The sequence below is a fragment of the Sphaeramia orbicularis genome, chromosome 14, assembly GCF_902148855.1.
Source record: "Sphaeramia orbicularis chromosome 14, fSphaOr1.1, whole genome shotgun sequence".
NCBI classification, from domain to species: Eukaryota; Metazoa; Chordata; class Actinopteri; order Kurtiformes; family Apogonidae; genus Sphaeramia; species Sphaeramia orbicularis.
The window spans coordinates 26816119-26960297 of record NC_043970.1 but is presented as its reverse complement, the minus strand read 5'-3'; the positions used below and the strand labels follow the sequence as shown (position 1 = coordinate 26960297).

The 144179-nt window shown below is 36.8% G+C and overlaps 9 protein-coding genes across 9 annotated transcripts in view; 3 read left to right on the top strand and 6 right to left on the bottom strand.

Annotated features, from left to right (window-relative positions):
- The window catches only part of ubash3ba (ubiquitin associated and SH3 domain containing Ba), a 24241-nt gene extending 12808 nt beyond the window's left edge, over window positions 1–11433 (bottom strand). The window contains exon 1 of the mRNA XM_030154374.1: window positions 10574–11433. Coding sequence (XP_030010234.1) covers window positions 10574–10701 — 128 coding nt within the window. The 5' untranslated portion in view covers window positions 10702–11433. The remainder of the gene's footprint in view (window positions 1–10573) is intronic.
- Window positions 11434–12657: 1224 nt separating this feature from the next.
- Window positions 12658–25176, bottom strand: f11r.1 (F11 receptor, tandem duplicate 1). Its single transcript, XM_030154376.1, has 10 exons — window positions 24918–25176; window positions 19153–19212; window positions 18344–18460; window positions 17843–17983; window positions 17484–17686; window positions 17292–17394; window positions 16834–16941; window positions 14378–14390; window positions 14145–14211; window positions 12658–14009 (listed from the first exon to the last, which is right to left on the bottom strand). The coding sequence occupies exons 1-10, from the start codon at window positions 24967–24969 to the stop codon at window positions 13974–13976; spliced, it is 900 nt and encodes a 299-aa protein (XP_030010236.1). The 5' UTR covers window positions 24970–25176; the 3' UTR covers window positions 12658–13973.
- A 27250-nt stretch (window positions 25177–52426) lies between these two features.
- On the bottom strand, window positions 52427–76245 carry LOC115433620 (forkhead box protein O1-A-like). The gene is made up of 4 exons (XM_030155114.1): window positions 76209–76245; window positions 75451–76098; window positions 58654–58845; window positions 52427–56418 (listed from the first exon to the last, which is right to left on the bottom strand). The coding sequence occupies exons 2-4, from the start codon at window positions 76078–76080 to the stop codon at window positions 55222–55224; spliced, it is 2019 nt and encodes a 672-aa protein (XP_030010974.1). The 5' UTR covers window positions 76081–76098; window positions 76209–76245; the 3' UTR covers window positions 52427–55221.
- A 2080-nt stretch (window positions 76246–78325) lies between these two features.
- mrps31 (mitochondrial ribosomal protein S31) lies at window positions 78326–81464 on the bottom strand. Its single transcript, XM_030154893.1, has 7 exons — window positions 81282–81464; window positions 80124–80621; window positions 79842–79991; window positions 79533–79676; window positions 79374–79450; window positions 78937–79077; window positions 78326–78836 (listed from the first exon to the last, which is right to left on the bottom strand). Exons 1-7 carry the CDS (start codon window positions 81392–81394, stop codon window positions 78601–78603), a joined length of 1359 nt encoding a protein of 452 aa, XP_030010753.1. The 5' UTR covers window positions 81395–81464; the 3' UTR covers window positions 78326–78600.
- Window positions 81465–81716: 252 nt separating this feature from the next.
- On the top strand, window positions 81717–91872 carry taf6 (TAF6 RNA polymerase II, TATA box binding protein (TBP)-associated factor). The gene is made up of 15 exons (XM_030154805.1): window positions 81717–81923; window positions 82829–82986; window positions 83104–83190; window positions 83311–83464; window positions 83554–83610; window positions 83701–83820; window positions 83932–84053; window positions 84238–84315; window positions 84416–84517; window positions 84607–84789; window positions 85241–85315; window positions 85401–85526; window positions 85686–85859; window positions 86202–86393; window positions 91311–91872. The coding sequence occupies exons 2-15, from the start codon at window positions 82831–82833 to the stop codon at window positions 91599–91601; spliced, it is 1917 nt and encodes a 638-aa protein (XP_030010665.1). The 5' UTR covers window positions 81717–81923; window positions 82829–82830; the 3' UTR covers window positions 91602–91872.
- A 5678-nt stretch (window positions 91873–97550) lies between these two features.
- Window positions 97551–108774, top strand: LOC115433565 (diamine acetyltransferase 2-like). Its single transcript, XM_030155042.1, has 6 exons — window positions 97551–97688; window positions 97818–97869; window positions 106708–106791; window positions 107068–107169; window positions 107393–107433; window positions 108470–108774. Exons 1-6 carry the CDS (start codon window positions 97626–97628, stop codon window positions 108659–108661), a joined length of 534 nt encoding a protein of 177 aa, XP_030010902.1. The 5' UTR covers window positions 97551–97625; the 3' UTR covers window positions 108662–108774.
- A 3171-nt stretch (window positions 108775–111945) lies between these two features.
- Window positions 111946–117536, top strand: LOC115433566 (diamine acetyltransferase 2-like). Its single transcript, XM_030155044.1, has 6 exons — window positions 111946–112728; window positions 112864–112915; window positions 115628–115711; window positions 116605–116706; window positions 116925–116965; window positions 117264–117536. Exons 1-6 carry the CDS (start codon window positions 112666–112668, stop codon window positions 117441–117443), a joined length of 522 nt encoding a protein of 173 aa, XP_030010904.1. The 5' UTR covers window positions 111946–112665; the 3' UTR covers window positions 117444–117536.
- Window positions 117537–121290: 3754 nt separating this feature from the next.
- On the bottom strand, window positions 121291–123957 carry cldn15b (claudin 15b). The gene is made up of 5 exons (XM_030155041.1): window positions 123668–123957; window positions 122343–122507; window positions 121778–121859; window positions 121531–121641; window positions 121291–121445 (listed from the first exon to the last, which is right to left on the bottom strand). The coding sequence occupies exons 1-5, from the start codon at window positions 123882–123884 to the stop codon at window positions 121346–121348; spliced, it is 675 nt and encodes a 224-aa protein (XP_030010901.1). The 5' UTR covers window positions 123885–123957; the 3' UTR covers window positions 121291–121345.
- Window positions 123958–130346: 6389 nt separating this feature from the next.
- Window positions 130347–140108, bottom strand: grk1b (G protein-coupled receptor kinase 1 b). Its single transcript, XM_030154950.1, has 8 exons — window positions 139829–140108; window positions 136981–137693; window positions 135203–135330; window positions 134733–134890; window positions 132703–132786; window positions 132495–132619; window positions 132197–132398; window positions 130347–131029 (listed from the first exon to the last, which is right to left on the bottom strand). Exons 2-8 carry the CDS (start codon window positions 137677–137679, stop codon window positions 130746–130748), a joined length of 1680 nt encoding a protein of 559 aa, XP_030010810.1. The 5' UTR covers window positions 137680–137693; window positions 139829–140108; the 3' UTR covers window positions 130347–130745.
- Window positions 140109–144179: the final 4071 nt, after the last annotated feature.

Genomic DNA, 144179 nt, shown 5'->3' with positions numbered 1-144179 from the left:
TTTGAACCAAGAAACAGCATAAAGCATCAAAAGTGAAGTGAACGGAGCCATGTCACCCTGTTTCTTCACACATTATAACACTTGAAGCTACAAGCTCCCATGGGCCACTCCCTGACTCAGCTCTCAGGGCGAATCAACATTTCCTGTTTACAAGTGGACTGCGAACACACATCACTAACCACTTATCGCAGTAACAGCGTCGAGAGCGTTGCTGCTGCACGACACCAGGCTGCACCCTAAGGAGAGCCCTGTCAGCAGAGGAAGTCTCTGCCTCGGTACAGCCAGTCTGGCCGGGTCTGTTCCAATCTCATGTGTCCACCCGAAGCCAAGCACCAAACCGCATTTTGACCTCCTCATCAGTCTTTTCTAAAGCCGACTAGAAAACAGTAATGCAGTTCAAAGCAGCTCCTCCTGTTATAACAGATCTACTTCAGACACAAAAACTGAAAAAGGTATGAAAATAGTAAAGTCAAGGCCAGAACTTTCATCTAAGTAAACCAAAACAATCACAAATGAAAAGGAGGCTGTAGCATTTGGTAGTAGATGCAGAAAAATGTGCAGTTTATAGCCACCACTCATGAAAAAATAGCCTGTGGCTCAGGTGGTAGAGCGGGTCATCCAATAACCGAAGGGTTGGCGGTTCGAATTCCGCTCTGTCCTAGTGAGTCCATTGTGCCCTTGGGCAAGATACTTCACCCTCCCTGCCTCTAGTGCCACCCACACTGGTGGATGAATGTTTGGTGGTGGTCGGAGGGGCCATAGGCGCAAATTGGCAGCCACGTTCCTGTCAGTCTCCCCCTGGGCAGCTGTGGCTACAAATGTAGTTTACCACCACCAGAGGGAGAATGTGAGAGTGAATGAATAATGGGTCAATAATGTAAAACGCTTTGGGTGTCTAGAAAAGCGCTATATAAATCCAATCCATTATTATTATTATATAACCTTTCGTGACCCATGACTTACTTATTTATCTATTGTTTGTTTTCTGTTTATTATTTTAATGTAATCGTATCCATCAGTTTGCTTTTTTATTATTATATCTTTCTCTTTTTCATATTTTTTATGTCTAACAACTGAATGTGAATATGTCCAATATATTTCTTTGCTTTTTTTTGGTATGCACTAGGGCTGTACCGAATTGTAATTTTTAGTTTTTACTTGTGCATTGAGTATACAAGTAAAAGTGTTTATTTAGATAACTTTGTACATGTTAGTAAGTGCAGCACTGTGCAAAAAGTCTGAGGCCACCTTTAGCCTGGTTGGTTTTTGCAGGGTTGTAAATAGCACACATATTTATAGACAAGTTTCATTGGCAAGTAACGAGAATATACAGCAAATTTGTGCACAACACACAAAAAAATCTGAACTAAATTGGTTCTGTGGACAAATGCTAGTATGTAGTGTGTCCTCCACATGACAAGAAATGATCAAAACAGTAGGAAATGTCTGATGTATATTTAATGAAAAGTGGTGTGAGACACTATGAGATTAGTGCAGTAAATTTCATACTGTCTGCACAAAACCAGACAGATTAAGTGCAAAAAAAGGCCATGCTAAATATACATTTTCCAAAACAATGACACAATTTCATATATATATATATATATATATATATATATATATATATATATATATATATATATATATATATATATATATATATATATATATATATATATATATATATATATGTGTGTGTGTGTGTGTGTGTGTGTGTGTATATATATATATATATATATATATATATATATATATATATATATATATATATATATATATATATATATATGTATATATGTGTGTGTGTGTGTGTGTGTGTGTGTGTGTGTCTGTATGGTCAATGAACCATGGTTAAACAAATCTAATGTCTAAAATTTCTACACAAAGCCAGGGATGCATATCCCTTTGTCTCAACTCATTATACTCATCTTAACTAAGTCCCTGTCTCACAAAAGACTCACAATGTTACTGTGTTTTAAGTAAGCCAAAAAGATTTTATGCCAAAATGAAAAACTGTCTTTAAATGTTATTGTTAACACAAGAGTTATGTGTTTTTCTTTTAAATAAATAATTGTGATTATGGTTTGCTGGTCTGTAGCCAATGCCTAAATGAGAAAAACTGTGACGGATCAAACAGTGTCACAACTATTTCGTCCTGAAGGTGACATGTGAATCCCCTGCCTCAGCAGCCATTAAACCACCGTTTCAACAAAGCGCTCAGTAAATGTCACACGCCACTTCCGGAAATGGGTGACTTCCTCTTGGCCGTCTCAAGTATAAGGGTTAGAGTTTGTTCTCGCAAGCTGCACACCCAGACACAACAGAGTCACATGTATGCATAAGATATCTGGTGTAACAGTTATGTGCTGTCCACTTACAGAATAAAGTGGTTATAAGTGGATATTTTTCTTTGCATACTTATCTGTGAAGTTAGAATAAAGTAGACATGATTAAACTTAAGATAAGAGAACAACACAAAGACTTCCACTTAAGTACAAAAATGCTTCACAGGATGAGGAATGACACATATTTACCAAAGATAAGCATATCTCCTCTGTGTGTTATAAGCTCAGTAACCACAGCTCTTTAGCTAAGACACAAAATGACAAAACACAAAGACTGAATCAACATGAGAAAATACAAAACCGTACGCTTCACTTGGGCATGACCAACTGATTTAAACATATTTTTATTAGAGCTTGAAATGATAAGAATCAGAGAAATAACACCACTGCAGGGTATTTTCCTCCAATTAATTTAGTGATATGACATTTATTATTATCCTCAGTAGACAAAACCATAACTAAGTTTTCCTTCAACACATGGATATGTTAACAGGTTATTAAACATGCATGTGCCACGTGTTGATCATTTACTAATTTAAGTGAGTGACATCATTAAGTGTAAATAAATTACCACTCTTTCCCATTTGCAAGTGATTTCTCAGTAGTATACAAGTCAGCATTGCAAAAACTAAACTATTCATGATTTTACAAATAAAACAAGATTTGCTGCAGCAAAATTATGAAGCACAGTAATTGGTCGGAAATATCGCACTGACTTACAGGAAGCCAGATCTGGTTCAATGTGGGTGAACTTTGTTAACACCAGAAATATTAAAAAAGCTTCTATGGCTTTTCATTTCCCTCTTCAGTCTGTTGCTGCTGTTACAGTTCCCTACATTTTCATCATTAACTTCCTGTTTCCTTTGCTTATAACTGTAACATAATAATCAAGAGTATGTAGAAAAAGTTGGTTAGACTCAAATGTGGGTCCTGCGTAGATTTCTATTTCAATTAATTTTGTACACAGCTGCTTTGTGGTCGCTTCAGGCTTCATGCACGGCAGACATGCAGGAGCCGCAGACAAACTGAATGTACACTTTAAGCTTTGAAGTTTCTCATGCTTCTCATAACCACGTAGCACCTTGTTTCCTTTACAATCAATGGGTGAAATTCAGGCCTCCATTTCTCACAGATTCAGCTCAATAACCACAAGATTTTCTGCAAGCGATACATGGTCCTATGTTCACCAGCCAGCGCACACACTCATTAAGGTGATTTGTGATGTTTACAGCATTCAGGTGCTGTGTAGCCATTAGTGCGATCCGGTATGCCCAGTTATTTTGGCCACAAACAAAACATTTAGACTAAGAGTGTTTCTGCAAGATCTGGTCTAAACTAGCTCAAATACAAAACAGGCTTCATGTACACATTTCTCTTCCTCTAGGAAAAGAAAAATGGTTAACATGCAGTGTATAAACCTAGTTTGGAGATTCACTAGTTGCAATCTTTAAAGTTGCAGGAGCCAAAAGAAGGAGAAAAAAACCTCAAAGTCTGAAAATACACACCTTCCTACAGCAGCTCTCTCCTCTCAGTCCAAATCAAAAGACTAACTATAAATATACCGTTGCTGAAAAAAATTATTAGACCACCCTTGTTTTCTTCAATTTCTTGTTCATTTTAATGCCTGGTACAACTAAAAGTACATTTGTTTGGACAAATATAATAACAACAAAAATAGCTAATCAGAGTTTAATTTCACAGCTGATATCTATCCATTTTCCATGTTTTCTTGATAATAACCAAATCACTCCAGTTCTTGCATCAATAGCTATGGCATTGTACTGACAAAAACACCGCTTTTAGGCATTCCATGTTTTCTTTTCTGTCTGTTTTAGTCACATGATACACACAGGAGTTAGTACTTGATTGCATAACCATTGTTTTTGATGACTTTTGATGGTCTAATAATTTTTTCCACGACTGTAGATCGCCTTCACTAATGGAAAAGTGAACTCAGTTTTCCAAGCTTCTATTGAGGCACTGAGTTTAGCCATATTGTGGATAACTCCTATGACATTGGACAATAAAAACAACCAAACCTTTTTGTGGACCACTGGATGAAAAACATCTGAACTTAACCAAGTCAGGTAATTCAGTATGGCAGGATTTTGGCTCATGTGAAAACATAAAAAAACAAACTATAAAAACACTAACTTTCCAATCTGGTGCTGATGCTTTTTATTGCGTATTTACAACCAGTGAAGAATAAACCAAACTACCAGAGCCCATCACCTTGGATCAAAAAGGTTAAAAACATTTTCACACATTTGCTCTTGTGCTTGTGGGCTGTGACAGTTTCCTGTTGTTGGAACCAACAGAAATCACCATCATGTTTGAGCTGAAGCCCCATGGTACCTGGGTTACATTGCAGAAGTATCTTAATGAAATCTTTCACCATGCTCATCACGTTCATCACCCAGACAGATGTGGAGGTGGAAAAAAATCATGGTGCAAGTGGAGGAAATTAATTTTGAGAGACATTCTACAACCCATCCATTCTTCTGCTTTTGCCATGTCCTCAAATAACTGATCATGACTTGTGGCTTGATGGTTGACCAGAAAATGTTACAACACTTACACAAATGAATCACAAGCTGTTGATTCTAGAGAGATGAGCTTTAAGGGAAATACGGGATCACCAGTGAGTTCTCCAATCTAGGATTCAATGAAAATTCAAGCTCTCAGCTTTGTGTCAGTAGACTGAACCAAATTTAGCTTTCACCTATTGAAACCATCTAAATGTTGATCATGTCACATTTAGAAAACCTTAACACTGCTATGATAAGCTGGTAGTGGCTTTAACTTGTGTATAATTCAAAATCCTGACTCACTTGAGAAATTCTGATATCAGATTTAGAATCAGAGTCCATAGAACAGGGTAGAATGCTGCTTGCAAGCACTGAAGCTTTACATGTCCCCATGTTTAAAACCCAAACAAGTTCTTAGGGGCTAAAAACTTAATTACTACAAATTATTTAACAAAGATTACGTTTTTCAATCGATATGGGAAAAAAAGAATTACAAATCTTGTTTCTGGAGACCATTCTCCTCAAAAGAAACTCCAAATGTAATTACCTACCAGTAGAATTTTTTTTGAATATATATTTTAGTTTTTTACAGAATAATGGTTACTGACGTTGTTGGTGTATAATTACAATTTAAAAATTCTATTCATAATCAGCTTCTGTCATTTACATGAGACAAATGTACAAATCTTATGTATTGAATGGATCTCATTGAGAGTAGAAATGAATGAGGAAGGTAAAGAACAGGAAACAAAATTAAAATTAATATTTAACCATAAAGACATACACGGAAGTTCCACTTTAACAAGTGCATTTTAACAACATCAAAGAGCACTTCACATGATTTCTCTAACATAAAATTCTGTTACAGTGGGTGTGTTGTTTATCTCAGTGGACGTTAACAGAGGGTAATGGATACAGTGGCAGTGGGTAGTTCTGTTAGCAGGAGAACAAACGGAGAGTTGTGTGAATGGCAAATTGGATTCAGCGCTCAGTGTTTATGTAATTGCACTTTATAGGTTTGCACTTCATGAATCAATTTCTAAGAAGCATCCTGGAAAAGACTATGGAATTTGATGCTTATTATAGGACAAACAGAGGCAAGGGTCTAAGACTCTCGCCTCATTCCAAATAAGGTAATATTAGTTACCTTTAGATGAATGTTCTTTTAACAACTAGTCAGAATAACACATTAGATACAATATAAGTAACCAATGACTCAATAAACAATAACAGATTCAATATGTAAAACATCAAAATAATATAAAATGAGTAAATGGAGCTACACTTTTTTTCATTGTTTAATTATTTTATCAACTTGATTTTTTTAAATCTAAATTTAACTCCTCTTCTTTCCACTTCTAGCACAGTGAAGCAACTACTGGAGAGAAGACATGATGAAACTTTGTCACACCCTGAGTGAGATCAACTTCCAAACCTGCTTCCGACCATCACACTGGGTCAGCAAAGGGAGGGAGACCACTGTCCGTACAGATCCTCTCTGATTACACCAGTCGATTCCTGAGTGACTCAGCACAAAATTCCCCCCAATTTAAACAGAAGGCTTGTTTCTGTGTGTGTTCTAGTATCTGTACATGATTCATGCTCCCATTTGGGAATAAGAAAACCCTCAAACACAATGAAGCCCTTGTTCCCTCAAGCTATGACTGATAACTGTTTTTTTCTATCATTTCTTCTTCCTCTCCCAGCAACATATAGGGAAGGGCGTGATGGAAAAAAGTGCAAATCAGCTTTTTAACCTGACACATTACTGCCTTATGCCTGCTTTGGTTCTGTGTTTGAAGGAGGAGGATCTGACGTACTATAGTATGGAGGAAGGTGTTACTCAGGTTGGAAAAGTAGGTTAAAATGTCAACATGTTCCATACATGTGGTACGAGATATTTAAGGCACCAAACATGAACCACGATGCCCCCCAGGTCACTTATTAAACTTAATTGCCTGCCATTCCCTCCATTTTGCCAATTAATATTTCAAAGTTATATATATATATATATATATATATATATATGTATATATATATATATATATATATATATATATATATATATATATATATATATATATATATATATATATATATATATATATATATATATATATTAAAAATAGTTGGACAAAGTTGGTGATTAGTGAATAACATGCACTCAGAATGCCTAAATAAAACACAATACGAGTCACTGTATTTAATTACAGTTACAGTTAAAGAAAGCTGTAATCATCAGAAAATTACATTCTTAAAATGAGTAGATTATTTTAACTGATTGGTTTTATACGCCTGTATTATTAGCCACGATTTAAGCACCGAAGTGTATGCGTATGTAGTAGGATTAACACACAATAGCTGTGTTTCCGTACAAATTTCAAGTAAATTTGAAGCAAACCTTTGTGAAAACACACCAACTAATTATGTACATATATAGAGAATTATGTATGGTCAACGTGACCCGTTTCTTGATTTTACTGGAAGAAGCAGTAAACACCCGATCAGTCACATGAGTTACATGTTGGCTATGTCAGAATTTTGCATGTTCGATAAAGTGTGAATTTATGTCAATGTTATTTATGGTCCTTTTTTTCATCCATTTCATGCTGTGGGAAAATAGATTTAATTTGCCTTTTTTTTTTTTTTTTTGTGGATCAAATATGAGGCAACAAAAGGCATTCCAGAAACTTCTCTCCCACTATGAAACTATAAATGATCCTAGTTTTGATTTTATATTTGTTTAATGGTTTTCAGTCCAGCCTGATGAAGCAGAAAATTAAAGGTGTAGGATGCTTTTTGTCCTTTTTTTTTTAAGACAAAACATCAGACTACTTTTAGGTCTACATGTACTTCAAGTTTGCATCTGAAGTGCCGTAACTGGTGGGATCGGAAAACTTTAAGTGGTGTTACATTCACGCTGCAACAGGAATAACTGACACAATGTTGAAATAATACACCCTTTAAGTAACAACACAGAATCATTCTAAATTACATTTAAGATCTTATATTCTGTAATCTACAGTGAAATATGTTTTAAAACTAACTCATGACTCTGGCTGATCTACATATTATTTTGATATCAAATGACATGTGTCAGTTACTGCAAGAAAGCAACAACTACTGACTTGTAAAAAGAAAAAGTGACAAAAAACTATTCTTTTCATGTTTTGGACCTCCCAGTCTTTTATACACTTCCATTTGATTGTTGCTTTAAGTCCCTATAAACCTACAACGCAAATTCTACTTCCAAAGTAAGAAATTCAGACACTCGATGTGAATAAAACATCATGCAGCTTCACCTTAAAATGTCCTGATTGTGTTTCATAGTTATTGACGTTCGTTCCTGACACCGTTATTGCATCTCCTCTGCCATCAGACCAGACGGGCTTGGAGGTAATGACATTAAATTATTCCGCTTCATTATGCTTTTATAGCCTCAATCAAATCCAAGTGTATGAGTGTGCCATTAATAATAGATGTGAGTCTGCAAATATAACCAAACCTCATGTTGTCTGCAGGAGTTCATTAGGCTGAGAGTCGAGCCGAGATGACCTTCGCAAGAACAAACACTTTGGGTCTATGAAGGTAAATTCAGGTAACTGTCAACAGCCATTCCTTAATTTCACTATCATGGTTAACACTGGGAGACAGATGTAAATCCTACTGAAACCAGCAACAGATTTGGGAGTTAATCCGACTGACCTAAGATTACTGCCGCCGCTGCCAAAAACACCTCAAAGGTAGTGATTTTAGATTTCTTTTGTTATGTGCAATACAGTTTTTAAAGCTGTGTTAGGACATTAATCTTCTGATATTATCGGGCTTATTATATCTAAAGTAGGAGTCACTTACAATGTGAACAATACAAAGAGACATTATGATTATATATGATTACGAAATAGCTCAAGAAGGAAGCTGAGGTGTTAACCTGAACTAAGAAGCACTTAAATTTTCTTCTTAATATAACAAGCTGCCTAAAGAACTGACTTTCATTGTACTGGATGCACTGAGAGCACTGCTTAACTCAAGTCAGCACTGATAAAAATGTAAATTTCATTGCAGGCAAAAATAATGGTACCTTGTATTCAGGTGTAAAAACATTCAACAACAATCTGCACTGTTCTGTAGTGAACTTAAACTTAGAAGTCCATGTGATAAACCTTGTGAAATACATCTATTTTCCCATTTATTCGTTCCTTCAACAAATTCCACTCATGTTTGTCTTGAACGTTGAAAAAAGTCCCTTGTTAGCTCCATTGTCAATCCTGCTAAAATTATTACACGGATACAAAAGCAGGCTTGTTTTTGTTGCATAAAGCCAAACAGTCACTCCCATGAGGGTTTCCACTGTTCATGTGATAGTAAAAGTGTTCCCCAATGAGGTTCAGATCTACAATTGTCTTAAACAGACTATTTTTAAATATTTTTAGAGTAATAACTACCTGATCTGAGATGCTACTTTTAGCTTTGGAACATAAAATACAGGCAGACTCCACATTTTAAAATCACATAATCTGCATGTTCATGGGCAACTTCTTTTCTTAAGAATAGAATAGAATAGTCTTTATTGTCATCGTCCAATACAGACAACGAAATTGAAAGTGCAAACCTTTAAAGTGCATTTAAAAACATAAATAAAAAATATAAAAACAACACACACCAACTTAACCAACAAGCATAAGAACGTTATAAAAAAAAAAAAAAAACTGTCAGATTAAAATAAGACTAAAATTATTTGTATACTGAATTCAGTACACAAATAGCATTAGCATAAAACTGTTCCTGAGTCTGTTTAAGGATAAATTAAAGCACATTTTTGAATCACAGGATCAGGTGAAATACTGAAGAATCTGAAAATGTTGCATCACTCCTAACAATATAAAACCACTTTTCTTGTTTGACAATAACCACTAATACACGACTGTGAGGCTTGTATTCACAAAAGCCAGGTGACTAATATAAATATAGGGTGAGATTTGTTTTGCAAAGAATATCTGTAACATACTTTAATGATTTAATGACTCGCCATACTTTAATCACCCGTTGTTATGTAACTTATTATGTAAAACATTACTGTTTGTATAGGAAACTATAATAAAAGTGCACTTTTATGTGCTGTAAGGTGTTTATTTAGATGCTTTTTGAGGGGGAAGTGATATGAAGCAGGGAGATGGATGTTCAGTTTTTTTATAACTGACTGATAAATGACTCAAAATCTTTAAAGTCCCCAGTTTAAGGGCCTCTGTCTTGCTTTAAGGTAGTAACATGCTTAAGCAAACATATATATATCACCATAGAATTATATTAAGAGTATAAGCACTATGTTATAATGTCTCTAACCCCCCCCCCCCCAAAAAAAAAAAAAACAAAAACAACTAAAGTTTGACAATCCAAATAGGCTGAGTGATATTAGGTCCTATTGCATAAGCCTGCAATCTGGATATGGATTCAGTGGAAGGCTGTCCTAGAGCAGGGAGTGCAGCCGGGGGTCATCTGGCATCAGCCCATAATCTATGTGATAACAACACAGACATATAGCTTTTCCTCAAACAGCTCCTGATGTTTATATATGGAGACAGGAAACTCCAGCAAAGTGTGTGAGCATTAGGGATGCTGATTATAATGCAATCAGAAGTAGGATTGAACAGAGAAGTGTGTGTGTTGGGACAGTGCGACAGTGCAGCTGTGTGTACTCACGCCCTGGTCTTGGGGAAGCCCATGGACAGCAGCACATCCAGAGTGGACCCATGTTTGATGGTGCCTGGCCGGGTCTGGCGCTGTCTCCGCGGGGTCACTTTGGCATAGAGGTCCTCTTTAGCTGCCATAACTCACTGCTCCATCGGTATGTCAGGTCTTCTACTGCTCAGCTGATGTGCGATCATTTAGTGGAAGATCTGAAGAAGGGTGATGATGATGATGATGATGATGATGAGGATGATGATGCAGGCGGAAGGTTGTTTATTAAAGCAGAATGAGTCTTGTTAAGCGGAAGAACGTGGAAAACACCGAAGCCAGCGAAGAAACGAACATTTTATGGTCTGCTCCGACGCTTTGAGATGGAAAAAGCTGCCTCCTGATGGTTCGCATGTAAAGTCAAAACCATTAGCAGGGGGGTCAGCCATGGGAAGTCACTTCTGCTCTCTCAGCCGTGCCCCCGATCCACAGCCCCCGACCGAGGTGAACATGTCCGGCTCCTGCTCGGCCCTGGCATCCGGTCCACAGAGTGAACAATCTGATTCAAGTAGATGAGCGTCCTTTCCACACGATGTCTTATTTATGAATGGAGTCTGTCTGTCAGAGGCTGTAAAAAGCTTTCAGTGGCTCTAACTGCGCGGCCCCTTCCTTTAAAGGGACAGTGCACCGTGTTTACGACAGAGCAGGAAACCAGCCTGGTTTTCATGAGGGGCGCGCGCGGGTTAAAACTAGACGTGAGGCACACTTTGTTTTGTCGGACGTGGTATTTACACACTTGTACACCGCGGTTAACGAAATGGAACACTGTGATGTGAAAAATTCCGTGTTAAGGCAGGATGGTGGAAAAAGTTGATCATACTTCCTGTCTGCAAAAAAGGGTGTCGACATACCGCGCATGCGTGGTGAAGACAAGGAACTTAGAACGCCCCCAGTTACCATAACAACATACAGCGACAAATTAATGAAATACAGTAAAAAAAAAAAAAAAAAAAGTAAGTTACTAGGCGTGTTGAACAGAAAAAAGTTGAATGTTTCCAATGTATTATTATTATTATTATTATTATTATTATTATTATTATTATTATTATCATCCAGTGTATTATTATTATTACAGAAACCTAATTATTTACTGGTAAGTATCAGTCATATTATGGCATTGTGTATAGATATGATTAGACGAGGAAGGTTATTATTGTTATTAATTATATAAGGAGAAGGGGTGGGAGTTTATAAGTTGTACTTCTTCTCACTCCTTTTCGAATATGTATTATATGTCTTATGTTTAAGTGTTTTGTTTATTTATTTTCTTCTGTTTGACATTCATGTTCAAAATAAATACATCAATCAATCAATTAATTATTAATGTTAATAACAACAATAGCAAAAACAGTCCCCAAGTAAACAGTCAACTCATGTAGACTACAACACTGATTTCATGTTTTTTCTACACTTAGTTCTTGTGTGTTATTTTGAAACAGGGGACTAGACAGTAGAAAAATGAGAGCCTGTTTATTTTGTCACTCTTATGTCTTTGTTGATGAGAAAACATTAACAATGAGAAGGCCTGATACCTCTGCCCAAATGCCTCTATTTTAACTTATAAAGCACTTAAAATGTACACTACAAACAAAAACTTAAGGATATTTCTTTTTTTTGTGTGTCATTTTTGCCATTTGTAATTAAACTATGTCTGGTCATTAAAAAAATATGTTTCAATTCAATTCACACACAAAAAAAGTAAAAAAGTGCTGTGCAACAATCCCAACTGAAAAAAATTGCCCAAAATTTAAAAATATCCTTAACTTTTTGTTTGTAGTGTATGTTTTCAATAATGCATGTATAAATCTAATTTGTGAGGAGCACCTGTTTTACTCAAGTTTGTATTCGAATGTGATACATAAATAGCAGTTAAAAAAAAAAAAAAAAAAAATGGTCCAAAATATCCATTTATGGACAACTTAATTATTCTCATGATTTATAGATAAGGCCCAATATGAAAAAACATATATAAAAAGTGACATTCCAAAATAATAGGTTGGAAAACATCACCTTAGCCTCTCTACTGGATACAAGACAGTGCAACATAATATAACAACACAATTTTATTACATTCTCAAAGTCACTACAAAGACAAATCTGTGTATTAAGCAATGTAGAAAAACTCATCTTTAATCTATTGATATCACCTAGATGATATACAGTTATGATATGTATAGATGTATCATTTTTAAACCACCTAAACACATTACCTGAGTATTTGCAAGAGTCCTAGATAACAATTTAAACCGAAGGACAGTCATGACTTTTTCTCTAGGGGTAGACAACAAAACTAATATGGGACCAACAGCATAATGTAACATAATAGCAGTTGTAATTTGTTTTGGTAATTCATTATCTTTAAGGCTACTCATTAACATATATCTGGTATCACTTTAAAACTTCTTTGACCCGAGATTCACATCCTCTTCCTGCTAAATCATCAAAGAGCATCGTGTCAAGAGTCAACACCTGCCACAGGAGGAAATGATTAAAATAAAGTCTACTGTATTGTCAGCCTACACCCTCTTAATCAGTGTTACGTAGCTCATAGTTTCTCTCACACAGATCTCAGACAACACTGTATGACAAACATTATATTAGGTAAACTGGAAATAGTGATTTATAAGATGTGCACCTACACTCAGTTTAGGTGCAGAAACGAAAGTGTAAAATAGAAAATAAAACTTAGGAGGCTAAAAGACTTATAAATTCCAAAAAGTTCTTATTTACAGGCAAACAATGTTGTACTTTATTAAAAACACTTGTTAGGGACACTCAACTGTGGACCAGCATATATTTGTTTAGATTTATGGTTGGACTTGTGATATCTGAAAATTAATGAATTTAATGATATAGTGCAAGTCTGTCAGCCAAATATATTGACAAAGAAGATGAAAGAATAAGAATTACAGAGGAAGACAAAGCATCTCTCACTTTAAAAATTCAGTTTTTCTGTGAAGTTTTAATCCATCTCACAAGCCATCAGCTGAGTGTCTCCTTCAGCCTTTAAGAATGCAGGCACATCATTTTTTTGGATATAACTAATCATTTTCAGGACACATGACTAAAAATCATTAATGTACAGAGTAAAACACAACAAACAGAGGGTGAAAATATCAGAAGTGTAAGTTGTTCAAATGCCATAGTCCATTACCTTATGTCTCCATACCTACAAGCAGCTCATTTCTTCTATAGCTTTGCGTCACAAAGGTTTATGCATCTGAAATATCAACATCAGCTTGAACCAATCACACACGTCTATGAGAACATTAGGAGCAAACAGGTTTAAAATAAAGGAAACCTCAGCATAACAGTAAAAAAAAAAAAAAAAGTACAAGTTCTTATCAAAACAGCCGTTTGAAGGCTAGACCACGAACGATGACTTCTGTTTGAAATCCCCCTGAGGACAAAAAAAGAGAATAGAAGCTTTTTTTCTGAAACATTATCGCAAAAAAAACCACATCAACATTGACAATATATTATCCGAGGCTGAATGATTACCCTGCCTAAGACTGAAAAGTAGGTTCATACTTACATCTTCATCATCACCACCACCACCATAGAGTGATGGGGGCTGGTAGACCACATTGGGTTTTGGAGCTCTGCAGGACGAATTAAAAACAACATGTTATATTAGTCACACAAACATTCAACCAAATTATCTATATTTGAAAGAGTCTTGCACAGAAATAAATTAGACATAGAGAACAGGTCAAATTATCTGCTTAAATTCATTACAGTGTGTGAATAAAAATAGAATCCTCTTACCTATCACTCTTCTCTGTAAAGGCAAGGAAAGGAAACAACATTGGTTATTAAATATTCTTAAATACCTGCATTCGCAGCTGATATTTATTTTCTTCACATTTTCTGATAAGGTACAGAAACATGTTATTAACAGAACAATTTCTTCTATTTAATACTAAAATCTGGTGTTTGGTTTCTGATTTTGACTTTTAATCTTCCTAATGTAACAAAAGCTGGTGATACAGACTTCTTTCAGTGATTAAAAAAAAAAAAAGAACCAACCTACACCTCTGAATGTAACAGTTATTATTATAGCCGAGAAGTAGTATTATGCCACATATGATTATGATGGAAAAAAGACAAATCATGTTCCAAACTTCCCACACTGAATATTTAGTCATACAGATACAGTAATATGAACTTATTAGGAGGAAACTGAAACCTTTTAAAATCCCCTTGTGTGTGTCTCTAATGGTTATCTATGAGCTGTATTAAACATTAAAATTCAGAAATTTTTGAGTCTTAGTTACCAGCAACCAGTTGGTTTGTTGTTACAGTAAGTTTATAAAGGTTAAAATATTAAAGGTTAACTTGCTTTTTTAACACTGTAGGGAAATAGGGTCAGTGCATTATATCTCTGCATAATACACACAGACAGTACCTAGCTTTAGCATCAGCACACAACACACACATTAAGAGCAGTAAGCTACCACCGCTGCCACAACATATTATAAATTCATAATATGTTGTATAGTAAATATAATATGCCTTCATAAGCCATTTTCTTCTTCCCACTCCTTTTCGAGTGTAAATGAATGAATTTGAATTTTGAACTTGCATGTGTTTTTTGAATGCTTGAAATAAATGTGTAAATGAATGAAATGAATGAATAAGCCTCATGATCAAACTCGTGTGTGCAGAAAAAATCCTGTGATTTCAGCATCAAACTCCATTCTTTTCTATTACAGTTGAGTCCAGTGGTGAACACAACAACAGTATGTCTAGCTTTTATCACTTTGTCACTTTCTTTGACTCTCACAATAGTGGTTTCTCGTCCCATCTCGTCATTTTCTGACACTTTGGTCAAAGGCCCTGTAACATTACTCTTCATCACCACGGGAGACCAACAGAGTGACTCAATACTCCCTCTAGTGGTCTCATAAATCTGTCAGACTGTCAGTGTGAACAGACTCCCTTGGTATTGGCTACAATCCAATACACTGACATTTCATTTTTTATATTTGAAAGTAGAAATACTACATACAACCCCTTTAACATATATTGAACTGTTCTGGGCAAACAATATGATTTACTCCACCAGCCTTAAGCTTGTTCACACCAGGTTCCGTTCAACACATGTCAAACGTTTATTATTTTTAGGGCTACTTCTTGTCATGAGAACACTGGTCATACTAAATAATGACTGTTGCCTGTGGAAGCCACTTTGTTCAGATTTTTGTATGACTTTTTAACATGCACAATATTTCCCTGTATTTTTGTGTTGTATCTTAATAAAGATACAGAGAAATAAATATTATACTCATTACATCCTTATAAAAACAACATATTTAATGGTGGCATAAGTATTTCCTGTGTTAGAATATGCCATTAAGAAATTTTACATATTTTGTGTTCCCTTTCAGCATTGGTAGTGTTAAGTGTGAAATTATGTAAAGATCTTTGTATAAACTGACTGGCCATTTTTTATGCATATACTGACCTTGATGAATGTGATTTGACTGATTACAGGCTCTCCTTTACCTGTCAGTACATTTGCCATCTAATGTTCTAATGATTAACATAACTGCTCTGATTTAAATAAAGTGTTAAATCAGGGGTGTCAAACTCACTTTAGTTCAGGGGCCACATACAGCCCAATTTGATCTCAAGGGAACCAGATCTTTAAACTAACAGCATAATAACCTACAAATAATAACCTAAATTTTTTCTTGTTGTTTTAGTGCAAAAATATAGAAGTACAATTTTCACAATATTATGCCTCAGCTTCTCATTTACATTGTGCTTGTGCTGTGTGAACTTACAGATTGCAGTGGATCTACAAAGACACAAAACATTTAATAACAGGCATAATATTGTTAAAATTCTACTCATTTCACTTAAGAAATTTCAGGTTGTTCGTGGCCGTTTAAGTTATTCACATTTTTGGTGAAAGGACTGTTTGTAAATGTTTTCACGTAATTTTCCTTTTTTACACTAAAACAAAGAGAAAACATTTTGAGTTGTCATTACTTATAAGTTATTATACTATTATTTTACTGATCTGACCCATTTGAGATCAAATTGGTCTATATGTGGCACTTGGACAAAAATGAGTTTGACACCCTTGACTGTTAATATCTTCAGTGTAATTTTTGCATCTCCAAAATTCATTCCATGAGCCAGAGTGGACCCTTTCGCAAGAAGATTTTGGCCCACATTCTGCATGTTTGACACGCCTGTGGTAAGTGTTCACTTACTGGGCAGGTATCCTTTCTTGTAGGCATACCAGATGCCAAATGCCAATAAGCCCAGGAGCAGCAGAAACACTATCACACCAGCAACAATCCCTCCAGTGTTTAAGTCACCTTTAAAAGGAGAAAGTAGAAAAACATCAGTTTTTAAGGTTAATTTGTTGAGTTACAGTTGCACATAGTTGCACTTTTGACAGCTGTCCATTTCCACGAAAGCAAATATATTCTAATAATCTCAAAACAGAGAATGAGGATTGCATTTATATGAGTGTTGCACAAATACAATCAACTGCCATATGTAGCCAAACCAGTTTATTGTTTTTAAAAGCTGTTGGCATGCAGCTACACAACCTAAAACCGGTTTAGGGGTTATGACTAAGTTGCACAATCTTTTTAATTCAATTCCAAGGAAGACCATGCTTAACAAAAGCCTACTTTTGAAATTAACAGTGAATGGTACTTACGGACTTCCATTTTTCCACCTTTGCAGCGCTGAGGAGGACCAGCACTATTCACAGCCTCGCAGTAGTAAGAACCTGTATCCAATTTGCCTGCGCGAAGAAACTCCTGAAGATAAAGGTATTATATTACTCGGAAAGAGCCAAAAAGAATCCTGTTGAAGTAAAGACAGTGTAAGTTGATGAAATGTAGCTAACCAGCTTGCCAGTCACTGAGTTTAGTGTGTAGCTTGTGTTTTTGAAGGCAGCGATTGTGCTGGGATCCGTTGGGAGAGGGACGGCATTTCTGTACCACTTGTAGGTAGGAGGAGGTGAGCCAACACTATCATGGCAGGTGAGGACGGCCTTGTTCCCCGTCGTCACTGAGGAGGGGATCCTACACAGCGGTATACCCGGGGGCACTGCACAACAAAGCATTTTAGTTTTCCTCTGATCTACTGATGCAGTGCACCACAAAGCCTTGTTTGGTCCACAAAAAGACAAGTTCACATGTCTGCATCGGAAAATGTATAAAATAAAGTGCTGTGTATTTTCAGACATAAGTAAAGAATCTTTACCCAAAACAGTCAGTGTCACTTTGGCTTCCCCATACTGTTGGTTTCCAGACACCTCACAGTCATAAAATCCATTGTCTTTACTGGTGACTTTATTTATTCTTAGATTACTGCGAAACAGTGTCACTCGGTCCCTGTAAGGGTCTGTGGGAGACATAAAGCATTACACAAACAGAAAGCATCGAGAGTGCATTTGTCTCATAGTAGAGCAATCCCACTTTTCATGATTGCTGTCAACCATGTCATCTAGGGTGAATTATGACACACAATACTACACTACAGACAAAAAGTTAAGGATATTTTTAATTTTTGGGTTATTTTTTTTAGTTGGGATTCTTGTACAGCGCTTTTTTTCTTTTTTTTGAGTGAATTGAAACACATTTTTTTAATGACCAGACATAGTTTTATTTACAAATGGCAAAAATGACCAAAAAAATGACCAAAAAAAAAGAAATATCCTTAACTTCTTGTTTGTAGCGTGTTACAAAGACTGTATCTCCTCACCTGTAGGTTTCCCATCAAAAATCACATACGTCTGCGAGCCTTTCCGGTCCTTAAATTTCCACTCAACTCTGGCATTTGCACCAAAGTCAGCTGAGTAGTCACATGACAGGTCAACTCCTGAAAAAACAAAACACAATAACCCACACATCCGAACAAACACACAATTGGACATTTCTTATTTAATACTAGCAATATGGGATGAAATATTAAATCTTAAATTTTTTTTTGTTATGGATGGTTTTCGGTTTTAACCACCTTCATAAAGTAAAGGCCAACCTTGAGTCTAAAATACTCTTTCTTTACTAAAGCTACATACCATATATGACTAAAGAAGCACATTAATAATCTGTTACAAGGAACAAAGAGTGTTCATTTAGAATTTTTGTTGAGCAAAAAAAATGTCTCCCTGGGAATAATCTTGATTTTGTCACTTTGCATTTTTCATGATTTCCAGACGGGGAAACCTTGATTAATCAATTTAACCTGATACATTGCTCAGCCTAATATGTAAAAATGAGGTAGTTTTAGTTTGTACACACATACTGCATTATTATAAACATCCCTTTAAACATGTTCACAATCACATGTTTACTTTCAGTCAGTGATAAAACAACTGTAAAAGTTCAGTCTTATGCTAAGGCTCATCTATATGTCTGGTCCAACTATTAGCACAAGTTGAATTTGTATACATTTTTGAAAAATCTAATGTTATGCATTTGAACCAATATTTCATTTGTAATTAATAAGCACCACATTTTGGCTTATCTTCTACATTTGATAATTTATGAATTTCCTATTGCAAGACTCACCTTCATTCTCTTTTACTTGTACAGCTGCATTTTTGGTAGTGACCGTAAAGCCTGTTACACCTGCACACAAGAGCATTGAAATGCAACAGTTTTTATACTTGGTTATTAACATCCTGTAAATAAAACACACGCCCATAATTTATAGCAAGACTGATGCTTGTCTTACCCTTGCAGCAGCAATAGCCATCAAAATCAAACCAGTGCAGTCATGTTACAGCTGGATTTGTACCATACAAAAAATGTTTGGTAGAAGTTCTACATTTTTCATGAAAAAATAATATCTGAAGACACGTAGCTGCAAGTCTATGAAATATGATCATCCTCCAGCAACTCTTGGGCCTGCAGAGATTTCTGTGGAAGATGCCATGTCTTCTTGGTTTGTTTGTTTTGTTTTACCAAAAGCATACAGCAGTCTAAACAAAGTAATAGTCAGCTGTGCTTTGGGGGAATCGTAGACAATTCATAGCTGATCATGCTAATGTTTTTTTTTTGTTTTGTTTTTTTGTCTGTGCAAGAGAGCAGCAGCCTTTATCTCAAACATCCAAGGTTTTAGTGTCAGTATAATTGGGGGTGCACCAGTATATCAGCTGGAAACCAATATCTGTCAGTACTGTTGATATCAGCCAATATCACTGATGGCAGTAGCAGATATTTATCTGTTATGTAATATTAATGCTTTCTGCACACATTTGGATGTTTGACTGTATTCATTCAAAGAGAATGTGATGAAGAGCTGAAATACTTTAAAATAGCGACTATTATTATATTTATAATGGTTTCTTTGTTATTGGGGAAATAAAAAAAGCAACAAAAACCAAATAAAGAAATACAAGGTAACATTGTCTGCATCAGTGATCGGCCACCATGTCATTTTAAATATCAGAGTTTTGCAGCAGTCACATCTCTAAGTATAATGTTTACATCCCTATACCTTGGACACGCATCGCACAGACTAAGAAAAAGCTGAAACCAATCTCCTAAAGACCTTGAAACCAGCAAAAACTCCATTCCTCAGGAAGAGATTGCAGCTTGCAGCTCCAAAAGAAAGTGGGAAAATAGTGGGAATTTGTTTAGTCAGTGAGACAGATTTTATTATAATTATGTTTATTGCATGTACCAGGTGTGACATTTTCATTTAACTCAGGAAAATTAGGCTTATGTTGCTGATCAGTCCAGAACTTGATATTTGTTTGCAGTCTTATTTTTGTTCATCGCATGAGAAATTTTCATGAATAGCACTGAAAATAGCATCTCATTTGAGCTTTAGTACACCACTTGATTATGTTAGAAAGAGGAAGGGCTGTGTGATAAAACAATAATGATATATATCACAAAATAACTTTTCCTCGATAGAAATATGAGACATGCTTGATACAATTTCGATAGAATTCATTTGTCTATGTTTTGACAGACATAAGAACAGCCAATCATAATTAAGTAGCGCCTCACCAAACATCAAGTTAGGTTGACGCACACAGTACAAGCGTAAGAGCAGCTGCAGCACACACACTAATGTTTGAGCTGCAGCAGGAGATAATGAGTGTTCCCTTGGTAGAAAATTGGACCGAGAACTCGGGCAACCAGGTTACTGAAAAGTAGGGAGCAGCATAGAAGCCAGGAGTCGGACGTTGAAATCACGTTAAGTGTCATTTTCGGTTTATGCCAGTTACAGCAATTATGGGAGTTACAGAACGCACCCCCATCTATATACCCCCAGTATTGTTTGGTGAAGATGGTCTGTTTTGTTTGTGTTCTCTTTTAGAACTTTTAGAAGCTTTTGCCTGCTGGTCAAAGTTTTAGTTTAGTTTTAAATATATGGACCTGTTTTACTGATCTGAAACAGTTGTAGAATGTTCTTCAGCACATCTGTCATGTTCAGCCTCTGACAGAAAATAAATCATATTTAAATCAAAAACAACCTTCTGTCTTCATATCTAACTTATGAGTAACGAAAAATTGAAGCTGGACAAAAATAGTGATTTGATTTACATCGTGACAAGATTCTAACAGTTTTGGATTTTTCATTATAGTTTAATTTTATTTAGTTTTGACTTTTTTTTTCTCTAATTCAGTTAGTTTTAATTAGTTTTTAATGCAGGTTTGATAGTTTTTATTAGTTTTCATTATTTTCTAAATGCTTAGTTTTAGTTTTGTCGTATCTTTTATCTTCTTTTCCGTCATATTCAAATAAATCCCAGACAGGACTCTGCTGCTTTCTCCCAACTTTAGTCTCCATGTTTCCAGGTAGAGTGGGGACCAGAGGACAACTGTAAACCACAAGTGACCACAAGTGATGGACCGTCAAGTGTCGTATGGTGCCAGCAGCTAAAATTGCTAGAGCAAAATAAATTAATAATTGTATCAATCCAACATTGACAAAGACAAAAACGAAGGGAATCTTATCCATAATTTTTACCTGTTTTAGTTAGTTTTGTAAGCACACAATACAGTTTCAGTTAGTTATCATTTTTTCTTTTAATTATAGTTTTTATTTATTTCAGTTAACGAAAATGTTTTTTCAATTCTAGTTTTTGTCATTTCGTTAAAGATAATAACCTTGCATCGTGATACATATCGATATCGTCTGAAATGTAAAAAATTATCGTGATACGATTTTTTTCCATATCACTCTAGCCCTAAAAGAAGGTTGTTTAAACAGCTTCATGGAATGGAGGACAGGTTTAGGTCAAAACATGATTTACATATCAACAAGTTTGGAAGGAAAATAACAGCAACATACTGGCATTTCTGGCAAAGTGTCTATCATACAACAGGAATGTAAGATACCAAATCAAAGGTTATAAAACATAGTAATGATGTGTACAAGTTCACAAGAAATGCAAATCAAACAATGCATCCTTGAGAAGCCAACCTACTCTAATTTGGTAGGTAACACAACTTCAGGGTGTGGACAATAAAAGGATTAGACATTCATCGTCATGTGAAACTGTCAACAGTCTCGCTGAAACTGGGGCAGCAGCGAGAGACACGGGTGACTACGTTATTACTGCATGCAGTCATGCAAATGTCTCCAACACAGTGGTGGTCATCAGTCATGGCTTTCAGTGTTGTGAGTTACACTGTTTAACTACCACCTTGTTGAGATTCAGAGAAGGCTTCAACTACTGGGAACAGCAGCAGGAGCCGGTTAATCATTAACTATGTGGACAGTCCATGTGCACGACTGAAATCACCACAAAATGAGGACATACCTATAGATATACTTTAAATATACTAACAGGGATTTTTAACTGCAGCATAGAAACTTCCCACAGAAAGTGTCGGCTGAGATAAGGCTGAGTTAAAGCATTTGGATTGGAGGAGATAAAGCTCTAGTGTAAAATGAAACCACAGTGCTCCATGACTTCCTTGTTTGCATACTGTGCGAGTTTCAGGGATGAGGTGATAAAGTCTTTCAGGTGAAATGCAGCCCAATGAGTCAGCCACTGATACCAGATTAAAGTCCTGACAGTTTTCTCTTCATTGTAGTATGATCTGTCATGCATACAAAATAAATACAAGAAAAGTTCTAATTCTGGAAAGATGTTTATACAAGTGGCATGATGCTTATTATTCCAGGTATATATCAAACGAGAGAATAAATGAGATTTATCCCACACTAGCAAATACGTGATGTATTTCAGGGTGTAATTTGTTGTACGGACTCACTAATACGATCCATTCTCTTCAAATGAACCACTCACATAACACGAAGCCATTGGTGACTCATCTCTCTAACCAAATATGTGGTCATTCAGAAGCAAATCTGCTTCAATGACAGGACAGTTTTCAGCAAGTGGGTTTGATTCTCACATCTTTGATTGATTTTTCCTTTACAAACATTGGGAAACTACAACTTTCAACAGAGTGAGCTTTAAATTCACACAAATGCAAACCTCTGAACTCAGGATTGAAGTTGTAGATGTATAAACATGTACATCTGTGATCTGGTTGACATTATATGTTTAAATAGAGGAAATTGAGCTGAACTTTTTGCTTTAACTCTAACCTCTCAGTTAAAAGTATTAACAATTACACTGGTTTTTTTTGTTTTTTTTTTTTTCATTTAATTTTTATTACAATGTGCTGAGTTATTTTAATATATGTAAGATCGCAGGAATAATAGCTGCAACCTTTCTATAGGTAATGGGATCCCAGACTTTTATGTTTAACCTGAAGATTCACAAGGATTATATTAAAGTTTTAGACTTAGAATGGACTTCTTTACATTCTGTATATTCCTCTATATGGGTAAAATAAGCTTAATGCAGGAACAATAACTGGGGCAAGTGTGATACCTCATGGAGCATCCATTCTACAAAACAAAACAAAAAAAAAAAACAGAAGAAGAACCACTAAAGCTGATGTTCCTTATCCTATCTACCAAAAGGACACCACCCAACAGCTATTTATCTATGTTCAGTTACTTTAATGTTTTCATGCATGAATATTTATAAAACTGAGTGGGATCATTCCTCCCAAATGACATGTCCAACTGGATGATTTTGAGTGAGATACAGATATTTCTTAAACACAATCTTAATGATAAATATATATTTTTAGCATAGCATCCTAATGCCTCTCTACAGGGTGGGGAAGCAAAATTTACAATATTTTGAGGCAGGGATAGAAAGACAGTGTATGACCAATCAGTTTATTGAAAGTCACGAGAATTTATTTGCCACAAGAAAATTTACATAATAGAAAATGTTTTTATTCTATGTGTCCTCCTTCTTTCTCAATAACTGCCTTCACACGCTTCCTGAAACTTGTGCAAGTGTTCCTCAAATATTCGGGTGACAACTTCTCCCATTCTTCTTTAATAGTATCTTCCAGACTTTCTCGTAATAGTTTTGCTCATAGACATTCTCTTCTTTACATTATAAACAGTCTTTATGGACACTCCAACTATTTTTGAAATCTCCTTTGGTGTGACGAGTGCATTCAGCAAATCACACACTCTTTGACGTTTGCTTTCCTGATTACTCATATGGGCAAAAGTTTCTGAAAAGGTATGGATAATAGTGTTAGGTATGATTATGACATCAATATATGTTTGGTTTCAAAACAATTGACACAGTGCCTGCTGAGAAAAAAACAACTAAATGTTCATTGTAAATTTTGCTTCCCCACCCTGTACATAAAGATAACATACGATTTTTTTAGGAAAACTACATCTATAATGTCACTGTAGTGGATGATACACATATGTGGTCATAACAATTATCAGATAATATAGGGAAAAAATGTAGGAAAAAATGTAGTCATTTATATCTTATTCTAAGAGTTTCTGTTTCACTGTAACACTGAGATCCCTCTGAATGAAAAGTGCTTTATCAATGTATTTCAATATTATTATTATTATTATTATTATTATTATTATTTAATTTTGTACTGTAGCTACTTTGCAGTAATTATTGCAAAAAAAATTCATCTGAAGTTACAATAATATTCTTCATGAAAGGGTTAACAGTACACATTTATCGTCTCACTATTAGTAAAGTATGATCTTAAAGGGTTTAGAGGTATTATTATCAACTTAAACCGCCCTAAACACACAGGTGCAGTTCCACAGGTACAAGCACAGGCCTGTATGCAAACTGTCGACATTCATCTGTGGATAATTCATCCACACACTAGTCACACCCCAAAAGGCTTCATTTCCCATGCACATGCTGTTTAAAAAAGTCGACAAAACAATATTATAGCTACTTTTTGTTATTTAAGGGCCTCCAACCCTCCACTTTGTTCCCATTTGTACTCACCTGACGCTGCGTAACAGAACAAAGCCACCGAAACCAACCCGCAGACACGCATCTCGACTGGGTCAGATCTCCTGGAAAAAGGTCCACTTCTGTGAAATAATCCTTTAAAACACGACCAAACTCCCAAATGCGTCAAAAACCGAAGCAGGGCCGTGTATTTAGAGCAGTATTTCCTCTTTTCTGTCTGGTCTGCAGCTGCTACAGTCACCTGTCCTCACCTGTGGAGTCCACCCCAGCAGTGACAACACACACACTGACTTCCGGTAACCGGAGCCTCTCAGGTGCACACATGACGGACGAGCTGGACAACAGGTTGGGCCGGATCAGTCATGTTACAAAACACGGCTGAAAGGAAGCACAATCCAGAGGAAAAGGCTCCTGTTTACTTTGCAGATTTGTTTCCTCATACGTGTACGACTTATGGACTTAGAGCTTCTGTCTTCTCTGGAACATCTAATGAGTTCGACAACAATGATTTGGAAATTCAGTGGAAAATAGGGAAGCATTTTGCATTCACACAAAAAATAAAATTCGGCTCTGTTTTTTCCGAATTAACGAGATAATTATCTCGTAATTACGAAAAAAACAATAAGTTAAAAAAAAAATTGGCTCTGTTTTTCTGAATTAAAGAGATACTGTTTTCTGAAAAAAATTAAATTCGGCTCTGTTTTTACGAGATAATTATCTCGTTAATTTAGAAAAACAAAGCCGAATTTTTTTTAAACTTTTTTTTTTTTTTCGTAATTACGGATAATTATCTCGTTAATTCGGAAAAAACAGAGCCAAATTTAATTTTTTGTGTGAATGCAATACGCTTCCGTAGAAAAAATTGTCATTACGCACTTCTGTTTTTTGGACACATGGTAAATATTGGTAAAGTTTTGCGCAGATGTCCAATTGAAAAGTGACTTTTGTTTCCACGTTCACTGTGGAGCCTCTTAACATCCAAATAAGGCTATGTTCAGAAAACAGGTCTTAATGCACAATTCAGATTTTTTTGTGAAACCTGATTTTTTGTGTGTGTGTGCTTGTTAATATTACACATTATGTGACTTCTATCAGTTTTAAGTATGAACAGAATGCGACCCTGAAGTGACCTGCATGTGCAGAAGAGGTCCTGATGTAATACGTGACCACACAAGCAGGCAGTGTGTTTATGGAAGTGACACTCCTGGGATACAGAATTGTGACATTTGTCACATTTCAATGACGTAAAGGTCAGATTAATGTGACCAGGCCCTTCAGGCTGAAGTCACTTTGCAAAATCTCAGACATGTCTCAGAGTTAGGACCACATATGAAAGTGGCCTGGGTCAGATTTGAAAAAATCGGATTTGTGCCATTCAAACCGTCTTTAACAGATCAGATACAGGTCACATATGGGCAAAAAAAAATTGGATTTGGGCCACATTTGTCTGCAGTCTGAACGTAGCCTTAGACACATCTGATTCTGAAGGTTTAGATCAGTAGGGGCTTTTGATCGCCAGTGGCTGTTTAACATTTAGTGGTAAAGGCATTAGTGATGCACCAGTTGCTTCACAAGTAAATATGAACCCATTAATGCCAATGTGCACCAAATGAATGTGCATAATCAGGCACCAGTGAATCAGGACAAAAAAATGTGGCAATGAAAAATATGACTCATTGACAGTTTGACAATGTACAACAACACAGTCACCTCTTAGTAAACTGAATGTTTAGTCACATTCTGGATGAATTTTATTTAAACTGTTTTAATCCCGTTATGCTGCATAATAATCAAAATGTTAAAGGTCCCGTATTATGCAAATCTCACTTTGTGAAAGTTTTCTTATAGTAGTGTGTGTTGCAGTAGCCTCATTATGAGGTTCGAATTTGAAAACTGTCTGTTTCCTCCCTGCCTTGCTACACCACATTTTGTTAAAATGCCTGCTCAAACGGCCGAGTTTGAGTTGGGTCCGCTTATGACGACATAAACGGATTTAACTCCTCCCCCTGACTGTGCCCCCACCCTGGCAAAGCGAGTCCCGCCCTGGCAAAGTACCTCTTGGACAACAAACATGGCGAAGGCGAGACATGCAAGTTGTGGTGTTGTTGGCTGCACACACCAACACCATAGTTTATTTTTGCCCCCCACTTCCGAGCCTCTCCGTAAAAAGTGGCTGGATTATATCTTTGGTGGTCATGGACCAAACAACATTCCCAAACGCTTGTATGTGTGTGCCCGGCATTTCACGGACGAGTGTTTTTTTTTAACATGGGCCCATACAGCTCCGGCTTAGCACAAATACTCCGAATCAAGAAGGACGCAGTACCAACGCTTCATGACCCGAGTACAAGTGTGGGAGATGTAAGTTCTTATCATTTTTTTGTATCTTTACTGCATAACCCTACATTACGGATAAGCTGGTGGTTGTTGATGTATACGTCTAACGTTAGCATGGCAGCTAACATAGCTCGGTTACTGCTGCTAACGTTTGCGTCCCCGTTAACATGCAAGAGCTGATAATATGAAGAGACATTCAACAGAACTACTCTGAACACGGGCCTTTTGTGGTTGGCATCAGTATAGTTAGCATCAAGCTTGTTAGTAGCTGCCTGCATTAGTGGCGGCAGGCGTCTTTCCGTGTCAGGTCCACGAACCCGACACAACACCACCGTTTTCCGTCGGGGCTCAGTCACGCCTCAAGGCAAAGAAAGCCAGTGTTTGGAAAGACGTTCTGTCTGAGACATGTATGATGGCTTCACCGTCAACATTAGCGCGTAGTATCGCTAGCGTAAGCCGCGTCCTCTCCCAGAGAGGGGAGGGGGAGTGGGCGTGGACAGATGCGTTCATTTGCGTACCCGGAAGCAGGCCCAGAAACAGACTGTTCTGAGGAGGGCCGGTGAGAGGGACTTTTTCGACCGCTGAAACTCCGAAAAAAGGATGATTTTGGGGCGAACAAACTTAAATACTATGTTTTTGGGCTTCTGAGACCTATATGACGTGACTGAAAAATAGCATAATACGGGACCTTTAAAAGTCATTCAAGACAGGACTCTAGCTTTATTCTCACTATTCAGAAAGACACTGTTTGTGACTTAAAAAAAAACAACAGAAAACTCCCTTTATCAGAATATAGGTTTGCTGACCATAGGGAAGGTACTGCAATTCACATTTTATAAACAACTGCAGTGGCTTAAGCATTCCTCTATATCAGTGGTTCTTAACCTGGGTTCGATCGAACCCTAGGGGTTCGGTGAGTCAGTCTCAGGGGTTCGGCGGAGGTCAAGACACACACTCGACAACAGCAGAAGTCACACTGATTTGCAGTAAATTTTCATTATTATTGTAGCCTGATGGAAATTAGGTGATGGGTGTGTGTTAAAATGTGTGAATGCGCATATGAAACTGGTGGGGTTCAGTACCTCCAACAAGGTTAAGAACCACTGCTCTATATGTTCAGATCTATTAATACTAATAATTAGTGATGAACCAAAGGATGAATAGTTTGTTGGTTGAGAAAAGAGCCTGCAAAACAAACAGCAAACAGATAATGATCTTATAGATATGATATAGACTATAAATTGTAGATAAAATAGATAAAATTAACTCAACTATGAACATTTACAGCAGTAAAATGCAACATATACATAAAAATCCAAAAACATCATCTGCATAATAGTTACTTTTTAATACTTTAACTCCATTTTGTGATAGTAGAGTCCTTTCTCTTTGTGATGTTAATAATTTTATTAAAATGTCTAATAATTCTTCTACTATTGTAATAAAAAAATAATTTTCAGGATGTTTCCCAAATACAGACAGGTGTAAAAACACGTAGACTCAAGGATCTCAGGAAGAGACTGTTGTTCCAATATTTTCTATATTTGTTCCACCAGAAGTGTACCTTTGCTACTTTAGAAAATGTCTACGTGATGCAAAGGACAAACCAGTGTCTCTTTATCTGCCCAGGAGCCCCATAGAATCTAAGGAGCCAGGGTAAAAACCCCAACTGCTGGGAATGGGGGGTACCCCACGATTTAAAAGGACTTACCACTTGAAGTCAGTGTCGGGGGAACACAACAGGAGAATGAAGAAAAATTCACCAAGAGAAGGGTTGAGTTTTAAAAAAGTCTAGTACAAAATCTGGTTTATTAAAACAGCAAAAGTTTACAAAAAATCAAAACTTGTGAATTATCAGAGAAGGCAGTTTACCACTAGTTTCTCTATAAAACACACACTTGTCAAAACAAACCCCCCCCCCCAGGGCGTCTCCTTCATTACGTTTTATAGTCTTTAGTGACTGTTGGAGACTCCCATTTCCTTCTGATCTCATTAATACAAGACTCACAATTGGTTAAGAATAACACATGGGCAAAGCATATCCGTTATACATCATTTGTTCAGCATTATTTCTAAGAAAAGCTTATAACAAAAGTTCATCTAACTTCAGCGTGTGCTGTGTACGCCTGTCAATCAACCTTGGTTAGGCATCTAAGCCCAAAAAACCCATAAAATAACTATCTTTCTACATAGTCTAACTGCAAAGCGATCTAAGTCTCAACACCTGCACTGTTAGGCTAGCATGTCTTGACCACAAAAATCCCCTAGTTCGTATTCTGTTTTTTTCTGCTCTACGCTCTCTTTACCACAACTACTTAATATTTTATACCTCCCTAATCCAAAAAAAAAAAAAAACTACTTACAGTGCTTTGTTGTTGTTCCTTCTTCTTTTTAATCAAATTAGACCAAATACTGAGGACATGAACTGTACGTTTAATCCATGAGTGAATGTCCGACACATGTAATTGGTTGAGTTATTTCATTTATTGTCATTGTACAGTACATAGTACAGCAGTGCTTTTCAGTGCAATTAAATGATTGTGCTTTGGCTACACACCGCCTACTCAACTATATAGTAAAAATCTTCACATTATCAAAGAAAACACCGTAATTAGCATATTTAGATTGAACGTATAAATAGAACTTGTCACTGTGGATGTGACTGGACCTAGCTTGCAGATACATGTATTTATAACAACAAGCCTTGGCTGAACATGGACTATATGTCTCAGGCACAAGTAGGATAAAAGTAATGCATTTTGGGTTTTTTGTTGTAATAGCTGAGGGACTTTGTACAACGTCACCTCAGAAGAGAATAAGAACCTTATTGCTCATGCATGCATCGCAGGTCAATTAAATGCTTTTAACACGTTCGATTCCCTGCCCCTTCTTTTCCTTCACCGTTTTCCGGTTTTTATTCATGACCATACATAATCGTCCTGTTGCAGACACAAGGCTGCCTCTTTCTGTCCTCATCATCTGGCAGCAGTGAGGACACACAGGGGACACCCTCAGTTATGATGAAACCCAGTGAATCACATTGGATACTTGAGCTATCCTGTGTCTTTTTTGCACTGACAAAAGTCATTTGCCAAACAGTACTGCTCCCTTTTTGGTTTTTTTTTTTTACTTTTTTAAGTGTCACCCTCTTAAATCATTGTTATGTGTATAAAATATTTGTAAGTGCATTTTATCGGAACACAAATATTACATGATTATTATTTCAGGTCTGTATTGCATGCTTTTACCTCAGTTTGCACATCTGCAAGAAATCAGCTTAGCTCTAACAGACTTGAACTGTAAGTATCTACATATATTGTCAAGTGTAAAGTATATGTAGTAGTACATGTGCTATTGGGTATTGAGTGCATAATGCTGAGTATGCAGGCCTGTGACATACCAGATATACAGTTCTGTATACGACCACTCAGTTCAACTCAACTCTATGCAATTTGTGCATACACACAACATTAGAAGAGTCCAGGAGCCGTCACCAGATGATTATGGGTGCAGTGTTAACTTATGCAGCAGTTTGGCGCCTTGTTTACAGCCAGTGAATTTCCAGCAGCATGGGAAGTGTCATCAAGGTCAGCAGTAGGCCACTGCAGCTTTGTAATAGGACACTCCAAGCAGAGCAGGGGAGGAGGAGTTCTGCAATAAGAAAAAGTAAGACAGGATCAGAGAGAGCAGTATTTTGTTTGGCAGCCCGTCAAATATTTGCTTTTTGCATATATAGTGACAGGATGTGCATGGATGTAAATAAACAACGTGCAGAGAACAGCTTACTTTTTTCCACCACTGTGCTTTTGGTAACTGTGGCCGAATCTCCCTGTTTAATGTTGCAGGTAAAGTTGGATTTGCCGTTGGGGAGGTTTTTAAACAGCAGACGACAAATGTTGCCTGGAAAGAGTCTGACTTTGGCGCGTTTCTTGAAGGGGGCGTGCTGCTCCTCATCTGGGAAAGTGGTGTCAAGGAGTCTTGTCTCACCCTGTGTATACTTGCAATATACTTCTGACTCAGACTCTGCAGGAACCGCATATTTGCAGTCCATCCTTAGGTGGTTGTTGTCATCTAGGGAGCAGTAGGTCAACTGTACCACCTTCTGAGCTGAGGCAAATCCTATGGATAGAGTGACACAAAGAAATGGTCAGATAATATTAAATTTACTTAACATTTCTGATTCTGAACCATAGCAGAAAGTAACTCAGAATATTTGAAAAAAAAAAAAAAATGTTATAAGTGAAAAATTCTTATTTGTTGTTAAATATATTTGAAGTGACGTTACCGAAAAGGAAAATTGTAGTAAGGACAATCATTCTCCAAACTTTCCTGAAAAAAAATATATTAAAAAGAGCAATTAATCTAGTATCAACCTTTTACTATACAAGCAAAACTTTTTGTTGATTTATTTTGCTGTGATTTCTTTAATTGAGGCTCACAACAAAACAGCTGACTATGCTGTTAAGAGTGGATTCAGATTTCAGAAACATGAGAACCGCTGTTCTGCAGCTCTTATGCAAGCCCACAGAGGTTACTGAAGAAAAAGTCTTTAATACTGAACAACTGAGTACAATCCATCCTGACTTTTTACTCTGCAAAGACATGGACTGGAAACTTCACTGGTGGAGTGCCAACATTGACGCATTTCTGTGCTTAAACACTCTGGAGAACACATAGGGTGACCATGTGCAATTTTGCATGAAATGTTAAGAAATGACAAACAGCAGAGCAGCTACAATTTGTTTGCTTGATGCAAACCTTCTGTCACCGTCATTCAAAAAATTTGCTTTAGTGCTGACTCCAGTATTAAACCAATTACCTCATCCAGAATAAAGTGAAAAAGAAAGACACAAACACTGACTGTAGAACACAAAGCAATATTTAACCATAGCTCAGAATCAGCAAATAATAGTGAATGAATCATTCTCACCTTCTGTGATGCAGTTTGAGCTTTCCTCAGTGCTCTGCAGTGTGATGCCAGGGGTAGATACAGTAGAGGTCGGCTTATAGAAGAAACAGAGGAGAGAGAGAGAGGGAGGGGGACAGGGAAGGAGGGGGAGAAAATGCTGCTCCACTGGACTTTGGGGACATTTTTCAGTATTGTGTAAGGATCTATATTGATTTTCAGCCCCTGTTTTACCAGAGGAGTGAGTATCACATGTCAATACACAAACCTTTGGTTCCATATCAGTCGATTGAAAACACCCTGCTGAATGACCAAGAAAAAGGAAGTGTTGTGACAGTGGTTGGATAAGCTGAAACACCTCAGCAGCTCTTCTACATTTTCACATTCTGGGTGCAACTAATACACATCAGCGGTTTCCCGACTATATAACACACATATTACAGATTTTGTAACCTAATGTTGCCTAATTATATCTCTGAAAACATAGCATCAACAGCGCTTTAAACAAAGGATGTGTGTTTTGGCATTATCCGTCACATTCTTTTTACACTGCGATGTGTGATGCAGTGACTGCCCGGTATGTCCATACAAAGCTAAAGTACATTTTAGTTTCCTTTCCACAGAAGCAGCATGTTTTTCTCAACCAAAAATAGGGCTTTAGAGAACACTCTGCAGAGATAAAGAATCTAATAAAGCCAGCTGCATGTTATGTTTTATGGGGAGAATTGAGGTTCTTGATAGGACTGATTCATCTGTTCAATGGCTGTGTGGAAGTCAAAGTTAAAAGGACAGTTTTGCCGACAGCTCTCAACTGTTTTATTTGGTTTAAATGCCAGTATGGCCAATTACACAGCACGTGTTTGGGTTTTTTCATTTCCATCTTTTGATAGTTTCATCATTTCCTGATCAAAAGTGTGAAAAAGAGACTCATTAGAGGTTCCATAACTGGATATCTGAAAAAGCTACAGAAGATGCAGATAGTTCTCACACATTAAAGCTTAAAAAATGAACAGGCTTAGTATGGATGATGTCATTAGTTGGCCTGCAAGTTTTTTTTTTCTGGTGCTGCTGTTATTTGTGGTATTATAACTTAAAATGGCAATGTAAAAAGATGTAAAATTATGCACAGAAAGCACATACTTCAAAACGATCAGAATGGTATAATGTCCCACTCAGTAGCTTTGGATCTGCTGTATCCACTTTATCCTCTGGAGACACTCCATCCTCTTCACAAAGCTCATCCATTTTGTCAAGGTCCTTCATGGACAGCTGCTCAACAACTGCCACGGTGAAGCAATCTCCCCTGACACTGACAGAAGTGTTGTGGAGTCTCTGTCTTTGTACGAACCACAGCGGAAACAATGAAAGCAGTGTGTGTGCCTTTTGAATCTATATTTCTACAGTTGGAAGGTTCTTTCAGCTGACTATCAGAGGTTGAGAGGCAGGTGTTGCGATCTCTGCCAAAACTATTCATTAGAGATTCTGTGGCTGTGATCCCTGCTGCTTCTCTGCTGGATGCTACTGCTGATACACTGCAGATGAAACTCAGATCCATCAACTATTCTTCTTCAACAATGACCACTATCCTGCCACTTGTATTGTCACTACCTTATAAAGGCCCTTCACTGTGCAATTTTGCATTTTACTTGGAAGAAAACTATGCGTCTCAGGTGCAAAAAGCAGTCTTAGCCTTAACATATGAGAGTATTAGTGCCTCTCTTCCCCTTTAACAAACCTCTGCTGCTGCACCAGGTGTGGACAGATGTGTTTTTGGGTGATTTGTTCTTCCTTTGCTGCGCTATTATCGGCCACGACCAGGTTTTTGACCCAGAAACAGTCAAAGTTCAGCTGCTCACCAACACTGTGCAGCCGAGGGTGTATGTTCAGAACATTTGAGGATGAGTAAGTGGTTTGAAACAATCTAAATGCATGTTTCATTGTTAATATGTGAAAGATTTTTTTTATAAGAAAGCACATTTCTGCTGAGATAACTTTAAGGGAAATGAGGATGAATGATGAATACTGTGTGTGTGTGTGTGTGTGTGTGTGTGTGTGTGTGTGTGTGTGTGTGTGTGTGTGTGTGTGTGTGTGTGTGTGTGTGTGGTGGTGGTGGTGGGGGGGGGTGTTATGTCTTTTGTAAATACGTGTGATGGGTTTGCAACAGCTGTTTTCACAGGCAGAAACCAAGCCAGTTTTTAGTTTGAGTTGGCTCTGCAAAACCAGATTTATCACATCATGTCATATCCACACACAAATCCCCATACAGATTACAGATTTGATTTCTTTTTAATATATTTCTGGGATAAGTCAAACAGTGCATCTATAGTAAGTTTAAATATGTCTCTGCATAAACTCTACCAAAAAAAAAAAAAAAGAAGAAGAAGGAAAATGCAGTGGAAACGCCTCTGCAGAGGTTTTACGCTAGATGTCACCAAAACATTGATTTCTATATATGAATTTTCTGTCTGAGATGGCACTTCCGGTTGTTGTCCTGCAGAGGGAACTGTTGTTTTGCACCAAGAAATGACATCTACTGAAAGGAAACGCAAATATGTGGATGAGTGAATGAGATATGCATTGATTTTTCTATCATGTTGCATTGAATAATCAGTATATTTGCGCACATACCAACACAGGTCACAACTTTTTTTTTTTTTTTTTTTAATTTTTCTTTACTTTTTTTTTTTTTTTTTTTTTTTTTTTTTGAGGGGGGTGGGGTCCATTATCTAGTTGGAGGAGTCACACATGAGAGGGTCTGTTGATGTGAAATCTGTGATCTTGCTTTGGTGACTCATGAAAGTAAAGTGAAATTTAAGCCAGCCTTCTCCTCATATTTCTGTAGAGCTGCTTGGGGAGACAGGAGGATATGAGTTTATGTGTGGGCATGTAGGAGTGAGGGCGTACAGCTCTGAATAACCCCCGTCCTCTTACGCTGCTGCTGCTGATCCAGCTCCAGCTCTGCGTACGCGGCGCAGCTCCATTTCGGAACCGGGTCCCAAACCAGGTAAGACCGTCTGTATCATCTCATCAGCAGACATTACTATAAACAATACTCCGGTAGAGTTTATTCATGACATCTGTCCCTGCATCTGTCAGTAGCGGCGGTGATAACAGCTACAGTCTGCCTCATTGACCTGCAATGAAGACAAATGTGCGCAGACAGTTTGCTGCAGTGCAAAGTCACTGCATGGGCGTAGTCATCTGCAGGCTGCATTGGGCTGCAGGCAGGACAAGCATCATCTAGGCCCGGTGTCAATGCGCTACTGACAGATGAGAATATGTGCTGCAGTTTGTGTCAGTGTGCATGTTTGCGGGATTCATAGCATCTTCTGTTTTGACGCTCCGAAACACTGTTGGTATTTTGATGCAACTTGGTCCTGATGGTGTGTCCCGTGTTAAACTCATAGGGGTGAATGTTATTGATCTGATCGGATAGATTCTTCTCGTCATGGAGCTGCACCTCTTTGCCGCGGCCTGCTTCCTTTTTGGCAGGATAATGATAACACATCAAACTGAGTCTCACAGTACGTACATTTCCTTTTTGTTTCACTTAGACATGATGTTTATAAGTCAGTCATTCATGTTTTTTTTTTTTTTTTTTTCTGAGGAGTTCATACAGATTTGTGTTGCACAGAGGGGTTGTTTAAGATGCACAGTGTTGTGATGCAAAAGCTCCAGACTGTGGACAATAATGCAAAATAAGTCACACACACACACACACACACACACACACACACACAATTAAAGCAGCTGCAGCAAAGATGTCATTACATTATAAAAACAAACCTTTAGAATCTATTCAACAAAAGTGAGGTAACAATTTGCATTCATTTTGGTTGAGTAGATTTTACCCCATATTTTGAGTAAAATGTGACTAAATTTAACAGCTATTACACACTAAAAGAAATAAGGTAAAATCCACACTGTAAAAAATGACTGTAGAATTAACACCAAAAAGTTGTAAAATTGCAACATAAAAAAACTGTAAGTGACAATACAATGCAAAGTTGTTTATTTGAAAAGATTTTTGAGCTAACGATTGAATCAAATATAGCTGTAGTTCTTACAGGAAGAGTATGTGAACAAAACCAGATTTGTATGTAGAAATGATGTATTTCTATTGTTTTTAGAAAATAAAACTGTAAATTGAAAAACAATGTGGGGCCGTTTAAACTGCAAGACCATAATGTTGAAATAACGGCATGTTTGCTTTTTTTTTTTCTGTTTGTTTGTTTTTATAAAAAAAAAAATATTGAAAAGTAAACATTTAACAATGTAACATTTTAAATTTGTAAATGAATGGGTTGGTAGAGTTGGTAGAGCAATAACCAAATAACCAAAGGGTTGGTGGTTCCAGCCCTAGCTCTGACTGTCCATATGTCCAAGTGTCCATGGAAGACACTGAACCCTAAATTGCTCCCAGTTGGACCTGGTGGATTTGGAAAATGCTTTAGACACCATGAAGGTGGAGAAACTGTGCTAAATAAGTGCAGTCCATTTACCAGTTAAATTCAATGTTAAATCTACATGTATAAATGTTAAATCTACATGTTACTCCATAAATGTTTACAGTTGGATGTGTTTTTTACAGTATTGTTCTGGAAGCCACAGCTGCTAGTTTTTTCTGTAAGAACAGGGTTATTATTATTTTATTTTATTTATTTATTTTTACACTGCACCTAACATCCCAATAGATTATACAACAATTTTTTTTCACTTTCTCTTGCATGCTTCCACACTTTCTCTCCCCAGCACATTTCTATGTTATTTTTGTCCATCCTTCTATGACTCACCATTACAGAGAATAATGAAACAAAGAAGCAACTTATCTCATGGTGCAAGAATATTCAACTCAACAGAAATATTCATTCAACAGAAAAACTAATAAAAACAGTCAAACACACCATAACTGTGCTATATAGAAAAAGAACAACACTTCTTATCAACTCAGAACACTGTACAGTAGAACACATAAAACTGTCCCAACTAGTTTGTCCCAATGCATGCTGGGAACCCCCCCCCCCCAGCTGCTCCTCACGTCACAATATTATGGGGTAGATTTTATTATATTATTTTAAGTAGCAATTGTTACTGTTAACAAATAGACTTTAACCAGTCAGAACAGATTTCACTGGCTAACTATTACTGTTGATTAAAATGTAACTGATTTCCATAGTTTGTATTTACCAACCCCCAAAATCCTTTTTCACAGTGTACACACTTCCACCACAGAGATCAGTAGTTAGCAGCAACTTTACACACTTTATCTATTCAGTATGTTATTATTTTAACACATCTGTGCAGCATTTTCCCTCCTAAAACAGCTGCAGCATGTTAAATCTGTTTACTGACTTCCCTTCTGTGTTATTTTCATTATCTTTTTGTTTTTTTAGTGAGCTCAGTGTATTCGTTTCTCTTCCCTCCTCGTGGACCTCAGATGTTTCCATGTCTAACATACCTGGAGCGAAATGTCAGGGTGGACTGTGAGTTTCCACCCACCTACCAGATTCCAGGCCCCTACTGTGAGTACCGTCAGGACAGCCGGCTGGTGGGCAGCACCTACCCCAACGCTGTCATCTACGTATCCACTGAGGACCGCAGGAGAAGTAACGTCAGCCTGGTCAGTCCCACTCTGTGCCGCCTCACCTGGGCCCCACTGGCCGATGAGACACCTAAGACCTACACCTGCAGGGTTTACCAGGGCAACAGCTGGAAGGAGAACAGCATGGCCGTGCATCACAGTGAGTACACATAACCTCAGTGGGTTTTTTCCCCCATTGCAGTGGAAAATAAACCTGTTAAGCTCACTTTATGTTCTGTTGCAGGGATCCTTCCAATCTGCTCTGCGATTAGTGTAATGTTCAAATCAGCGCCGTGGTTTCTGTCGGTGCTGATGTCACTTCCTGTCGCTGTAGGTCTTCTGAGTCCTTGAAGTTTGTCACTCAATGGACCGTCCTTTTTTTTTTTTTTTTCTTTTTCTTTTACATAGTTTTTGACTCACTTTGGTGGTAGTGGGTGTGATTTTACTTTATAATGAAGAAGAAATTTAAGCCCTTCTAAATAAACTGGAACAGGACAACTCATGGATCTATAGATCTGACAGACTTTAGTCGATCAGTCTCATCCTTACCCATGTACCCTCCAGAATGACATTGTTTCTAAGTGCTAGCAAAGAAAGAGAAAGAAATTGTGATGCCATTGAATAAAAGTGCAAACAAATGTAATTATAAGAAGTGCTGATTTTCTATTCTGCAAGAATAAGTAGAAGTCAGGATATTTGGTTGGGCCAATTTGGAAACATTATATTTTTGTTGATTTTTGTAACCTTCCTTTCCTAAACAAACTGGTGCTTCTTCTATATTTATACTGCATCTTGTTGATGCTGTTTGCAAAATGATGTTTGTCTCTTCCCAAGAGACAAAGATCTTCTGTCATTTAACCCTTGAATGAATTTGTTGCCCACCAACTTAATTAAAAGTGGAATCATTGTTGCTGTTCTGTCACAGTTGTGTTGAATTTGATTTATGTTACAGTCTCATTAGCTTAAATAACAACATATATGTAGCTTATAAAGACAGGTATTCAGATGGATGCTGTTGCTTCTGAATAATAGTGATGATAACTGCTCAAACACTGCCTTTTGTGCTCTCTCATTTCAGATATTATTCAGTTATGTGTAAACATAACACTAGTGTGGGTTCGTAGGGCTGTAATACATGAGCCCAAATAACAAATCTCTTACACAGAATGCAGTATTTTAATCTTTGGTTACCTCGGACAGCAATAAGACAGAATTCAAAGACACATTTCACATGGCTGGGATGACTATTTCTGGAACCACACACCAGTGTCATGTCTTAACAAAACATGATTTTGTTTTGTTGTTTTGATGTTGTTTTGCGCTGCTGCCTAAAAAATGGAGAAGTGCAACTGTTGTTATTTTCCAGGTTTGTTGAGTGACGTTGAGGAGGCAGAAGAATGAGCCCTGCCACCTTGTTATGACCATGATACTGCAGCTAAAAGAACAAATCCTATGCTATGCAGTTCAGCACCGACAGAAAGACAGAGACTGTACATGATGAAAAACCTGAGGTGGCATTAGAATAATAAGTTTGCACAGAAAAGACTGAAACTCACTAGCGATTAGTTAGATTTCCTCTTGCACTAGTTTGCACGATGTACACATTATGAAGTTGTACAAAAGAATAGCTTTGCTTCTGTTTTAATTGTTTACAGTGTTCACACTTTCCACACTGTATGAAGAATACATGGCGTTCATGAAAATTCAGTTTCAACACTGTGTTTCTTGCAATTTCATTTTATTTTGCTGCCTTTTAACGCTGCTCTGCACAGTATTATTTGCACAGTAGTACTTGTAATAAAGATATGTCTATATTTTTCAATTGAAGTCCTTTTTTTGGTTATTTTTTCTTCAGATAAAGGTGTAATAAATGCTATAGCAAAACTATAGGTACAAATAAAACTTATGCACAATAAAAGCCTCCTGTGTGTTTTGTTTGTGCAGTAGAATCCAGATGAATTTGTGTGGCTGCAGAAATGTTTAATTAAATAAATAAATAAATGAATGAATAAATACATAAATAAATAAATATTAGAGAAAAAGACAAATTTTGATCCACAAATCCATAACATAACTGGAGCAATAGAGATGTTTTATTTGTATTAAGAGAAATATACAAAATATACTAGATCAGAAGACTGATGATATGCTAACTATGACACCATGGAAACCATAAACCATTAACTGGTCCACATGTGAACCTATTATATGAACACTATTGTCAACTTCTGTTAAAAAGGTTGCTAATTTTTGCCTAGTGCATGCTGGGAAAGACTCCATGGCCCCTAAAAACAAAGTGGCAACAAAGAGGACAAAAAACTAGAACTGATTTATGGTTAATTTAAAGGTATCTATTTTCTACCAGTTTTTATATTCACATTCTTTTTACACTAGGTGTCACCAAAACATTTAGTTAGTGTATTTGTCAGTTTGTGTGCTTCCAGTTTTTGTCCTGCAGAGGGTACTCTTTGATTTTGACAAAAGAAATCACAACTTAAAAGCTTTTTATCACTGCAGTTAAGACTGAAATATGTCAAATCTTTATCTATTTTTATCAATTACCAGTGTGAACGTTATCAACTTTTACACATTAAGAATTTTATCATTCACACCTTTATTTCTGCTATTACACATCATGCTATTATGTGTCAAACAGATTCACATATATTGAAAGCAAGCGCCATTATCATTGTAGTTCCACCATTGTTTTCTAGCTGTAATAACTCACAGTATTTGCTTTAATGACTGCTTTAACACAGACATAATCCCACTCTAGCAGTGGGTTGTGAACTCTGCATAACTTGTCAAAAGATAGAGACAACATAAGATATGCCGTTATTAGTCCCACAAGGGGAAATTCCAGAAAAAATATTTCAAAAAATATTTTTTAAAAATGTGTGGAAATACATTTTGGGCTGAAAAATTGCTCCAGCAAAACAAAACTCAATGACTTCCTGGAAACAGCCCATGAGCATCAACTAACAGTGTGATCACACCAACAGTTGGTCACGCTAAAAATGCTGTGTCTATTTAACCAAGTCCTTTTATTGTCACACTTTTGTGATTTTCTCACCGTGATTCTTCTCACAGGATTGTGGTTAAAGGGTGTGAAAAGGTAGCAGTACATCACAGTTTTGAGCAGTTGTAACAGTTTGTCTTTTACTGTACGTAAAGAAAACAGCGTTCAGTATAAAAGTACCTTTCCCTGATGTCACTTCCTGTGATAATAAGCTTAGAGCAGAAACCAGAGGAAACACTGTCTGCATGGAAATGACAGAGGTTTTAAGTACAAAAGAACAAATAAAAATACCGTGCTTGGCTTCCTGTCTTTAAAAATAACCAGCTTTTCTTCATCTCAGTTTGCACCAACAAAGTGTCCCTTTGAGATGATAAAAGTGTACAGCTTCCTTTGCCTTTTGATGCTGAGGCAGACTATGAGCTTTTATTGCAGTTTGTATAAAAATAAATCAACTGCAACAATTAGAAATCATATTAATGTGGGTAAAAATTAAAATGTTGCTTACTTCTCTCAAAAACTGAGCATTTTATGTGTCTCATATAATTGCATAATAAAAGACAGTGTGTGATTAACCCATGAAGACCCAAATATACACCAGTAATTAAAAGCATCTAATGATCTAAAATGTTTAATAACTGTAAAACCACTGATCCTATCAATTCATGCAAATAATTTTTTAAAAAATGCAGTTTGTCGCCTTTTCATGGTCATCAGATATGACCCATTTAGATGTTCAGAGGCTCCGTAGTCGCCATGGAAACACTGCAATTTTCTACAACATTGATTCACCAGTAAAACCCATGGAGTTTGATCAATGACAGTGGATGGACACACTTGGTTTATGTTCAGTTAATGATGCATGTTACTGAAAAACTCACTTTTTCTCAAGTTTTGTCTGTTTTTGATACAATAACCCTCAAATGTACCATCAGCATGATGATTAAAGTACATGAACACTATAGCAAATATAAAAAAAATACCTTATTTTCACAGAAAAAATGCAAAATGGGGAGGATAATATAATGATAAATGGTGATAAATCACTTAAGAAAGGTTAAATAGAGAGAAAGATTAATTTGGGAACTGTCACTAAAGTAACACTGAGTCTTCATGGGTTAAAAATGCAACCATGCATGTCCTGAGTCAGGATACACTCACAAAAATGCAAAAAGCCCAGTGTATTATTACCTCCCATATAGATTAATTTAACACTTTTATGTGTTTATATATTTCAACACTCCATGGTGGATAGTTTGGAGCCAGAAGTGACTATATTTGGACAAAAGGGCGGAACTACAGGAGCCCAAGGGGTCAAAGGTGAGCTCATGATAAACATCAGCTTACAGACAGTCTTGTTGGTGGAACCTCAACTAGAGTGGAACTGTCTGAGAAGATGTGTGTATTAAATAAAACATGACTCTGAAGGTCCAACCTGTCAATAGTCGCTTTTCCAATGATTCTCAAATTGCACGGATATAACTTGCACATAAAAATTTGCCTAATAGAAAAACGTAAATTTTGCCAAAACTCTTGTTTTTTGATGAAAAGTTTTGCGCTGGTTTTTCAGAAGTAGTGAAATTGGTATATCACACAAAACTGCAATTGTAAGGCCTTTTTGCACAACTAGAGTCACATGAACAAAAAAAAACGGATGCTGATGGATGTTAAAAGCGAAGAAGAAGAGTTTTAAAACAAACATGGTGCGGTGTGTGTGGACACACAAGGATAGAGGGGTAATGAGCATTCTAGATTCAAAACAACAGATATTTATGTTTGTCACCATGTTTATGGGATGACTTCTCATGACATCTCACTATAATAAATAAATAAATCATTGCTTTTTTGATTTAATGGAAAAAGCGACATTATGCACTTCTGTTTTTTCGACATTTAGTAAATATCAGTAAAGTTTTGCGCATTTGTCCAATGGAAAAGTGACTATAAAACCTGACAGGGTAGATGTCAGTGCATCAATATAACCTAAGATCTTATTTACAGACAGTTTTGTTGTTTTTTGGTTTTTTTTTTAGATGGACTCCCAGATTACTTATTGGAGGTTCCAAATAAATGAGACTGAATTGACTTCTGGAAAAAAAAATATTGACAACATATTTTTACAGAGAAGTTTAATATTTAAGTCTGTGGGGACCAGGGCATTTTGGAGTCACCCCCACCACTTTGGCTTCATTTTGGAGTGGAAGTCCTCGGCTCTGGTGGGAATATAAAGGTAGAAAGATCACCCTCTATTAACAGAAAGCTGGGTAATTGCAGTGGGGGTTGACACAATCTTTATAGACTATGACTTTCAACCAGTACCAGGACTATTCTATATTGACACTGATCCATTTGTTGCCATCTGGTGTGTTTTTGGATTCTAAAACCAAGGGTCAGAATCCATGTGCATATTTTTGATCGATACCTGTATGGTATTTGAGATGTGATTTAGCCTCTAGATATTTGGGTCAAACTCTCAGCTTAATAAACACCTTGACTTTGTCTGTATTAACTGAACTGATCTTGTGTTTCTCAAATCCAATGGTGAGGACTCAATGTGTGCAAAAATACCAAAATGTCTCAGTATATGTTTTGTAACATTCAAGCAATACAGTAAAAGTAAATGTAATTTGATTTGACTTCTACATTTGAGATGTGCTGCCCTTTTAAGTTTTTGGTAAAAAAGTTGATTTGATTGTTATTACAACAACTAGGGATTATGACAAACCCTGCAGCCTACTTTACCCATGGTGTAACAAAGTGTGAATTTAGAGCTTTTTAACACTTAGACTAGACCTAGAATTACATTTGTGGTGACTTTCAAATTAATATTTCTCTGCAGCTAACCATCCCAACATGATCTATCACTATTTATTCTTTTATCCCCTGCATTTTTCTGTAAAAAACAGGGAAAAAAAGATGTTTTCAACAAAATATATCATTAACTGAATGTAAAAACAAGTCTTTTGTCAAACTACATGGGTTTTACTAGTACATCAATGTTACAAAAGATGAGTTTCTGTGTTCTCTACTGAGACTCTGAACATCCAAGTGGGTTGTATCTGATACCACTGAAAGCTGAGAAACTGCATTTTACCTAAATGACTGAAAAGTATTGATGGGATTAATGGTTCAAAAGTTATTAAACATTTTAGATCAGTAGATTCAGCTGTTTAGGCTTTTAGGAGTGTTCAAGCAACACCCATCTGTTCAACACTAGAAAACAACACCATACATGGGCATTTCAGTGGGGCTTTTGCTTAATTTAACTCTCTTAACTGATGCTTTTAACACCATAGTCACCAAAACTCAACCTAATTTACTTCAGAATGGGTTCAATTACGCTTGAGGAGTAGAAAAATCAACTCTGAAATGTCAGCACTCCAATTTTCTGCTGTGTATAAAATCAACCACATTTAATGTTTCTTGTTCAAGCGTCATGTAATACTGTTAATCAGCAGATTGTTGCCAAGTTAATCTCATCAAGAAAATAAATTAAAAAAAAGTTTATCCTGGCCTCCCACTGTGGGTGCATCAGAGCCCTAATGCTGGTTGTGGATGTACATACTGTATTTAATATTAGCAGCGCTCCAGTGGCTCTAACCCTCTAATTTCTTGGCATTTTGCCAGGGCCACACAGATAAATTAGCCCGGCCCTGACACACTGAGCAGTCTCTCCAGGCCACCACCATCTCAGGATACACACAAGTCCATCTGATTTTTATGAGCCTGGCAGGAATAATCATCATCAGCTCTGAGGTGCATTAAACAAGGCATTCATCTTTTAGCCCATGCAGATGTTAATGGAGGCTCTGTTGCTTTTGCTATCAGTCAATTAGGTGAATAAAGCAGGAGTGGAGGCACAGCAGGACACTTTCAGACCACATCTGTCTCATGAGATAATGTCTGAAGAACAAACAGCAAATCTCAGCTGGACTGTGTAACACTGCAGATCAACATGCAACATCATGAAGTACAAAAAATATTCAATTCCATAAAATAATCTTTCAAGTTACATGAATGCAGGACTGATTTTTTTTTTACAGTTCAGACAGTTATCAGTTGTAACACTAGTTGTAATTTATACATTGATGTATGTTGTGAATATTATCTCTGTTAACTATTCATTTTGTGAGGAAAGAAATCACTTCTTCTTCTTTATTTCACGTAGTCAAACACTCAGTATAAATTTTGAGCCAAGAAAGTAACTGGAACAAGGAAGAAAAAACAAGTAAACAAATAGACTCAATCAATGCCAAAACTGACGAATTAGCATGTTATATCTTGAAATATTAATCTGCACACATCATTTTATCCTTTTCATGCATGGTGTTCACGTTTGTGGACATTTTAACTTTATTTTGGGTTCATAAAAACATTGTCCAAACCACTTGGGTGTAATGCAACAGTATTAATTCATGCTGGTTGTGTTACATTAAATTAGCTCATACAGTGAACAAACATATGAGCAATGATAACATCACACAGAATTACACTCTACTGCATTCAGACTTTATACATTTGTCAAAAATAAGAAGTTTTTTGCTTTTCTTTGTTTTGCGCAGAAATCAGTACAGAGTAGTGAAGAAAATCACATATTTAGCTTAATGTTGAATCGTTAGAGTTTCTCTGTTGTTTCTAAAATAGGTGATTTTCTTGCCATATACATCACAAATCATAATGTGACCCGAATATGACCTGATATTCCACATTGTCAGCTACATTGTCAGCTTTAGGGGTATTATTGGACTCTGTAGCATTAGTATGTTTGTCCATCAGTGTCAACATGATTACCTTTCACCAAATCCTCCATGTTTGGTATTTAGGTTCAACTCTGAAAGGTCTTGGAAGAGTTCCTCGGGTGTCGTCCTTGAACTTCACATTCAAGTTCCTGGTCGGAGTCAAATTTGGACTGCAATGTTGATTTACATTTTTCAGGTCTTTCGGGGTCAGTGCAGGGTCATGGGGGCAGATAGCAGAAGCCAACACAGATGAGGTAAGGGGATAGTGATACTGGTGGGGGTGCAGGGGGCAACACGGTCAAAGGTACAGGGTAGTGGTTATTGTCAAAAAGAGGTTCATCACAGCACTTCAGACAGTTGAATGATTATACAAACCATAATTCTGTAAAAACATGAAACTAATTTCAGCTTTAGCCCCATTTTGAAGAATAAAAAAAGATCTTCATTGTTTTTCTCATAACATATAAAAAAAGTCATATAACTGGAGTCCTTGTTTTGTCATCATGAAGAATTGTCCAAAATTTCCCAAATCAAACTGTTCTTTTAAGTCTCTGGTGGACACCATTTTAATGTTTATAACTAATGAGGCTGACAAAACGTGCCTCAGTTGAACAATTAAGTGACAGCAGGCGTCCCTTTGACCCCACTCAGCCGGTCCAGTGCACTTCACTGACCAGTCAGGCAGGAGAGGTGATCCGACATGGTGGCCCACCTCCCTGCTGTTGAAGGACTCTCACTGTTTGATTAATGGTGTGTTTTACTTTCTAATTTGGAAATATGCCAGAGAGATGGGAAGAGTGCTAGCAAAGGTAAGTATTTCTCAGATTTTGTCTTTAACGTTCAAAAACAATCATTGAAAAAACATCTGTTCATCTGCCAACTACTACCTTTAATAAGACACTGTTGGAAAAGTATGGAAAATGCTGTGATATTAACATGTACTTTGGCAGAGGAGGGAGGCTTAAGTTATGTGACTTAAGGCAGCCATCAGTTACAATCTTCAGGATTTGAAGCTTACTTTATTAACACTGAAGAAAGATTGGACTTCATTTAGGCTTGACTTGACTTGACTTTGTCTTGTGGTCTTCCTTGACCTGAACAATGACCTAACTTGACTTTCACCACAGAAGCTTATAAATCACTTGAGACTTAAAGGTTAGGACTCAAAACTTACTAGTTCACATATGACTTACATATGTGTGCTTCATCTTATTCGTTATACTATATAATAATACCAACATGGTGGTGCAGTGGATAGCACTCGTGCTTCACAACAAGAAGGTCCTGGGTTCAATTCCAACACCAGTCGATGGGGTGGGACCTTTCTGTGTGGAGTTTGCATGTTCTCCCTTTGTCTGTTCTCTCCGGGTACTCCGGCTTCCTCCCACCATCCAAAGACGTGCACTGATAGGTTAATCTAAATCCCCACCATAGGTGTGATTGGTTGTCTGTCTCTATATGTCAGCCCTGTGATGAACTGGCGACATGTCCAAGGTGTACCCCACCTTTGCCTAAAAGTGGTTGGGATAGGTCCCCATGACCCTAGTTCACTGAACCCTACACATTCAGGGTTCAACACAGTGAAAGAAAACATTGAAGTAAGTCTATTTGGCAAAAAAAAGGAACAAAAAATGTTAGAAAAGTAGTACTTCCTGGATCTAAAAAAGTGTTTTTTTTTAGGTACTCTATGGAATGGAACATGAACTCCAAGGCACTCTCTTCTGAGAATATTAAAACACCTTTATCGTCATGGCACGGTCAACTGGGACATATAAAACAACTGTACTTCAACACGTTTCAGCATCAAGCAGCAGTTTTTGTTCATTAATATAATGAACAAACAGTGAATGTAAAACAGGTTTTATGTGAATATATAATAGTGGTCATGATTAGATAACTTTTATCTACCTACTTGCAATATTTGCATGTCATGCACTTTTCCATTTTTAGCTTGTTGGCCAACAGGCTGTAAGCTATTGTCGTCATGCGGCATCCGTCGTCGTCTATCGTCTGTTGTCCATTACAAAAATTTTGATTGTCTTCTTCTCTGAAACTACAATTCCAATTGACTTCAAACTTGGTATACAGCTTCTTTATGATGATGTCAACAAAAGTTAGTGAAATTATTTGGATCCGGATCTGATTCTGGATTTGGTGCAACTTTGAAAAATTTCCCCATTATAAGAGATAGGAAGTGGATCGATGCAATAACTCAGTAAATATAAATGATATCAAGTTGAAATTTCTACACTCCAGCCATGATGGGGAGATGACCAAAACATAATGGCCACATGCTGATCAGGATCTTCTTCTGGATCCGGGAACTTACGGAAAATTTAACATGGGTTCTTATGGGGAAAACATTTCAATCGTCTTTTTCTCCCAAACTACAGTTCTGATTGACTTCAAACTTGGTATACAGCTTCTTTATGATGATGTCAACACAAGGTATTGAAATTATTTCCATCCGGATCTGATTCTGGATTTGATGCGACTTTGAAAAATTTTCCCATTACAACAGATAGGAAGTGGATTGACACAATAAATCAGTAAATATCAATGATATCAAGTTGGAATTTGAATTTTTTACAGATCTGATTGCAATATGACCAAAACATGGGCTATTTCTGTAATATAATAAATACACATAACGGGGTGATAATAAATGGCTTCTGGATACATTTCCCAAAGCTTTTAATTTGGCCGGTAAGCTACAGGGCCATTGGTCCTATTTTTAATGTATCAGTGCATGTTTATGTGTACAGAACAGTTTTATACAGGCAAATTGCAATTTTTTGAACGGATGACATGCAATAATAATTCTATCCCATTCATCTAGGAACGGTCAAGTCCTTTAGGAACAGAAATGAGATGAAGGTCAATAATTACATGAACTACATTAACAAACTCATGAGAAAATGATTGAAATGTCTAAAATCGATGTTCCTAAAAAAAAAAAAAAAAAAAAGGAACAGATGTGGATATTTTAGTCGCTACAGTGTAGAACACAATCAAAATATTCAAAGTATCTAGATCTATTTGAAAACTCAAGCCTAAGATAAACACCATGATCTCCAGTCCCTCAGATGACAGTGACATGGAGAACTGTTATTCATGAGCCGGTAGAGCCACATGGACTCAGGATTATTGTGGAAAAAACCTCCATAAAACCCCACAATACAGAGTTACTACCACAAATGCTGGTTCAACTGCATTTTCATCTCTGTTTTGGAGTAAACAACATCGATTTTATGCCAAAAGCACAACCCACATCTTCACTGGATGATGGTCCATCCCAGTTGCCCAGACAAGTCCACAACAATTCAACACAGCAATCAATGAAACATGAGTCAAAGTACATTTTCATCACAAATTTTATCTCTAATAATTTTTCAATTTTCACTTTTCATATTGTGCCAGCTATGTCTTATTTGTGGTTGGATCTGATACAGTCTGGTTTTAGCTCAAGAGCCCCCACCCACCCCAAAAAATCAATTTTATGTCTCAAATGTTAAATAAAAAAATATATAGGGCCTATTTATACACGATAAATTGCCATAAAGTGTAAATTTTTAGTGACTCTTTCAGTTCTTCCTCTGTTTTATCTGGGAAATAAATTGACATCATCATATCATTGTTATTATTTCAATCTAACAGTTTGCAAACCAATAAAAACTGCTCCATGACTCATTTTGCATCCTGACCCTAAATTTGGGAAATGCAGGTACAGGCTATTATGGTGATCATTAAATAAAATATAACATCCTTTGGTGAAAAGCTGTTTTGCACTCAAATATTAATATTGAGCACCACAAGTAACTCAATATTTATTCACTAAATTGCAATACTTTATTTAAATGTCAAATACACAGGAATTGATTATGTGCCATATTATTCATTTCTTTAAAAAATTATGAAAAAGTTATATTCTTTTCTCAGCGTATCTCCTGTTAATACAGACTGTACCTTTGGCCTCATTTCACCCTTTACTGTCTACAGTCTCAAGTTTGGCACATTTCTCAGAAATCAACGGGTAAATGTCAACCAACCAGCTTCATTTCCTAATGAACCCGATGTGTTATGAAGAGTGAATATTTGTCGTCTTCACTAAAACCTGTTCATCGAACATGTTCTGTTTCAAGAAGTCAAGAAGAAGCCTCAGGGTTTGATGGTAAACGACCACAATTTGCTCACATTTGACCCCAGACGTCTCAAAATTCCTGTGTGGGTGTTAAATATGATCCCTATTACGCTAACAGTGTATGATTTGATCTGTAATGCAGCGTTTGAATTTATTTTGATGAAATTCATTAGTCAATCTGTTTTAAATTATTTTTAACACACAAGAACAGGGTGAATCACACTTCATTCACTTCCAACAAGTTACCTCCATAGTTGCATTGTGCATTTGTTCTGTATTAACCAGAATAAATGTTTTGGTTTTTTTTACGGCTGCACCAGCCTTCGTGCCACTTTGAAGAAACTATTGAGACTGAATGAGTCACAACAGGAAGGAATAAAAAAAATACAGTCATCAAAAAAACAGAAAAAAACAATGGTAGTCATCAAAAATCATGTGAAGACAAAAAAAAAATAGGCTGACAACCTGGAAACTATTTGTAGGTAGAGTCGAGGTGCACTGTGTTCATGTATCACACTTCCCATGAGTAAGTGCCTCGGTGTGAGTTAATGTTAAAGCCGCATGAATCAGCAGGTTCCTTTTACTGCAAAAACACGCAAACTGACAAATATTTAGACAAGTTTTTAAAGTTTCTAATGCATGCTGGGTTTCAGTTAATCACTCTTATTACCTCCGCTAAGGAGGTTATGCTTTTGTCGGTGTTGGTTTGTCTGTTTGTCTGTGTGCAAGATAACTCAAAAAGTTATGTACAGATTTGGATGAAAATTTCAGGAAATGTTGACACTGGCACAAGGAACAAATGATTAAAATTTGGTAGTGATCAGGGGTGGGGGGGCCACGGGGGGGGGGCACTGATCTGCCTTGGCGGAGGTCTGCGCTCTATGAGTGCTTCTAGTTTATTTAATTCTTTTGATTTTCTCCACCAGCACTGACACAATCAGACAATGTCTTCTACAACTTCTGTTTTAGTGTCCAACTGGTTAAATTTTGTTGCTGATGCTCTTAATATTTCTGATGAAATTAATAGTTCCTTTTACACAGCACTTCTGTTACAGGAATATTTCACCTTTATTTCAGAATGCCATCTGTGTAAACTAAATGGTGGATCATTTAGTCCCACCTTATCATGGCTTTGTAACGCCTCTGGAGGTAGTAACAGAGCCATGATAAAGGTAGAATCATGATTCTGGAACGCTATGTAACGGAAACACCTCTCGTTCTGCAACCAATGTGTGACATTTTGATGATATATTGGGAGTGCGACCCCCGCAGCAGGGGGATTTAAAAATGAGCATGGGCCATGTACAGTAAACAAACATATCAACGCGACCAGAAAGATGTTGAACTGGGGAGACGCTAAGATTCGCAAGCTGCTGTCACTTTGGGCAGAGGGCTCTATCCATGCTAACATTTGTGGAACGGTGAAAGATGGGGCAACTCTGGAGAGCTTAGCAACACTGCTATGCTCGGGGTATTTCCAACATGCAAGTTATACGTCACACTATACGCTGTGTTGCATCATTGCCCCTTTGATTCCGGAACACAGGTCTGCTGTGTAAAAGTCCAACCTTTCTCACCTCTGTTACCCCTTTGGCTTGACTGTGGAAATTGGTCAATGATGGAAAAAATAGGACCAATGGCCCTGTAGCTTACCGGCCAAATTAAAAGCTTTGGGAAATGTATCCAGATGCCATTTATTATCATCCAGTTATGTGTATTTATTATATTACAGAAATAGCCCATGTTTTGTTCATATTCCAATCAGATTTGTAAAAAATTCAAATTCCAACTTGATATCATTGATACTTACTGATTCAATCCACTTCCTATCTCTTATAATGGGAAAATTTTTCAAAGTGGCACCAAATCCAGAATCAGATTTGGATGGAAATAATTGAAATACCTTGTGTTGACATCATCATAAAGAAGCTGTATACCAAGTTTGAAGTCAATCAGAACTGTAGTTTGGGAGAAAAAGACAATTGAAATGTTTTCCCCATAAGAGCCCATGTTAAATTTTCTGTAAGTTCCCGGATCCAGAAGATCCTGATCAGCATGTGACCATTATGTTTTGGTCATCTCCCCATCATGGCTGGAGTGTAGAAATTTCAACTTGATATCATTTATATTTACTGAGTTATTGCATTGATCCACTTCCTATCTTTTTTAATGGGGAAATTTTTCAAAGTTGCACCAAATCCAGAATCAGATCCGGATCCAAATAATTTCACTAACTTTTGTTGACATCATCATAAAGAAGCTGTATACCAAGTTTGAAGTAGTTGTAGTTTCAGAGAAGAAGATGATTGAAATTTTTGTAACGGACGATAGACGATGACAGACGATGACAGACGACGACAGACGACGACAGATGACAATGATGACAGACGATGTCGACGACGACGGACGACGACGACAGACGACGACGGATGCCGCATGATGACAATAGCTTACGGCCTATCGGCTGGTAAGCTAAAAAGGTGGGATCACCATCATCTTGTCTTTTTTCCAGGATTACTCAAAGATTTATTATTTCATGTATTAAAAAAATAAAATAATTAAAACTATAACTAAGGTAGGCAAACTCAAAAATCTTCAGATGAGGACTGGTTTTGCAGCTGCTAAGGCTTGGGGGGGGGGGGGCAGAAAACTCCTCAGCATTAAAATATTTCTATATTCCTTATCATGATAAAGAAATCAAATTCTTACACCAAGACGTAATTTCAAGTAAATTTGTCATTTCTTGAGCTACCTGAAAAAAAAAACATTGCAAATTTCTTTATTTCACACAAATTAATTTTTAATCTTAAAATGTTTACAATGTCACAACATAATTGCTATAAACTAATGGCTATTGTCCTCAAGCACAAGAAAACCTTAAAAATACAAGGCGAGGTCTGTAACACTGAATAAAAACGACTGATTTCAGCATAAATCAAATACAAAAAAGGAAATAAGTATTACTATCCTAAAGGTGAAGACATGTATGCGACACATGGCAGGAAAAATCCTTTCAGCACTTGAGAGGTAAAATATTTTGAGGTATGTGTGTTCATATATTTATAGATATAGTTTTAACTGAGCTATGTAAACAACAATGTATAACAAAGTCATAGCGGTATAATACTTCTGTTTAAGCCTTACAAGTCAAACAAAGCCTTCATATACAAAAAAATGTAATCAAGAAAATAATATTTACACCTTTATGAGTCTGCGAGACTATATAAGCACTGCAATTTTTCCAAATGAAACTGAAATTTGTTTGGAAAAGTAGAAAAGTCTTTGGTGCATCAAAACTGTAGCTGCTTACAGATCATCTCCATTTGTTTTTTATTATTAGCTTCTTTATCTTGTCTGTCTGGTATTAAATCTCTTTGCATAATGACAAAATAAAACCACTTCATATATGACTTGAAGCTGTTTTTAGGAGGCAACACCTCTAATGATGTTAAATTTTCTTTCAATATCAGTTTGCATGTTAAATATGTTACAGCATAAGAATATCACGTAACTTAAAATAGTATATAATAAACTGCACACAGCATATACACATCTTAAATTTACAAACATTAGGAAGCAGATGTCCATTACAGAAAATAATTACAGAAAGCATAAATAAATATAGCATAGAATGGTGAATGATCACAGAGTCTGTCTCAGGGTCACTAATGAGACCTAAAACGAAGCATTTATGGCTGATACATAATGTGAGTGCTGCTGACAGTACTGTACCGTCACATCTGTCTTGTTACATTCCGGCCTTGTGATTAAATGATTGAAGATTTTTAGTTTTATATGCTTTACTTGATGCAAAATTAACCAACTACAGTCATTTCTGCACAATCAATTAATCTCTCTCCATTGTGACCCTGAAAAACTAACATTTATGTCATTCAGCTGATGTTTGGTCCATCAGAATGCAATATCTGAATGCATAACGTATCAACTATTAGGGTGTGACTGATTCATTCGACTGATAATTTATTTGTTGTGTGTTTTTCTGCCGAACTCAGTTATTCATAGCCATGGTAAAGATGCAGAGGATGTAGAGGGCCGAAGTCCCGATAGTCAATGGCGAAACACAAATGATTTAAGATCGCATTTCAATTGTGCCACTGTTTATTCATATGATGTTCATCAAATTTTCATGAGTTGAGAAAGTCACAATTTTAGGTAAAGATAGTGACAAAAAATCTAGCTTTGTGTACAAATATGCACGTCAGCAATAACAAAACAGCCGCTGCTTTGGCATATTTTACCTCATTCTTCAAGAGAAAGTTCAAAAAGTTTAAAAAGAGGTGGAAATCAGCACAAGTCTGGGTATGTTGAAGCTGTACAGAGATTTTCAGCAGCTCCTGGAGAGAAACAGTAACGATAACGTCATCTTTGTGACTTTTGGCTGTGTAGTCATTGTATTTATGTATTTCTGCAGTCTGATAGTTTTACAACAAACTGCAACTTTCTTGACTTTTTAAATGATCTTTCAAATTGACAAAAATATGAGTAAATGGGATCCAAAAATGACTTGTCTTTCACCATTTACTTTAATATTTTTTGTCCCATGGGGCAGAACCAGAAGGGGTGGGACTTCAGCTCTATGTAATAAACCCCAACTACGTTTATGATTATTCCTGATGTATCTGTGAAATGTTGATTTTTCATTGCACCGTACAGTCCTTCAGGTTTTCTCAGAGAAGTCTGTTTTATTGTTCAGTGGCACCGTCACATGAAATGTGATGGGAACATTAGACCAACATATCAGATTGCCTAAGGGTCCTATATTTTGAGCAGTTATTGCATTGTGATTTACCATAAATCTGTAATATATATATATATTTCCAGTTTTTAAACATGAAATTGTAAACATAGCACACGAGTTGTGTCTTATTTCAGTATCTGAATCTTTGTGCGTAAACAGTGTTGTCTCCTAAATGCTAATTAATGAAAATGCGTGGACCTGCAATTAAAGATATGGAAATATGTCAAAATTCATTTATATCATCCAATGTCACAAATCACTGATATGCCTCAAAGGGCTTTACAATCTATACAATTTACAATACCCTCTGTCCAGGCAACCCCCCCATCCCCTCAAATAAACAAAAGAACCCTGTGCTGGAAATAAAAGAAAATATTGGTGGAAACCTCAGAAGAAGCCACAGCGGGAGAATCCTAACAGTGGCTTTTTTTTTTGTTGTTGAATACGGAAATGAGTAGCATGATGGTATGAAACACCTGGGAGGGATGAGAAATATTCTTTTAAAATATTAAGTACTTCTTACTGTTGCCAAGAGAGATCGCATAACCTGTCTGCAGGATTAAATAAAAACTACTATAAAGATTTTTCACATTTTTGTAAGTGTGACTGAATTACACAACAGTGACGTTAAACAGCATTGTTTGATTGCAGGTGTTTGCTAGTGGGTTTTTGTTTATATTTATGTTTTTTCCGTCATCTGGTTTAACTTTGATACATATTTGATCAAATTAACACCAAGGCCTAAAATTCAGATTCGGCTAAATTTTCGATATCCCGCAGGACTGTGGGTCCTTGAGTGCCTCTCTAATTTATTACATATATTTACTGTTAGAACAATAGCCTCAGGATCAGCATGTTCTAGCCTGACACCCAGCTATGCGAGGTGGTTTTTACCCTAGGGGGAAAACCCTGAGGGCCTCCTGCAGGGTCAAAGTTAAAGTCCAGCCCTCCTCCGTCCATGAGGGTATCATGGAGCACTGACTCCATGTCACACTCGAACCTCTCGATGGACATGTTATCCAGGTCACTAGGTAGTCGCTCTAGGGGATGACCTCGTGGATGAACCACATTCAGCTCCCTGTATCCGTTGCTGCTGCTGTGGCCTGTGTGCTGTGTTGTGACATCATTACCGTGTGCTGGGTGTCCATGAGGCAGCTGCATGCATGTCCTCAGGGCGGTCATTCGAGGAGAGGCCCCTGACATGCTACTCAGACTAGTCAGAGGAATCATGTTACAGCTATTCAGGTCTCGTGAGGTTAAGGGACCCTGGCTATGTATGGATTGTGGACTTACATGAGGAATTGGGTGAGTTTGAGGAGGATTCATCATTTTTACTTCATTATGCCCCCCCACATGGCTCTGGCTGTTGTAAGTAGGCATTAAACAACCCCCCCTCCCAACCTGAGGCACCATTGAGTCCCTAGAGGGCATCATGTCCCTGCTGGCATCTGCATCAGAGGTCAGCAGCTCTTTGAGGAGGCCAGGAGGGCAGTTATAATGGTTCTCATAAGCTCCAAAGCCAGCCTTGTTCTCTGGAAGCGTCTGCATGGGGACAGGGGACAACGAGTTCATCCTCACCTGGTTGTACATGCACTTACGGTAGTCCTGCTGATGGTGGGGGGTTAAGCTAGGGGAAGTGTAAGGGTTATTCTGAAGCAGGGGGGCATTTGATGAATGTGAGGAGTCAGAGCCCAGCTGGGGGTTTTTAGGTGACAGCAGGTTCAGGTTGTCCAGCAGGTTCTCCATGACATTCTCTGAGCTGTGTCGGCCCATGGATCCAGCCACCTCTGACAGGCTGGGGAGGGCGGGGGTCATCTTCGCCCCCTGCCCCGAGGGATACAATATGTGGACATCGGACTCCCCTACGTCATCCTGTTCAGAGGGGAAAGGTGAATGACGGCCGCTCAGAGTGCTGGCGTCAGAGCTGGTTCGGGTCCTAAAGGTGCCCCAGGCTTCGAAGTCCTCGTTGCTGTGGGAGTTGGGGCTACCGAGCCAGTTTGAGTACTGGGACCCAGGGCTGCCTGCTCCAACCTCAACCCCTTCCTGTAGAGATGTCTGAGGATGGAAAAACACAAAACACTACTATAAAAATGCAGACGGTTTAATGAAACGTCTGTACAGATGAATCCGGAGCCGGTACTGTTTACTTAACAATTAGCAGTGGCGTCACATGGCGTCTTTAGCCCTGAATAATACTCCACTTTGAGTTTGGCACGATGTGGCTGAACATCATAAAGAAATCACTGTTTTTCTAACTTCAGTGAATGGTGTGTTGTATTTTACCTTAAATGAACAGAGGCAACACCAATCAGAGAGGGTTTATGTCAAGGATAAACAAGATGGGGTGTGAATCTTGAATCATAGATGATCTAAGTGAATGTAGCAACAGGACAGCATATTACAAAACACTGTTGTAATACTAAATGTGAATGGTGAATGTAAGTAAAAAACAGAATTTGAAAAACAGAATTCAGTGACACTCTTCCTTTTTCCGTAATTAACATTATTTCCTCATTTTTTTACTGCCTCTAAGATTGAGCTCATAGTAGTGGGTGATACCAAGTCAGTCCATCAGCAGTGATCAGGAACCAGATTCAAAGTTTACTCAAACACTATGAATGAGGCTCATTTTGTACATGTTTTTTTAAAGGTGCTATATGTAGTGTTTCTACTTAAAGACTTTTTTTTTTTTAATTTATCTAAAATTATCATTAGAGTGCTTAGAATAAAGAGCTCTGACATTATGTTAAAGGTGTCAGTATACTGTGTTGTAAGTGCATTTATTCATAGCCACTAATGTGTGACTGTGAGTATATATAACCACTAGAGACCAAGGTTATAATAGTTTTGGATTTTTCATTATAGTTTAGTTTTATTTAGTTTGGACTTTTTTTTTCTTTAATTCAGTTAGTTTTAATTAGTTTTTAGAGCAGGTTTGCTAGTTTTTATTAGTTTTCGTTATTTTCTAAATGCTTAGTTTTAGTTTTGTTTTAGTTTTTTTATATCTTTTATCTTCTTTGCCATCATATTCAAATAAATCTCATACAGGACTCTACTACTTTCTCCCAACTTTAGTCTCTATGTTTCCAGGTAGAGTGAGGACCAGAAGACGACTGTAAACCACAAGTGACGAGAGGTGACAGACTGTTAACTGTCATATGGTGCCAGCAGCTAAAATTGCTCAAGGGAAATAAATGGATTTCACATCAATCCAACATTTACAAAGATGAAAACTAAGGGAATTTGATCCATAATTTTTATACATTTTAGTTAGTTTTATAAGCACACAATACAGTTTCAGTTAGTTGTCGTTTTTTTCTTTTTCATTAGAGTTTTTATTTATTTCAGTTAACGAAAATGTTTTAGCAATTCCAGTTTTCGTCATTTTGTTAGTTTTCATTAACGATAATAACCTTGCTAGGGACAGTAATGAGTTACTCATCCATCCATCCATCCACTTTCTAGTTGTCGAAGCCTATCCTGGTGGGGTACACTCTGGAACTGTTGCAGTCTGATCACATGTCTGACATATACAGACAAACTACCATTCAATCACACATTCACACCTATGGGCCATTTAGATCCGATTACCAGTTACCAATGACCAATTAACAATTGTTGCATGTCTTTGGATGGTGGGAGGAAGCCGGTGTACTCAGAGAGAACCCATACAAACTCTCCAAAGAAAGGCCAACACCATCCAGTGCTGTTTTTACCACTGGACAAAGCTCTAAATTAAAAGAATTGCTGAAATTTCTATTTTCTTCTACACAGGCCAGTTTGATTATGAGGCTCATGAAGGTATACGGTTACTATGTTATGGTTTTATGATCTTCAATGCCACAAAACAGAGGTGATATGTGGTTTTACTGTAGCTGTTTACCGTCTAAAATCAGAGCTAAGCTAACAGCGGTATAATGTAAACTATCAGCTGATGATGCATGTTAAGTTTATAAGACAGTGTTATTCTGTTTCAGTTCTTTTGGAGTTTATGTTTGAAGGCGAAAACTATAAACAATGAGTTTAACTTTATTCAGTCTGTGAAGAAGTAACATTAATTTGTTTCTGATTTTGGGAGCTGTAAGTATGCTATGGTATACAATGTTCCCCATTGTTCCTAAACTTAAACGCCAATACTACATGATGTAATCCAGGACAAACATATTGGATAGAGAAGATTCTGGGCTCTGTCCAGTCAACACCTATGTGAAAAACTAAGAGGCGATACTATTCAAATGTCAAAACAATCCTTTATCATCTCTATTATTACAGTATCTTCAGGTGCTGTACCTTCTTCTTTGATGCTCTTCCTCTGCTTTTGGCAAACTTGCTGTTGTTGTCCATGGAGGCAGCTCTACGTCGCGGTGACTTTCCATTCTTACCGCCCTCCGGGTTCAACATCCACCAGGAGCTTTTTCCCGTTCCCTCATTCTGTATTCGCACAAAGCGGCTGTGCAGGGAAAGGTTGTGTCTGATGGAGTTCTGAAGAGAAAACAGAGATCATTTGTAAGTAATCTGAGAGTTGTAATACATTAAACACGGCCAATTTTCATCTGTTATAATAAATAAAAGTATTGGGTCAAAGCCCTTGAATCAGTTCTATATAAAATGCCTGTTTTATATAGAATATTTTGAGGATGAAAAGGAGACAACTATGAAGGGAAAGTGTTAACCACAGTCTCTTTTCAGACAGTAAATATCTTGGATTGCAGGGGAAAGGTTGGTCATTTTTCATACAGAGTGAGAGCGTGAAGCCAGCAGATGAACAGGATGTATGCACATGTCCATATCCTCCTCTAATAATATTTTGTCTACCAAACCTTTTCCAACCCCTCCTCGTGCTCTCCAGACACTAACAGAGTTTGGCTCTGGGGAATGAAGGGTTGGATGGAATATGCGGTGTCATTTACACAAAATAAATGTTTGAGATCCCTGATATCGAGATAATCATGTAAACTGACCACAGCTTAAGACATATTATCCAAATCACATCAGCTTTTGTTTTTTATCTTAAGCAAACAGCTGTAAGCACAGAGCATAATAATAAAGTATTGGCTGAATCAATATTACTTTAGTATTATCACTGAATATAACAGAAACAAGATAAGTGCACAATATAACAGAACAAAACACTCTCTGAGGACTTTAATCTATTAAGGAAAAGGATTAATGGTGAATTTTATCATATTTTGACCATTTAACTCTACAAGCGATCAGTGAAATAACTTAAATTGAAATCACCTTAAAAAGCTTTTTGTTTTCCACAGGACATTCCATATTATTTTTTGTTGAATGCCTAAGTTTCCATGTTTCAGCAGCTTTTCTGAGTCTGACGCAGTGTTATTGTATAGTTATAACTCTGGTGTCTGTAAATATATTAAGCACTGTTGCTTAAAAAAAAAAAATCCCATAAATATGTAAGACTGATAAACAGTGTGTATGATGGCTTAAACGGGCAATAGATAATGTGTGCTGACATTGAAAGGTACCTTAAAAAACTAGAAAAGCACTCGGAGAGCGCAGACCTCCGCCAAGGCTGATCAGTGGCCCCCCGCGTGGGCCCCCCCACGCCAAGGAGGTTATGTTTTTGCCAGGGTTTGTTTGTTTGTCTGTCTGTTTGTCTGTCCGTTAGTGTGCAACATAACTCAAAAAGTTATGGACAGATTTTGATGAAATTTTCAGGGTTTGTTGGAAATGGGCCCCCCCCGTGGGCCCCCCCACCCCCGATCACCACCGAAATTTAATCATTTCTTCCTTATCCCATTTCCAACAAACCCTGAAAATTTCATCAAAATCTGTCCATAACTTTTTGAGTTATGTTGCACACTAACAGACAGACAAACAGACAAACAAACAAACAAACCCTGGCAAAAACATAACCTCCTTGGCGGAGGTAATGAGCCTTTCCCTGTCAGTATGTCCATGATAACAGCATGTAGGCTCATTCCTATTATGTACGCTAATATTCAGTTTTTTCCCTAATTCTGAAAAAGGCAGTATTCCAAATAGTCTGTTTGCATTAATGAAAATGAAAATTCCTCTCTACATTCAGACATGCATATCCCATTAAAAATATTTTTTTTAAGTTTTCCACTGGAAGCAGATGTTGAACTGTATGAACTAAACCTCCCTCTTTCATTCTTCAAATATCTTAAGGAAAAACCTGAACTTTTTGATATTTGCTCATATCTATAAACCTGTTAATATCTTCTGTCATAATTTTTAACAGTAGGTGTTTTTTTGTTCTGACCAGGCATGTAGACTTTTCTTCGGATCATCCATCTCTACCATAAAGGATCTTTGTCTTGACCTCATTTAACCATAAACAGGGTTTTTGTGCTGAACCTGTACTAGAATGCAAAATTAGATTCATTTCCTGCACTGTTCACATGTCCAAAGAATTGTCATAAAACCAGAATAATACATGTACATTCAACATGTTTGAAATGGAAAACGCTTCATTTGGAAAAACACATAATTCAGAATATCCATGCAGAACATGCTGTTAACATGAAACCTGTCAGATTCAGAATATTGTCAAATTCTATATAATATCAAATTACTATGCATGACAAATTACATGCATTCTTTTTTTCTGCTCCTCTTCAACAACACCATTGTGCAGCTCTAGCTACCGTTTGCTGAGGAATGGAGTCAGCGATCATCTACTAAAAAACAACTCCAACACAAACTTTTTCTAAGCACAAGAGGCACAAAGTGAACAAACACGTGGGTACTTTAACTTTTTTTACAACATCGATAATGGTGGATGGATGACATTTCAAATCAGTAGTCTTAACGCTTTTATTCTTACAGCTTTACAATGTTTTGTTTATGCTATTTAAATAAGCATTTTATATTAATGTGATATGGAAACTTTTATTGGTGTGGTCATTCTCGCCTTTCCTCTTACTTTTATTTGCACAGTCCTGTTCTTAGCAACAACAACTAAATGGCCAAAACAGCCAAGAAAAAAGTAAGAGTAAAAATGACATTTAAATATTTATAACCATCATTGTACCTTAGTAAAACTACACATGATGAAATGACTTCAGCTGGTGAATAAATATCAGAATCATCACATAAGGGTCAGTATGCACACTTCTCAAAATAGTCTTTTACCTGCTTTATGTTTGTCACTTTTGTATAAAAAACCATCCTGAATAAGACAGACTGTATATCTTTGGACATAACCAACTAGCTAATTTCTTCTGTGTGGTCACATTTGTCCTTGTACTAACATGTATACACCTAAAGCCTCATTCATTCCTTTTTCTCTAATGCTATGTTTTGAGATCTAAAATGGACACAGAGGCGCCTCCTGTGGTAAAATTCTCAGGAAGAAAAACAAAGATGGTTGAGGGGCAGAACGAGAGTCATACAACACACAGATGTACTCCTCAGCTTGGAGTCTGTGAACAAAATCTAACCTAAAACACAACTCACTGCTGTGGAGGCAGGGTGCAATGAGACCAAACTGCAACACTACAAGACATACGGGCTTGGAATTCCCCTTAAGACCCATGTGAACACTAAAGCAGCTCCCTACAGTTAGTAAAGCCAGATGTCCCCAACCACAGAATTCAACAGGGATATACAAAGCACAGAGATGAAGACACTCATATTAAAAACAAATGAAGTATTGTCTGAATGGATCTTACAAAAGCCTCTCTTGGTGAGAGGCTCTCAGCAAAGCATTCAGTAAGTTTTAATAATCAGAACATGATTCACTCATGTGTCACTTTAATGCATTTTGCAGTGTTTTATAAATAGAACAATTCTTTTATTGTGTAAAATAAAATTCCTAGAGGTTAAGAACTAGTTCATATTGAGGATGATGAATGATGGAGAAATTTTTTTTATATTGTGGAGCTGCAAAACTAAAAGCCAGACACATTGTTTCAGAAAAAATGCAGAAATGGGACCAATTTAAAAGTACAGAGAGAAAGAAAAAATTCCCACTGAATATTCACTGAACCACACATTCATACTCACCTCCAGCAGCCCTGTGAAGGCTGATATTTACCATGTTTCTGTGCATGAATGGGAGAACCTAGGAGAGGTTACTGAGTTCGAAACAAAGATGGGGAGGGTGACAGAATGAGATGTTTTTGCTGTGAGAAGTGGGGTCAATGAGTTCACTATGCGCAGAACACGAGCTCCTCAGCCGTCGCTGACAGAAACATGCAAACAGACTGAATAGAACAGAAACACAGAGAGGACGACAAAGATCAGAGATGACATGCTGAGCTCTTTCTGACTGGCCAAAACTGAAACTTTGTCACTCCTAAAGTGGACTCTCTGAGCCTGAGGACATCCTGCTAGTGAGGCTGAGGCAGTTTAAGACTCTGCATGATCAGAAAGTACAATGCTCAATCTTACTCATCTGAATCATGACCTTTTCTTTTTTTTTTTTAACATGATCACAATCTTTAGGCGATGACAGGAAGTGAGTCATTAGTGGAGGCACTGAGATCTGAACAGTGCGCTACACAATCTGTGAACTTTTCTATCATGAATCAAAGACATGTCTTGCACACACACAACAGAGATCAGTGATGATATGCAAATGCATATAGGCTTTGATTACTGCCCACAATAGATCAGGGACTGCATGACTGGGCCCCGGGAAGGCGCATTCTCTACTCGGCCTGGGATAATCCTTGTCTGAGACAGACCTCACCTCAGCCTAAAGAGAACAAAAGACATCTCTGCCTCACTAATTCAAGAGGTGCCCCCTCACACATCATTTCTCTAAAAGCCCGACCCAAGGTGGCGCTTGTCTTTCTTTTGCAGCTAAACTTCTTTATGAAACACATTGTTAAAACTCTCAGTTCTGACTGACATTAAAGTTGCAAAAATACGTGCACCTGTAGAGACAGCTCATCTGAATGTGAGGCTTGAACAAATCTTTGCTGACCTTTTTCAGTCACCAAAGATATTCCCATGCTCTCCATGTGGAGGTCCACATGTGACAAAAAGCTGGGACAATGTCTACGCTATTCCTCGCCTCATTACTGAAAAGCACTGCAAAGTTGTTTTTAATTAAGCTCAGATTAAACACAGTCTGAGTTTGGAAGTGTAACTCTTGCCCCAAGTAACAGAAAAATAGTGAAAACAAAAAAGCATCAGTCAAAGCAGCATGAATAGATTTGAGTCATAAATTCAGCAAACTGACAGTTGCACCGCGATGACCACCTCCCATTTGCTATTATTAGCAAAACTCAAATACCATAAACCTCTTTACATACCAAATTAGGTAAGACTGTTGCAGAAAAAAACAGCATTGTTATTATTTATGATTTCTTTTGTATCAATGGACTCTGTTATTTATCTTTCATGGGTTATATAAACGTGTACTTGTCTGGGGTTACCTTGAACATCTGAGTGTCTGACATGAGAAAGGTCTCAAAGTCTATTTTCAGTTTGCCCTCACAAATTCCACATGTTGGCAGCATGCTGCAAATGCAATGCAGCAACAGTCATGTCTTTGAAAGGTCTGATGCTGCATTGAGTTGTTGCTGCTGTTTTAGTCGATTCATTTGTTTTGTGTTTTTAACGGCTGCAGTTACTTCAAAATATTCATTGAATTTTTCACTTTTGAATCACTATTGTGCATTGTATTGCTTTGTTTACTTGGATATATTGATCACCAAATTAAAATAAACGTGAAACTTGTTACAAAAAAAATCCTACATCAATAATCTCACAGTCATCTATGATCAATAACAGTGAAACAAACTGCCATTACAGTCATGCTTCATTTTAATTCATCAGAAAACAGACTCCTCCTACTGGACCTCAAAACAGTCTAATTGACACAGCTGCTGTTTCTTGTGTAGTGAAGCATGAGGCTTGCAGTAACGGTCACAGCATAAGTAAATAAACAAGGACCAGTTGTAGGGACAGGTGCAGCCGCAGTGAAAGTGGCTTTAACTTGCAATTTCTCCAGACGGTTTTACATGCAGAACCAGACACAAACAGACGGGACAGAGGTTCCCCAAGAGACCAACTGCTGGAGACCAGCTGCCGCTCAAATCAGATCACTGATGAGGCCTAGTATGTAGAGACAGAAGAAGGACTTATGGGTAAAGACAGAATTAATATATGCATCATTAAGGCTGACACTTGTACTCTGTATTTTGGAGTTTTTCTTATTTCTGATCACAGCTTTTTCTTCTTCTCGTGAGGTGGAAAGTAATGAAGAAATCGAGTACAGAGTTGTCTAGCATCTGTATCTGTATCTAAGAATATTTTACTTTTACGATCTATTTCAACAAAAGAATCTGCACTATCAACTCCTTGTTAGCCTTTTCACATTTTTAAAGCAATCAATTGGAATTATGGATTATTTTCCTCCTAACAACACCAATTTACACCTACATAAAACATAAATCGTAAAATATGTAATACAAGAAAAGATGTCGACTGTTTAAAGAAAACATGACTGAAGAAACTGAATTTCTATATATTAAAAGATTTAGAGTTTTTGTTAAGCAAGTAAATCTGTAAAGGAATAATTCTTAGGTATTTTTTACAATCTTCCAAGAGCAGTGCCTCTACCGTATTAATCGAATTACTACAATATATTGTTCAGCCCTAACTAAAACTAAAATGGTCAATAACTTTGCACAGAAACAGCCATCAGACATGTGGAAATACTTTCTAATTTTACAATTTGAGTACATTTCAGAGCGTGTACTTTTACTTCAGTAAAGAACTGGGATGTCCACTTCTCCTTCAGAAAAGAATGTGTATTTTTGCCACCTCGGCAAATATGTGATTTGTGATGTTGGGCTTTACAAATACAACTTGACTTGACTTAACCCCGGCAGTGAGTTCAGATCCCCTTCATTGCTCAGGCTTGTATCTGAGTTGCTTCTGCCTAAAAGATTTAGAACAAAAGTCATAGAAAATGAGGAAACACCTAAAACAATTGGTCATGAATCAAATGAACATTAACAGCAGAATAAGGAAGTATGCTAATCTCTCTGGCGATAGTTCAGCTGTAGTAAACTTCTTGGCTGACCAGTTTGTTGATCATCTACGTGATGGCATGATTTTCTAACTTCCTGAACAAAAATAAATGGACTTCTGCTGACATTAGGATAAAGTACCAAATGTTGAATGCAGGTAAAAAATAAAATATAATTCATATATCCTTTACCTTTACCAGACGTTTATCTAATTGTTGCCAATGCACAAAGCAGTCAGATGTCGGTTTTATAAAAGAAATTTAGAGAGAGCATTTGCAGAGATTACAGTAAAAGGACAAGCCACTTCCTGACACTGTCTTCCTGCATACCCCTCCCCCATCTTCTCCTCTGACCCAGGAAGAGTATGCAGAGATGAACGTGAACGTGAGATCAAGCTTTTTTCTGCCCCTCTCCTGTTGCACAGCAGAGAAAAAGCTGCAGAAGGAGAGCCCTGCAGCATCTCGCCTCTTCATGGGTCCAGGCACAATGCAGGCTACTCAATTAACACTGAGCATCGAAGTGGGTGACCTACTTCTACAAAGGCTTCTAGGTGGGCCCATGACAAGGAATGAAAGCTTTGTGTTGGTGTTCAGCTTTAGATCAACAACTGGGGAGCACATTATGTTTCATTTGCAATGTTAAGTGCAAAATTGGAAATAAACCTTCAGTACATGATCGGCTTTTCATTAACATCATAGTTAAATCCCAAAGCTACATAGAATTAAAGGTTTCCTTTTATGTGCAGGATTTGCTGCTTATCTTAAATACTTTTGATCCTTTCTCTCTGTTTTCACACTATATATTTCTCTTCCTCCCTCTGCACCCTCATCCTTTATGTTTTGTATAATGGATTTGAGGACAGGTTCTTTTTGTGAGCATCATATAGAAGGGGATGATTATCCTGAACAGACAAGAGGACAATGCTGAAACCCACATGCCTCAGATTCCACAGACTCACACATGTGTAGACAGTGGACTGTACATGGGCCTCAGCCCACAGCAAGCCAGTCAGCTGACTGTTCCCCTCCTTCCCTCAAGCCACGATCACTCTCCTCTTTGAAAGGCCCTGCCCCAAGCCTCCCTTTCTTTATGGGGTGACTTGAAGCTTTCAGTGGGCCTCTTAAGTTCAGGGCAGGCCTCCCTTTTTAACCTTGTGATCCCAAGACAAATGGCTGGCAGTTATTCCATTTTTTTCCTCTTTAAGTATGTTGTCCTTCATCAGCCTCATGTCCCCACACTGAGTTCAAATGGCCACAATTTTTAGTCATTATTATTTCATCTTAATTTTTTTTTCCCACTTAATTTGTGATCAAACTAAATTGAGTAGCTGTTTTTTTTCTGGGTTTTTTTGTGTGTGTTTTTCTACTCTGGTTTTAAATTCAAGGTTGAACTAACTGAAAGTGATGTATTTACAAAAAAATACATGCACAGATTTTTGTACCACAGGACACATAAACACAAGAAACTGGTTAGAAGGTACTATTTTGTTGTTTTTCCACAAGATTTTAACAGAACACTAGGAGTTTGTGCATTTTACTTGACCCATAGTGTATAACTTCTGCCGCTCTCACTCACAACAATAATAAAAAATGTAATAGATGTTCTGAAGTCAAGTTGGATCATTGGAGATGTTTATATCATTACTAGCAAGAAAAATTTAATGAGTCATGCATAAATCATGTCTACAAGATATTCTAATGTATTACAGCTTCATTCATGTTACGTTTCATGATGTATATTCACATTATGTTATTCCACAGGTAATGTTAAATTTGTTGGTCGGTAATGAAAGGTAAACAGTATGGCACTATTGACAGGCGACTAAATGAACAGCGTCGCAACACTGAAAAACATTTAGCTGTTTGTGCCATACCGGAGACATTTATGAGTATACAAAATACATAATATAGGCATAGTCATTAATCCTGAAATCTTATGTATTATAGCTTTAATGAGAACATGTTTAATGAAAGTCAATGAAAGTAAAACTGAAGCCACAAGTGAACAAAACTCAAATCACTGCACCCCTCTCTCTATACATGGATACGCTGGTATAATTTACTCGTGCTCCACCTGTGCTGCCGGACAGTTTGTTTTTTGCTTGTACTGCAGACACATTTATCATGTCACTTGATCTGGGGGGCTGTTGTTCAGCTGTAAGTGGTGAGTTTTTCCACTGGGAGTTCATCCTGAATAAATACAGACAGTGTTGTCTCTCAGTAGTTTCCACAGTAGTCATATGCAAACACCAAAGTGTCAGGCAGCACAATCGACATGCCACTGATCTTTACTAGGTCAGGTGAAGCCTCTTTCTCCTCAAAACTTGCAGCTACTGTGCACTGTACATCCACATGCAACTAAAACTTTTTGCCTATCACTCTTTAGTGCATTAATATAAAAACTACCTTGCATGCTGGCTTGAAAACCTTTATAAAATGTCGTAAATTAAATTTCTGCCACTAAGAATTTCTCAATAATACAAAAAAACCCAAAAATAAATCAAAAGATGAAGAATGTTGAAGAAACACGAGATTGCAGGAGTTGATTTCACTTCCATTGATGCTGAAATTCTGACGTGGCTTTTCCCACATTATGTCATTTTGCTATTGATTTTAATGGAATAGCTGCAAGTGATATTAAATGCTAGTGTTGATAAAGGGAATACGATGCTACTGACATCAGATCAAATGAAATGGAACGTAGCATTGCATACATATTGGATTTCTCCGAATGTGAGCATTGCTGAGAACATCCCACATAATGTAAGCACACAAGTCTGAAGTCTGTTTTTTTTTATTTTTATTTTAGCGGAGATATGTAACATATTGGTAGCTGGGATAGCCCCCCCCATGACATCCTAAAGCAGTTCAGACAACAGATCAATGGATGGTACATATTGTGGGTTTCAAAGTGACATTTATCTCTTATTTCCCAACAGATGTGGGAGTAAATAACGCATGTACAAGCAAAAAGTCCCAAGTCTGAACCTTCAAGTCTCAAACAAGTCCTAAGTTTTTCGTGGTGAAAATCTACGAAGTGAATTCGAGTCCTTGCTAAAAACAAAGCCAGTGACAAGTCACATCATACGAACTTCTGGAGACCTATTACGCATGAAAAGTCAAGCCATTGATTACAAACCTAAATGAACAACCCTGGCAAATGGCACTTTGACTGATCATTTATTTTGAGGATATGAAAGTGGAGGAGAAAAAAAAGACAAGAGGAAAGAAAAAGAAAAAAAAAACCCACACTGAAATTAAAATAGAGCCCTACAGGTCTAAGCGGTTCCAAAGTGAAAACAAGCCATTTTTTTGTGTTTCTTCATACAAAAAATATTGAATCCAAGCTAAAATAAACAGAATAGCCTAAAACATTTACATTACTGACAGTGGTGGAATGTAGTAATTTAGTAGTTTTACTTAGGGAGCATTTCACAGCACAATGTACAATTTGACACTTCACACTTAAACTACTCTTGGCTGATAATGCTTGGTATAAAATAACTTTTTGGAATGCAGTACTTTTTTCTTAAGTGGAGTATTTTCAGAGTGTATTAATTAGGGCTGTGAAAATTAACGTGTTAACGCAGATTAAGCCATCATCATGATTAATCTGATTAAACACTTTAACACAATTATCCCATCTGCAGCACGGAATGAATCTGAACATCTCTGGCAACGCATTTGGGGCAGTTTGACCAAGTAGAGTTACCATCGCGAATGTGCAATGGGCAGTTGAGTGACAGGCAGCAGAACCAACCCATAAAGATGGAAGACGCTAAACAGCACATTGGCCCTCTGGATGGAAATATGAGGACAAAAAAACCCAAGACCGAACAGTTGTTTCAAGTTGTTTTGTTGAAAATGCTGAAGGTGTTTAATAAATACATTAAGTGCACATATATTCTCTTTTTTCTTGAGTCTGTTTGCTCATGCAAAATGAAACACATTAATATAGATTAAAAATGAACGATATTTAATTCTGATTAATCAAAATTGATCCACAGTACCCCTGTGATTAATCTGATTACAAATTTTAATCATTTGTCAGCACTAGTAATAATACTTTTGCTATAGTAGCTGATCTAATTTTTCTTCCTCCTCTGATGTCTTTATTATTACATGTAACTGTGAAAACATACTCCAACTTCTCCAATGGTTTTAGTGTCACTAAATAATAACATCTCAATGTCTTTCTAGCAGGATAACTAAGCCAAAGTGAAGTCAGAAAAATAGCCTACTAATTCTGAGTTGAATATTTTGTCGGTGTGAATCAAGTTTCAGGTCTTTAAAAGTGTGACTTAAGTCTGCTGATTTCAGCCATAAGAACATCCTTTGCTGAAATGTTAGCAAATAAAAGACAAATGCATATGGAACCATAGTGTGCAACACTTTTTTCAACCCGTGTTTACTTCTAGTGATTGGCAACGAGTGCATTTTTGTGTGTGTACCACTTCTCATCTACACAGCTTTAACTATAGCTACAGTCTTCTGTTACAATGTGCATTTGTTTTAAAATTAGCATCTTAGCGCTCGGGTGCCAGTTAAACTCAGGGTTGTTACTTCCTGTTCCTATATGTAAGGTCACAGTTCACTGAGAAAAACAGTGGCAACAACCGGTTTGCTGGTAAAGCACCCTGCATTCTTCACTCATGGACCCACAAACATCCCAGGGGAACCAGTTCTCCCAGTTTGCAGGGGCCTCTTCTGGCAGTAAAGACATCTTGATCATAAAGCTGCCACATTGGGAAAACAGAATCTGCATGACATGACATGACATGGGGGACACAGGAAGCTCTAACAGCAGCAGTGTTGCCCTCGCCCTGCCCTCCACCCACCTCCAGTTTTCTAGGTGGAGCTGTATAATCACTGGGGTTCAAACTCAACGCCCTCCACCCACCATCAACTCCTACCTCTATCTGTCATTACAATCAGCATGCATGTGGACTCTAATGTCAACACATGAGCCAGGATATGACACACAAAACCTAACAACAGTAATCAATCTGACTGATATTTATTCCAGTTGAAATGGAATAAAATGATTTAACTTAAAATTAGCCGGTCTCTCCTATCAGTCCCTCCTCTTTTTCCAACCCTGACCCTCATGTTTTGCAGGGTGGGGATGTTAACACATGGCACTGTTTTCCATCCACTGGGCAGGAAATGCATCATACTTCATTGTGGGGGGACTGTGGTGTTTTTTTAACAGGAAAGTATAAAAATAACTATTAGCCAGTGGTTCCAAGGCCCGGTGAATATGCCAACACTGAGGAATGCTGAGGTAGGGATGTGTTGATTTTACATAAAACACAAACAGACTGAAGCTTTTGTTTCTTATTAACATCCATAAAGCATTAGGTAATTTTAACAGTTAACACGGAATTTGCAAAGTAGGCCTGAGGATTAAAGATCATCAATGTTCATTTTCGCTGCACTTCAAAGCAGATGAGAAAAGTCCTGAAACTACTTTCCTTGTAACATCTGAATTATGGCTGTGTGAAAAAAAATTTCATGCAACACATTATGCACTTAAAGTCGACAGTGTGACCAGCAGATTTGATATAGGGCATGGGAAAGTATTAACCCAGCTGAAGTGCCTTTGAGCAAAATAAATCCCTGTTAAGCACTGTAGGAACTGTTGTGCTTGACCCCATTATGGTGAAAGCAGACCATAATTACATTAAATTACAAGTAGATGCTCCCTCTGATGCTCCCTTACAATCAATATCACAATCATATCAAAGATTAACATATGATCTATGATTAATCAGTGCTTTATGTGGCACTAGCTCCATTTTACCATTATATTCGAAGTAATTATACACAGTTAAAATAGTATGTTGGGGCTTTAAGTGTAAGTCTTCTCTACTGTCTGAGTCAAACAAACACCGTAGTTTAAAAACTTAAAAGCAGGCAAAAAAAAAAAAAAAGAGGAAGTGATAGGATAAAGAGCGGCAAGGCATCCGCTGAGGAAACTCTAGAAGACAGGGACACAAAGATATGAGCACAGCGCTCAGGAATGGAGGATGTTTGACGTCGTTCCCAGCATCCCTTTCTCCCAGCCCCTTCCCCTCCGTCACTCTCCCCCAACACTGATTGGGATGTTTGTGCCGCCAACTGTTATTGTCACAGAACGCTGGAAAGTTTACTCTGGGCTGCTCGACTGGCAAAAACATGTCTGAATGGTCGCATAAACTTAAAAGGTGTAAGACTGATATAGTTGAAACGCAGAGGGAAGGAGCCATAACTCATCATACAACCTATGATCAGGCATTTCTCATGGGGCTGTTCAACAATAGAAACTATATTTGATTGAGGTTCACAAAGGCATTTCCTGACACAGCTTTAAAATTACACCTCGCAAGACTGCAGGGGTTACACAAAGGGCCGCAGAGCATAATACACACATTTGTCTTTACTTCTAATTTGCCTCTACTGTTCTGTCACTTCTGACTTTGCATTTTTTACTCAGTAAAATTCATCCAACATGGCTGAGAGACCTCCTCCTGCAGTGAGACAATGCAAAACCAGGATTGACAAGTGGTTATGCTTTTCATCTTGTATGAAATTACAAAAGCAAACACATGCTAGAAGATTTTAATACATCTCAAGGTTAGAAAATAAATTATTTAACCCATAAAGACCCAATTAGCCACCAACAACCCAAACCATCCACTGATCTAAAATATGTAATAACTTCTGATCCACTAAACCTATCAATACATTTAAATAATTGGTGTAAAATGCAGTTTTTCATGCTTTCATGGTCATTAGATATGACCCATTTGGATGTTCAGAGGCTCCGTAGTTACCATGGAAACACTGTCATCTTCTACAAAATTGATTCACCAGTAAAACCCATGGAGTTGGATCAATGACAGTAGATGGAGACACTGGGTTTATGTTCAGTTAATGCTATATTATGCAGAAAAAGTCACTTTTTCTTCAGTTTTCTCCGTTTTAGATATAATAACCCTCAACTGTAATCTGAGCTTTTATTAACATCCACATGATTAATAAATCAAATATAGGAAAATACCTAATGTTCACTGATTGAACGCAAATAAATGGTGATAAATCACTAAATAAAAGTTAAATATAGAGAAAAAAATATTTTGGAACTGCCATCAAAGTAGCACTGGGTCTTTATGGGTTAAGATGCCAGAGCTGATTTTACATCACTTTGCTGTTGCATGGCTCATGTTTTAGTATGTTTTGTGTTAATGCAAGTTAAAGCTGGTCGAGGACCATACATCACATATAAAACATCATCAGTTCCAGTGTTCTGATGTCCTCAGATTTAGACTGTCTTAACTTGTCATTCCTCATTTACTGTAAAATGTGGTCAGTGAAGTGTAACCACATTTTGTTCTCACTCCTGTATTGTTTGCAGTCAGACCTGCTGGTCGGTCTTCTGCAGCATTAGAGATGAATGTTTTTCTTGGTGACACAGCAGAGGGGCGTGAGCTGCCACTGACAGAGGAAACCGCTCCAACACTTCAAAGGTAACTGAGATGTCAACATTCAGCCTGCAAAGGTAACTCCTCAAAGTTTGTGACGCCAGGTTAAACACAATCAGTTTGCTTTGCACAGAATTTGCATTGTACTCTGATAAATGGGCTGGGAATACAACTGGAATACATTTTTGCACAGGAGCTACACTAATCTCTTGTTCTGCCTTTTTTAAAAAAAAAAAAAATTTAGTTTATTTAGTTATTTTATCCAGGACCAAATAAGATGACTTAACCACAGGCATGTACATGTTTTGATACGTTACTCCATTAAATAGGAAAATGACTATTATTATTATCATTATTATTATTATTATTAGTAGTAGTAGTAGTAGTAGTAGTAGTAGTAGTAGTAGTAGCAGTAGTAGTAGTATTAATAATAATAATAATAATCATCATCATCATCATCATCACCATAATATTTCTTTTAGTTCTGAGGAAAAGCTTGGTTTTCCAGACGGAAGTAGGAGGTTGATCTAAGTAACGTATTTCAAACACTATGGGGCAGTAGTGTTGAGCATGCATTGCTCACAACACCAAAGTATGGGCTATGAGCTGGACTGCTAAACATATCAAATTGTGGTTATTATGATAGGTGTTGTGCCCACAGTATAGTCACAACTTTATTGGAAATGGTCATTTTGCACTTCATTTTCACTACAAAAATAGTAATAGTATAAAACAGAATAAAAGACAAAAATACTGTACTAATCAAACGTGTATGTGACATGTAATCGAGTGCATCTCTGCAATGATTTATTCATAAGGAGATTGTTAGTGATGCATTTAACTATCAAAAATTTGTACTTGACTATATTATGAGTTTGATAACGGTAACCGGTCATGATTACTTGTGTTAAAACGACTAATCCTCTCCCTGTCATTTGACAGAGTTTGACAGTGTCAATAGATCTTGTGTAACATAACTCAGATGTGTCAAAGGATGGTGTTTGAATAAAATAGGCCTGTAGTAAAAAAACACTGCTAATGATTCCACTTCTATTTCAGTTTTCCCAAAATAAGAGATAAATTGTTCTGTCAGATTACAGCTCTTTCAGGTCCATCATTTAGGGACCACGTCAGGCTTAACCCTTTCATGCATAGTGGTCACTACAGTGGACAGTTATTCTACAGCTGTTCTCTTGTATATTCCAGGGTTTTGTTGTTTTAGTTGCATATCAGACAACACAGTGGACGCTTATGCACCATCTCATACACTGACATTCACACACTTACTGATAAATACTTGATAAACCTGATCTGCAGTAACATGCTTGAGAGTAAATCAATTGCTATTTGTTATTAGACTGTAATTAACAGTTTTCTTAAACAAAAAGTAAAAAAAAAAAATACAATTATGTCCATGAAGTAAGTAATAACTTGTATTAGAGTTAGAGCTGAACGATATGGACAAAATGTCATATCTCGATATTCATGCCAGATATCTCGATATCTATACAATATGACTACGGGTTCGGTGAAAACCAAGCATTTTTCAGAAAAATACAAATATCATAATACAAAAGAATGTGGAAAGTGCAGTTTTATTTATAAGAACTCACTGCCAGTCATCAACATTAACACAAAGTACGAATAAATGAAATTTGTTGTGACTTCCAGAGCTGTACATGCAGGGCGAGCACGGGGGAAATCTATATCGTTTATATCATTGCTTTTTCAAAATTAATATCTTGAATGTTCATGTCTAGATATTGATACAATAACGATATAGCTTTCAGCCCTGATTAGGGTATTATAAAATGTGAGAAAACATCAGATAAGCTACATTAAAAAAATTATTTCATAGTTTTCACACAATATATCACTTTCTGATATTGTATTTTAACCCTTTCATGCATAAGTCACTCCAGTGGACAGTTTATCTCCAGCTGTTCTCTTGTATATTCATGGGTTTTGTTGTTTTACTTTCATATCAGCCAACACAGTGGACACTTATGCACCACCTCATACCCTGACATTCATACCATTACTGTAACTTTGCTGTTCTTGGTAAACCTGATCTGCAGTGACATGTTTTAGTGTAACTCAATTGTTATTTGTTAGACAAAAAGGTTTTTTTTGCATATTATCTCCATGAAGTGAGGAATTACTAGCATTAGAATATGTTAAAATGTGAGAAGACATCAGATTAGCATCATTAAAAATGTTTTTATTTCATTGTTTTCATATCCCTCTCTGATATTGGGTTTCAAACACGTTTCTTTACTTCAGAAATTAAATGCATGGATATTTTTGTAACTCCACAGAAAATAAAAAAAAAACTCAATGGCATTGTTTTTTTTCATGCCTAAGGAGGAATAAAAACACTGAAGAAAAAAAATCTTGACTAAGGTTCTCACAATTCATACATGAAAGGGTTAAATACGTGTTTCTTTTCCTCAAAAATTAAATGCATGGTGTCCAGCTGTGTAGACATTTTTGAAACCCCATTAAAAACAGGTTCATAAAAAATTTCAATGACATTGTTTTTTTCATGCCTAAAGAGGAATAAAAACACACAGGAAAAAAAAATCTTGTCTAAGGTCCTCATAATTCATGCATCAAAGGGTTAAAGTACATGGACTTGTTGCCACTCACCTTCCAACCTGCAGAGCTGTTACTGTCTCCTTTATCCTTGAAGTAAGGCACACTCTTGACCATCCAGTCGTAAATTTGAGACAGGGTTAGTCTCTTCTCAGGTGAGCTCTCTATCGCCTTGGTGATCAGGTCAGCATAGGACATGTTCCCCCAGGCGTTCCGACGGGACGAGCTGCTTTTCCTCTGACTGGGGCCACCCAAAGGTGTCACACCAGGAGGAGGCACCTGTTGTTGAGGAGGCAGCTGTGGGCTCAGGAGCTGCTGCTGAGGCTGAGGCTGAGGCTGGGTTGGATGATGATGATGGTGCTGCTGCTGCTGATGATGATGATGGTGATGATGAGGAGGCAGATGCACACTGCTTCCCTGTAGACACTGGTACTCATTACAGGGCACCGGTGGTTTGTGTTCTGCATACTCGCCGTAGTCCTCCTCCAGCAGAGCCAGGTTACTGATGTACTCAGGGTTCCCCACCGGCTCCTGCTGCACCGACGGCGCCGGGGAGGATGTGTTGGAACTGGCCGGGTCGATGAGGTCCGGGAGCGGCCAGGTGCAGGACCGGGGACGGGAGAGAGGCTCAAAGTCTGGGTCTATTTCCACCGGCTGCGTCTGTGCAGGCGGTCCCTCAGCCATATCAGCAATAAAACAGCACTGTCACATAGAAAGTCACAAAAACACAAGCAGATGAAAACTCAGGCACACTGTCAAAAAGAGAAAAATGTTGATGACTCCGGAAAGTTAGGGGAAAATATATGTTGTACTGAAAAGACAGCGGTGTCTTCTATGGTCCACAGTGAAGTTCTCACCATCAGGCACAGTTTCAACTCTTAAGTCTGGCGCTTTGTCAGAGGTACAAGGTCTGATGGTGCCTTCACGGACCACTGACAGCCTCCGTGTTGTGGGTGTCACAACCTGTTCCCCTTTGTGCACGCTTTATGGACGGAAAATAAAATGATGGCCTATGCATTATCATATATATTTTAAGGATAACAGTATTGGATTAAAAAAACATTGATATACAATAAAAAAAAAATGGTACCTGGACCAAACCATATCATGAACTATATCTTGATCTGACTGAATCTTATTCCTTCGTTACCAAAAACAAAACAAAACCAATGGGAAATAACTATGTTTATTGTGTCTTGTGAAGCAAACATTCTTTTATGGTGATAGATTTATAATTTTTGTTAAATAAACAAATAAATAAATACATAAATAAATACATAAATAGACAGATATTCTACTATTTTCTAGGGCCCCTGTTACTCATGGGGCCTTCAAATCCTTCTCACTTTTCTCCCACTTATGGTGCCCCTGATTATAACCTCTTTAGCTCAAGACCCCAAAAAATCAATTTTATGTCTCCAATTTAGAAAATCATGTCATGAATTTCCATTAAGTCCAACGTTTTATACAGATTGTTCTGCTGTCAAAAAAGTGTGTGAAACTTTCTTTTTAATAATTGTTATCTTTTAAGTCATTTATGTTTCACATATTCTTCATTATCATTTTTTGTCTCTTTGCATCTTTTAGATTTTACATTGTTTTCGTCTTGTTGCATCATGTTTGCATGTTGTTGTCAAAGTCAAAGTAATAAATCTTTATGTGTTTTTTTTTTCTACTTTTTATACGGTTCTTAATGAGGTCAACACTTCTAAACTCATATTTTTGTTCAGAAAATAACTTTATGTCAAATTATTGTTGTGCATTTTTCTCTGAAAACCAAGTTAAAGCAACGATCTGACCTATTTCGGGTCTCAACCCTACGTTTGGCAGCAGAACTTGTAGGGCACTATTAATGCATGAATTACTCCTTTTGAGGCAAGTTGAAGGCTCTTTACTCTCTAATTTAATTCCAATATTTTTCTTAGTACCTGAACGCACCGTGAACGCAGTGCAGTTGGCAGGCTCCATCTAGTGTACAGCAGACTTCTGTGTCCTTAGCCCTTTACATAATAAAATAACATATACTATTTTTAGGAGATTTTTTTTTGTATGTAAATATATATATATATATATATATATATATATATATATATATATATATATATATATATATATATATATATATATATATTCTTTTTTTGGTGCTGGGTGTTGTCTTGCACTGAGTTTTTGCATGCAATGTTTACTTACATGATTTTTATAACTACATCTCTGAAACTTTCTTGTTTTTTGTTAAAAATGTAAAGAGTTCACTTGAATTGAAGAGGAATCACTACTTCCTTGTTCTACAAAAACTGAAAGGTGAGCATACACCACTAGATATTAGTACTGTCACACAGTATGGTTTTTATTCATAAGAAACTCCAAAAGTATGAATATCTGAGCATAAACCAGACTACTGTTTAGATTCTTTCTCTTATGTAAATGCAGCAAGTGAACCAAATACACCAACAATATTACCGTGAACACTTAGTGTAAAGTGCACTGAATGTCTGAGGAAGAAGAATGTACACAGGAAGTGAAACACTTTTCAATGTCAAGCTCTCATTTTCGCCACTTTCTTAGACAATAGATTACTGCGGGTGTTTTTAGACAAGAGGTGGTCTGTGAGGTTCATTGTTCCAAATGTTTTTAACTTTAAAAGTACTTCCCATTCAAAGGGCATGAGGTTCAAGGCCCAGTTGTGTTCCTACTGTAAATGTGATCACAATGTGATTTTACTGCCCTAAATCTTGGCTGCTGGGTTTATTTGTACAGTCATGAGATTAAAAAAGAAAAAAAAAAAACAAGACTAGATTCTCTAGCACATTTCCTTAATAAAACCTGCAAGTGGAAAGTTCACTGCATGTTTATCTTCACTGGTTTTGTGGTACATTTTTTCAGTATTAGATGATGTAAAAAGGAGTAGATTAAGAAAGAAAGGTGAAAATAAAAGAGCAACAAAACATACCTTTATTATTTATGCTTTTTATTTAAAAGGCAATATGTTTTTCTGTATATTTTCTCCATACTTCCATGATCCATCTGTAAATAATACACAAAGGATAAAGACACGAAAATAAACCTCTTTTAGCTGGACTTGTTATACAGGGTTTTGACTGAACAACATCCATCTTATACTATAAATCAGTTGCCAAAGTTGGTCTTGGTGGTCCAGTGCATTAATGTGTCCAACAGTCAACAGTTGTTGAAAACATCCTTTGTTTAGTTGAGGTAAGTGTCAGCCTCCTTGAGAACATCCTCTTTTTGATGAAAGTAGTCTCTGAACCAGGAAATGTGATCCTTCTTCTGCTGGACAGTCAGGTATGGATTTTTTGACAAACCAGCAACCACAAGATCCATGAAGTGACGCACAGGACCCTGACGTGGGAACCCTTCTTCTAAGTGTTTCTCCAGGAAGACATGCTCATGAAACGGGACGTTAGCTTCCTCTTCAAGGCCTGATGAAGAATAACAAATCACAATCAAGCTATTGCTTCGATCAAGGTTTATTTTCATCTCTGTTATATATATTTGGCTAAAATCAGCATAATTTCTCACCATCTTCATTATTGATGGGGTACTGCCACACTTTCCCTTGTTTGGTCCATAGAATCATTTCCTCAATTCCGTTTTGAGGCATCTGATCGGTCAGCAGTGACAACTGATTAGCAAAGTCTACATCCCACAGAGTTGGTCGAGCTAGAAATAGGAAAAAACAATTACTAATAGACAAAGTGATTAAGATAAAAACCAAAAGTTTTGACGAAAGAATATTAACAACTCCTTCATGAGTTAGAGGCATATATGCGTAAATGAAAAAGTGACTCCAAACAGTAACATTTAAAAAAAATCTTCACTCATTGTTTGGAGGAAGTGGATATATCTGGTGACAAGTAAAACTACTACTGAAGAAAAGGAATAATTAAATGCAAAGAAAACAAACTTTCCGAGAAATATCTTTAAATAATGTTCACAAGTATCATATTGATTATTACCAACAGTTGGTTCAACTGCATCTTCATCGGTAGGGGGGACGAAGATGTTTAGTCTTTTCACTGTAAATAATTTCTTCCTAGAAATAAACCCAAACATTAGTCTTTTTGATACTATGTATGGTCCAAATAACAGTAACTCAAGACTGAAGAATCTCTTACCTTTTCCAAACACTATCCAGCTCATTAGTGATTCCTCTGTCACGTGTGTACATTTGCTCATCTTCGTCAAACCTGATCTGATTTGTTGGCCTAGTGTTCTGTCGGTTAGGACCTCTGCCAACTTTCATGTTGGCAATTATTAATCTAAGAATATAAAGAAAAAAATTCAAGATTACGACAGGTTATTCAAAAGATCAACTTCTCATTTCTGTCATTCATCTGGAATTATCTTGTTGCTTTCTATGAACACTATCCAGTCCCATACACGCAAAGCTTTTTCTTAAGGCACTCTGACTCTCCAACACATACCCAATGTTACTGTCTCCTTTCTTTTGAGCCTCAGTGATGGACTCATGTTGCCTCAGCTGCTGGAGCAGCTCAGACTCAGCCTGGCTGCTGTTGGGCAGAGTGGAAGCGGCAGCAGATGCAGCTGCAACCAGCTCAGGATTCAGTGTTTCACTAAGAAAAAAAACAGCATGGATGAACTGTTTTCAGTGGCTGAAGTGAAAACTGGAAATATTCTTGTTGCTGTCATAGAAAAACATTGTTTTAAGGGTTATTTGATTTCTCCCATTTCAAACCCTGTCTCACCTCTGAGATGAAGCCTCCACTGTAGCTTTCTGAAACATACTGATGGTGCTCTCCATTTCTGTTGGTATTGGTGTTGGCTTTGACATAAAGGCATATTCTTTGTCTGCCATTGGATTTTTAAGCTTTCGCTTGTTGGTAACTTCTACTTTCATTCCACTAAGAAGGTCCAGGAGCATCTCCTTTTCACTCTTGGTTGCTACAGCCTTTTCTGTTTCTGGCTTTGCTGCATCCTGCTCAGTAATGACACTAATGTTCTGTTCTTTGGTACCTTCATCATTTGTCATTAACACTGCTGCCTCCTCCTGTTTATCAGAAATCTTAAGGGAGTTGTCATCATCTGTAGCTTTCTGTTCAGCCAAAGGTTTGGTTTCAGTGTGCTCACATTCTTTTTCTGTATCTACTTTCCCATCTTGCTCAGAGAGACCAACACCATCACTCTTTTGACAGAGCTTGACTGAACCTGTGCTCAAGCATTTAACTCCAGCTCCATTTGAAATCCTGCGTGAAAACCAAAACATAGTTAATAACAGCTGAATAACCAAGGATCATTAGTCATCTGATGTTGTGATTCATTGGCACAATATTATCATGCAAATGACCTGGTCCCTTACTGACACTGTTCCACCGAGGCACAATCAACAAACTAAAACTTAAACATTTTCCTCGACAAGACTAGTTGAGTTGTATCTCTTTTCATTGCATATGATTGTTAGAATTGTCTTTTCCTGTGAATATATAGAGTATAAATCATGGGGTGCAGGGGAATTCTTCCCACTCTGTAAAAATCCCATAAACACATGCATAGGTGATGCGTTTTGAATGTGCAGACTGACTTGCTACCTAGTGTCTGAATTTTGTGATGTCTTATACATAAATAAAAGCATTTCCACCATAACCAAAGTAAAAGCATAACTTAGCGCATAATTAAAAAGAACTACAGAAACTACAAGGAAATTAATTGTGTGATATTTAAAAAAAATCGTCTTAGATGAAGATCACGACTTAATGCGTCTCACCAAAAGTTCAACCGAAACCTACATACATAAGAGGGAACAGAACATAACATTACATAATATACCAGATCGAACCGAACCACTAAACCCGTTCATTCCTTGTGTTTTTCCAGGTCAGACCCCTGGCAATCCCAATCGAACTCACCTAAAAATTGAAGCAGACGTTTTGTTACGTTTAGCTGCCAAGAGACACGCCTCATAAACACTGCCGGCTGAATTCTGAGCCGTGAGCAACGTCCGAAATAGACATTTATACATGATTATTTCTTATTATGTCCTTCCACGCTCCTGACGTTTACCTCTGTTGCTACATCATAAGGTCACCGATGGAAAATTGATGCCTCCGTTAGTTCCGGGGTGTAATATCAAACTACGCGAAGCAAATTGTGTCTCTGTGAAGAAGAAATTTATCAAGTTGTAATTTTTAGTGACTGAACACAACACTCTTTATTTTCCCAGCGTACCCAATTTTATTAAACTTTTTATGGTCTTATTTCGTCCCAGCAATAAACAGGCGGTAACTGTCTAACTGTAGCTACTGTGGTCCAAAACTCTCGCGATATTACAACCGGAACGCGACTCAAAATGGCGACGGAACAGGCGCTGATTCAGAGACGGAGGTTCAAGCTGTAATTCGTGAATTAGTTACTTGTTTATATCGAGACATGGATATTTATAGAGACGAGTTAGCTTTGCGAATCCAAAATATTTGCAAATCTTAACACTGACTGTTTTTATTCGTGCAAGTTCCGGCGTAATCTCAAAAAGGGAGCAACTTCACACACAGGTAAAAATGTCAACGGAGGCTAAGTAACTAGCATGCAAGCTAACTAATTTATCTTGCTGTAAGTTAACAATCGTATTTAAAATATCTCAAAGCACTACTATGCTTATCATTTTTAAAATTTTACAGCAATTACACTACATTTTAATATGTGCATGTGATGTGCGGCGTGAATATTGTGTGCAGCCAGGTAGGAGGTTGTTTTTCCGTGAGTGATTACCCGCTTTCGAGTGTGTTTGTTTACAGCCGTAGAGTGAAATCTATTCTCATACTTTCCTGTTATATGTTTAAATATACTTGTAGTACAGTTGATGCAATCACGGTTTTTACTCTTATACATATCTTTTTTTTACTTTTCTATAATCTTGGCTTCATGGTTGAGGTTGTTTTCCTTTTGGGTCTTTACATCCACCTTTGCACCATAGTGGACTGGCAGAATATTGCTGATACTTTTAATGCTAAAAATAATGTGTGCTTGGGTGATATGTGGTTTCTTCCAACGATCATACCTCTTGCCAGTTGGATTCAGAGTTACCTGAAATAAATCTAAATAGAAGACTCTTGCACAACTTCGTCTACTTCCAAGGTGGAGATGGAGAAAAGCTTTCTGCAGAGTTAGCCTATCTTTACTGCATTTTAGCAAACGACATTTCATATGCTTATTCAGTTTGTCAACACTGGGTTTCTTGTTACTGCAACATAAAGGTGCTCGAAATCAGCAGGGCTTAAGTAGTTTAATAGGTATAGTACATTACGCTAAAGGTAGGAAGTGACTTTGGGCTTTTGATTACTGGTAAGAAACCTGTTAATATATGAAAAAGTTTTAACATATTAATAAATCACTTTGTGAAATATGAGGTTCATTTTGAGATATTATGTTCACCCACCTGTGTATTATATGTTTTTAGGAATGGCGGAGGAACGACGGCAGAAACAATGTTCGGTTGTCTTGCCGACAGAATCAATGAAAGCCATGGCAGAGTCTGTGGGAGTGGGACAGTTACAAGAGGATAGCTGTGTTGCTCTGAGCGAGGAAGTCAGCTACAGGATAAAAGAAATTGCACAGGTAAAGCATGTGTCATTAAGATGGATGTCTTTTTTCTTGATTAAATTTTCACATTAATATAATTTTATGGTGTAGTTGTAAGGCGCTGTTTTATTTATTCTTCCTCTTTATGCTCAGGATGCGCTCAAGTTCATGCATCATGGGAAGAGACGTAAATTAACCACCAGCGATGTAGATAACGCTCTCAAATTAAAAAATGTTGAGGTATGGATGACAGTCTGTGTAATAAAGTGTCCATGATGGAATAAAAATTTCAACATTGTTCATGCATTCTGCTGTGGCTTGATGTCATTTATGTATTTATGAGATGTGCTCTTTTGACAGCCCCTGTATGGGTTCCAGTCCCAAGAGTTTATCCCTTTTCGCTTTGCAAGTGGTGGTGGGAGGGAACTTCATTTTTATGAGGAAAAAGAGGTGGACCTCAGTGACATTATCAACACGCCGCTCCCCAGGGTTCCACTGGATGTGTCACTTAAAGGTACACAGAAAAAAAAGAATAGCTGTCATTATATTCCATTGTGTAGAATTGTATGGTTTGACTTTATTTTGTGATGATTATCATTGTAGCCCACTGGTTAAGTATTGAGGGGATGCAGCCTGCTATTCCAGAAAATCCACCACCAGGTAAGACCAGTTTTAACTACATTTTTTCTAAAGAAAAGCATTTAAATTGGGAAAATCATAGTGTTTTTTTTGTTTCTTACTGCCTTTCAGCCACAAAAGAGCAACAAAAATCTGAATCAACAGAGCCCCTCAAAGTTGTCAAGCCTGGTCAGGAGGAGGAAGGCACAATTCAGAACAAGACACAGGGCACAACAGCTACAGATGGAAAAGGTCAGTTATCTTTTTCTAATATATGGAAAGTGTTCTTGCTTCTCTAATGCTTTCCTCTCTCCTTAATCGCAATTATGCTGTTACATTTATCCCATATTTTGAATTTTACAGGAAAAGAGAAGGGTATGATAAGGTTGAAGCCACGCAGCACTCACGAGCTCTCTGTGGAACAGCAGCTTTACTACAAGGAAATTACAGAAGCTTGTGTTGGCTCCTGTGAAGCAAAAAGAGCGGTATGTTTATTTTATGGAGGCTGAATATTGATACACTTTTTTATTAGAGATTCTGAAGGGGTGCTTTCATTTGAGTATAACATCAAGAAAAACAGTATATTATCCCAAAACATTAGAAATGGCTCTGCATCTCATTTGTCAGATCACTTTGGTTTAATTACTGTTATTTCTTTGTCAAATTTAGGAGGCTTTGCAGAGTATTGCTACAGACCCTGGGCTGTATCAGATGCTTCCAAGATTCAGCACATTTATTTCTGAAGGGGTGAGAATTCTTTGTTATTAGCACTGTTTTATATGGAGTGTTTCATATAAAATGACTATGATTATCTTTGGTGGGGGCACTGACTTTTCTCTCTTTTAAGGTTCGTGTGAATGTGGTGCAAAACAACTTGGCTCTATTGATTTACCTCATGCGGATGGTCAAAGCACTAATGGACAATCCCACTCTGTATCTGGAGAAATATGTGAGTGGAAAAAAAATCTTAAATATACATGTAGTATTATTTTGTGACAAGTCTGGTCAGAATTAATTTTTTTCCCCTTCTGTGTGTAGTTGCATGAGCTCATTCCTGCTGTGGTGACGTGTATTGTGAGTAAGCAGCTGTGTTTGCGACCTGATGTTGACAACCACTGGGCTCTACGAGACTTTGCTGCTCGCCTCATGGCCCAAAGTTGTAAAACCTTCAGCACCACGACCAACAACATCCAATCCCGTATCACTAAGACTTTTACAAAGGTGAGCTTTGTGGTATAAACATGTCACAGAAATCTGTAAACACATTTATTTTTCTGTAAAAACACATTTATTTATTTATTTGTTTGTTTGTTTGATTTCATTTCTTTTTGGGGGGGCTGCAAGAATTCATTACTGGATGAGTCACTGTAGCCTGTAGCCTGACTCCTCCCCTATCACTAATGTCATAAAAATAGAGCAAATTTGTCATTGTCCTTTGGCTCTGACCTGGATTCAGACTCTTATGGCTACAGACATGTATGTCTTCATCAAATTCAGAATTGCTGAAATTCAGAACATATATTTACTACTGCTTTGTAAAGACTTAAATATGAGAAAGCGGATATAATCCCAGGTTTTAAACTGTTTAAAACTTACATGTCAGAACTGATATATTTGAATATAATGGTAGGTAAATATTTGCTTAAACGAACACATTCTGACACATTTTCAGAGTTGGCTGGATGATAAAACCCAGTGGACGACGCGTTATGGTTGCATTGCTGGACTTGCTGAATTGGGACCTGATGTAAGTGTGCTTCTGTTTTCCTTGCTTTCTCCTCATTCTCTTCTTTCTATTGATACCAACCTCATATATATTATTTTTTCTGTAGGTGATTAAGACACTGATCCTTCCTCGGCTTTCTGTAGAGGGTGCTCGCATCAAAGCAGTGATGGAAGGGCCGGTGGTCTCCAATATTGATAAGATAGGAGCTGACCATGTTCAAAGTCTCTTACTGGTAAAGTTTACATTATCAACACTTGCCCATTTTTGCCATGACTGAAATATTCAGACACTAGAACAGTCATTGCTTGAATTGCAATACTGATTTATTATTAATTTAATATATGCAAAATGTGTCGCCCCCCCCCCTTTTTTTGTGTGTGTGTTTTCAAAGAAACACTGTGCCAGTGTTATTGCAAAAATCCGACCACAGCCTGATAATGTGGAACAGTATCGTTCAGACTATGGTTACCTTGGACCAATGCTTTGCTCCCATGTAATGAAAGCCAGGACCCAGGCAGCACTGCAGGCTCAGCAAGTCAACAGAACCACATTAACAATCACACAGGTACGCTGAATTATTGATGGTAAAATGTTTTATTTTATTAGAAAGGACTGTGGAAGTAAATATTAAATAACAAGCTACTAAGGACACAGTAATAGAATATCTGTAGTCATGTGCAGAGTGATGTCTGTGTAGGTCCTCATTTGAACAGGTCATGGTTCTTTTTGGTAGTTCTGGACTTGTTTTGCTCTTTTGAAAAGGTTTCGTCTCTCATCCAAATGACTTCTTCAGATCTTATGAATTTAGTCCAGTTGAACTTAGAAGAACTACCTAGAAGAAAAATGTGCAGAATGATGTGCATTTGAACTGTGTCATAGCTGTTGACTAAAATCTTTCATCCTGCAGCCTCGGCCCACTCTGTCAGTCTCACAAAGTGGGTTAAGTGGGTCATCTGGTCCACGTACTCCCAGCATCATTAAGGTCCCAAGCTCCCTCACTCTGATGTCCCCTCGGCCTGGGACCCCATCACAGCCTTCCCCGCCGGCCACCAAGTACATTGTCATGGCAACCAGTGCAGGAGCTGCCTCAACTCAGCAGGTATATGTTTTGTAGTTTCATCAGAGACAGCTCTGCAGCACTGCCTCATGAAAAATTATCACATCTGGGATATGATTTAAAAATCTACTCTCCCTCTCCCTCTCTATCTATCTATCTATCTATCTATCTATCTATCTATCTATCTATCTATCTATCTATCTATCTATCTATCTATCTATCTATCTATCTATCTATCTATCTATCTATCTATATACATATACATATATATGTATATATATATGTATATGTGTGTGTGTGTATATATATGTGTGTGTGTATTATATATATATATATATATATATATATATATATATATATATATATATATATATATACATATATACATACATACATATATATATACATACATATATATATACATGTATGTATGTGTGTGTGTGTGTATATATATGTATGTATGTGTGTATATATATATATATATATATATATATATATATATATATACATACATATATACGGGTTGGGGAAGCAAAATTTACAATATTTTGAGGCAGGGATTGAAAGACGGTGTATGACCAATTACTTTATTGAAAGTCATGAGAATTTATTTGCCACAAGAAAATTTACATAATAGAAAATGTTTTTATTCTATCTGTCTTCCTTCTTTCTCAATAACTGTCTTCACACGCTTCCTGAAACTTGCGCAAGTGTTCCTCAAATATTGGCGTGACAACTTCTCCCATTCTTCTTTAATAGTATCTTCCAGACTTTCTCTTAATAGTTTTGCTCATAGACATTCTCTTCTTTACATTATAAACAGTCTTTATGGACACTCCAACTATTTTTGAAATCTCCTTTGGTGTGACGAGTGCATTCAGCAAATCACACACTCTTTGACGTTTGCTTTCCTGATTACTCATATGGGCAAAAGTTTCTGAAAAGGTATGGATAATAGTGTTAGGTATGATTATGACATCAATATATGTTTGGTTTCAAAACAATTGACACAGTGCCTGCTGAGAAAAAACAATTAAATGTTCATTGTAAATCAGGGATTAAAGTTCTCCGTCACCACGACGGATTTCCGTCAAGTGGAAAAATTGAGGGGGGTAAAAAGTCATATTGAAGTAACTTCCCCACGTGACTCCGCGATCCTGTACTGAATCTGCAGGTGTTTAACACAGGCACAGGGGACTGACAGGTTTAACAGTGATGATAATAAGATGACTTCTTTATTTTTATGTCAGGAGAACAGATTGATGACTATTTATCTTTGGAAGGAAACGCTGCTCATTCTGTGCCTCAGAAACACATGGACAAGTTCAGCTTTACCGAAGTTCAGCCTCCACACGCTAACGTTAGTTTAGTGCTAACAAGTAGCTTTCATTATGAAAGAACCACAGCGAAAAGGGAAGAAGACAGAACTGATCTACATGGACCTTCATGTTTGGGTTCATAGCTTATCTCCTCTTGCCGGTATATGACTAGTGTGTGTGTGTGTGTGTGTTTGTGTGTATGTGTGTATGTGCCCTTCCCGTGCGTGCGGCTGTGCACGCCGCGGCCTTACGCGGTTACGCGCCCGACTACATAAGTGCTTTATTTTGACCCGTTTAGCATCTTATTTCTATCTGTGTGGTACAGTACGAAGATAAAATTGAATGAATGAGTAACACCCTTGGTATTTGCAAAGCCACTGTATTTTAAATACCCTCAGAGAGTATCTGTAACGGAATATAGTTTCTGTTTCAGTTGACGTAATTTCTTCCAATCACAAGAGAACATGATATTGGTGGGAGGGGGTTGTGGACGCAGGTTTGACGACGTACAGATTATTTTGGCTAGCATATACGACATCATGGACACATTTGTAGAGGAAGGTGCTGAAGTGGTAACTATTGAGAGATGCGTGAAAAATAGATGGAGGTGGGCGTGGCTTGATGAGAAGGGAGACGATGGAACTCCAATTAGATCATGGTGTAAAAAAAATGAAGCAGCCTGGTGCGTGCATGTGCGTAGTTTGCCACAAGAAAATTTTGTATGGTTCCAGTGGTAAAAAAGTCCTGATCCACCCTCAATCTGAGAATCTGAAGATTAGCTGGTTAGGGTTACATTTACAGACATTTTCCCCAAAATTCATGTGCTGTTGGAGTTGGAGTTACGTTTTAGGAGTTCCTAAATTGTTAAATAAAAAGTTTTTCACTCATTTTTTGCAGTAAGGTTTTCTTCTAGTTATTTTCACTTGATTCAAAGGTTTTCATACCCTTTAAAATTAACCTGAGAGCACCAAAATTGACCTGACGCTTTAAAAATTTTCTGGGGGAGGACCCCCAGACCCCCCACCAATACCACTCATGACATTTTTTCTATGCATGTTACTAATCTTCTACACCTGTACACTCTCCCATTCAGTGTGTTTTACAGTATTGCCAAATTTGACTATATAAACTTGTACACTATAGTAGTATTGTATTGCATCATTTTTAATAGTAGCCAATGATTTTGACCAGAAGAAATTTTTCTGTCAAATGAAAAATTTTTGCTTTAATCCCTGTTGTAAATTTTGCTTCCCCACCCTGTATATATAAAATCCTATTAGGGCTGTGAATATTCAGTGGCTTCACAATTTGATTCTGTTATGATTAGCTTGTCAGCGGTTTGCATTGTGTCTTCAGTTTTCTCTAGTATTGCACATGGCTACTTTTTTTTTTTTTTTTTTATCACAGAATACAGTCGTGTAAATCTCAGCCCCCTCTTTAGAAAGGGGCTTCAAAAATCAGACAATAGTTGATTCTACAACTACTATACTTTTCCATAGCATTTGTGTGAACCATTTCAGTCTGTAGCCATTACAGAAACACAACAGAAATCCATCTGAATCAGAATCAGCTTTATTGGCCAAGAATGTGAACACATGCAAGGAATTCGGCTTCAGTTTGTCTTTGCTCACGATGTACAATTTCAACATAAACCCAAACACACTTAAACATAGACCTAATATAAACAAACATTTGACTAGGGACAAGGACAACCATGGGTTGAGAATAGTTGAGATAAATATGTATTATTGGGTACAGAGAACCAGTCTATTTAAAATATATGTTTATGTATGTATTATTTACAGTGAGTGCAAATTGGAATTTTATACAGTGAGTGGATGTGTACAGGGATCCGGTCTATAAAAAATATGTTTATGTATGTATATGTTAATTACAGTGAATTTATATTGTAATATATACAGAGCGCAAATTGTAGTTTTATACAGTGAGTCGATGTGTACAGGGATCCAGTCTATTAAAAATATATGTTTATGTATGTATTATTAGAGTGCAAATTAGGAAGAGTTTTCTACATAGTGCAAACTAGTCAGACAGTGGATTACAAATAGTGCTTTAATAGATTAAAAAAATAAAGTCTCATTTCACAAGGCAGCTCTAAGAATAGCCACATCACCTCCTGAAATTCCTGAAATACACATTACAAAATACATTTTATCATCTGGGCTCTGGTTTTGTTGTAAAATGCTCGTGTAACTCTAGCCCGTTCTCTGAAGTGGCTTTGTAATGGGAGTTTGTACTGCAGCTCAACAGTTGACACTGATAAATCAGTAATGAGTCTTGGTATAATGTAAAGTAGGCTGCAAAACTCTTGATTTTTTATTTACAGCATCAATGCAGAATTCCACATTGTATCCTATTCTATCCTGAATTTCCCCCACCTCTAAACCATATAGTCTTTTTCTTTCATTAATTCTGTATCACTAATATAAGTTTTACAATAGTTTATTCATGCATATACAGTACACCTCATGAAGATTGCATCATTAATAAATCACAAATGGGTGCTCCTATGAAACTGGGTTCATTTTGGTACCTGGCACTTTGCTAGCTTTTTAGACCCAATAATAAAAGAGAAATTTAGAGGTATTTCCCCCCAGGATGTACCTAATGATGACCTCACATGAATGCAAAAAAAATTATACTCTTGCTCTGAGCCATCCCAAAATTAATTAATTTTTAATAAAATACTGGGGCCAAAAGTAGGACCCAAATTGGGACAGGAAAAGATACATAGGTGTCAGTGCATTTTATCTGGAAAACATCACTTGAAATGGTCTTATATCCTGCTATAAATAGAGACACTGTGTTAAATTTGTCGATCCTAGTTATTTTTCCTAATCCAGACATGCAGATTTTTCATGAATTGGCAGTCTCATTCCAGGTTTAGTGTGTAACCCATCTTATCCACTCACGTTACATATGCAGAACCTGCCTTGTTAAACATATAAATTGTGAATAATTTTGCAACAGCAGTCATTTTTGTGAAACACTCTACCTTGCATAATTAGTTCAATTCCCAGAATGTACTTGCGAGAGAATAAAAAGATAGTCAAAAAAATAGGTGCGTGTAATTTGTGTCCTTTTTACCACGTTACATACAGATTTTTGTATAAAAATAATATAAAAATGTGTTTCATCTGAAAAATAGTTTCTCTTTTATCTCAGTAAATATTTATTTTTAAAATAGACCCAAGGTATTTCCTAACTTGCTTCACAACATTAGTCTACATCTGGTTTGGATGTTTTGCCCCTCTGTCCTATTTTTAGGGAACAGTTTCATAGAAGCACCCAAATCTAATTAAAAAGAAGTTACTCAAAGTGACAGGTACCACTAGATGTTAAGTACCTCAAGATGAAGAGGTGCAACAACGTGACTGAATTAGAGGAGCTTCAGTCAAATCTCATTGAAAATTGTGATTACCTCAGTGTTTGATGTATGGCCTCTATCCAACGGGAGGACATGATTTTTAATTGAAAATGGATTACAAAAACAATATGCTATTAGTTCACCAAGCACACATATCACACAGGTGTTATTGTAGTAGATTCATTTGTTACATAGATAAACAGACTCCCTGTGTTAATGGATTTAAACTTATCCTCTCTTCTTCCTATTTAGGTGATCACCCTCAGCTCTTCCCAGACCGCCTCACCAGTCACCAGCACTGTTCCCAGCGCCTCTTCCACCTTGCAGCCTTTAGTAAAACTGGAGTCCGGCAGTGGCACCGGACTGACCGGTTCCAGACCTCTGCAGAAGTACATAGTGGTATCTCTGCCGTCATCTGCCTCTTCCTCTTTGGAGAATAAAAGCTCTGTACTTCCAACCTCAATTTCCTCAACCCAACTAGAAGCAGGGATGAAGCTAGACCGGTCCGAGTCTCCTGGAGCAAGCACACAGTCACCACACTGAGACTTTTAAAGCTGGACATTTTTACCATGTTGGTGCAGCTGAAAACCCACATGACCATTTGGGCTGAGCTTAAAGATTAAAACTCCAGAGTGGTATGAAGGGGAATATCTGAACTCTTGACTGAAGAGCAAATAAGACCAGAAATTGTAAATAATGTGATAATGCCCAATGGAAACTGTCACCTGTAATGTCTCGGCTTATATTCTAATGACTTCATGTTTTTGTTTTTTTGTTTTTTACTCAAAAATAAATCAGTTTTGTATGAAGTTTATTTTTAATTTTTTTATTGCTTGATATGATGAATTACCATATTCTATTTTGATCTGATATTCAACGCACAGCATTTAACACTGAATCACACTGTGTGGGAGTCATGACTGAATGGCTTAACACAAAGCAGTTAAAATGAAAATAAGAAAAACATCAGGTCAGTTGGGGTAAAAGTTTGAGACTAAACTTGAAAGAAGTGCAACAGTTGAGATTCGATGGTGGGATGTAACTAAGGCTGTGTTCACACTGCAGGCAACAGTGGCCCAAATCTGACTTTTAGGCTTATGTGACTCGTGATTTTTTATTTTTTTTTTATGACAGTCTGAACAGCACAAATCTAATTTTTTTTGCCTAGTCCGATCCAGAGCACTTTCATGTTTGGTCCTAAATCTACTAAATATTTGATATTTTGCAGTCACTCAGTCTGAGTAGTCATGTTGCATTTCATCTGAATTTTACATCAATGAACTGTGACAGACTTCACAATTCTATGCTGGAGGAGGTGCTAAAGTTCCATATTCCATAAATGCAGCGTGCTGGGAGTGATGTCTCATCTGTGGGTGTGGATCACTTCAGGACTGTTGGCACACATGAATCTGATGGCAGTTGCATTTAAATTATGTAAACAATAAGCGTTAATACCTGCAGTGTGAACACAGCTACAAATAAGAAGCCTACTTTACAATTTTTATAGTCATACACTCAACTTTTTACTTCTCTTCCACTTATACACTAAACATTTAAGGAAAGATATTTTTTCCCAAATATGGTGGTAAATCTACAATGAATATCACTGAGACTACAAGAAAAAAATCCTCATACATCAACTTATTGGTGAAAGTAATCTGTCATAATGTGTGGGACTATTCTTTTTCATTTATACTTAAAGCTGCTTTTGGAATTAACATGACCGTTTACACTGGTCTGGAAGTAAAATGCCTCCAGAAAAACTGTAGTGAAACTTTTACCAATTTTGAGTTACTACCATAGAAAATTAAGACAAAAATGCTGGTTGGCTGTAGTTTGCAAGATCCAGTCTTGGATCAAAATGGGAAATTCAATGAATTAATGACAGAATGTATATTGTGGTGGGAAAACTTGTCAACAGAGAACTCAAAAGTCATAACAGGTCTTTCATGTGAGTTTATTGCTTCCTGCAGGAAGGATTTCCCCCGAACAAGAGCACAAGGCTGAGTCATAGGACAGAGTAAGTGAGAATGGAGCAGAAAGCCTTATGTACAGAAGAGGGGAGAAAAACAAGATTACAGTGATCAAACATCATGAGATAATCAAGAGCTCTCTGGGAGGGGTCAGGATGGGTTCAGAGGCCCTTTGTATGGAGGAAAACATTGATGGGGTGAGTTGGTGCTGGTCATGTGCATCAGCATGATTTGCTTTGTGTTCTCTGATACACACGGTGACTACTGCTCCTGACAACAGAGAATGTGATGTGCAATTGGATATAGATAGTGTAGAATGTTCTGAGCAGTGTGTCAGCATGACCATATTAGAGGTTTAACGTAAGAAGTACACAAGTTATTTAATGATGTAAGTTTGTCTAGTTAGACAGGAATAACACAAATGTCAAATATGACTAGCATAAGTAATCTGGCTTTGACAGTTACAAGTGACATATAATTTTGTCACTACAATATTACTATGCAGGACTGTTTGTATCAGAGCTTCCAGATTTCTTCAAAGCAGTGTCTGCACATTACAGTACATTCACTTTTCAGGTTCTTTCTAGTAAAAGATGTATAAATCTATTGTATAAATGTATATAAAATCAATACACATGTAATAACACTTTATTGAAAATATCAGCTAAACAGTACTTATGACTTTTGTTATTAAAGTATATAAGATTTATCACATTTTATCACTGAGGCAGATCATTTCTTAAAAGAAAAAAAACAACAACAACTATAGACCAGTGTTTTCATTTAGAAATTTGTATTCTCGGGCTCCTCCAAACTTACCTCAGTATTTATATGCAGAAAAACCAACAACAGTACGCTCTGCATTTGTAGATATACATACTGATGGAACAGAGTTGGGTAAGACTGCATTTCAACATGCTGCCCCCTCTGCATGGAACGTCTGGCAAAAACAACTTAAATCTGTTTGAACTTATAACTTTACATTAATTTAAAGCTATTTTGCAGGAGCGTGAAATTAATGAGCTTGGTCAATGCAACTGTTTTTAAACTTGCACAAATAATTGTTTTGCAACTATCGATTGCAATTTTTTTGTATTCTGTGTTGATTATGTCTAGTGTTGTCAGAAATTATGTGTTATGCTGCTTTTGTGCTTTTGTTGGCCAGGTCATTCTTGGAAAAGAGATTTGTAATCTCAATGAGTTTTTTTTTTTTTTTAACGTGGTTAAATAAAGTATATATATATATATATATATATATATATATATATATATATATATATATATATATATACACACACACACACACACACACACACACACTACCAGTCAAAAGTTTTCGAACACCCCAATTTTTCCAGTTTTGTATTGAAATTCAAGCAGTTCAAGTCCAATGAACAGCTTGAAATGGTACAAAGGTAAGTGGTGAACTGCCAGAGGTAAAAAAAAAAAAAAAAAAGGGTAAGGTTAAACAAAACTGAAAAATCATGAATGTTTCAGAATTATACAAAAAGGTGAATAAGAAATGGGTTAACAACCTAAAGCAGTTCTGCAGCAATGGAGGCTGATCAAGCCTCGAAAGTTGGTGCTACCAGTTCCTGTGTCCCAACATTTCTGAATTACTTCCAACCCCCTCTGTCTGCATAAAAGTAGTGTTGGAACACACTTATTTGAACAGTATTGTACTGCAGAAAGTAGTGTGTTACCATAAAAATGGAAAAGAGGAAAAGGCAATGAACGATAGAAGAGAGACAGACCATCATAACACTTACAAATGTAGGTCTGTCCTACAGAGAAATTGCCAAGAAAGTCAAGGTGTCAGTAAGTTCAGTTTCCTTCACCATCAAAAGACACTCAGAAACTGGGGGAAATGCTGACAGGAAGAGGTCTGGCAGACCCAAAGACACAACAGAATCAGAAGACAAGTTTCTGAGAGTCAACAGCTGGGGTGAGAGGAGACTCACAGGACAACAGCTTCAAGCACAGCTCAGTAGTGGTCGTAGTAAGCAAGTCTGAGTTTCAGCTGTGAAGAGAAGACTTCCAGTTGCAGGTGTGATCAGTCCATAACACCTTCTTCCAGTCTTCAGTAGTCCACTGGCGGTGTTTCATGGCCCAGCCAAGCCTCTTTTTCTTATTCTGAAGTCTCAGCAGTGGCTTTCTTGCTGCAACTCGACCCATCAAACCTGCAACTGGAAGTCTTCTCTTCACAGTTGAATGAAGTGTATATATGTCAGGGTAGAGACTGCGATCTGGTAGGATCGGCGATTCTACCAGTAGAGACTCTGATCGTAGTCTCTACCAGTAGAAACTCCGATCAGAGTCTCTGACCCTAACCCTAACCCTAACCCGATCGGAGTTTCTACTGGCAGGATCGGAGTTTCTACCAGTAGAGACTCTGATCGGAGTTTCTACTGGTAGAGACTATGATCGGAGTCTCAACTGGTAGAATCGCCGATCCTACCAGATCGCAGTCTCTACCCTGATATATATGTTTGTTAGTTTAAGAGACAATTTTATGAGCTAAGAAAGTCCCTCAAAGTAAAGAAACATCTAATTTTGTGTCAAACAGCTAAATGGACTGCACCTCTGTTACATATGATACATGTCACCACTAAAATGACCACTGCCTTGATACATTTCACCTCAAACTTTGAAACAGTACTATTAAGTATTAAGAGGTGAAAATAAAAGTCCGGACATGTTGAAGGTGCAAAGACAACTTTTGTGGATCTGGACACATCATGGAGAGTGACAGTATTGATGACATCACCTCCTTATCTTTCTGATGCATTGTCTTTATATTTAAAAATTTTCACACCACAGAACTCATAGTTTTACAACAAAACCTTTTTTTTACTTGTATCATCCTCTTTGAAATTGACAAACATCTTATGTGTAAGTGATGGAATTATTTGAACTGTATCGAAACTGACTTCTCTCTTTCCTTTGCCTCCAATATAATTTTTTTTCAAAGTAAGATCATGTGGGGCACAATGGAAGGGACAGGACTGTGGCTCACCATTGTGAATTTACATAAGAGTATTTTTTTCCCTTAGATGGGGAAAGAGAAGAAGTGTGTGCTGTTGCAGCTGTCTGTGTAGAAATGGAACTCTCTCGCTAATGAATTTTATGCAGCCAGAGGAGCTCTGAACCTCACTGAGAGACTGAGAGAGATGGCATGCACTCACTATGTTTTGGACATGGAGACATGGAGAAGTTAGCAAACGAAGCTCCTAAAGAATAGTAATTTGACTAGTTACATTTGTACTGCTGTAAAAAAAAAAAAAAAAAAAAAAAAAGTAATTTGTCAACAATAAAGACTTGAGTGATGATGCCAACATAAGCCTCACTGTACTTTGTTTTATTTTCTGTACAAAGGAATGTATGTAATAATAATAATAATAATAATAAAAAAAAAAAAAAGCTAAAAGTAGGGAAATAAAGTAACGTAGAATGAGATGTACGTGAACTGCCCCATACAGTAAGTGTTGACTAAAATGATTTGACCCTCGGTCTACCCTGCAGTCTCACAAAGTGCAAGGGTGTTGACTGGTCCCTGTACTCTCAGCGTTTTCTCATCCTCCCTTTAGGTCAGGGGTGCCCAACCCTGGTCCTCGAGGGCTACTATCCTGCATGTTTTAGATGTATCCCTCTTCCAACCCACCTGATTCAAATGATAGGCCTATCATCAGGATCTGCAGAAGCCTGATAATGACCGTCAGGTGTGCTGGGAGAGGGATACATCTAAAACATGCAGGATAGTAGCCCTCGAGGACCAGGGTTGGGCACCCCTGCTTTAGGTGATCACCCTCAGGTCTTCCTAGATCCCCTCACCAGTCACTAGCTCTATACAATTTCCTCAATCCCAGTAGAAGTAGAGATATACTGTAGCTAGACCAGTCCAAGTCTCCTGGAATGAGCACAGTCACCACACTGACACTTTCAAAGCTGAACATTTTTATCATGTTGGTGCAGGTGAAAACACACAGAACTGTTTGGGCTAAACATATAGGTTAAAACTTTGGAGTGGTATGCAAGGGAATATCTGAACTCCTGGTTGATGATGTTTGTTTGAAGAGTGAAATATGAGTGAATTAAAGTATCATGGCATTTTATTTTATGTCACTTTAAATGTAAAAGATAAGATGTACAAAGAGATAAGATTAAGATTATAAGATTAAGGTATAAGATTCAACTAAAATGAAAAAGAATTAAGTGAAAAAGCACAAAAAATGGACAAAATAATAAAACGTTCAAAATTTTAAATAAAGTGAATAATCAATAAAATGAACAATAATTAACAAAATAATCAGTAAACTTAACAAAAAAAATGAATGAAGTAATTATAAATTAGCAAAATAATGAATAAAATTAATGAAAACGAACAAAATAATCAAGGCAATGGGCAAACTCAAGCAACTGGTAAAATAGTTCAGGTGTCTGTCCATATGTTACGAACTACAAATGATGACTACAACTCCCAGAGATCATTGCAAATTAATATAAAAACTGCCGGGTCTCAGAGCTGCACACGCAGCAGCCTGCAGGTGAACTCTGAAGTTTACTGTGGACTTAAAAGTGTGTTTTTACTGCAGATATGGATTTTAAAATACGCCCTGCAAGAAAAGAAGATTGTAAGGATGTATCACGAATGATAATGGTGAGTGTTTCCGCTGCCGGCTAAAGCTAACACTGTCCTTTCACTTTGACACTGTTATCCACAAACATGCAGCTCCTTCTCATTACTTTGTAATATATTTATGTAATGTTGTAAAATCACTTTTTTCAGGATCTGGCTGTTTTTGAAAACGTGGCGGACCAGGTTAAAATATCACATGAAGGTAAAGATGGAGTTTGATGGAGAAAACTCTAGGTGACAGACAGTTGTTTTTTTTTTTTTTGCATTGTTGAATTAAATTAGCAATTTGCTACATTTAAGTATTACACATCACTAGGACTTCTTACAGCAATCATTAATAATATTTATATATTTTTAAAAGTACCAAAACTAACTAGCACTAAGGTTGTCTATAGAAATCGTACGGTGAATTGTAATCCTCAGAAATGTGTAAATAAAGGGAATAAAAGTGAATAAGAGGTCCTTAGGTCTGCAGATATAGTGGTTCTTATCTATATTTTTGTGAAATATTTCTCAGTAAACAGGACAAACTCTATGGGTTATAATGACTGGAGTAGAATAATCTGTAACCACACACTGTGAGGCTCCATCTGTTTGGTAAGATCACAGGGAAATCTTCATGGTACAGTTTTAGTTTTTGGACACCCTTAAAATTCTGCACAATCACAATTATTATTATTATTATTATTATTATTATTATTATTTGCTGAAAAATCTTTTATGTGTTTCAAAAGATGTGGCTGCATCAGACAGATACAAACAAATACAAATGATTTTTTTTTTTTAATTGTATATTGTTAATAAGGACAAAGAAATTCTTAAACTTAAAGTCTTATAAAGTGGTTCTTAACATATTGTAAACATGTAATAATCATGTTATAAAATTTAACATGTCAATGACCCTAACCCTTGTAATAATGTATATCATTTAATAAAAATGTAATAAATGTGCTATTAACGTGTAATAAACATGTAATAAACATATTATTAATGTATTTTAAACATGTAATAACCCTGTAACATATTAATGACCCTAACCCTTATAGTAGTGTATAACATATAATTAAAATGTAAAAAACATGTTATGAACCCTTAAACACCTTGAAATAAAACACTAAACATAATTAACGTGTAACAAACATGTAGTTAACATTTACCCTGTAAATAACCCCAAACCAAACCCTAACCCTACCCCTAACCCTAGCCCCAACCCTATCCCTAATCCGAACCCTAACTCTACCTGTAACTCCACCCCTAACCCTAGCCCTTACCGTAAACGTAACCCTAACCCTAGCCTTAACCCTAACCCTAGCCTTAACCCTAGCCTTAACCCTAGCCTTAACCCTGGTTTTAACCTGAACCCTAGCCTTAACCCTAACCCTAACCCAAACCTTACCCTAGCCTTAACCCTAGCCTTAACCCTAACCCTAGCCTTAACCCTAGCCCTAACGTTAATCCTAACCCTAACCCTAGCCTTAACCCTAACCCTAGCCCTAACCCTAGCCTTAACCTTAACCCTGGCCTTAACCCTAACCCTAGCCTTAACCCTAACCCTCACCCTAGCCTTAACCATAGCCCTAACCCTAACCTTAAACCTGGCCCTAGCCCTAACCCTAGCCTTAACCCTAACCCTAACCCTAGCCTTAACCCTTACCTTAACCCTAGCCCTAGCCCTAACCCTAACCCTAACCCTAACCCTAGCCCTAACCCTAGCCTTAACCCAAGCCCTAACCCTATAGCCCAGACCTACACTTAACCCTAACCCTAACCCTAGCCCGAACCCTAGCCTTAACCCTAGCCCTAACCCTAGCCTTAACCCTAGCCCTAACCCTAATCCTATAGCCCTAACCCTAGCCCTAACCCTAAACCTAACCCTAGCCCTAACCCTAGCCCTAATCCTACCCCTGCTCCTAACCCTAACCCTACTCCTACCCTTTACCCTAACCTCTAAGCCCCTAACCCTGACACATACGTAAATTGTAAAAACACATACGAAACATAATAATAAACATGTAATAAACATGTCATTAACACTTAATATGTTAATAACCCTAACCCTTGTATTAATGAGTAATATATAATAAAAATGTAATAAACGTGTTATAAATGTGTTATAAACACATAAAAAGCATGTTATTAACATATTATAAACATGTAGGAACAAGAAACAAGGATTCTGTTGGGTTTCTGTAAATTGACTTAGAGTCTGGTTTTGACCAACTCTATATATAAAATGTCAAGAGATAACTTTCTTGTGATCTGGCGCTATATAAATAAAATTTGATTGATTGAGTGATTTAATTGGTTTTCCCCTGTAAGTCGCTTTGGAAAAAAGCGTCTGCCAAATGCGTAAACATAAACATAAACATGTAATAATCATGTCATAAAATTTAACATGTCAATGACCCTAACTCTTGTAATAATGTATATCATATAATAAAAATGTAATAAACGTGCTATTAACATGTAATAAACATGTTATTAATGTATTTTAAACATGTAATAACCCTGTAACATATTAATAACCCTAACTCTTGTAGTAGTGTATAACATATAATTAAAATGTAATAAACATGTTATTAACCCTTAAATACCTTGAAATAAAACACAAAAAATAATTAACATGTAACAAACATGTAATTAACACTTACCCTGTAAATAACCCGAAACCAAACCCTAACCCTAACCCTAGCCCTAATCCGAACCCTAACTCTACCTCTAACTCTACCCCTAACCCAAACCCTAACCCTAGCCTTAACCCTAACCCTAACATTAGCCCTAGCCCTAGCCCTAGCCCTAACCCTAACCCTAGCCCTAGCCTTAACCTTAACCCTAACCCTAACCCTAGCCTTAACCCTAACCCTAATCCTATCCCTAGCCTTAACCCAAACCCTAGCCTTAACCCTAACCCAAACCCTAGCCCTAACCCTAGCCTTAACCCTAGCCCTAACCCGAGCTTTAACCCTAACCCTAGCCCTAACCCTAGCCTTAACCCTAGCCCTAACCCTAGCCTTAACCCTAATCCTAACCCTAGCCTTAACCCTAACCCTAGCCCTAACCCTAGCCTTAATTCTAACCCTAACCCTAGCCCTAAACCTTACCCTAGCCCTAACCCTAATCCTACCCCTACCCCTAACCCCAGCCCTAACCCTGCCCCTGCTCCTACCCCTACCCTTAACCCTAACCTCTAAGCCCCTAACCCTGACACATACTTAAATCGTAAAAACACATAACATAATAATAAACATGTAATAAACATGTCATTAACACTTTATATGTTAATAACCCTAACCCTTGTAATAATGAGTAATAAATAATAAAAATGTAATAAACGTGTTATAAATGTGTTATAAACACGTAAAAAGCAGTAGTAGTTGTAGTAGTGTATAACATATAATTAAAATGTAATAAACATGTTATTAACCCTTAAATACCTTGAAATAAAACACTAAACATAATTAACGTGTAACAAACATGTAATTAACATTTACCCCGTAAATAACCCAAAACCAAACCCTAACCCTAGCCCTAACCCTAGCCCTAATCCGAACCCTAACCCTAACTCTACCTCTAACTCTACCCCTAACCCAAGCCCTAACCCTAACCCTTGCCTTAACCCTAACCCTAGCCTTAACCCTAGCCCTAACCCTAGCTTTAACCCTAACCCTAGCCTTAACCCTAACCCTAGCCTTAACCCTAACCCCAGCCTTAACCCTAACCCTAGCCTTAACCCTAACCCTAGCCCTAACCCTAACCCTAGCCTTAACCCTAACCCAAACCTTACCCTAGCCTTAACCCTAATCCTAGCCCTAACCCTAGCCTTAACCCTAACCCTAGCCCTAAACCGAACCCTAACTCTACCTCTAACTCTACCCCTAACCCTAACCCTAGCCCTAATCCGAACCCTAACTTTACCTCTAACTCTACCCCTAACCCTAGCCCTAACCGTAACCCTAACCCTAACCCTTGCCTTAACCCTAACCCTAGCCCGAACCCTAGCCTTAACCCTAGCCCTAACCCTAGCTTTAACCCTAACCCTAGCCTTAACCCTAGCCTTAACCCTAACCCTAGCTTTAACCCTAACCCCAGCCTTAACCCTAACCCTAGCCTTAACCCTAACCCTAGCCCTAACCCTAGCCTTAACCCTAACCCTAACCCTAGCCTTAACCCTAACCTCTAAGCCCCTAACCCTGACACATACTTAAATTGTAAAAACACATAACATAATAATAAACATGTAATAAACATGTCATTAACTCTTAATATGTTAATAACCCTAACCCTTGTAATAATGAGTAATATATAATAAAAATGTAATAAACGTGTTATAAATGTGTTATAAACACATAAAAAGCATGTTATTAACATTATAAACATGTAATAATCATGTTATAAAATTTAACATGTCAATTTAACATGTTAATTTAAATTTAACATGTCAATGACCCTAACTCTTGTAATATTGTATCATATAATAAAAATGTAATAAACATGCTATTAACGTGTAATAAACATGTAATAAACATGTTATTAATTATTTTAAACATGTAATAATCCTGTAACATATTAATAACCCTAACCCTTGTAGTAGTGTATAACATATAATTAAAATGTAATAAACATGTTATTAACCCTTAAATACCTTGAAATAAAACACAAAACATGTAATTAACACTTACCCTGTAAATAAAGTGAAACCAAACCCTAACCCTAGCCCTAACCCTATCCCTTATCCGAACCCTAACTCTACCTTTAACTCTATCCCAAACCCTAACCCTAGCCTTAACCCTAACCCTAGCCCTAACCCTAGCCTTAACCCTAACACTAACCCTAACCCTAGCCTTTACCCTAACCCTAGCCCTAGCCCTAACCCTAACCCTAGCCTTAACCCTAACACTAACCCTAGCCCTAGCCTTAACCCTAACCCTAGCCTTAACCCTAGCCCTAACCCAAACCTTACCCTAGCCTTAACCCTGACCAAAACTCTAGTCCTAACCCTAGCCTTAACCCTAACCCTAGCCTTAACCCTAACCCTAGCACTAACCCTAACCATAGCCTTAACCCTAACCCTAGCCTTAACCCAAACCCTAGCCCTAACCCAAACCCTAACCCTAACCCTAACCCTAGCCTTAACCCTAACCTTAACCCTAACCCTGGCCCTAACCCTAGCCTTAACACTAACCCTAGCCCTAACCGGAACCCGAACCCTAGCCTTAACCCTAACCCTAGCCTTAACCCAAGCCCTAACCTTAACCCTAGCCCTAAACCTAACCCTAACCCCAGCCCTAATCCTACCCCTACCCCTAACCCCAGCCCTAACCCTGCCCCTGCTCCTAACCCTACCCATAACCCTAACCTCTAAGACCCTAACCCTGACACATACTTAAATTGTAAGAACACATAAGAAACATAATAATAAACATGTCATTAACACTTAATATGTTAATAACCCTAACCCTTGTAATAATGAGTAATATATAATAAAAATGTAATAAACGTGTTATAAATGTGTTATAAACACGTAAAAAGCATGTTATTAACATATTATAAACATGTAATAATCATGTTATAAAATTTAACATGTCGATGACCCTAATTCTTGTAATAATGTATATCATATAATAAAAATGTAATAAACGTGCTATTAACGTGTAATAAACATGTAATAAACATGTTATTAATGTATTTTAAACATGTAATAACCCTGTAACATATTAATAACCCTAACCCTTGTAGTAGTGTATAACATATAATTAAAATGTAATAAACATGTTATTAACCCTTAAATACCTTGAAATAAAACACAAAAAATAATTAACATGTAACAAACATGTAATTAACACTTACCCTGTAAATAACCCGAAACCAAACCCTACCCCTAATCCGAACCCTAACTCTACCTCTAACTCCACCCCTAGCCCAAACCCTAACCCTAGCCTTAACCCTAACCCTAGCCTTAGCCCTCACCCTAACCCTAACCCTAACCCTAACCCTAGCCCTAACCTTAACCCTAACCCTAGCCCTAACCCAAACCCTAATCCTAGCCCTAGCCTTAACCCAAACCCTAGCCTTAACCCTAACCCTAGCCCTAACCCTAGCTTTAACCCTAACCCCAGCCTTAACCCTAACCCTAGCCTTAACCCTAACCCTAGCCCTAACCCTAGCCTTAACCCTAACCCAAACCTTACCCTAGCCTTAACCCTAACCCTAGCCCTAACCCTAGCCTTAACCCTAACCCTAGCCCTAATCTGAACCCTAACTCTACCTCTAACTCTACCCCTAACCCTAGCCCTAACCCTAGCCCTAATCCGAACCCTAACTCTACCTCTAACTCTACCCCTAACCCTAACCCTAACCCTAACCCTTGCCTTAACCCTAACCCTAGCCTTAACCCTAACCCTAGCCCTAACCCTAACCCTAGCTTTAACCCTAACCCCAGCCTTAACCCTAACCCTAGCCTTAACCCTAACCCTAACCCTAGCCCTAACCCTAGCCTTAACCCTAGCCCTGACCCTAGCTTTAACCCTAACCCTAGCCTTAACCCTAACCCCAGCCTTAACCCTAACCCTAGCCTTAACCCTAACCCTAACCCTAGCCTTAACCCTAACCCTAACCCTAGCCCTAACCCTAACCCTAGCCTTAACCCTAACCCTAACCCTAGCCCTAACCCTAGCCTTAACCCTAACCTCTAAGCCCCTAACCCTGACACATACTTAAATTGTAAAAACACATAACAAATAATAAACATGTAATAAACATGTCATTAACACTTAATATGTTAATAACCCTAACCCTTGTAATAATGAGTAATATATAATAAAAATGTAATAAACGTGTTATAAATGTGTTATAAATACGTAAAAAGCATGTTATGAACATTATAAACATGTAATAATCATGTTATAAAATTTAACATGTTAATTTAACATGTTAATTTAAATTTAACATGTCAATGACCCTAACTCTTGTAATATTGTATATCATATAATAAAAATGTAATAAACATGCTATTAACATGTAATAAACATGTAATAAACATGTTATTAATGTATTTTAAACATGTAATAACCCTGTAACATATTAATAACCCTAACCCTTGTAGTAGTGTATAAGATATAATTAAAATGTAATAAACATGTTATTAACCCTTAAATACCATGAAATAAAACACAAAACATGTAATTAACACTTACCCTGTAAATAAACTGAAACCAAACCCTAACCCTAGCCCTAACCCTAGCCCTAACCCTAACCCTTGTCCGAACCCTAACTCTACCTCTAACTCTACCCCTAACCCAAACCCTAACCCTGGCCTTAACCCTAACCCTAACCCTAGCCCTAACCCTAGCCTTAACCCTAACACTAACCCTAGCCTTTACCCTAACCCTAACCCTAGCCTTAACCCTAACACTAACCCTAACCCTTGCCCTAGCCTTAAACCTAACCCTAGCCTTAACCCTAGCCCTAACCCAAACCTTACCCTAGCCTTAACCCTGACCAAAACTCTAGTCCTAACCCTAGCCTTAATCCTAACCCTAACCCTAGCCTTAACCCTAACCCTAGCCTTAACCCTAACCCTGGCCCTAACCCTAGCCTTAACCCTAACCCTAGCCCTAACCCTAGCCCTAACCCTAGCCTTAACCCTAGCCCTAACCCTAACCCTAGCCCTAAACCTTACCCTAGCCCTAACCCTAATCCTACCCCTACCCCTAACCCCAGCCCTAACCCTGCCCCTGCTCCTAACCCTACCCTTAACCCTAATCTCTAAGCCCCTAACCCTGACACATACTTAAATCGTAAAAACACATAAGAAACATAATAATAAACATGTAATAAACATGTCATTAACACTTAATATGTTAATAACCCTAACCCTTGTAATAATGAGTAATAAATAATAAAAATGTAATAAACGTGTTATAAATGTGTTATAAACACGTAAAAAGCATGTTATTAACATATTATAAACATGTAATAATCATGTTATAAAATTTAACATGTCGATGACCCTAACTCTTGTAATAATGTATAAACACGTAAAAAGCAGTAGTAGTTGTAATAGTGTATAACATATAATTAAAATGTAATAAACATGTTATTAACCCTTAAATACCTTGAAATAAAACACTAAACATAATTAACGTGTAACAAACATGTAATTAACATTTACCCTGTAAATAACCCAAAACCAAACCCTAACCCTAGCCCTAACCCTAGCCCTAATCCGAACCCTAACTCTACCTCTAACTCTACCCCTAACCCTAGCCCTAACCCTTACACTAACCCTGGCCTTAACCCTAACCCTAGCCTTAACCCTAACCCTAGCTTTAACCCTAACCCCAGCCTTAACCCTAACCCTAGCCTTAACCCTAACCCTAACCCTAGCTTTAACCCTAACCCCAGCCTTAACCCTAACCCTAGCCTTAACCCTAACCCTAACCCTAGCCCTAACCCAAACCTTACCCTAGCCTTAACCCTAACCCTAGCCCTAACCCTAGCCTTAACCCTAACACTAACCCTAACCCTAGCCTTAACCCTAACCCTAGCCCTAACCCTAGCCTTAACCCTAACCCTCGCCTTAACCCTAACCTCTAAGCCCCTAACCCTGACACATACTGAAATTGTAAAAACACATAAGAAACAATAATAAACATGTCGTTAACACTTAATATGTTAATAACCCTAACCCTTGTAATAATGAGTAATATATAATAAAAATGTAATAAACGTGTTATAAATGTGTTTTAAACACATAAAAAGCATGTTATTAATGCAGTATACCACAAATGCATGGGGTGTCCAGAAATGGTTTTCCACCACTGTATATTGTACATGTGGGCTTGTACAATATACTGTTTTTGACCACTTGGTGCTGTTCACAGTGTTTTGATTTAAATACTACTTTTATTTGAATAATCATTTGTTTCTCATGTTTTACTCGTTATTCAAAGTGACCAAGACTATTATTATTATTATTATTATTTTTATTAATATTATTATATTTTTAAAATGTAGGTCGCTTCAAATGTTTTATTCTCAGAACTGGAACGTGATGGGTTCTGCCAGAATCCCCTCTTCGAATGTCTCATTGCAGAAGTACCAGAGGAGCATAAATCTAAAGATGGTAAGGTGTTACTCAGAACATTTGTAACTGCAATTCAGGTTGGTCTGTGCTCTTCTTGTCATACCAGTATCGAACCAATCATGATAATTGTTTAAGTGATGCTTCTAAATCGCAGTTGGTTTTGGAAGGAGAGTGTGAGCCAATTCACATCATTTTTAAAAAAATTTGTGATCACTTTAGCAATGATTGTCACTATCGCAGAACTAAATTTTATTACAATGATGTAGATACACAATAGTTCTTATGTTTATGTTTTTTGTCCTTTTGTCTATGTAGGCTTCACGGTTGTTGGGTACGCCCTTTACTTTTACACTTATAGTACATGGAAGGGACGATCAGTGTATCTGGAGGACCTGTATGTGATGCCAGAGTTCAGAGGTGAAATATGTGGTACACTGTACTGAAAGTTCAACACTAAATCTGCGCTGACAACCTACATGATTTCATCTTTATGAATCATTTTGTTATCTGCACAATGAATATTTTGATGTCTTGTAAACCCATGAGATCGTATATTTTGTGCACAAGACAGTAAAGGGGAAAAAAAGGATTAAGATATATTTGTATCTCATGTTTTTTCTCCATGTTTTCTCTTTCATAGGAAATGGTATTGGAAAAGGTTTACTAAGTAAAGTTGCAGAGGTAAGAATTGTTTTTCATTGAAGCCTTTTCTTTGAAAACTAAATTATTTATTGCAGCCTTGGGTCTTTCTACAGTATGGATCCCCAACTGGGGGGATCTGGTCCAAATCTAGAACTGTAAATGGCTTTCATCAAGACAGTGAAGCTTTCTGTTAAAAAAACAAAACACATTTGGTTACTCCTTTTATTGTCATTAAAGAATAACTGGTGCATCAAGGGCAACCCAGTAAAACTATTTGGGTCTTAAACTAAGCTGATTGATGCACACTCATTAACCTGTATTTGCTACACATACATATGAGGACAGAGCAATCCCAAAGCCTCTGTGTTATTTATGCTTGTGTTACTTTTAATATTTTTGTTTTACCCAGTTAATGCAATGCACACTGACTGAAATGGTAAAAAAAAAAAAAAATGACTGAGGGGGGTCATATTTCTAATTATGCATTATATATACATTCCTCTCATTCAAAAAAAAAAAAATCTTCCACCCTCAACAGAAAACAAAAATGTCTTTAGGGGGAACTCGCAGTCACTAACATATAAACATAAACTCCTCAGCTTGAAAAATAAATCATCACAAATGGCATTCATGTGTTTATTTACATGTATTTTCTTTAAATTCTTACATTGCCTCTGACTTAGATTATATGTACCTAAGGTTTCTTTTTCTAAAGGACACAATCATTCATGATGCATAAACTCATAATATTTTTTCTTTTGATTGTATTACTCTTTTTCATATCTGTAGAGTTTATGAATGTATTATTGCCAACCTGGAGGACTTTTCAGATATCTTTTTAAAAGGTTTAGTTATGTCAGCCCTGGCAAAAAGTATAAACTCACATTTGTATAAACCCACATGTGTATGCAATTGTTCGGACCTGGAGAGGACTTATTGGACCTCTTGTGAACTGATTTGAATAGCCCTATACAGAAATGTCCCTGTGTGTAATTCTCTGCTCTAAGTAAAAATGATCAGGGATTTAAATAAGGACATGTTTAGTTTTTTTGTTGTTGTTTTTTTTTTTTCTCAGATTGGGAAAGAGAAGCAGTGTGTGCGGCTGCAGCTGTCTGTGTTGGACTGGAATACTGTAGCTCGAGAGTTTTATGCAACTAGAGGGGCTCTGGACCTCACTGAGACTGAAGGCCGGCACTTACTACGTTTTGAGCAACTAAACATGGACAAGTTAGCAAAGGGAGCTTCAAAAGAAAGGTCATTTGACTAGTTAAATATACTTTATACTGCTGTAAAAATGTGTCGGTATACAAAAATGTTTCAGCAAAAAACACTTTGTAGGATGATGCCAAGATAAGACACTGTACTTTGTTCCACTTTGTGTTGCAAGGAATATAGAACTCTATAGTACTGAACAACAACAACAACAACAACAACAAAAAAATAGGACCAATGGCCCTGTAGCTTACTGGCCAAATTAAAAGCTTTGGGAAATGTATCCAGATGCCATTTATTATCACCCAGTTCTGTGTATTTATTATATTACAGAAATAGCCCATGTTTTGGTCATATTCCAATCAGATCTGTAAAAAATTCAAATTCCAACTTGATATCATTGATACTTAGTGATTTATTGGATCAATCCACTTCCTATCTTTTATAATGGGAAAATTTTTCAAAGTTGCACTAAATCCAGAATCAGATCCGGATCGAAATAATTTCAATACCTTGTGTTGACGTCATCATACAGAAGCTGTATACCAAGTTTGAAGTCAATCAGAACTGTAGTTTCGGAGAAAAAGATGATTGAAATTGTTTCCCCATAAGAGCCCATGTTAAATTTTCTGTAAGTTCCTGGATCCAGAAGAAGATCCTGATCAGCATGTGGCCATTATGTTTTGGTCATCTCCCCATCAGGGGTGTACCGTAGAAATGTCAACTTGATATCATTTATATTTACTGAGTTATTGCATCCATCCACTTCCTATCTCTTATAATGCGGAAATTTTTCGAAGTGGCACCAAATCCAGAATCAGATCCTGATCCAAATAATTTCACTAACTTTTGTTGACATCATCATAAAGAAGCTGTATACCAAGTTTGAGGTCAATCGGAATTGTAGTTTTGGAGAAGAAGACGACTGAAATTTTTGTAACAGACGACAGACGACGACGACGGACACCGCATGATGACAATAGCTCACGGCCTGTCGGCCAGTAAGCTAAAATGAGGAATAAAGTAACATGCAGACTCGTCCGAATCTCCTGGAATGAGCACACAAAACCTTAAACAAACAGAGTTGACATTGATGTTAACAGAGTTGACATGAATAACAGAGTTGACCACCCATAGTTAAAAACAACAACAATAACATTTCTGCCAGACTCTGAAACCTTTAAAAACCTTTAAAAATGTAGAAACGATTTTTAATATCTTTCCTGACACAATTTGTGACATCATATGACGCATTCACTCTTCTTTAGTTTAAGTTAGGACTTAGCCTTTTCTTCCATTTTTGACCTTGACTCCATGTGCTAGATGAAAATGAGATACCACATGGCATGTCTAAAAATAGAATTTTTATAGATTTTATCATATCATTGATTTTTAAAGGTTTCATGATTGATTCACCATGATTTAACAATAACAGAATTGACAAGTAATTAATCTACTATTGGTGTATCCTAAACATTTTGTACAAAATAATTGGAGACGAAAAATGATAATACCTTACTGCTTTCAACATGTTTTCTGCCAGAGGAAGTGACATCACAGGAAGCAGGTCTCATGTTTTTATATGAATGCTTTGGAGATTTTTATGGAGTATTATGACAGAGGTAACAGAGTTGACCAGAACGTATAGACAGACAAAAAACATATTTATTTAATACTGAAATTTCATATAATACAGAAAATATATATTCTGTGCAATTGAGTTTATTGATGTTATTAGATTGAACACACACAAAAAAAGAAAATTATATTAAATTATTTCATTTTAATTCAAGTTCAATGAATGAATCCTGAGCTGAAGACAGTCAGTTGTGGATGGAGTGGGACTTCTTAGGCTAATATTTTCTGTATACACTTTGTCAAAAAATAAACAAAAAGCATTATTGTTTGTTAAAGTTTGATTCAATTAGTGGTATTTTAAGAAACTGATTCAATAAAGATTTGTCTGGGGAGAAAAAACAAAGGGTGTATCTGGGAGACACGAAATGTACCCCCAAATCTGAAATGACCCATATAAGACTACTCTATTTAGTTTACCCAAAAATCCGTTAGTAGTACTTGCTCACTATTATAAAATTACCAAGACTTGATCACGAGCAGTTTGTAGGTATTACTGGTCACACAAGTAGCTGTATGAATGTATTCAACATGAGGCAAACACAGGATAACGTTAGCCTTTCATAACGTTAGTCTACTCACATAGTTGAACTATTGATGACAAAATCGTTTCTCTAAATGTGCAGTCATATGGCCAGTAGTTTAAAACAGTGACTCATTCTGAAACCACCTTAAAACTCACCTCAGAATTATGTATTCCATGAAAGTAGGTTCTCTCGATATGTGTCACTCATTTAAACAAAGTTTATTCTGCCTTTCTTGTTCGCATTTCCAATAATTGTGCATCTTTCAATGAGACCAGCAGTGACCTGTCAATCAACTGGGGTGGCACTGGCACCAGAGGTGTCCAATCAGGTTCCAGAGGTGGCCAGCACTAAGCAGAGCCCTGGCTCTGTCACTCAGTTAGCAATATTTTCTTTGGCATGACCCGCCCTACTCTGCCCCTGATTGGCTCATCAGTCCTCATGCCTAAAGTTAACCGATCTAATCAGTGAAGGTACCAGGTATTAGCCAATTAGAGGCAGAGTAGGACGGGTCATGGCTTCACCATCCAAGGGGAAGACATGGGCAATCTGGTTCAGATACTACTGAATGGTGTGCATCAGGGGGATTCAGAAGTGGGTATACCCAAAGCTGACAGAAAAATAAGTAGGTATACTCCATATACTGCTGTATACCCTGGGCTACACCACTGGCATTTTATATGCCTCCATGGTGCCCAAAGCGCTCTACTATGCCTCACATTCACCCATTCACACACACTCATACACCAGTAGGCAGAAGAGTAAATATCATAAATATCAGGAATTGGATAACTTACGTTTAGATGACAAAGGGCAATCTATGTTCCTACCCTCACCTATGGTCATGAGCTTTGGGTCATGACCGAAAGGACAAGATCCCGGATACAAGCAGTCGAAATGAGTTTCCTCCGTCGGGTGGCTGGGCGCACCCTTAGGGATAGGGTGAGGAGCTCAGTCACCAGGGAGGAGCTCGGAGTAGAGCCGCTGCTCCTCCGCGTCGAGAGGCGCCAGCTGAGGTGGCTCGGGCATCTGTTTCGGATGCCTGCTGGACGCCTCCCTGGGGAGGTGTTCTGGGCATGTCCCACCGGGAGGAGACCTCGGGGAAGACCCAGGACACGCTGGAGAGACTATGTCTCTTGGCTGGCCTGGGAACGCCTCGGGATCCCCCCGGAAGAGCTGGAGGAGGTGTCTGGGGAGAGAGAAGTCTGGGCATCCCTGCTTAGACTGTTACCCCTGCGACCCGGCCCCGGATAAGCGGAAGAGAATGGATGGATGGACGTTTAGATGAGTGCATGAAAACAGCTTAGAATTTTTAGAATATTGCATAATTTTGTCATAGTCATATACAAATATGTAACTTGTCCATGTAATATCTATACACTAAACTGCACATGTGACAGCTGGAGTTAGTTTCAGATATTTTAATCCAAAATATTTTTGATAGATGTCATACCCCAGCAAATCTTGTAGAAATTGGTGTTACTTTGAAAAGCTATAAGAAAATGTGTACAAAAATGAAGATTCAACAAAATAGAAAAATTTAAGTGAAAAGGAAACCCAAAAATGGACAAATAGCAAAATGTCCAAAATGGTAAATAAATTAAACAAATGTAAACAAAATAATCATTAAAATGAACAAAAAATAATGAACAAAATAAATAAAATAATCAAGACAGTGGACACAATAATCAATGAAATGAACAAACTAATAAAGCAATTTACAAAAGTGTCCCGATCCACGTGTTACGAAACTAGACGTGGTGACTACAACTCCCAGAAATCACTGCGATCAAAGTGAAACTACCGGGTTTCGGGGTTGCACACACTTCAGCCTGCAGGTGAACTCTTTTTCTCACCCTGAAGTCTGTTGCGCACTTCAAAGTGTGTTTTTACTGTAGATATGGATTTTAAAATACGCCCTGCAAGAAAGGAAGATTGTAAGGATGTATCGCGAATGATAATGGTGAGTGTTTCCGCCGCCGGCTAAAGCTAACACTGTCCTTTTACACTGTTATCCACAAATACATAGAAATAAGCTCCTTTGCAGTATTTTGCATGTAACGTGTTTACGTCATGCTGTAAAATCACTTCATTTCAGGAGCTGGCGGTCTTTGAAAACATGCCGGACCAGGTCAAAATATCTCATGAAGGTAAGGTTTCACCATGTGGTAACAGTAGTTGGATTTTGATGGAAGAAAGTCTGGGTCATATACAGTTTTTTCGCATTACTGAAAGAAAATTAGCAATTTACTCCCCTTTACCGGACATCTCAACTGGACTTCGTACAGCAATCAATTAAAAAGAAAGTATCACAGCTAATAGCACTAATAAATCTTGTGGTGAACTGCAGTCCACAGAAATGTGTCAAACTAAATTGACTGACATTGCTGAATAAGAGGTCTTATGTGTAGTTTTGCAGAAGTAGTGTTCCTAATCTATATTTTTACGAAATCGTGACAATGTCAATGATGTGTAATCTTGAGGTTAAGGGGGAAATATTTCACATTAACCCTTAAAGATCCAAGTATCCACCATCTAACAAAATCACGTTTTGATCTAAACTATTTAATACTCATTGATTCACTAATCCTATCAATACATGTAAATATTTGGTGTAAAATACAGTTTGTCAATTTTTCATGGGTCATCACATATGACCCATTTGGACGTTCAGAGGGTCCATAATGAACATGGAAACACCATCATCTTCTACAGTACAACAATGATTCACCAGTAAAACCCACTGAGTTTAATAAATGACAGTGGATGGAGACACTTTGTTTATGTGTAGTTATTTACGTCTTTGCTGGGAAAAGTAACTTTTTCTTAAGTGTTAGGGTTTCTGATATAATAACATTCAACTTTATTAACATCTATATGATAAGTAAATTTAATGTAGGAAAATACTTGATTTTTATTTTTAAAAAACAAACTAACAAACATACAACAAAATATAGAGGATAATATTATAAATAATGGTGATAAGTCACTGAAGAAAGGTTAAATAGAGAGAAAAATTCATGTGGAAACTGACATAAAAGTACCATTGGGTCTTTGTGGGTTAAGCAGAAGAAACCTGATGGGTGATAAATGGAGTGAACTCAGTTGTAACCACACAGTATGAGGCTCAGTGTGTTTGATAAGTACAGCAAAGGTGAGTCGAGCAGAGAATATCCTCAGTCTGATACAGTTACAGATGTAAGTATGTTGTACACATGGGCATTCTGACCACTTGGTGCTGTTTACCATAAATGGATATTGAAAAAAATGATGATTCTGGAAAAAACAGGGGAAAAAAAGCCCTTACAAATGAAGCTAAATATAATACTCAGCATATAGAATATAATATGTGCAGTCACACAAATTTAGCGTGTGTACAAAGTAAAACTACCTTTGTTCAAAGCCTACTGTATCTCACTGTACGCTGCCCATTTGTGGTGGAACTACAGCAGAGCCAAATTCAAGAAGTTGCAGGTTGCATACAATGATGTGCTGGGCTTACTATTGAAAGTCCCACGGTGGGCGAGTGCCAGTCAGCTGTTTGTACAAAATAATGTTCCCACTCTTAATGCTGTGATCAGAAACTTGATGTATAAATTCATTGGCAGACTGGAGCTGTCGCAGAATAAAATTATAAATGCTGTTGTCAGACCTGGGGAGACCAGTGTCAGGTACACATCTGATCTTTGGAGGCACTGGAGACAGTGTTTATATGTACTGTAAGGGTAGAATTTACTGTATGTGTGTGGTTGTTTTGTATATGGACCTTTGAGTCTGCAATAAAGATTGATTGAGCTAAACGCAAATTAAATGTAATTTGTAAAATGTGATGAAACTTAACCATTTGAATTACTGTGACAATATGAATGATACAGTTTCCAGCTTTTTCTGCGGCTGTTGTAGGTAGCAGCTGAACCATGAGTAAAATTAGATTTTCCAGAATTAATAAAAGCAGGTGGTATTTGAAACATAATAAAATAATTTGAGCAGGTTTTATGGGTGCCCTTGTTAAAAGACAGAAATGTGGGTAACTATAAAAATAGGTAAATGTGGAAATATGGAGGTAAAAGACCAATAAGAACTTTATTAACAAACAAAGTCCAGAGTTCAGAGCACGACTTAAAACAGAGAGGGCTGTCCAGCTTTAGAAATCGGTTCACAATGATGAATACTGTAGTTATCCCCAGTAATAATTCTTAAAGAAGAGCAATAAACAGCATCCAGTGGCTTGTGTATTACAGCTGAAACATGAATGTATAGAATTTCACCATAGTCTAAAACTGATGACTGAGAAGTTGCTTCAGTCATCTTCCTACAATGCATTGGAAAACTTGGCTTATTCCTGTAAAAGAAACCAATTTCTGTCTGAGTTTCTGAGTCTCAAATTCTTTTATATCATATTTAAATGTTAAATTATCCATTCAGTTGGCTACGATTAAATCAATAAATGCTGATGGGTCATTCAAGTTGGACTTTTTAGGATCAGCAGGTATTTGTGAGAGATTAATATTTGCGCAGATTTCTTTCATTTGATCAGAGACAGTACTTTATGTTAAAATCACCTCTGAGTCCTTATATGGTGCTAGATCATCAAAAAAACTGATCAATAAACTTAACAAGGATTAGGAGTGACTAAAAATCGCAGCTAAGTCATAGAGAATGTAAACTTGCATTCATGTAAATATTACTTTTACATGAATTATCAGTTATCTCAAATGCTTTACTTTATAGTGTCAGTCACTAACGATAAGCATTATTATTATTATTATTATTATTATTATTATTATTATTATTATTATCATTATCATTATTATTTTATTTTTTTAAAAAGTAGAAGCTCACCTGTCATGTTGTACTTTCAGAACTGGAACGTGATGGGTTCTGCCAGAATCCCTTCTTCGAATGTCTCATTGCAGAAGTACCGGAGGAGCATAAATCTAAAGATGGTAAGGTGTTACTCAGGACATTTGTAACTGTACTCAGGTTCAATATTGAACCAATCATGATAACTATTCAAATGACGCTTCGTAAATATCAGATGGTTTTGAAAGGAGAGTGTGAGCCAGTCATTTTATAACTGGTGATCACTTTAGCAGTTATCGAACAGTTATCCAACAGATAGTCACCATCACAGAACTAATCCCCAATCCCAATTCACCCCTTGGCCCTCCCCTTTACCCATACCCCCTAGCCCTTGCACTTGGCACTACCCCCTGAAACAGAGCTGCAAGGGTCAGGGGCTGAAACATTCCCCTCTGAAATGGGACAACCCTTTGTGACTGCTGATGACCCATCAGCAGTCATCGATGCTGCTATAAACATATGCAACAACTTTGTTTCCAAAAGTATTCACCATGCCGTCAGCAGCTGAAACTGTCTTGTTGCAAGGGCTTTGGTCATATTTTTGCGGCTATCAACTATAAACCGCAGAAATGCGATCTATAACACATTGAAATGGCATTAAATGGTAAATCAAATGATCAAGTTGTGTACAAAAAAAAATACGTATATTTGTGTTTCTTTTATGACACTGCTGCACCTTTTTTTGCTGTGTTTACCTCCATCTTGCCAGTGATTTGAACAGAATTGTGAGAATTTCTCATATCCCTCCCTTTGTAGTGTGGTCCTGAAAAATCTCTGTTTCAAGGGTCAAACACAAACAGCCCTCCCTTTAGCCCTTCCCCTCCGTCTAATCAAGAATCAGACAAGACTACCCCTTCACATAAATGCTCAAATTGGAGGGGTAGGGGTGAATTGGAATTGGGCCTAAATGTCATTACAATGATTTAGATACACAAGAGTTCTTATGTTTATGTTTTTTGTCCTTTTGTCTATGTAGGCTTCACGGTTGTTGGGTACGCCCTTTACTTTTACACTTATAGTACATGGAAGGGACGATCAGTGTATCTGGAGGACCTGTATGTGATGCCAGAGTTCAGAGGTAAAATATGTGGTACACTGTACTGAAAGTTCAACACAAAATGTATGTGTAAAAGCTGCTTGATTGCATCTTTATGAACCATTTTGTTTTCTGTACAATGAATATTTCGTTTTGATGTCTTGTAAACCCATGAGGTTGTGTATGTTGTGCACAAGATGATAAAAAAGGATTAACATATGTTTGTATCTAATTTTTTTCTTCCATGTTTTTTCTTATAGGAAATGGTATTGGAAAAGGTTTACTCAGTAAAGTTGCAGAGGTAAGAAAACTGGGGGGATCTGGTCCAGATCTAGACTGTAAATAGGTTTCATTGAGACAATGAAGCCTTCTGTTAAAGAACAGAACACTATTTGGTCAGTGATTTATATGTAAAATTTCCTCAGTGTTTTAATCACAAAAAGACCACATTCTTACATATGTATGATATTGTTGACTTAGTGGACCATTGTAGTTGAATATCTGTGTACAGTCATATCTCTGTGTGGAACCATCTTCTTTTAAAAAATAATAATAGTTGTGAATTGAAAAAAGAACAGATTGGTTTTTTTTTTTCTCAGGTGGGGAAAGAGAAGCAGTGTGTGCGGCTGAACCTTTCTGTGTTGGACTGGAATACTTCAGCTCGAGAGTTTTATGCTGCAAAAGGAGCTCAGAACCTCACTGAGAGTGAAGGATGGCACTCTATACGTTTTGATAAATTAAACATGGAAAATTTAGCAAAGGAAGCTCCTAAAGATTAGTCATTTCACTAAATTAGATATACAGTGTCTGGTTGTAATTTTTTTTAAAATTTTGTTATAGAAATAAACATTTTGTGGGATGATTCCAACATATGCTTCACTGTACTTTGTCCCTGTGTAGATGGTCTTACACCTGTTTCAGCAAAAATGTATATGAATATATTGGAAACACTTGTACGGTGCCACAGAACCGCTGTGGCTCCGTACAAGTGTTTCCAATACATGGTCCAAAGTGCCAAGCTGAACAAGGTGCTTCCTTAGCGAATAGTCCAATGTAACTGATAGGAAATAGGAGCATGAAGAGTCAGTAGAACACACTATATGTAGCAGCATATTAGTCCAAGTACCCCGCCCCATTCTACAGTCAGCAGACGGGGCTTCTCAGAATCCATGCCAGTGTCTCGATATGGGCCTGTTGTCTCCTGCATCACCACAGCAGCTTATAATGGAAATGGATGGATCTTACGCTGTTTGTTATTTACATCCCACAAAACTGAGTTTTTTCCCTGCGGTGTACATTTGAAAAGGCATCTAATGTTGTCTGGAAAAGAAATGCTGTCATTTGAAAAGTTTGTGTGTATCGATAGGATGGAGATGGAAGATGGATTTTCACTGCATACCTTTACATTATTGCCAAATGGGGACTTGCTTGTTCTGGATAGACATTCTTATGTTAAATGTCATTGGTGTAGACACATGTCACTCAAACATGTCTGACCAATGGGGAAGCATGCGGCCACTGCAGGATGTTTGTGTCAAAATGTTTCAATCAATCATTTGGGTTTCAAATATTTTTTTTTTGCATTCAAACACTTTTTTTCTTTTACTGAAAAGGTTTTTTTAATTCAAGTGAAGTTTTTTTTTGGTTAGGGCAACTTTCATTTGATTGAATAATAAAGAAACAAATCTACCTTCATAGGAAATGACCCCGGTTCCTGTATATTTCAGTGCTGTGAAATACTTGTGTGTATAGGGCTCTCTGCAGGTTTGTGCAATGTGTGTTTCACAAAATAGCAGAGGGATTTTGATCTTTTGTAAAAAAAAAAAAAAAAAAAATCTACACATGAAATAGAGTGACTGAACAACAGGGCACTTTGAAGGCTTCATGCAATTTTTACACATAAGAGCACAAAGTCATATAATGTACACACCACAAACATGCATACACACAATAGTATTGTTTACAAATGCAAAAACAAAAAAAATCCAATTACTCACATAATCGATGAAATTTTCGGTAGAATACTCGACTTCAAAAATGATCAATAGCTGAAGCCCTACTCTAGTTTCAGTCTCATACATTTGTATGATGTGAATGATATTGGAGCTCACAGTGTTTTAGATAACGCATTATATGAAAAAATAGTGGCTCCAGTAAGTACAAAGTGTATGGTACAACTAAAATATCACATGGTGCTTACATTTTCTAGCATTTTTATTGTGTTAAATTATTTTGTTCTTGTTGATTATACTTTAGGTTAGATTTTTTTTTTTTTTTTTTTTATCAAGTTCAAAGATTTTAGTGTCAACTGCAGTTTGTTGTGTTGATCTTCATCTTTTCCTTTTATTGAATAAAATATTAAATCAATGTAGATGCAAATAAAAAAACTGTCCCTAGATCAATTTCATCCTTGAGATGCTTTGTGTAGGACTGAGCGGCTTAAATCAGGGGACACTGTCTTAAAAGCAGAATAAATACAATTCCACATGTGACACCATGTCTTTCCAATAGGGGGCATCTTTGGTCCTTGTTAATTACCCCACCCCCCCGAAGGGGAGGCAAAGGATATTGTTTTTGGTTAGGTTTGTTTCTTTGTTTGTTAACACTCGAGCAGCAAAAGTATTGGTTGAATTCATACCAGATTGGGTTTATAGATTGCCAGTGACCCAGAATAGATCTCATTATATTGTATTTCGGGAAAAGTAAGTCAAAGTGAATTTTTTAAATTATTATTATTATTATTATTATTATTATTATTATTATTATTTTTCTTTTTTTTTTTTTTTTTTATAGATTTTATATATATCTTTTTTTCTCCATTTACTTAAAATGGGCGAAATTTCAAATGTATGTACCAGCAAAACTGTAGGTTTAATTCATACCAAATTTGGTTTATAGATTGGCAGTGACCCAGAATAGATTTAGTTACATTTTGGGTTAAGTAGGTCAAAATTCTAATTTTTTATGAATTTTTAAAATCTTTTTTCTTCTCCCAGTTACTTATGATGGGCGAAATTTCTGATGTCTATTAAAACATCAATTATATTTCAATTTAATTCAAACTTGCTACATATATAGAGGCCATGGATATGCTGACATCACCACATGCATAGACATGATGACATCAGCTAGATCGATGCCAAAATAAGCTACAATGCATACGAGGGGCGGGGTTTGTTGTGCCTGGCACTACTTATTTGTTTCTTTGTTTTTTCTTTGTTTGTTAACACTTTAGTAGCAAAACTGTTGGTTCAGTTCATACCAAATTGGGTTTCTAGATTGTCATGGACCCAGGATAGATGTCATTACATTTTGGGAAAGGTAGGTCAAAGTTCAAATTCTTTATGATTTTTTAAAATCTTCCCCTTTACTTATAAAGGGTGAAATTTGTGTGGCAGGCGAGGTTTGTTGTGCCTGGCACCACTTGTTATACATGATGTGCATCCTGATGTAAAGAAAATATCCAGAGTTTAGTCACAAGCACTCTTGTCCAACAACTGTATCTCCATGACTTCACTGCTCCTCTGCTTTGAGTTGTGTTGGCAGGACTCAAATATTATGGCAAATCTTACTGAAAATTCTCAAGTTATAATAAAATTAATCACTGAGATTATTTTTATTTGTGTATAAAACTTACAAAAAACAGGAACAGTGGTAAAATCACATGTAAGGAGAAATGTATGGTATTACATTTGAAATATACAGAAAAGAGGAATAATACACAAAACCCACAAAGGCTATATTTACATGTTTCTCTAATCTGTAACTCAGGTGTTCTGGTTTTGAGGTGGGAATCAGACTGAAAATACAATTCATAGAAGAAGACAGTCAATATTTCTACTGACATGGTAAATAGGGGGGATGTTTTTGAGCTTTTAGCCATCCTCAAACATATGACATGGATATTCTAAATACACAGCTGAGCCACAAGGTGCATTTTGACAAATACACCTTACTCCTAATCTCTCTTGACCAGAACATCAAGAGGCAGGTTGGAAGATACAGACTTTAAAAGTCAAACCAACAATTAAATGAATAGAAGTGTAATCTGATGATTATATATTAATGACTATCCTATGTATTATACTCTATATGTTTCTTGAGTATGGAGGTTAGTTTTGATCAGAAGTTCAGATTCTTCATGGCATGTATTTACAGTGTTGAATTTTGTTTAAAATCAAATAATACCCATTAATAAAATACAATGTAAACAGGCGTAAACATCTGCATAGAAAAGATCATTTGATGAGATAAAAGTAGATGTGTAATGGATTGCCACCACATTTTGGAATTGCATGAGTGTGAATAATATGTATTTAGAATAACTCTAAATTAAGATAAACAATGTTGTAATTTATTTTCCATTTGTACTGTGTTACTCTTCACTGTATCGCTGCTTTGGTTTATACCCTTATAATATACTGGAGTAGAAAAAAATTCACACCGTAACTTTTCTAATTCTTATAACCTATATCATATACTTTTATTGTAAGGGTTAGATTAGATAAAGCCAATAAACTGCCCCAAATCAAGCTAAGATTGCTGTCAATAAGCAGTTATGACTGGTCTGGGGTAATTTCTCAATGCTTCAATACTAAACACGTTTCATGTTGTTATGAAACAGAAAAAACCCAGTGAACAGACTCCAGTTCTTCACTTCTCTCTCCTTCGCAGTAACATCTCAGACGTATGCATTTCTGTCATAGTTGCTCGGGACAGAATGAGACGCTGCCACAGTAGAAAGGACACGTCCTCTGGAAGAAGGCTGGTATGGGTATGGTCTGAAATCCAAGAATACATTATAATAAGGTTGATTTTCCTTACATATTTCATTACCAATATTACATTTTTTTGATGTATACACACATTTTTTCATTGGATGATTTGCCTTTGCAAGCACAAAGGAGGCATGACCCTCCACAAATGGCAAGTACGGATGAAGACCAACCGATGTACAGCCCCTCTCCAATTTCATACCTGTCACACAAGAACATTTCATAATCTATAGTATGTTTTTTTTGTTTTGTTTTGTTTTTTTTTTTAAATCCACTGTAAACATATTCTATTCAATTTTGAGATCAACACATTTCTGAATAGGTGTGTATTGACTTACTTCGTCCCTGGATAAAACTGGTCAAAGAACTGCTGCGTGATGTTGGCCGCATACCAAGATATCGCAATCATGGTGCAAATCCCTACAAAACACAAAATATTACAGCATATTCAAATAATATAAAACAAAGGAGGTTAAAAAATAATATTTCCAATGTCATTCAAATGCTGTAATTGTATTTTTAGGCAAAAAAAGAAAAAAAAAACCTCAATCCATGTAGTTAACACCTTGAAAACATATCTATTCCTGTTGTCCAGTCTGACAACCATTTTAGTAGGATGGTAATGGCAGGTTTTTGTGTTTTATCAGTATGTTTGTTGATATAGGGATAACCTTTTGAACTGGTGACTCATTTACTGATAGCTTGTCTTTTGTACACATAGATTTTAAGGACAGACGTATTTACCTCTCATCATCTATTCTTTTAAAAACTGAAATATCTATAGAGACTAGTATGTATTACAATCCTCTATCTGATTCTGCACTTGATGTAACACCTTTATATGATTCTGCCCTTCTGTTATTTAAACATTCAGAGCAGTTCCATGATTTGTTTTTTTTTTACCTTGTAGTAAGAAGAATACTCCTCCAATCGCAGCAATCCTTCCCTTCAAGATGTAGTTTTCTCCTCCTATTTTTGAGCACTGCATTCCTACCAGAGTAGCCACGAGGCCAAATGTCCCAAAAACAATGGAAGCGATCATCAGTGCCCGGGAGGCCTGAATGTAACCTGTAAACAAGTGCATATAAAATATAAAATCAGAAATAAAAAGATGAATTTGTTTATTATCAAACACAATCCAAGTAGATTGTAAAATGGTACACAAACCAAATTTAACTCATTGTTATTAGTAAAAGTTGAATAGAATAGAATAGAATAGAATAGAATATTAACAGATTTAATTACATTAGTATCAGTAATGTTGATGCTTTAGCTACAAGTGTCTTATTTTCCAGTTGTGTTGAGCCACCATGAGGTTCATAAACAAGAAATTACCCTGTTTTTCTAACCATGGACACAGATTTGTGAAATAACACTCATCCAAAATACTTTTTCAGACATTTTTTAGCGGCCGTCATTGCAGGAAATAAAATTAAAAATACAGTTGTAGAGATTACATCCCTGTTGAGGCCAAGTAAAAGATTTGGCTTCAAGGTTCAAAGTTTGACTATCATTTAGGGCTTGGCTATAACTGGGAATAATTGTTGAATATCAGTCAAACAGCAATAATGGAAAAGTTTAAAACATTATTACTTTGCTTGAATATAGAATTGTCCTTATATTCTTTGCAGCACTTCTCTCATTTTGGTAACAGCATATATCAGGTAGTCAGAGTGTTGAGCTGTTTACTTCATTAGACATTAATATCAGTTCCTTCTTGTGTCCTACTAAATTTCTTTCAATTCTTTTTTATAACCCTTCTGTTTGTCTAGGATGTAAATGCTCACACTTATCTTCTCCCATTGACCATAATTTATATTACCCCTATTTGTCACTGATAATAGCCAACAAAGCACTCCTGGTAAGTTTTTTAAGGACACAGTGATCTCCTTTAGGTCAAAAACACAGTAACACTTGAATATACATGTTTTTTCTCCTGCTGGATTAGAATTACTGGTAAGATTCAGTTGAATTCATTAGAATCTAAAAGGACTATCAATGCGTCACAACCCGGAAATCAGCAATTGAGGTTATCTTCCTGTCTTGTAAAGTGGTCTGTTCATCAACAACACATCCACCCTTTATCAAAACTGCTATATAACACTTTCCCATTGGCTACTGTAAATTATGGTTATCAAAATCTGGTTTCGTGAGTGGGTGGATTTGGATTCAAGCATATTAAGCAGTCATGAATACTAATAAAAAACATATCTTGGATGGCCACATACCACTTAGAGCGAGTAAAGATGGAAAATCCCGGCAGTTGTGAACTCCCGTAGAGTCAGTTGCACAGGACATCCATAGGTTTTCATAGATGGTTGATGTAGTAATAACGTTACCATCCACTGTTGAGACTTTCCAGTTTCGATTAGGAAGGGCGATCCCAACCATCAACCAGCCCAGAAACCCCAGGAGCAAAGCAAAAGCTTCCACTAGTGGATTCATATCTCCTTATGTCTTCAGTCCAAACCGTAAAATGTTATCCAGAAAGAAGATTTTATTCAAGCTTTGGCTCTCCAACCTATCTCCAACACAAATGTTTGGCCTCACAGTCTCGGTGTGCTGAGCCAATTCCCATCAACCCCTTTGCTAAGATGCTACAGAAAAGTACAAGATCAATGATTAATGCCAAAGAGCCCACTTATAATTTCCCCTATTATTCTCAACTCCATTGAACCTTTTTCAAGATGTTTACACAACTTCAGAGACAACAGAGTGCTGAAGTCCAACCTTCATACCTGCTTACGAACGTCTATAGACTCAAAGCTATTAGTCAGACTTTGACAGTCGCTTTGAACACTGTGTCAATAATATCAAACTATTATTGATGGGATTCAGGTCACATTTGCTCGTCACTTCAGGGAGGGATGATGGGAATGTTGGCAGCGCTGGGTGTGAGGGTGTGTTGCTACAAACTGACCTGATGATGACCAGGTTCGCTATTTCACAGATAAATCTGTTTGCTTCTCTCCCAGATGAGCCCAAACAACCGTCTCCATTTGTGTAACTCACACAGTGTTTGCCTGCATTGGTGCATGTTTATATATAAAGCAATACTTGGCCTCTTGCTTGTCTACATTTGGACATCAATTGAGAAGAGAAATTCTAATACTTATTCTCTCCATACAAACGATCATATAGTACTTTCTGATCCATTCGCCTGTACAGAACTAGGTCTAAGGGCTTTAGTTTACTCTGCATCTTATGCATGGAATCAGCTGCAGAAATACTGGAAACTGAGTTAATTTCTTTGAGTGTTTTTAAGTCCAAACTGTGAGTTCTTAAGGTTGACTCCATAACTTAAACTTGTTTTTCTTAATCCACCTGTAAATGTTAATTTTATGAACTGTTCATTGTTGTATATGTCCTATATGTTCTATGTGTTTTAACTGTGTAATCCTGTAACTGTGTTGTATTTGCTGCTGCCTATCTTGGCCAGGACTCCCTTGTAAAAGAGGTTCTTAATCTCAATGGGATATTTCCTGGTTGAATAAAGGTTAAAGAAAGAAATAAAAAAAAAATAAAATAAAATAAAATAAAAACTAATCTCTGTGCTGTTATCCACTTATGGTGGTATTTTAAATGTCACCACATTGGTGTAAATTTCACTCTGAAATCATTGTAAAAACCTTGAAATTTTAGCTGATTCTACCCTGTTATATCTGAATACAAGAATTAAGAACTATTAGAATTGATTAGATTTAGTTAATATTATTTTAAGGATATTACTTAGGATAGGATAGCGTTCAGCTTCTATGCTCCACATGTCTGGAACAAAGTCCCAGAAAACCTCAGATCAGCTGAAACACTCAGTTTATTTAAATCCAGGTTAAAGACCCAGCTGTTCTCAGCTGCATTTGAGTAGAGTTTTCATTCTTTCAAGCTTAAAGTTTTTATCTGTTTTATCTGCTTATCTGTTTTATCTATTTACCTAGTTTTGTTTTGATTTGTTTGTTTTATGCCTATACTTTTTATTGCTTCTGCTGTAATGCTTTTAATGTTTTAAGTAAAGCACTTTGAATTGTCTTGTACATGAAATGTGCTATATAAATAAACCTGCCTTGCCATGCCTTGCCTTGCCTTGCCTTGCCCAGGATAGTGGCTGTACTGTTAACAATTACATTATATTTATGTGTCTACACTAAGAATGGGGTACTGCTTCACATAAATATATTAATTAAATAATTTATAGCAAGTAAAGTGATATGGATTAATGTCAGTTCAACATTAAATAAATACAGTTAAAGTCATAGCACAAACTGTAGCTCATTAAAGGCAAATCAGTAGTCCTTTAGTGTTTTTATAATGGTAATAATGCTGTCCATGCATTTGTCATTAAATTCTGCACATCTATAATTTAATATAAAACAGTACAAATCATTGTCTTGTATGTATTTATAAATGTGCATGAAGTGACTTCAGCTTTTCTATTGGGTTGGACAGTTTCTGCTTTAGAATGTCTGAAAAATACAGATGTTGAATGACATTAAATACAGATATGATAGTGTTTTTTTGCTAATATCATGTACATGAAGTGTCTTCTCAAAGGTGAAAAGTACACGCTAAAGTCAAAGAATATAAAGCCGCTTTTCAGTGGGTGAATGTTATCAGTTAGAAAATGCACACTCAGCTGTTAAATACAGCTGAATCATCAGACAAAAAAATGAAAGCACTAATAATAGAAAGATATTATCAAAAACCAGACCTTTTTTTTAAGATCACACAGTCAGTTTTCTAATGCTGACATGGTGCATTTTTGATTGCTTTAAATGTAAATGCATACAATCATATTGGCCTTTTAGATCAAACGCCAAATAGAAAATTAAGACAACTACTTGACTTACCCGGGAGAGCAAAAAGAGATGGAAAGTCACGACAGTTGTAGATCCCTGTTGAATCACTGGCACAAGACATCCAGAGGTTCTCATAGATTGTGGAGGTTGTAATTACGCTGCCGTCTGTGGTGGATTCTTTCCAATACTGATCCTCTAGTGATACGAAAATCAATATCCAGCCAACAAAACCTAGGAAAAGTGCTATAACTTCAATGATATCTCTCATCTTGAAGTAATTTTCTATTAATTATTAGCAAAACTAATAGATATCACCTCTGTGAGGAGCTCTATTCGCAACTTCTGTATCTGATATACATTTTAGGAGTGTGAGAACTGACTCAGGATTTTTTTCTCAAGCACTCAAACCTGGACTAATTTGAACATTGATTTGTTGGCTGTAGCTACATTATAAGTCTGCTATTCCCGCCCAAAATTGATGACATTTCACAGGCCTGGTACGTTACCATAGAAATGTAAGTATACAATGCGCATAATTTTTTTTTTCTCCTTCTGATTGGCAGTGGAAGTAGGAATGATCAGTGGTAAAACAGTCATCAAAGCTTTAAATGCACGGGCCAAAGAAAGTTTATAACTATAATCCTTTGGCACTGAATCTTGGACATGCTTTGTGTGCTTTCCTCAGGAGACAATCTACAATTTATTGTTTTATTCTATGGTAACAGTTTAACAGTGATTATATGCAAGATACACCGAAAATAATTTAATGATGTGAGATTTTAATGTGTTTTATTAAGTTTTATGAAGTAAAATTCTTTTACACTGAAGATTGTCTGCATCATTCCTGTTAGGGTGCTCACATCATCTTCACATCATCTTGTCTGTATCCCCTTTTGAGCAATTGGTAGCTTGTGATTTTAAGGGAGGTCATTTTAAGATCCGTAAGCAAATATAATACTGAATAGAGGGAAGAGAAAACAAAGAAAGCTGTTTAAAAAGCAGCTCTTGGGTGATTTATTGGAGGCAGAAAGTGTCTATTTTAACACAGGTTAAGCATTAACAAGTGAGAGCGAGGACAAAAGATGCATTTATATTCTTACTGTTTGTAAATGCATTTGTTACACATTTCTCTTTTGAAATACAGTGTTGACATAGTACAGTGCTGTCCAATAAAAGATGTTGGATAAAGGCCAGGCTGTTATTACACACCCATATAATTTATTAGCCTTTTCTATACCTTAAACAATGAATGATGGTGAAAAAAATGTATCATATAGATATGGTGGGATTTGGTGTATATACATGTGTGATTTTATATGGTCAGTATTTGACTTGCAGCCTCTCTATTGGTCTGTGAGGATTATCTGTAAAGTGAGGTGTTTATCCTTTACTTAAGATGTTTTTTTGTTTATGATATACTTTAAACTCACTAGATAGAATTGATATCTTATCAAAAGTGAATTTGCTGCAGCCGACGAGTAATCAGGAGTGTGGTTCAAAGTTCCGTCGTATTCCTACAGTATATATGAACAGACACAGAGACTTTAACTCATAATCTTTCGTCTGTTAATATTTTATTTCCTTGTCCTTCCCTCAGTGACCTGAAGTATTTTTTTCAGTTGTGTCCGCGTTGACCTCGCTGCTTAAAGGGAAAGTTCGCTCAAAACAAGTGCAGAGGTTTTCAACCACTGACACTGACTGTGACCAGATCTCATCACTGACTTCACTGAGGTGAATCTGAGGAAAAAAATGCACAATTTAATCACAATGGTTATTTGACAAGTTAGTGGTGAATCAGTGAATAACGTGAGCATCAAAGCTTTACCCAGATATTAAAGTCTTTGGACCAGAACACAAATAAGTTTCATAATACATAATCTAATTTGCTCCCTGTCATATACTTGTCATCTGTTCTTTTTAATTTACTTCTTGCATCTAGTATTTTTAAATTAGATGACGTGGGATGGGTCACATCAGAAACAAACGTCAGAAATAAACCTATTACAGTAAGGTACAAAATCCCACAGAGGTGGGAGATAACTAAGTAATATTATTGTACTTTTCTTTGTTTTTTTTTTATATATATATTTTTCAAGAATCTATATTTTACTTTATTTGTTTTTCTCAGAACTTCTTTTGTTTTACTTACACATCTTAGCACAAATATATCTATTCCTTAAATTTTCAAATTACACTTATTACTTTAATTTTAATGCCTTTGAGGGAAATTACTGATCATTTCTATTTTGCATCACTACACACACGCGATATCTATATCCATATCAAATGAACAGGACAATAGCACATAGAAAAGATAGTCCTTTGGTACACCGATTAGTGAATATTACACGTACAATAACCAACATAATTGGATGAAAATGACATAAAAGACGCAAGAGAAAACACACATTTTTCTTTTATTTACTCAAAGTTACAATGGTTTTGAGAGTGTTTGGATTAAATCAATAGTAAATAGAGGCCTTCTGTTATACTCTGAATGCATCCAGAGCCTGTACTTTTTCCACTTTTGAGTAAATACATCAAATTAATACTTTAACCTTTTTACACAAGTATCTGTATTTCAAGAATATGTGTACTTTAACCACCTCTATAATAACCTCTTAAATCTATAAATATTATGTGTGTGTTATTGTTGTGTTTTTTATTGATTCTTGTTCTAATTCTGTTTATGGTGACCTTGGGAGTTTTGATAAACACCTTTAAATAAAATATATTATTATTATTATTATTATTATTATTATTATTATTATTATTATTATTATTATTATTATTATTAGTAGTAGTAGTAGTAGTAGTAGTAGTAGTATAAATGTACTAAGCGAGTAAAACTAGCACCTAAATCTCATCCAGTCCGAGACTTTGTGCAGTCCAATATGGAACTAAATTTAGATTATGATTAATGGGTGGGATTAGTTATGTGCTTTCAGTAAAACCTGTTCAAACAGTGTGACACACTAGTGTATAACTTTCAACAGTCACTATTTGTGCACTGTATGTAATGAAGTTTCGATGAAGTCACTGCTTCAATCAGTTGTATTAATTGCAAATATTGTAACTCTCTACATTTGGTTTAGCCTTACAGTAATTATAAGGAAGTTTCCTGGTTTGACAAAAGGGAATACACATAGCCAGTGAGCTTACATTGTAAAGTAAAATGCATCTCTTTTCCATTTTCATAGAATGAGGTTTAATTTTTTTATCAGAAACATTAAAAGGTTTGAGCAAAATAGTGCTCATCGGATTGAAAAATCAGCCTCAGCTTTACGGGCCAGTCAACATATATATAACAGCTAATAAAGTTATATAGCTCACTTTTACGGCTGTATTGTTCGTATTGTTACTTTATGATTAAGGTTTAAAGTTAGATCTGAAATGTGCCGGGGTTTAATAATTCACTCCAACCTTAACCCCCAAAAAACTCATCATCACATGTGACGTTGAGCAGTTATTGTTTCACTAAAGTAGATGCATGTGTAGATGAAACTGCAGAGAATGCTGCCCAGTTACAACATACAGTCACAGAAAAAATGATTAGACCACCCTTGTTTTCTTCAATTTCTTGTTCATTTTAATGCCTGGTACAACTAAAGGTACATTTGTTTGGACAAATATAATGATAACAACAAAAATAGCTCATCAGAGTTTAATTTCAGAGCTGATATCTAGCCATTTTCCATGTTTTTCTTGATAATAACCAAAATCACTTCAGTTCTTACATCAATATCTATGGCATTGTACTGACAAAAACAGTACTTTTAGACATTCCATGTTTTCTTTTCTGTCTGTTTTAGTCACATGATACACACAGGAGTTTGTACTTGATTGCATAACCATTGTTTTTGATGACTTTTGATGGTCTAATTATTTTTTCCGTGACTGTATATGTACAATATTTACCCTTGATATTAAATGAAATGTATGGGTCATGGAAAGAGAATGTGAACAGTTTTTCTGCTTTGCAAGATTTTATTGAATTGCTCTTAACTCCATCTACAATGTCATAAATACAATCTATAATATAAGAAAGAAAGAAAGAAAGAAAGATCACATAAAATTAGACTATCTATACATTAGCTAGTATATAAACACTGAATGTGATTTCTATACAAAATTATTTAATATATTAAATTTTGTACTGAACAAAAATATACACATTTAATCATTTTCACCAGTTATTTGTGCAATAGTATTTACATATTTGTTGCATAATGTTTCACCTATGAAATATGACATCATGCATCCACTTTTACAGTAACATTGTGTATTTCTACAATAGTATATTAACATGATCATTTGTAAATTACTATGTTATAATGTCCAATTTTATACAACAGAAAAATAATATTATAGAACGGTTTACATATTTGAAGATGAGTAATAAGTGGCACCAAATGAGCAAAGACAAAACCTAAATGAGTTTAATGTCATTAATCTTATTGGTCAATATTCATTAAAACTTTTCTCTCTTTTTTTCCTGCTGCTCTATTTTGGCTCAAAGCAGCACACATCCTCCACCTTTGGCTTCGACGTAGTTGGGGTCGAGGTCGTTGGGCAGCTTGCCGTTCTCTCCCCAGATGTTCAGCTCTCCAAACACGCCGGTCTCAATCATCTCCTCCTGCCAGGGGATTGGGACGTTGCCAGAAGCAAAGTCAGCGAAGAACTCTGTGTCTTTGTTATCAAAGACGATGCCTTTGATTTCGCTGAAGGCGCCAACATCATCAATATTTTTGGCGTAGACCATCCTTGGATCAGGAACAAATGGTGGCGGTAACATGCCTTTAGGAGGAACACACAACATTATTTAGCATTTAGCACAATTTAGCAACTATGTACCCACTTTTTTCTTATTAATGTCATTAATATTTTCCCCATTTTCCTATTGTGTTCACACAACATACACATAAATATCAAAAATAAGTCACAACCTTAACTTGAAGCTACAGGTTCACTGTTCTGAGCTTTTATAACTGGCTCAAAGTCCATTTCATACTAAAACTAAGTTAATTAACAGTAGGCAATGCAGTAGTAAGCAATAACTAATGCTTAGTTAACTGTTAACTCTTGTGCCTAGTAATCTGACTAAGTTAATTATACATTATTTGCTTAAATTAGCATCATTATTGTATTAATAAGCATGAACTAACTTTTGCTCAGTGTGTGCTCAGCCAGTCTTCTTAAGTATGTGTGAGCTTGTGGGTTTGCATATATATATATATGTGTGTGTGTGTGTGTGTGTGTGTGTGTGTGTGTGTGTGTGTGTGTGTGTGTGTGTGTGTGTGTGTGCGGGTGATAGGGTGGGTGTGGGTGGGGGGCGGTACTGATTTTTAAACTGATATGTAAAGCACTTTGTGCTACAGTTTTTAATGTATGAAAAGTGCTATATAAATAAAGATTATTATTATTATTATTATTATTATTATTATTATTATTATTATTATTATTATTATTTTAACTAATGTGTCTAAAAATAAAAACAAGTTATTAGTTAAATAATGGAGTAAGTGAAAAAAGTAAGTAAATAAAAGAGTTAAAAACACAGTTGAAACTGTGTTATTGAAATGGCCTCATGATGCAAGGTAATTAACATCTTTATTAACCATTTACTAATATGAGTTACTTAACTTTAATTAACATGAAGATGTTCAATAACAGCCACATTAGCTATTACTTTGTGCTTATTATTATATTAATGAACTGTTATTTAATGCTTATTACTGTGGTAACTCATGTAAACAACAAATTACAAACTTACATTTATAAATTGATGCCTTAGTTAAAATAACCGCCTATAGTAAATGATTACTATGTTATTTAAGTATTAATTAACTAATATGCAGTGCTAGGTGATTACTGCATTTTTTAAAATGAATGTACCTTTATTGTAAAGTGTTCTCAATTTTCCATGTGTTCCAGTGTGATGAGGATACTTTAGATGTTACCTACCTGCTTCCAGACGACCCCAGTTAATATCTTTGAAAAAGGGCTGATTCTTGAGCTCAGTGCATTCATTATCTTTGAACCCCAGACGTTTCAGTGGATCCTTCAACATCAGACCTTCACAAATATCTTTGCATTCTTTGCTAAATGCTGGTGTATATGAAACTGGATCATTGATGATTCTGCGAGCCACCTCCTCATTCTCAACCTGACGAAAAGAACCATTTCATTCATTACAGAGCTCTGAATATCCACAAAAAACTAGACATGGAAGAAAGCAAGCACCATTTTCTCCATAATTTACCTTCTCTCCTCGTACTCTGAAGGGTCCCTTGGCTGCGATCATCTCATACAAAGTGACTCCCAGTGTAAAATAATCCACTGTGTAGTCATATTCCTTCTTCTGGAGCAGCTCTGGAGCCATGAAACCTACACACATAGAGATCAGACTGTGAAGAACAAATGCACCACTCAGTTTTGTCCATCTCTGAAGTGTACATTTCTGCTCTTACCAGGAGTTCCAGCATATCCACTGGTTTTATCTTTTCCTGGAGGAAGTTCAACAGCCAGACCCAAATCTGACAGACGGACATGTCCTGAAGGAATATGGGAATAATAAAAAAACAGCAACCACAGTTAGCATACTTACAAAAGAAAAATACAGTCACCCATGAAGTTGTAATAAAATATTTCCTACTTCTCATGAAATGATTGTGACTTTTGTGATTTATTCTTGATAGATAAAGTGTAACTGTGACTCAGTATGTAATCATTGTACCTGGTCAAAGGTGATTACATCAGTACCAACATCATGGTCAACTATATTGTAAACATGTCAATAATATGTATGTTTGTATGTTTGTTGTCATAGAAACAGCAGATTCTCTGATATTTCATGTTTCACTTTTGAATATTTCTGCCTGTTACAGCACCTTGTTTTTTGTATTTTGCTGCTGTTGACACTCAATAAATCAATAAAGGGATCAGTAATGTAAAAAAAAAGGTGATTAGCCTACTGATGTGTTCAAATCAGAAATCTGCCTGAAAATAAAATTATTCCAACTTTATGTGCAACAGTGTACCTGTTTTAATGGATAGTACTGATAAAAAACAGACTAAAATGCATTGTGTGTTTAACATACACAGGATTCTCTTTGTTTCTGGGAGGTTGGCCATGGTTGCAACATATGGCATCATAGGATTTGCGGGTTTTCTCCAATAAAAGTTTCTATTATTTAACTAAAAACTCTGCGTTCTTTTCCATATAACTTTACACTATTAGACAATTTTCTTAAGCTTGATGACGAGGTAAGTGCATGACTTAGGAGGTTTATGTGTTTTCCTGCAAGAAAATCTTTTTTGTAGAAGAATAGAAGAAAAAGTCACAATTTTTTTTACCATTATTATGACCATATACAGTATGTGTGGTCATAAACACTGAGAAGAGGATGAGTAAGCAAAAATAAACAACACACAAAAAGCTTAAAAATCTCACTGTAGACCAACTACAGCCATTGATTCTGCATTCATTTTGCTTAAGTCCACCTAAGCCACAGGTGTCAAACACGCGGCCCAGGGGCCAAATCCGGCCCGTGGGATGAATTTGTGAAATGCAAAAATTACACTGAAGAAAAGTAAACACAATTTTACCAATATTCTGCCTGTTACCGAAGGTTTTGTGCAATTGTAATGCTCATGTGTAAATGATAAACTGATAAACCCAGGCATAATATTGTGAAAACTGCACTTGTTTTTCTTAAGACAATTGGAGTTGTTCATGTTATTCAGATTTTTAAGGAAACATTGGAGATGTAAACCTAATCATAATATAATTTTACTTTTTTCACTGTTATTATCTTACTGGTCTGGCCCATTTGAGATCAACTTGGGCTGAATGAGGCCCCTGAACTAAAATGAGTTTGACACCCCTGACCTAAGCCAATAATGATAAGGAAATCCGTGATATATGTGTTGTTACATTTCATAAAACGTATAGTAACAATTTATTTCATAAAAGGTTGCTGAAGTTGTTCTTTTCATGGTCTTTGACAGTGAATTTGATGAATGGACATTGTATTCCTAATTTCTGAATGTAATTTTTCACTCATGTCTTGCTTACATGCATGTGAGGAAAGAGTAGTATTCCAACATTATACAACTCTGTATTATTTATCACTAATAACTGCTGTCATCTGCACAGGTATGTCTGAGCATTTTCTTTTTATAAATGTGCTTCTTGCAGCTCTTCACTTTCTGTATGTAAGATCACACTATTTGTCATGACTTTAAATGTTCAGTAGGTGACAGTGCATTTCTTAGGACAGTTACGGTACGGCGCATAAATTGAGCTAAGGTTATGATCTCCTGCAGATTAAAGTCAGCCGCCGTCAAAAACCTATAAAAGTGCAAGTTAATGTTATCCAAACTAATCTTGCTTTCTAGTGAAGTGAGGCTTATCATTGTTTTCAGCCAGTACAGTCAAAGACGTGGCTGAGAAGAAGAATGTCTTTGTCTTGTAATGCGTGTGTATGACAGCGCTCACCTGCGTCATCCAGCAGCACGTTTTCTGGTTTCAGGTCTCTGTAGATGATCCTGTGCTGGTGCAGGTGTTCCAGCCCACAGATGACCTGGGCTGTATAGAAACATGCTCTTTTCTCATTGAAACCAGGATTTTTTTCATCCACATTGTACATGTGATACCTGAGGAGTGACAAGTTTTCATGTTTCTATGAGTTCATGAGAAAATAGAAGCAAATGAGTCGTAAAACAGAAGTAACAGGACGATAACAACAGCAGTTATTCTCTGACATATAGCTTGACACACCCAAGGGTCTTGTCTGTATATTAGCTGTGAGGTTTATCTCCCTTAGGCTGATTAGAGGAGATGAGTGAAGTGCAATGCTGTCTGTTAAATACAGAGAGTAACATGCAGCATCTACTTTGAACGTGCCAAGAGGTCAGTTTAAGAATAACTGTGTGTATAAACCTGTTATTGGTAGATGAATAAAGTACCTGAGGTCTCCTCCATTCATGATGGTCATGACTAAGCAGAGGTCCGTCTTGGTCTGGAAGGCGTATGCCAGACTCACGATGAAGCGACTGTGAACTTTCGCAAGGATCCGCTTCTCTATAATTGCTCCCTAAACCAAGAAAATCACCATGACATAATTAATACAACAAAATCTGCTGTAATTATTGAAGAAAATGGTTGAGTTGTTGACTCTGTTTGTGTGACTGTACTGCCATGATCATATTGTTGTGTGTAATTCAGTTACTGCATTATGTATTTGTTGTGGTTCAATGTCAAAATTAGGAAAATAGTATTGTTTGATTCTTGTATCAAGTTTGTGATAAAGGTGTAAAAGCACTGAGGGGTAGGATTGTATAAGTTTATACTTCTTCCTACTCCTTTTTGACCTTGCAATATTCAGACTTGTATGTGCTGAAGATAGATTCTGTACATTTAAATGTTTTATTTTGTTTATTTTGTTTTATTTTTTTTTCTTTGCATGTTCAAAATAAATAAATAAATCAAATCAAAATACATTGAAACATGAATAAAAGCCCTTTCACACTATACGTATTTTGATCAGACTGTGTTTGACTCACAGTGACTCATTTTTCATGCTTTGGCTTCTCAAAGTTAGGTGCAAAACAGTGAACACGTTTCATGTTTAGGATGTTTTTCACTTCAGGATTTTTACCTTCAACACAGGAAATTTTCCTTAGTAAATGTTACTCAAACTGAAGAAAATTTTACTCTATTCAGGTAATATTTGGTCCCCCGTAATAAGAGTAAAAGTTACTCTTTGGGTAGAGCTCTCCAATTTCAATATAGAGCCAAATTCACTCTTTTTGAGGAAAATACTTTTGACTCTAAAATAATTTTTCCTGTGTAGGATGTGTGTTCATCTGCTTTATTTTGAGTTCATGCTGTGTCATTTTTACCAGGATGGAGCTTTAGGAAATACAACGATCAGTGCCTGTTCCTACTGTTACATTGCAAACGTCTCTGATGAGCAGTTTGGTATTTTGCTTACCTGCCACAATCACTAATCCTTCTCTGATATACACCCTGTAGCTCTGCTCTTATTGTAATATGAGCAGACATTCATTTCAGACACCAATGAATCCTCAGTTTGCATCTGCTCTGACAGGTACAGTCATCCACCAGTATTTATTCTGCCTCCAAAATGCAGACTATTGCCCAGTGAATGTAATCATTTTTGGCTCATGATAAAAGCATCTACTTCAGTTCAAATAGGAGTGTTTGTGCTATAAAACTCGTATTCATCCTGCACTGACAAGCCTAAATGTTTCAATGCAATGCTGACACATTAAATGGAGCAGAGCCATAAAATAAGAAACACACCTAGAAAACATACATGAAGATGCTGTGTGTCATTGTATATTCTGAATAGATAACACAGAGTAGTTTGGCAGCTCAGTACTGGTATACAGTAAGTGAAGATGCTGTCTTGTCTTGTTGCTGACACTGTTACTTTGACGTCACTCAACAAATCAGAAGTTTAATCATCATCACCCACTGACGCTTTTAAAGGCAGTGAGCTTTAGTCTTGTATAGTCTATGTCTGGCTCTGAGCTGCTTTGTGTCTTTAAGACTGTCACAAGCTTCTTTGCATTGAGCTGTTGTGAACTAAACCTCTGCCAACATAATACTGCTTTACAATCCCTATTTTGTCATAGAGAGGCGTCTCATGTCTGATGTGTTATTGTCACATTTTGACTGGCTTCAGTGGTTTCTATAGATATGTTCAGCAGGGCCTTACGTCATAGCCTTTGCGTTTCTTCAGCCTCTTTTTCTCCAGCTTTTTATTGGCGTACATTTTGCCGGTGGCCTTTGCCTGACAGGCGAACACTTCCCCGAAACCTCCTTTACCCAAGACCCTGAAGTCCATGAACCACTCCTCATCAACAGGCTGGCTCTCCAACCACTTGAACTGCACGTAACGCAGGAAGTACATGCTGTTCTTGAAGCCGCTGAGAGCTGTCTTCTCCAGGTGTTTTAACAGCTGCTTTTCACTCTCTTTAAACAGGTCACTGCGCACATTCTTGAAGTCTTCCTTAACTCGAGTGACCGCCTTCTCCTCCAAGAAGCTGCAAAAGGTTTTTGATGATGACTCATAGTATTTATTGACTATTTTCTGGGCCTTCTGCACTCTGTCCTTCTCTTGGGCTATGTTGTAGTCTTCAATGTCTTTCCACAGCTGTCCAGTATTTTTATGGGCGGCCTCGGTGTCTATGTACTGCTGGAACAGGCGTTTGCCGATAGGCTGTTTGATACACATGCTGTCGAAGGCTGAGTCTACAGTTGTTTTCATGTGATCACAATCTCTGATGTGTGGGAGTTTCAGCCTGGCACGCATCTTCTTGTCGCGCATGGAAGCCGCTGCAGCTCCATCCACGCTGCCACGGGCCGACACATAAGCAGAGTTTGCCACCACTGTCTCCAAACCACCTATATCCATGGCTGCACCTGGATCTGACACACAAGACCAGGAAAGAAGATCATCAGTGTGGTGATGAAAGTGCTTTCACCTCATCATCATTCTATTAGATTACCTCCCAGTCCTTCAAATATATACATTGATTTTGTACATACTTAACGTATTACATGTTTCTATCCTGTCATACCTTCATCTATAAAACTAGAGGGGCAGTAGATATTGCAATCCACCGCCAAGGCCAATAAGCCTCTTTGTTCATGGTAATGGTTAGTTTCATAGACTGTTACCATTTGAACAAAAGTCTTAGCTGTAATTTTAGTCTTATTTTTGGTGCCATTAGCAAACAAGAACTGAAAACTAATACATTGTTTCATTGCAACGCCCACATTACGGCCTTTTTGAAATTTTAGAAGTGATGCCAAATTGTTTTCTCTCTCTCTCTCTCTCTCTCTCTCTCTCTCTATATATATATATATATATATATATATATATATATATATATATATGTGTGTGTGTGTGTGTGTGTGTGTGTGTGTGTATGTATATATATATATATATATATATATATATATATATATATATATATATATATATATATATATATATTTTTTTTTTTTTATTTATTTATTTATTTATTTATTTATTTATTTTTTAATCAGATCCAAATACTTAAATCTTTTGGGGTTTTTTTTGGCCCATGCCCCATCATTACAGGTGTCATGAACGTTAATGCAGCAGAGATAGATGAACAGTCAATGTGAGCAATTACATAACCTCCATAATGGATGTAATTACACTTAATCTGTTTGTTGATTACTTTTATTCCATTATTAGTACTTACAACTTATGTAGCACCTGTATTTTTTGTTTGATTGGTTATTTATTCTTTTTGTCTGTCTTGAAGCAGTAAATCTTGTCAGTCAACTCTTGCAGTGTGTTTCAGACACCTGTGTGTTTAATTTCTAACTGTGTAAACCTGTCTAAATACAGTAGGGACTTTTCCAGTTGTGAGAATCACATGTACTTCAATATTTTAAACGTAAATACTGCAGATAGTGGGAGAGAACAGAAGTTACAATGTGCTGCACCCTGCTGTTGAAAACACAAAATTACTTAGGCAAATGTTTTGTTCATGCTGCAGGGAGGATATATTACACTTGCATGCACTTGTATATCATACTTTCATCCAACACAAGGGTTTTAGGAAAATGGAGATTAATAAGGGTATTAACTCAAACTGGGAAATCCAGTCTTTTCACTTCCTCATTCCATTTGCTTATCATAAGCCCAAATTCTTTAACCAGAAGGGAAACGGTCCCTTTTGTTTCTACAACTGTGTCATGTTAATAAACCCTCATTTATAGACTTTCAATCCTGAAATGGGAAGTGTTCATGTCTTACAGGAAGGATATTTATTCATTTGCTCATGGACACATTTTTTTTTTTTTTTATCATCTTTACACAGTGTATTTCTCTATTAGTGAAAAGTGAAAGTTTAAGAAAAACAAATAATCTCTAAAGGAACCCAGTGAAAAACATAGGTATCTTTAAGATGTGGCTTGAATTTTGTCAAGATAAAAGTCACCAACACTCATACTGTAAAAACTGGGTCAGGAAATGTTGGGTGGATCACTTATCACAGTATTAAGGCTTTTTTGGTGTATATTTCATGTGTCTAAGCAGCTCTGTCTTGACCTGGTACATATAGTACTGAAAGTGATACTGTTGGCTGCACAGGTAGTGCCGCTCCTGATTCTCCATAATCCAATTAACACTGACTCTTGATACCAGAGTTTTACTTATAGCTTGGACTCCTTATCAATTAACCTACATTGCAATTTAGTTTGCTTGTATCTGTCTTTATGTCAGACACCTGAACAGGAACTAGTGTCGTTATTATAGATTAAATGGTATTCTTGGTCCATGTGTTTTAAGGTTTAGGGGAGAACAACTTAACCTGAGAATCATCCAAAATACATGTTTCTTTTAAAGAGACTTTCATTAAATATAATTTATGAACACAAGGAGTTTACTCAAATGAAAATTATTTAATTAAAAGCTGAAAGAATTCCTAGGTCCAAATACTTTTGACTTTCAAATATCTTCTCAAATATGTTGAAGATCTTTGTTAAAGTTAAAGGTAAATCTATACTGATAGAGGATCTCTTACCTTGGTTACTGGTCTTGAAGAGAGGCAAGTGAGGATGTAATGGTGATAAATTAAATCCAGATGGATTTAATCCAAAATATATTTCCTTTTCCTATTGACTCTTTGCTCTTCTGTCAACTAGAAATGATAGAATTCATCTCCTCTTGGTGTCGTAAACGTCTTTTCTGACCTCACCCTTGCCTGGCCTTCTTGCTGTTGCAGCTACGGAGTGGTGTGTTTGACAGGTTGGAGCATCGGCAGAGGTTTTACCCTGTGCTTAAAATCCTCCTTGATAGTTCATTAGCTGGTGAGGATTACACCTTGACATTAGTGGAGGGAGCAACTTGCTGAGAAGTGCTGCTGCAACTCAGCAATCACTGATTACTGATGAGGACTCGTTTTCTAATCCAGGATGGTTCAACACAGAATTAATTTTTAAGAAGAACTAATTTACCAAGTTACTGAAAAGTATAAAAGGAGGAGCCAATGCATGTCATGACTTGATATTGTACATTGGGAAATTAGGAGGTTTGTAATTTGATCAATTTCTCCACATGTCAAATTGCCCTTGGGCAAGTTGCTGAACCCCCCAGTTGCTTCCAGCATCTGTTTCACTGGTGGGTCAACATGTGTGAAGTTGTGTGTGCAAATGGGTGAAGTTTGATACACTTTCAATGCCATAAAGGTAGAAAATCACTTAATAGATGATGCCCATTCCCCAATTACATGCTTATATATTATTTAATATCCTCATCTAAAATTGCTGTGATTCAGACCATGCACGACCATGCACAAACCCTCTGACTGCAGAGCCACATACAGATCAAACTGGATTAGCTCTTATGGATGTCTAAGAGCACAGCGAGGACACTTTTAGATGTACTTGCTATAATCTTTGAATGAGCTCTTCATCTGCTTGACTGCATGACAAAAAGCCATTTATTTTTTTTTTTATGGCTAGACAGAGATTCACAAAAATTATAGAGATTCACGCTTCAGAGAAAAGAAAATGATATGGGTGGATTTCAGCTGAGAGGATTTAGAGACTGGTTGAGGAAAGAGAGAAGAGGGATTTGGATCATGTAGCTAAGGGGGAAGGAAACTGTGCCAAACTTTGAACAGCAAGAGAACCTGTACAGTAAAACAAGTACAAAGTTCCAGGGTCAGGTATTGTCTGGTATATTCAATTGTGACTATATTTTCATCAGACAGTGGCTGAATGTCATCAGCTGAACATATTTGTTGTTTTATGACCTGTTAGTTAAAAAAAAGGTACATATCTTCCATTTACTGTACTGCACCAAGATACGTTACCCAAATGCTGATTTTACATATAATAGCATTCAGTTAGATGCTGTTAAGAAATGTACAGTGTTTAATATTGAAGATCGTATGAAGTTTTATAAGAATTTTTCACATTTTTGCAAATCTCCTCAGGTAGATTATTAGAAAAGCTGAACAATTTTAAACTGAATTCATGCCAAAGAAGTGAATTCAGTGTGATATTAGTTTATGTGATGGCAGATTGGAAATGAAGACAGAAAAAAAATGCAAAAAAAGAAAGAATGTCCAAAACAAATATGTTATTTAATAAAGAAAAGATCTGAATTGTAAAGCAGTATTAAATGACTAAACTATGACTATCACCACCTTAATTCAGTCATTGTTAACCAAAGAATGTGCAAAGTCCATGTAAAAAAACAAACAAACAAACAAACAAACAAACCATTAAGCAGTTTCAGTCAAATCACTGCGTCCTTTTGCAGGAACGAGGATTGTGCTTTTGAAAAACCCTGAACATAAATCCAATTTGAAGAGGGTAGAGGTGAAACAGATTTTATTTTCCCTTCTAATCCAGCTCAGTGATGGAGACAACCCACCCATCCTGAAAAGGAATCCAGTGTGTGGTTTAAAGACACTCATATTCATGTATCTTTTCACTAACATGTCATCTTTGAGCTTCATATAGTGAGCACACAAAACAGCCTCAGTACTGTAAAGGTTTATCATTAATCTATGAAAGTAAGTCACAGAAAGTCATCTTTAATCATCATCTGACTTTAATGGCTGCACTTCAGGACCACAGCACTAGTGTCACTTTGCTTTTAAGTCGGATTTTTAAAAAAATCCCATTACATTTGCAAAGACAGTGAAGATGCCAAAATATCTGTAATCCTCAGGAAGCCAAACTGGAAGAGCTGAAGAGCTGATTAAAAAGAGATGCGCTTGAAACAGTGACTGTTTTCCTTCAGACTCTAATCTTTAATTAAGTGTGATGGTGTTGCCCTATTGACCCACTGTTTACCTGAAAACAGAAAACACTGCACGTGATTGATGTGTCAGAAAGAAAGAAAGAAAGAAAGAAAGAAAGAAAGAAAGAAAGAAAGAAAGAAAGAAAGAAAGAAAGGTGTGTTTAAATAAATCTCATTTTGCATCTTATGTTCATTATAAACCATCTACTGTATACTTAATCACTGATGTTTACTGAGAGAACCCAACAGACTTTCACTGTGCACTTTGTATAACGACAATAAAAACTAATTCTCTGATTGATTCATTCATAATCAAACCCATTTACTGTCTTTTTATTTTTAACTCAAGAGTTGTACTAATGTAACATAATTCATTGGATGATTTGTTTGTGTTATCTAATAGACTGAGTGCATTTCTTTAAAAATATTTGGAATAATTTATTATCTGCTTAAGAATTCAATTACATTGTTCTACGAGTAAAATGCCTCCAGAATAAAAGTAGTAAAACTTTACCAAGTTTAAGTCACTAGCTTGGCCTTAGTTTCCAAGATACAATCTTTGGACTAAATGTGAAATTCTTTAAGTTGATGAGAAAATGAGTTTTACTCAAAAGGTATGTTTTGTCTCAGAGCTACCAGATCTACTACAAAACACTGTCTGCACATTACAACATATTCACTTTACAGGTATGTACACAAACCAGTATAGGTATAATAACACTTTATCATGTACACTGAAAACATCAGCTAAACAGCACATTTGTTCTTCGTTTTCCAATTCATCTTATTAAAGTATATGACTTAGCACATTTAATCTCTGAGGCAGATAATTTCTCCAAAAAACAAAAGAAAAAAGAAAAAAAAGAAAAGAAAAAAAGATTATTCCTGTTGAAAATGTGACTGCTTTTGTACAGTCTATAGTATTTATCACTGAGTAGGTTCACAGTTTTATACAAGCTGATTGGTATTTCTGACATTAACGCCAGTGGATGTGATGAATATGTTGTTTGCTGTGGTATGCAGCCTGTTTAATTTGTTTATAAGGATTAGGAATGTTATGTAATGCGGATCTGAAGTCAATCTGTTGTGAAATGCGAGCTGATAGAAACACACAAGGCACTAGAATGCGGTATGAGAGGGTGAACTCCTTCCCCTTCCACGCAGCCTGTCTGTACATACTGTATGTCTATGTTCTGTATCACCCCCAACGCAGTCTCCGCTGACAGCTGAAACCCAGAGCGACGTTTTCATTGGCTAAAAGGGTTAACGTAAAACGTACGTACATACGTGCGTCGTTTGAATGACGTTCAGGTGACCGACAGAGTGTAGGAGAAAATCGTTGTCATTTTTGGTTTACCGTCAATGTAGTTTTTACAAAATTAATTACTTTTTGTGTTGTTTACAATCACCATGAATAGGTTTTGTTTTGAAAACCATCAAACTATATTTATTTATAGCAAATAAATCATAATACTAATAACTTCAATCCGTATATCACAGTTAGAAGGTCTTGTTAAATGTGATTGTAATAGTGTGTGATGGCAGCGTATCTGTTTTTCCCTTTGGAAAATAAATGAATAAAAAAGGATGAAATAAAATTAAATAGTAATACATGTGTTGTGTCCGGAAATGATTACCTTAATGTGAAAAGTGTTTTAGTGTATACACCAAAATATAAAGTACAGTTTGGTGGCCATTAATATCATGCATGAAAAAATATTCGTCTGCTAGAGTGTTTTTTGTTTTGTTTTGTTTTTTGTGAAAAGATGCCAAAATGAAAACTAGTCATGAAAATAACTTAGATTCTTCAACCCTAAAGTTGTGTTGTTTTTTAATTTTAATTTAAAATTTTTAATTTTTTAAAATTTGAATCTTATCCTGTTTGATTGTTGGTTTATATTCTCATACAGGATGTTGTTTTATCTCACTCCTTTACTTTTGCATTGATTTGACAGCATCGTGTTACGTCATCACTGCCCTCTTTATTCCGATTCATTTAATTAATTCGAAGTGTCATGTTTCTGTATTGTTGTACACATCTCTCCTATTGTGTTGCTTCTGTTTGCGTGTTTTTACTTACATCTTGTATCCTGCTGTTGTTCCCTCTACTTGTCTGTCAA

Bases quoted from the DNA above. Each gene is read 5' to 3' on its own strand.
- mrps31 (XM_030154893.1), bottom strand. From the start codon at position 81,394: ATGTATAAATGTCTATTTCGGACGTTGCTCACGGCTCAGAATTCAGCC. The intron at 80,622-81,281 runs GTGAGTTCGATT...GTTTTCACGCAG, and splicing joins ACGTCTGCTTCAATTTTTAG to GATTTCAAATGGAGCTGGAG. The intron at 78,837-78,936 runs GTGAGAAATTAT...ATTCTTCATCAG, and splicing joins CCCCATCAATAATGAAGATG to GCCTTGAAGAGGAAGCTAAC.
- grk1b (XM_030154950.1), bottom strand. From the start codon at position 137,679: ATGGATATAGGTGGTTTGGAGACAGTGGTGGCAAACTCTGCTTATGTG. The intron at 134,891-135,202 runs GTACTTTATTCA...GTCACTCCTCAG, and splicing joins ATGAATGGAGGAGACCTCAG to GTATCACATGTACAATGTGG. The intron at 131,030-132,196 runs GTAGGTAACATC...TTCCTCCTAAAG, and splicing joins CTGGGGTCGTCTGGAAGCAG to GCATGTTACCGCCACCATTT.
- f11r.1 (XM_030154376.1), bottom strand. From the start codon at position 24,969: ATGCGTGTCTGCGGGTTGGTTTCGGTGGCTTTGTTCTGTTACGCAGCG. The intron at 17,395-17,483 runs GTTAGCTACATT...CTTTATCTTCAG, and splicing joins ACTCAGTGACTGGCAAGCTG to GAGTTTCTTCGCGCAGGCAA. The intron at 14,010-14,144 runs GTAAGTATGAAC...TTTTGTCCTCAG, and splicing joins GTGGTGGTGATGATGAAGAT to GGGGATTTCAAACAGAAGTC.
- LOC115433566 (XM_030155044.1), top strand. From the start codon at position 112,666: ATGGATTTTAAAATACGCCCTGCAAGAAAGGAAGATTGTAAGGATGTA. The intron at 115,712-116,604 runs GTAAGGTGTTAC...TTGTCTATGTAG, and splicing joins GGAGCATAAATCTAAAGATG to GCTTCACGGTTGTTGGGTAC. The intron at 116,707-116,924 runs GTAAAATATGTG...TTTTTCTTATAG, and splicing joins TGTGATGCCAGAGTTCAGAG to GAAATGGTATTGGAAAAGGT.
- LOC115433565 (XM_030155042.1), top strand. From the start codon at position 97,626: ATGGATTTTAAAATACGCCCTGCAAGAAAAGAAGATTGTAAGGATGTA. The intron at 97,689-97,817 runs GTGAGTGTTTCC...CACTTTTTTCAG, and splicing joins ATGTATCACGAATGATAATG to GATCTGGCTGTTTTTGAAAA. The intron at 106,792-107,067 runs GTAAGGTGTTAC...TTGTCTATGTAG, and splicing joins GGAGCATAAATCTAAAGATG to GCTTCACGGTTGTTGGGTAC.
- cldn15b (XM_030155041.1), bottom strand. From the start codon at position 123,884: ATGAATCCACTAGTGGAAGCTTTTGCTTTGCTCCTGGGGTTTCTGGGC. The intron at 121,860-122,342 runs GTAAAAAAAAAA...TGTGTTTTGTAG, and splicing joins AGTATTCTTCTTACTACAAG to GGATTTGCACCATGATTGCG. The intron at 121,642-121,777 runs GTAAGTCAATAC...CTTGTGTGACAG, and splicing joins CAGTTTTATCCAGGGACGAA to GTATGAAATTGGAGAGGGGC.
- taf6 (XM_030154805.1), top strand. From the start codon at position 82,831: ATGGCGGAGGAACGACGGCAGAAACAATGTTCGGTTGTCTTGCCGACA. The intron at 83,611-83,700 runs GTAAGACCAGTT...ACTGCCTTTCAG, and splicing joins TCCAGAAAATCCACCACCAG to CCACAAAAGAGCAACAAAAA. The intron at 84,790-85,240 runs GTGAGCTTTGTG...ACACATTTTCAG, and splicing joins TCACTAAGACTTTTACAAAG to AGTTGGCTGGATGATAAAAC.
- LOC115433620 (XM_030155114.1), bottom strand. From the start codon at position 76,080: ATGGCTGAGGGACCGCCTGCACAGACGCAGCCGGTGGAAATAGACCCA. The intron at 58,846-75,450 runs GTGAGTGGCAAC...TTTTCTCTTCAG, and splicing joins ACAGCTCTGCAGGTTGGAAG to AACTCCATCAGACACAACCT. The intron at 56,419-58,653 runs GTACAGCACCTG...TTCCATCCTCAG, and splicing joins GAAGAGCATCAAAGAAGAAG to ACATCTCTACAGGAAGGGGT.